General features: G+C 44.3%; 1 protein-coding gene across 1 annotated transcript; it reads left to right on the top strand.

The window, feature by feature from the left end:
• Positions 1-39,457: 39,457 nt before the first annotated feature.
• On the top strand, positions 39,458-127,848 carry PPM1J (protein phosphatase, Mg2+/Mn2+ dependent 1J). The gene is made up of 10 exons (XM_069761743.1): positions 39,458-40,184; positions 66,310-66,448; positions 69,814-70,128; positions 86,788-86,900; positions 94,269-94,353; positions 97,349-97,467; positions 111,315-111,378; positions 116,684-116,791; positions 123,061-123,212; positions 127,503-127,848. Exons 1-10 carry the CDS (start codon positions 39,928-39,930, stop codon positions 127,642-127,644), a joined length of 1,494 nt encoding a protein of 497 aa, XP_069617844.1. The 5' UTR covers positions 39,458-39,927; the 3' UTR covers positions 127,645-127,848.
• The last annotated feature ends 16,331 nt before the right edge of the window (positions 127,849-144,179 follow it).

Genomic DNA, 144,179 nt, shown 5'->3' with positions numbered 1-144,179 from the left:
GAGCAGTGTCCCGTATAAAGTCCTGGGTGGCCTTATATCGCTCTATCAGACCTACAACCTGATCTAGGGTACCCGGGTCCCCTTGACCCACCCAACGCTGTATGGCTGCTGGCAGAGGCCTCACCAGTCAGTTGACCACCACCCTCTCCACTATCTGACTTGTGGTTAAAGTCTCAGGTTGGAGCCACCGTTTCACAAGCTGCAATAAGTCAAAAATCTGAGACCGGGCAGGCTGGGATTCCACAAAAGTCCAAGAAAACACCCGTTGAGCTCTCACATAAGTATTAACCCCCAGTTGGGCAAGGATCTCACCTTTTAGCTTGGAATAGTCCTGGGCATCCTCCCGACTGAGGTCAAAGTAGGCCTTTAGCGCATCACCCCTCAAGAACGGAGCCACAACTTCAGCCCACTGTGCTGCTGGCAGATTCTCCCGTTCTGCCGTGCGCTCATAGATGGTGAGGAAAGCTTCCACGTCATCTTCCGGACTCAATTTCCTCAAAGCGGAGCGGACCTTGTCTCGGGCATCGCGACGTTCCGGGGTCGGTGCTGGAGGTGCCTCACGCAGGGCTGTAATTTGCTGCAGCAACATGTTATTAGTTTGTTGCTGTTGTTGCTGTGTGAGGACCAGCTGCCTCAGGATCTCCTCCATTTTGTCTGTAGGCCTGAGTTGCAATGTAGCAGGCTTAATAACAGACATGCAAATGGCGTTGGGGTATGCCTTAATTCACACTGCCCGCATTCTCCACCATATGTGATGTAGCGATGTCCTTGCTGTGCAGTGAATAGGCAGTGACCCATATAAAGTTCAAATAAAGTCTTGTTTATTTCACAGCATACTCACAAACCGGAAAAGAAAGCAAACAAGTCCTTCGGTATGCAGCCGGGAAAAATAACAACAGTCCACAATCCATTGCCGTGAACGTACTACACCACTGTGTACACTGGGGTGTTAGGCTTTTCAGGCTCCGCCTGGCCCGTGTTGCTCCACACGGAAGGAGCTCCTCATAAGCCTCCTGCTAGGTCTGACTCCCAGACCAGACTGACACACCCAAACTCTCTTGCAGGGTTTTTTTTTCTTTCCTCCAAATTCTATGGCCATGGGCCACTATAAGATCTGGGCTGGAGGAAACGGACCGGCCCCACTACCTCCTGCAGTCCGTTTAAAAAAAAGGCCATACCGGGTTTTCCTAAATAATTTCTGGGACAAATAACTTGACCCAGTTCACACTCACTTTTATTCTTCCCTGTGTCTCACAGGCAACCTGCTGTGAGCACAGGGCACTCCAGCGGATCTAATATGCTTCTAAGCACATCCTGGGGGATACATAGCGACCCTCGCATATGACACCGGTCACTGCCTCACAATACATACAGTCATGGCCAAAAGTATTGACACCCCTGCATTTCTTTCAGATAATACTCATTTTCTTCCTGAAAATGATTGCAAACACAAATGATTTGGTATTATTATCTTCATTTAATTTATCTTAAATGAAAAAACACAAAAAGAATTGTCCTAATGCCAAATTGAATATAATTCCACACCAAACATAAAAAAGGGGGTGGACAAAAGTATTAGCACTGTTCAAAAAATCATGTGATGCTTTTCTAATTTGTGTAATTAACAGCACCTGTAACTTACCTGTGGCACCTAACAGGTGTTGGCAATAACTAAATCACACTTGCAGCCAGTTGACATGGATTAAAGTTGACTCAACCTCTGTCCTGTGTCCTTGTGTGTACCACATTGAGCATGGAGAATAGAAAGAAGACCAAAGAACTGTCTGAGGACTTGAGAAACCAAATTGTGAGGAAGCATGAGCAATCTCAAGGCTACAAGTCCATCTCCAAAGACCTGAATGTTCCTGTGTCTACCGTGCGCAGTGTCATCAAGAAGTTTAAAGCCAATGGCACTGTGGCTAACCTCCCTAGATGTGGACGGAAAAGAAAAATTGACAAGAGGTTTCAACGCAAGATTGTGCGGATGTTGGATAAAGAACCTCGACTAACATCCAAACAAGTTCAAGCTGCCCTGCAGTCCGAGGGTACAAAGTGTCAACCCGTACTATCCATCAGCGTCTGAATGAAAAGGGACTGTATGGTAGGAGACCCAGGAAGACCCCACTTCTTACCCCGAGACATAAAAAAGCCAGGCTGGAGTTTGCCAAAACTTACCTGAAAAAGCCTAAAACATTTTGGAAGAATGTTCTCTGGTCAGATGAGACAAAAGTAGAGCTTTTCGGGCAAAGGCATCAACATAGAGTTTACAGGAGAAAAAAAGAGGCATTCAAAGAAAAGAACACGGTCCCTACAGTCAAACATGGCGGAGGTTCTGGATGTTTTGGGGTTGCTTTGCTGCCTCTGGCACTGGACTGCTTGACCGTGTGCATGGCATTATGAAGTCTGAAGACTACCAACAAATTTTGCAGCATAATGTAGGGCCCAGTGTGAGAAAGCAGGGTCTCCTTCAGAGGTCATGGGTCTTCCAGCAGGACAATGACCCAAAACACACTTCAAAAAGCACTAGAAAATGGTTTGAGAGAAAGCACTGGAGACTTCTAAGGTGGCCAGTAGGGTTGAGCGAAACGGGTCGTTCATTTTCAAAAGTCGCCGACTTTTGGCAAAGTCGGGTTTCATGAAACCCGATCCGACCCCTGTGCGGGGTCGGCCATGCGGTACGCGACTTTCGCGCCAAAGTCGCGTTTCAATGACGCGAAAAGCGCCATTTCTCAGCCAATGAAGGTAAACGCAGAGTGTGGGCAGCGTGATGACATAGGTCCTGGTCCCCACCATCTTAGAGAAGGGCATTGCAGTGATTGGCTTGCTGTCTGCGGCGTCACAGGGGCTATAAAGGGGCGTTCCCGCTGACCGCCATGTTACTGCTGCTGATCTGAGCTTAGGGAGAGGTTGCTGCCACTTCGTCAGAAGCAGGGATAGCGTTAGGCAGGGTCCATTAACCACCAAACCGCTTGTGCTGTAGCGATTTCCACTGCCCAACACCACCTTCGGTGTGCAGGGACAGTGGAAGCTACATTTTTTTTTTTTTCCCCCCTCAGCGCTGTAGCTCATTGGGCTGCCCTAGAAGGCTCCCTGATAGCTGCATTGCTGTGTGTACGCCGCTGTGCAAACCAACTGCTTTTTTCAAAGCACAAATCCTCTTGTTCCTTCCTTTCTGCACAGCTATCTTTTTTGTTTGTCCACACTTTTTATTTAATTTGTGCATCAGTCCACTCCTTATTGCTGCCTGCCATACCTGGCTGAGATTACTGCAGGGAGATAGTAATTGTTGGACACTCCCTGTTTTTTTTTTTTTTTTTTTTTTTGTGGGAGATTAAGAGTGACATTTCTGCTAGAGTGCCATCCCTGTGTGTGCCATCTCTCACTCAGTGGGCCATAGAAAGCCTATTTATTTTTTTGCTTGATTTGGGTTATAAAATCTACCTGAAAAAATCACTACATCAATCAGTGGGAGAAAAATATTGGCCTCAGGGCTTGTGTGCCACTCTTGACTCCTGTGTGTGCCATCTCTCAGTCAGTGGGCCATAGAAAGCCTATTTATTTTTTTGCTTGATTTGGGTTCTAAAATCTACCTGAAAAAATCACTACATCAATCAGTGGGAGAAAAATATTGGCCTCAGGGCTTGTGTGCCACTCCTGACTCCTGTGTGCATCATCACTCACTCAGTGGGCCATAGAAAGCCCATTTTTTTTTTTTTTGCTTTATTTGGGTTCTAAATTCTACCTGAAAAAATCAATAAATCAATCAGTGGGAGATTAATATTGGCCTTTGGGCTTGTGTGCCAGTCCTAAGCGTGCCATCTCTCTCTCTCAGATAGTGGGCCATAGAAAGCCTATTTATTATTTTTTTTATTGGGTTTATAAATTTTCCCTGGAACAAAAAAAAAAAAGTGGGAGATTAATATTGGCCTCTGGGCTTGTGTGCCAGTCCTGAGCATGCCATCTCTCTCACAAATAGTGGGCCATAGAAAGCCTATTTATTTATTTTTTTTTGGTTTTATAAATTCTCCCTGAAAAAAAAAGGGAGATTAATATTGGCCTTTGGGCTTGTGTGCCAGTCCTAAGCGTGCCATCTCTCTCTCTCAGATAGTGGGCCATAGAAAGCCTATTTATTATTTTTTTTATTGGGTTTATAAATTTTCCCTGGAACAAAAAAAAAAAAGTGGGAGATTAATATTGGCCTCTGGGCTTGTGTGCCAGTCCTGAGCGTGCCATCTCTCTCACAAATAGTGGGCCATAGAAAGCCTATTTATGTTTTTGGTTGATTTGGGTTCTAAATTCTACCTGAAAAAATCAATAAATCAATCAGTGGGAGATAAATATTGGCCTCTGGGCTTGTGTGCCACTCCTGACTCCTGTGTGCGTCATCTCTCACTCAGTGGGCCATAGAAAGCCTTTTTTTGTTTTATTTGTTTTCTAAATTCTCCCTGAAAAAATCATTTTATTTTATTTGGTTTCTAAATTCTTCCTGAAAAAATCATTTTATTCTATTATTTTTTTTTCCTAAAGTCTCCCTGAAAAAAAAAAAAAAATCAAATCAGTGGGAGATTAATATTTACATTTGTGCTTCAGTGACAGTCCTGCGTGTGTGGCATCTCTCTCATTTGTTGCCACCAACAACAGAGTGTGTAACATTGTGCCTGATTTTCGTTGTGGTCTCACTCACCTGTAAAGGGGTAGCTAAATTATACTGAAGTTATAGCTCACCGTGTAAGTTGTGTGACAGCAACAAATACCGTTAGTTTGTTTACGTTTTTAAAACAATGAGGAAGTCTGGTGGAAGAGGTCGTGGCAGGGGGCGTTCATTGTCAGCTGGTAATGAGGGTAGTGGTAGTGGTGGAGCATCAGCTGGTCGTGGGAATAAAAATATTGCACCTAAGTCTGGAGCTGTGGAGCCAGGTTCGTCATCTGGCTACACAAGGCCTCGAACGCTCCCTTTTCTGGGAGTAGGAAAACCGCTTTTAAAGCCGGAGCAGGAAGAGCAAGTTTTGGCTTATCTTGCTGACTCAGCCTCTAGCTCTTTTGCCTCCTCTCGTGAAACTGGTAAATGTCAAAGCAGCGCGTCATTAGTGGATGTTCACGGTCAGGGACAAGTCGCTTCCTTGTCCTCTTCAGCAAAAACAACAACAGAGAAGAATGCAGCAGGCGACACAACGGGTTACTCCATGGAGCTCTTTACACATACCGTCCCTGGCTTACAAAGTGAAGCAGTTAACAGTCCATGCCCATTACAAGTTGAATCTGACATGGAGTGCACTGATGCACAGCCACAGCCAGACTACTATGCTGGTCCTTTGACTCAGACCACAACATTGCCCTCGCAGGGTAATGATCAAGGATCAGACCCTGATGAGACTATGTTGCCCCATCACGAACGCTATACCACCGACCGACACGGTGACACAGACGAAGTTGCACACGAGCTACAAGAAGAGGTAATAGATGACCCAGTTCTTGACCCCGATTGGCAGCCATTGGGGGAACAGGGTGCAGGCGGCAGCAGTTCTGAAGCGGAGGAGGAGGGGCCGCAGCAGGCATCAACATTGCAACAGGTTCCATCTGCCGGGCCCGTATCTTGCCCAAAACGCGTGGCAAAGCCAAAACCTGTTGGAGGACAGCGTGGCCATCCGGTTAAAGCTCAGTCTGCAATGCCTGAAAAGGTATCCGATGCTAGAAAGAGTGCAGTCTGGCATTTTTTTAAACAACATCCAATTGATCAGCGCAAAGTCATCTGTCAAAAATGTTCAACTACCTTAAGCAGAGGACAGAATCTGAAAAGTCTCAATACAAGTTGCATGCATAGACATTTAACCACCATGCATTTGCAAGCCTGGACTAACTACCAAACGTCCCTTAAGGTTGTAGCACCCTCGGCCAATGAAGCTAGTCAGCAACGCAACATCCCTTCCGGCAGTGTAGGGCCACCATTTTCCGCACCACCTGCAGTATCTGTGCAGGTTTCTTTGCCAGGGCAAAGCAGTCAGGGTCAGGGAATCACCAGTTTCGTAGTAGGAAACACTGCATCTAGGGCACCGGCGGCAACAATACCATCTCCCACCGTCTCTCAGTCTGCCATGTCCACCGGCACCCCCGCTAGTTCCACGATCTCCAGCTCTCCAGTCCAGCTCACCCTACATGAGACTATGGTTAGAAAAAGGAAGTACTTAGCCTCGCATCCGCGTACACAGGGTTTGAACGCCCACATAGCTAGACTAATCTCGTTAGAGATGATGCCCTACCGGTTAGTTGAAAGCGAAGCTTTCAAAGCCCTGATGGACTACGCTGTACCACGCTACGAGCTACCCAGTCGACACTTTTTTTCCAGAAAAGCCATCCCAGCCCTCCACCAGCATGTTAAAGAGCGCATCGTCCATGCACTCAGGCAATCTGTGAGCACAAAGGTGCACCTGACAACAGATGCATGGACCAGTAGGCATGGCCAGGGACGTTACGTGTCCATCACGGCACACTGGGTGAATGTTGTGGATGCAGGGTCCACAGGGGACAGCAAGTTTGGGACAGTTCTGCCTAGCCCACGGTCTAGGAAACAGTTGGCTGTAGCCGTTCGCAACCCCTCCTCCTCCTCTTCGTCCTCCTGCAGAAGCGAGAGCTCGTCCACAGACCGCAGTCGCACAACCACTCCATCCGCAGCTGCCACTGTTGCACACCAGGTATCCCATTATGGGGCAGCTACTGGCAAACGTCAGCAGGCTGTATTGGCTATGAAGTGTTTGGGCGACAACAGACACACCGCGGAAGTTCTGTCCGAGTTCTTGCAGAAAGAAACGCAGTCGTGGCTGGGCACTGTAGATCTTGAGGCAGGCAAGGTAGTGAGTGATAACGGAAGGAATTTCATGGCTGCCATCTCCCTTTCCCAACTGAAACACATTCCTTGCCTGGCTCACACCTTAAACCTGGTGGTGCAGTGCTTCCTGAAAAGTTATCCGGGGTTATCCGACCTGCTCCTCAAAGTGCGTGGACTTTGCTCACATATCCGCCGTTCGCCCGTACACTCCAGCCGTATGCAGACCTATCAGCGTTCTTTGAACCTTCCCCAGCATCGCCTAATCATAGACGTTGCAACAAGGTGGAACTCAACACTGCACATGCTTCAGAGACTGTGCGAACAGAGGCGGGCTGTTATGTTTTTGTGGGAGGATACACATACACGGGCAGGCAGTAGGATGGCAGACATGGAGTTGTCAGGTGTGCAGTGGTCGAAGATTCAAGACATGTGTCAAGTCCTTCAGTGTTTTGAGGAATGCACACGGCTGGTTAGTGCAGACAACGCCATAATAAGCATGAGCATCCCCCTAATGCGTCTGCTGATGCAAAGTTTGACGCACATAAAGGATCAGGCGTCTGCAGCTGAGGAAGAGGAAAGCCTTGATGACAGTCAGCCATTGTCTGGCCAGGGCAGTGTACAGGACGAGGTAGCGGGCGAACAGGAGGAGGAGGACGAGGAGGATGATGGGGATGATTATATTTTTAATGAGGAAGCTTTTCCGGGGCCAGTGGAAATTGTTGGCGCGGCAAGGCCGGGTTCTGGTTTTTGGAGGGACACAAGTGACGTGGATTTGCCTGAAACTGCCCCTCAACCAAGCACAACCACAGATTTGAGAACTGGAACTTTGGGCCACATGGCGGATTATGCCTTACGTATCCTCAAAAGGGACACACGCATAACAAAAATGATGAACGATGACGATTACTGGTTGGCCTGCCTCCTTGATCCTCGCTATAAATTCAAATTGCAAAATATAATGCCACATGAGAACTTCGAACTAATATTAGCAACCAAACAATCAACTCTTGTTGACCGTTTGCTTCTGGCATTCCCTGCACACAGCGCCCGTGATCGTTCTAACACGAGCTGCAGGGGCCAGCAGACCAGAGGTGTTAGAGGGGCAGAAATCAGAAGTGGCGTTGGCCAGAGGGGTTTTCTGACCAGGTTGTGGAGTGATTTTGCTATGACCGCAGACAGGACAGGTACTGCAGCATCAATTCAAAGTGACAGGAGACAACATTTGTCCAGTATGGTTACTAACTATTTTTCATCCCTTATCGACGTTCTCCCTCAACCGTCATTCCCATTTGATTACTGGGCATCAAAATTAGACACCTGGCCAGAATTGGCAGAATATGCATTGCAGGAGCTTGCTTGCCCGGCAGCTAGTGTCCTATCAGAAAGAGTATTCAGTGCTGCAGGTTCAATACTAACAGAAAAAAGGACTCGTCTGGCTACCCAAAATGTAGATGATCTAACCTTCATTAAAATGAACCACAACTGGATTTCGAAATCTTTTGCCCCACCTTGCCCGGCTGACACCTAGCTTTCCTATGAAAAGGTCTTGCCTGTGGACTATTCTGAATGCCTTTTCCAATCTCGTAATTTTCTGCACCTGATTGTCCAGCATACGACATGTTTACACCTCACTAAATGGCCAAACTCCCCACACGGGGCCGTGGTATCGACACTTGGCGACAGCACCCGTGAGAGTGCTGTTTGTCTGAAGAGGTGGGTGTGCCCGCTTTTGGTCGACGGCATTGCCACTGGGTCCCTCATAGTACAATAAAGTGTCTCTGGCGGTGGTGGTGCGCACCCAACGTCAGACACACCGTTGTAATATGAGGGGCCCTGGGCCTGTACCGCCGGCCACAAGAAAGTTCCCCCCCCCCCAGCTCAAACAGTGCTCTACCACTTGCAAAATTATCTCACAGCTCCACCAATGTTTAGTGTATGCGCTGACATCCTTCAATGCCTGCCACTGACAATACCATTGTATTGACATTTTTGTTATGTTAGGCCTTCGAAGCCTGTCTGCGGTCACTCCTTCCACTATGCCTCCACTGACCACACCACTGCTGCCCGTGTACCCCTGGAACCAATTTAAAATTGCCTACAGCCATGTGTTATTATTTTAGGCCTTCGATGCCTGTCTGCGGTCACTCCTTCCACTAGGCCTCCACTGACCACACCACTGCTGCCCGTGTACCCCTGGAACCAATTTAAAATTGCCTACAGCCAGCCCAATTTTTTTATTTTAGGCCTTCGATGCCTGTCTGCGGTCCGTTCTTTCTACTACTACTACACTGACCAGGCCACTGCTGCCCGTGTACCCCTGGAACCAATTTAAAATTGCCTACAGCCAGCCCAATATTTTTATTTTAGGCCTTCGATGCCTGTCTGCGGTCACTCCTTCCACTAGGCCTCCACTGACCACACCACTGCTGCCCGTGTACCTCTGGAACCAATTTAAAATTGCCTACAGCCATGTGTTATTATTTTAGGCCTTCGATGCCTGTCTGCGGTCACTCCTTACAATATGCCTCCACTGACCACACCACTGCTGCCCGTGTACCCCTGGAACCAATTTAAAATTGCCTACAGCCAGCCCAATTTTTTTATTTTAGGCCTTCGATGCCTGTCTGCGGTCACTCCTTCCACTAGGCCTCCACTGACCACACCACTGCTGCCCGTGTACCCCTGGAACCAATTTAAAATTGCCTACAGCCATGTGTTATTATTTTAGGCCTTCGATGCCTGTCTGCGGTCACTCCTTACAATATGCCTCCACTGACCACACCACTGCTGCCCGTGTACCCCTGGAACCAATTTAAAATTGCCTACAGCCAGCCCAATTTTTTTATTTTAGGCCTTTGATGCCTGTCTGCGGTCCGTTCTTTCTACTACTACTACACTGACCAGGCCACTGCTGCCCGTGTACCCCTGGAACCAATTTAAAATTGCCTACAGCCATGTGTTATTATTTTAGGCCTTCGATGCCTGTCTGCGGTCACTCCTTCCACTAGGCCTCCACTGACCACACCACTGCTGCCCGTGTACCCCTGGAACCAATTTAAAATTGCCTACAGCCATGTGTTATTATTTTAGGCCTTCGATGCCTGTCTGCGGTCACTCCTTACAATATGCCTCCACTGACCACACCACTGCTGCCCGTGTACCCCTGGAACCAATTTAAAATTGCCTACAGCCAGCCCAATTTTTTTATTTTAGGCCTTCGATGCCTGTCTGCGGTCACTCCTTCCACTAGGCCTCCACTGACCACACCACTGCTGCCCGTGTACCCCTGGAACCAATTTAAAATTGCCTACAGCCAGCCCAATTTTTTTATTTTAGGCCTTCGATGCCTGTCTGCGGTCACTCCTTCCACTAGGCCTCCACTGACCACACCACTGCTGCCCGTGTACCCCTGGAACCAATTTAAAATTGCCTACAGCCATGTGTTATTATTTTAGGCCTTCGATGCCTGTCTGCGGTCACTCCTTCCACTAGGCCTCCACTGACCACACCACTGCTGCCCGTGTACCCCTGGAACCAATTTAAAATTGCCTACAGCCATGTGTTATTATTTTAGGCCTTCGATGCCTGTCTGCGGTCACTCCTTCCACTAGGCCTCCACTGACCACACCACTGCTGCCCGTGTACCCCTGGAACCTATTTATAATTGCATAGAGCATCCTTTTTTTAATAGTAGGCGTACAAAGTCTGTCTGCGGTTCACTATTGAAATTGTCCTCCACTGCCCAGAGCACTGCAGCTTGTGTACCCCTGTAACTTTTTTCTGCTGCAGTGAGCCACATTTTTGGTTTGAGTCCTACTACCTGTGTCTGTCTGCGCCACTCAATTCAGCTGTGTTCCTTTGAAAAAAGCTGAGCGTCAATAGTCTTGTTTTCAGCCTCTAGGAATTTTAAAACTGCATTGGGTGTACAACTTTGGTAGGGCCTACTAACGGTGTCTGCCTCCCCAAGGTGTTCCCCAGGTTTCCTCTCCATTGCTTCAATCTTCATGCTCTCGTTTAGTAGTTGTTGGAAACTACGCTGCATTAGGCCTACAAATTGGGTATGGGGTGTAGAGAGATGGTGTGTTCCACTCCAAGGTGTTCTCCAGGTTGCCTTTCATGAGCTTCAATCTTCATGCTCTCGTTTAGTAGTTGTTGGAAACTACGCTGCATTAGGCCTACAAATTGGGTATGGGGTGTAGAGAGATGGTGTGTTCCACTCCAAGGTGTTCCCCAGGTTTCCTCTCCATTGCTTCGATCTTCATGCTCTCGTTTAGTAGTTGTTGGAAACTACGCTGCATTAGGCCTACAAATTGGGTATGGGGTGTAGAGAGATGGTGTGTTCCACTCCAAGGTGTTCTCCAGGTTGCCTTTCCTGAGCTTCAATCTTCATGCTCTCGTTTAGTAGTTGTTGGAAACTACGCTGCATTAGGCCTACAAATTGGGTATGGGGTGTAGAGAGATGGTGTGTTCCACTCCAAGGTGTTCTCCAGGTTGCCTTTCCTGAACTTCTATCTTCAGGCTCTCATTAAATTGTAGTTAAATGGAACAACTGCATTTGGCGTACTAGTTGGTTTGGGGCCTACTATCGGTGTCTGCCACTCCTTGCTGTTCTCCTGGTTTCCTGTCCTGAAATTCCATTTTCAGGCTCTTGTTAAGTAGTTGTTAATGTTAGACTGCATTTGGCCTACTAGTTGGGTTGGGGCCTACTATCGGTGTCTGCCACTCCTTGCTGTTCTCCTCAACTGAACAAAGCTGGGCCGCCTGTTTACTACGGTTGCCAATTTTGAACTGCATGTCGACTACTTACTGATTTGGGCCTACTCTCTGTGTCAGCCTCTCATTCCAGTTGTCCTCCACTGCAATGCCCCCTGGTTAGTCCTGTGTTACCAATTTTGAACTGCATTTAGCCCACTTTATTCTTTGGGCCTATATCTGTGTTTCCTCCTCATCCTGCCCATTGCCCAGCCAGTGATAGATGAGTCTGCTGGTACATTGACCCATAACGCAAAATTCCCCGTGCACGCTACACAGCAAGATTGTGACCCTGCTGAAAGTCAGGTTCCTCTTCCCGCATACCATACCACCTTACACGGGGACAAAGAGGAAGGTGCAGATGAAAGTGCAGGTTCCTTCATCAGGTGGGGGGAGGAATACTAGTTGGCGACGTCACTGGCACAGGGCCTCTCATAGTACGCAAAAGTGTTGCTGCCGGTGGGAGGCGCCCCCGCCGTGCAAACACACCGCTGTACTTTGAGGGGCCCTGTGCCAGTGCCAATGCCAACGAGTGGGCCCCCCTTGCTTGCTCAGGATCACAGCACTTGCAAAGTTTAAATACTTACCTCTCCCTGCTCCACTGCCGTGACGTGGTCCAGATTTACTGGGCCCACTAATTACTTGAACCAGCCCTACCCCCCACAACTTTAGCCAAATGACCCCCAATTTCAAATGCCTTCCAATTATTATAAGGTAAATTACGATTGACAAGCTTCTTTAACAAGAATGGATGTTTTTGCCATTAAAATGGGCAGTGTAGGTGTTTTCCTGGCCTCCACTCACTGCCGACTATGCTCCCCCATTGACTTGCATTGGGTTTCGTGTTTCGGTCGATACCCGACTTTTCGCGATAATCGGCCGATTCCACTCGACTCGACTTCTAAGATAGTCGGGTTTCGCGAAACACGGCTCGACTCTAAAAAGGTCAAGGTCGCTCAACCCTAGTGGCCAGCAATGAGTCCAGACCTGAATCCCATAGAACACCTGTGGAGAGATCTAAAAATGGCAGTTTGGAGAAGGCACCCTTCAAATATCAGGGACCTGGAGCAGTTTGCCAAAGAAGAATGGTCTAAAATTCCAGCAGAGCATTGTAAGAAACTCATTAATGGTCGCAGTTGGTCGCAGTTATTTTGGCTAAAGGTTGTGCAACCAAGTATTAGGCTGAGGGTGCCAATACTTTTTTCTGGCCCATTTTTGGAGTTTTGTGTGAAAAGATCAATGTTTTGCTTTTTGCTTCATTCTCTTTTGTGTTTTTTCATTTAAGACAAATTAAATGAATATAATAATACCAAATAATTTGTGTTTGCAATCATTTTCAGGAAGAAAATGAGTATTATCTGACAGAATTGCAGGGGTGTCAATACTTTTGGCCATGACTGTATAATAATACTTTTTCATTAGCTACATGTGAATTAGAATGCTATACTCATGCATGGATCACAACAATAGAAGCAGTGCAAAACACGTGCCCTGCTGGATTTGTTTGTGCACCTCAGTATGGTCAAAAAAAGAAAAAAGTGCTGGAAGGTAAATTTAACAGCCACACTGGACACTAGCTACCTACATCATCTGACTGATATACAACCACCTATCTTACTAGCTAAAATGTGGGATACAGCAGGCTTTTCCACATTTAGCTACTGACAATAACATTTAGAATGATATACTCGTGCACAACACACTTGTAGGACATGTGCCCCGGTGGCTTTGTCTGAGAACCTCAGTAATGGCCATAAAAAAAAAAAAAATCCGGAAGGTAAATACATTTTTCAGCCACACTGGACACTATCAAGCTACACTATCTGACTGATATACAACTAACTAAATAGCTGAAATCTTGCTAGAAACAGTGGCAGCGTCAGGAGCAGCCTCTCTGCGCTGTATCAGTGTCCAAATGGCACTAAAACAACATGTCTGCTATTTATATGGAGAGGGACATGTGATTTCCGCAGCCAATGACACAAGTCGTGGTGTCAGGACATTGTGGGTGTTTCCTGCGCCCTGATTGGCTAGCCACAATGTGCACAAATAATGTTAGGGAAAAAAAATGACTGCTGTGCTTCCAAGAACGCTGCGCCTCTGAGCTGTGCAAACCCACTCCCCTCATCAAGCATGTGCCAAACGCTCAGAAAACACCACCATTATCGTTGCTAAAGTGAGGAAAATATTTTTGTGGCAACGCAAATATTTTCCCGCACTTTTACTGAATGTTACCGATTTTATAAAATTTTGCTCGGGTGTCCGATCACAAATCCGAATGTGCCATATTTGTGCCGAATTTATGTTTGCCGATCGTTTTCTGATCAAATTCGCTCATCTCCACTTTTAACACAATGTTGCCCCAAAATTCACACTTCAAATGTTATTTAAAATGTTAAAATGTTATTGTTCTTTATGCAGTGAGACTGCTATTTCAATCCTGTTTTGGGCCAGGGCAGAAGACCAAAAAATCAGGCCGATTATGCAAATCATACTCTGATCGAACTCTGATCGATGTGTGAGCGCTTTCTATCAACTTGCTTACATGGTACAAATTTATATATGTTTCGAGAGGAATAATAATAATAATAGAGGAAAAAGAAGTGATGTCTCTTGTGGAATCCGCACCAAACTTTATATTAAAGTCAAAAGGCTTTTGCTGCTGTAATGTTCATATTATTCCACTAGAGGTCTCTATAACCCCATTGACATCACAAAGAAACTGCATGAAAATTGAGATTTTGCTGATTTTACTGTATATGGCTGTTTGACAACAAACTTTATCAAAATGAGATTACAAGGAAAGTGTGACGTCTGGAATGGGCGTGCAAAGAGAGTGGACTCTCTGGGTCACGGTCAGGGGTGGGCTGGCCATCGGGCAGTTCTGGCAAATGCCAGAAGGGCCGGTGGCAGTCGTGAGCCGCTCGCCAGTGCCGACTCCCCCCCGACTCACCCCCCCCCCCCCCGTCAGCGCCTCCGCAATCAACTATACCAGCGTCTATGACGCCGGTACAGTTGAATGCCGTGATGGAGGAGAGAGCATCTGCTGACGCTCCCTCTCTAATCATTCCCTGCTCTGCCTCTGACACTGCGGGTGCGCGATGACGTCATATCATCGCACACCTGCTGTGTGACCGGGCAGACTGCAGCTGCTGAGACCGGAGCCTGGAGCAGCGCGGGGCAAGAGGAAAGGTGAGTGGTTTTTTTTTTAAATATATAACTGAGTGATAACTGGATTGTGGGGCTATTGTGGGGGGGCTGCATTACATTCTATGGGGGCTGTGCTATAATACATTCTATGGGGGCTGGCTGTATTACATTCTATGGGGGCTGTGCTGTATTACATACTATGGGGGCTGTGCTGCATTACATACCATGGGGGCTGTGCTGCATTAAATTCTATGGGGGTTGTCCTGCATTACATTCTATGGGGGCTGTGCTGTATTACATTCTATGGGCGCTGTGCTGCATTACATTCTATGGGGGTTGTGCTGCATTACATTCTATGGGGGATGGCTACATTACATTCTATGGGGGCTGTGCTGCATTACATTCTATGGGGGCTATGCTGTATTACATTCTATGGGGGCTGTCTGTATTACATTCTATGGGTGGCTGGCTGCATTACATTATATGGGGGCTGGCTGCATTACATTCTATGGGGGCTGTGCTGTATTACATTCTATGGGGGCTGTGCTGCATTACATTCTATGGGGGCTGGCTGCATTATATTCTATGGGGGCTGTGCTGAATTACATGCTATGGGGGCTGGCTGTATTACATTCTATGGGTGGTTGGCTGCGTTACATTCTATGGGGGCTGGCTGCATTACATTCTATGGGGGCTGTGTTGTATTACATTCTATGGGGGCTGTGCTGCATTACATCCTATGGGTGCTGGCTGCATTACATTCTATGGGGGCTGTGCTGTATTACATTCTATGGGGGCTGGCTGCATTTCATTCTATAGGTGGCTGGCTGCATTACATTACATGGGGGCTGTGCTGTATTACATTCTATGGGGGCTGGCTGCATTACATTCTATGGGGGTTGGCTTCAATACATTCTATGGGGACTGGCTGCATTACATTCTATGGGGGCTGGCTGTATTACATTCTATGGGTGGCTGGTTGCATTACATTCTATGGGGGGCTGGCTGCATTATATTCTATGGGGGCTGGCTGCATTACATTCTATGGAGGAGGGCTGTATTACATTCTATGGGGGGCTGTACTACATTCTATGGGGTGCTGTATTATATTCTATGGAGGGGCTACATTATATTCTATGGGGGGCTGCATTATGCTCTATGAGGGGGCTACCATATATTATATATGCAGGGGCTGCATTATACTATATGAGGGGGCTGCATTATATTCTTTGGGGGGTTACATTATACTCAGGGGGCTACAATATATTCTGTGGGGTGGCTGCATTATACTCTGGGGTGGCATCATTATACTATATGTGGGCTGCATTATACTGTATCGAGGACTATGGGGAATACATTATACTATACAAAGAACTATGGGGTGCATTATACTATGGGAAGTGAATTGTACTACATGGATGACAATGGCGGTGCATTATACTATATGGAGCACTATGAGGAATGTATTATACTATTTGGAGGACTGAGGAATGTATTATACTATATGGAGGACTGAGGAGTGTATTATACTATTTGGAGGACTGAGGAGTGTATTATACTGTATGGAAGACTCAGGTGCACATTATAATATATGGAGGACTATGGGGTTTATTATACTAAACAAGCAAAATGCTGCCTATTCATCGAGATATTGGATTGTTTATGTGGGAACAGAAATCCTTGTTCTCAGCAGCAGATCACCGATGTAAACTGTAGTTGTGCTGCTGATAACATGATACTGTATGGGGACAGATTGATCTAATTGTGATTGTTCTGTTCCCTTCATTCTTTCTCAGTTGGTGTAAAGAGGCCGGGAAACAAGCGAATGACTTCACTATTGTTGATCACACTCGTTTAGTGGCCTGAGATCAACACATGTAAATACAGCAGAAATGCTTCGCAGGGAGACCAGGCAAGGATGATGACAGTTGTAGTTAGCACCCAGCGCCTGTGAATAGCGCTAACTCTACTGCTTTTCCCAGCCGCCAGAGCATTTAATTCTGGTATGTGTAATGATTTTTAGGGTTGATGTCAGCTGCTATCAATCCCTGGTGTAAGTAATGGAGAGGTGTCTATCAGACACCCCCACTACTAGCCCAGACCTGGCGAGACCCAGAGACTATGAAGAGCGGTGACGGTAGTAACAATACCACTCTTCACAGTTGCCGAGCTCAGCGCAAGACCCGGAATATTTGAAGAGCGGTGATGTTACTGATGTCACCACTCTTCAGAGTCACTGGGTCTCGTGCTGCGCAGCGGAACCAAAAGTGGCTGTAGGCAACGTTTATGGAGCATCAGAATGAGGTTCCATAGCCTTTGGTCGTCTCATCCCTTCATTATCTACGAGATCCAGTTATGTAGGTAAAGTAGCGGCTTTTCTTGGTACTGCAACTAAAAGCAATAAATAGGGCCGAGCTGTAATGCTGGATACAGCTGTGATTATATGTTATATTGTCGTGTTACACTCCCCTCACTTCTTGTAACCTACAAGTGTACAAAGATATTATACAGTCACCATGTGACAAGTGGGCCCGTGTACCTTCAAATGCCAGGGCTGAATTTTAGTCCCAGTCTTGCCCTGGTCACGGTACTGATGCACCCACGAACGAGCTAACCCGGGTGAGCCGACCCCTGTACAGGGATCGTTAGGAGCAGGCCCGAGGGGGTGTAATACCGCAACAGCTGGCACCAAAAGGGACAGCTCAGGATGAGACTGGAGACAGAAGACAGGACCGGAGAGTCAAAAACAAGCAGGACTGATTGGAAAAGGAAAGTGGGAACACAAAAACGGACTACAGGAGATAGGGCAAGGTAACGGGGTGAGACAGGAGGATAAGACGGGAGAGTAGACTGTGGAAGCAAGTAGTCAGAAGCGGACTAGGAGTCTGAACCGGACAAGGCCTAAACTGAGCATGAAAAGCACACAATAATCAGGCGCCTCCAATATGGAGGAACTGCCTGATATAGCCCGAGCAGTTACCTGATTGGAGGACCCATGACCAGGGAAGACACAGGAAGGGCTAAGAGGAGAAAGGAGCGCGCGCCCGCGACCTAAGGCACATGCGTGGAGCGGACATAGGACGGAGGGAGGGAGAAGAATGCGCACCACGCCAGAACCCCCGGACAGCAGAAAGACAGACCTGGGAACCAGCACGATGCCCGAAGCGGTGGGTGGAGACCAAGCAGGATGATCCGACGGCGGAGGCAGCCGCGGTACCAGACGCTGGCACAACGGTGGAGGCCGGTATGACAGAAAGGACAACAATTAGGTATGAATAAGGCTAAACAATACTGTCATGGTTTGTCTGGATTGGTTCTTCTAGGGTTAATTCCTGTGGTCTCACATTGATCCTGCGTGGACTTCTTATAGCCTCCATCTGGGAGTTTCCTTTGTCAGTGATACTTCTGCCCTTGGCTAAGTGTATTGACCCCTGAGTGTGTTTTGTGCTGTGTGCTGTTTGCTTGATTCCTTGGCTTTTGACTCGGTCTGTTCGCTGGTTACTGTTTGTTGGATTCCGTCTCTGTACTTTCTCTGTCCGTTTGGTATTGACCTCTGCTTGGCTCCTACTATCCTTTCTGTCTAGTCCCTTGGTACCATTACGCTATCCCGTGCTTTGACCCCGGCCTGGTCTGTTTATGTCTCTGTATGTGCCCCTTGGTAGCTCAGTTCTTTAGCTACCTATCTAGGAGTTTTCCTTCAGCTTCTAGCTCCCTGGAGCTTAGGCCATGCCCTCCAGCAGTCAGGTGATTCAGGTCTTGTCAGGCCTGAAGCAATCTCTCTCCAGTCTTGCTTGCCTTGCATTCCTGGGAGTCTGTGGCTATCTCCGGGTCCTGTCTTCCTAGGAGATAGCATCGGTGAGTGTCACTTATAACTCCCTTCGTGATAAATACAGCTTTTCATCACAGATAGGAATGTATTTAAGGGAACCCGTCAACAGGATTTTATACCACAAACTAACGGCATCTAAGCAAAGTTGCTGAAAGTCAAATTCATACCCTTTTGTTGAAGAAAATCGATTTCCTGTTTTTTATTAATCCTAATACTAATGAGCCTCAAGTGCAGCAGGGCTGGCGCTGCACTTACAGCTTTCTGACCTCCCTCCATATTTCGCCACCTGCCTTCTGTCAGTGACACTCCTGCTGCTCGTACCCATGCCGGTCGTCCTAGTGAAGGAGACTGTCAGGCTGCAGATCCTAACAGACACTGACAGCCTTCTTAATCAGAACCATTGCACCAGTGCATGCACCATCCCAGGCAGGGGCTGGCTGGCACTTTTCAGCCTGGGGGGCAAGCACAAGGCAGTGGCCCTCGAGTTGTAGTCGCCCACCTTTTCCCAACTTATCGCTGGCTGCTGCATTAAACCAACAGAGATAGCAGGCTTTAAAAACAGGCTTGTACATAGATATATAAAAAGGACGGAGCTTGCTGCATAGATATTGGAGCAGAACCAAGCTTACTGCCTACACAGACACTGTAACAGAAGCAAGCTAACTACATAGACACGAGAAGGATGAATTACTACGTAGATAAGGAAGCAGAACTGACCTTACTAGAGAGATATAGGAGCAGAACCGAGCTTACTACAGAGATATGGGAGCAGAACAGAGCTTACACCGGAGATATGGGAGCAGAACCAAGCTTACTGCCTACATAGATATTGTAAAAGAAGCAAGCTGACTACATAGACACGAGAAGGATGGATTACTATGTAGATAAGGGAGCAGAACCGACCTTACTAGAGAGATATAGGAGCAGAACTGAGCTTACTACAGAGATATGGGAGCAGAACCGAGCTTACTCCGGAGATATGGGAGCAGAACCGACCTTACCACAGTGATATTGTAGAAGAACTGAGCTTACTATTACAGAGATAAGGGAGCAGAACAGAGCTTACTACAGAGATATGGGAGCAGAACAGAGATTACTACAGAGATATGGGAGCAGAACAGAGCTTACTACAGAGATAAGGGAGCAGAACCAAGCTTACTACAGAGATAAGGGAGCAGGACCGAGCTTACTACAGAGATATGGGAGCAGAGCAGAGCTTACTGCAGAGATATGGGAGCAGAACAGAGCTTACTACAGAGATAAGAGAGCAGAACCAAGCTTACTACAGAGATAATGGAGCAGAACGGAGTTTACTACAGAGATAAGGGAGCAGAACAGAGCTTACTACAGAGATATGGGAGCAGAACAGAGATTACTACAGAGATATGGGAGCAGAACCAAGCTTACTACAGAGATAAGGGAGCAGAACAGAGTTTACTACAGAGATATGGGAGCAGAACTGAGCTTACTACAGAGATATGGGAGCAGAACAGAGATTACTACAGAGATATGGGAGCAGAACAGAGCTTACTACAGAGATATGGGAACAGAACAGAGCTTACTACAGAGCTGTGGGAGAAGAACCGAGCTTACTACAGAGATATGGGAACAGAACCGAGCTTACTACAGAGATAAGGGAGCAGAACCAAGCTTACTACAGAGATATGGGAACAGAACAGAGCTTACTACAGAGCTGTGAGAGAAGAACCAAGCTTACTACTGAGATATGAGAGCAGAACAGAGCTTACTACAGAGATATGAGAGCAGGACCTAGCTTACTAAGTCTACTACATAGATACGGACTAGTAAAGCTGCTGCCATATACTGTAGTTCTCCACATTCATGTGCTCTGTAAACCCCTGTCCCCACCGCTCATTAGAAGCTTTCTACCTATGCACAGTGTACACAGAAAGCTGCCAATCAGTGGTGTGCAAGGGGATAGGTAATGAGGGTGAAGACCCCTGACGAAGCCACTCAGTGTGGTGGCGATACGCGTTGGGTTGCTGTGTAGCTCACATTGGGACTCTTATGGAGGGCTTTACAGGCTGTGGTAATATTAACCCTTAGATAGGCAGGATTTATTTATATATAACCTTTTTGCCTGTTGGTTCTCATGGGGCATTGAAACTCTCCTTGCGCTTCTTTATCTTATGGTGGTATACTACAGGCCACATATTATAAATTACTGCATTGTTCGTTCACTGATCTTGTTATCTCGCCATTGTTTATACGCATATACATATGTGTTTTTGCAACTTGAGGCAGGCTTGTCCTGTGTGGTCCCCTATCTCCGGACTGTAGGTATACGGATTAACATGTCAATGGGAGCCTTATATTTTGTTATTTAGTCGCATATATTTTATTTACTTTGTCAAATTATCTGGGGGAGTGCCAAGATACTACAACTTATGTGTATTGGATTTCTGCCACCTTGGTTCCATGATTACACACTGTATTTGTTTAAATACCTTTGAGTCCTATGTGGGTTACTGCCGTATTAAGGGCTGGTGTCTATAGCATGACTATGCTTTTTAAATGTTTTTAATGTTTGTGTCCTTGTTGTGATTTATATATGTTGCCAAATAAAGCTGTGTTTATATTTAGTGTCATTTCTGTACTGTGGTGATCCCCATTATTAGGATCTAGCCTTTTTTTCTTTTCTTGCATATGTTGATTCTACTATAGGTCCTGGTGGTATCCCTATGACCGTGGTGCCCCCTTACATTTATTCTGCTGGCGATCAAAACATTGTATCAATCCCAAAATCATATCAATAAAAATTTCAACTCTGAGCACAAGAAACAATCCCTTACACAACACTATTGACCGAAAATTGAAAACGTTTTTCTTTATCACTTAATTTTCTTTATCACTTAAATAGAAAAAATGCATGTTAGGTATCTTTGTAATCGTACTGACCTGGAGAATCATAATGCCAGGATAGTTTACCTTACAGTGAACATGATAATTGAAAGAACACAAAAAAAAATTTGCAGAATTGTGCTTTTTTTAAAAATGAGTGTTGTTCTTCAAAAGTACAACTCATCCTGTAAAAAGCGAGCCCTCATACAGCTATATCTACAGATAAATGAAAAGGTATGGCTCTTGGAAGAGGGGGAGAAAAAACAAAAGCACAAAAATGGAAAATCAGGAAAGATTTAAAACTAAGTAGCAAGCAAGTATCTCAGAAGGAAAGTCCTACCAACCACATGTGGAATGGTCACGCTACATGAGTACAAGCAAATAACTGCGAAGTGCCAGCAAAATGTCAGGGTTTTTCATTGAAACCTGTAGTTTTATAGCCACAATTATTATTATTACAACTATTTTCCTTTAAGGAATTGAATTGTGTAAGAGAGGGATTTAGCTGACGTCACTTTCTTCCTCCATAAACACCCTACTACGGTACCCCTGAGTGTGCGTGTGCTTTATGGGGACTTGTTGCTTACGGGACCTTACGTTCACGTGATGAATCAGGGAAGCCAGCAATCGTTTTACAAAGTTAAAAAACAGCTTTAGGCTTCCTTCACATGTCCTGGTGATTCCTGTACAGGCAATCCCAGTACTGGTGATTGCTGTCCGTGCGTCTGGGTTTCACATCCGTGTGGCATCCGTATGCAGTCCATGTAACATTGTACCGGCATCTAGGAAGAGCATTACAGTTTGCGCTAATCCCAGGGGCCAGCTGCTGAAGGCAGCTCTCATCATTGTCGCTTGGACTCAATGAAATCAGTGCGACCAGGTGACAATGGGAGTTGTATTCAGCACCCGCTGTGTCCCTTCTGTGTAAAATAAAGAATTACATTTTAAAAACGGAATGGGCTCCCGAGTAATTTTCATGACCACCAGAAGGAAAGCCCATGACTGGGGGCTGATGTTAATAATCTGGGAAAAGGAGCAATATCTCAAAAGGTTCCCAGGATATTAATAATAATTTTTATTTATATAGCGCCAACATATTCCGCAGCACTTTACAAATTATAGAGGGGACTTGTACAGACAATAGACATTACAGCATAACAGAAATACAGTTCAAAACAGATACCAGGAGGAATGAGGGCCCTGCTCGCAAGCTTACAAACTATGGGAATATCTCACAGCTGTTTGCTGAGACTTCCCTGGTGAATTTCCGAGGGACCCCAGAAAAAAAGATGTATAGTCCCCCTATAAATTCAAACCAGCAAAGGATAAGCAGACAGCTGTGGGTTGATATTAATATCCTTGGAAGGGGCCAGAGATATTGCCACCCTCCAGACTACCAACATCAGCCTTAAGCCGCCATAAGATGTGCCAAATCTGGCGCTTTGCCTCTTTCCTTCCACTTGCCCTGATGCGGTGGCAAGTAGGGTAACAGGGTTGGGGTTGATGCCACCTTTGTATTGTCAGGTGACATCCAGCTCAAGGGTTGGTAATGGAGAGGCGTCAACAGTACAGCACCTTCAACAGTACAGGGTACTGACTATGAAGCTGTCCCTGTCCTCTCTTAAAGAGAACCTGTCAGCAGGATTTAGCCCCATAAATTAAAGGCATGGCCTTAATGGTGCTGTGATGCTGATTAATATGATGCCTGATGTGAAGGGATCCGCTCAGTAGGTGATGAATACTCACCTTGTGAAGTTTTCTGGTTTTCAGCCCCCACCCTGCCACCAGCTTCTTCTGCTTCTTCCACAGGTCACTGATTATTCAATGACCTGCCTCCTTTTTAAAATTCCACTCCACCACCATCATTGAGTGGGTGGTGCGGGCACAGTGTGAGTCAGCCTCCTGTGTGCAGGAATTCAGTAAGATGGCCCCAGATGCGGTGCATGCGCAGATCGAGATTTTAGCTTGGTGAAAAATGTAGAGCCAAAATCTCGATTTGCGCATGCTCCGCCTCCGGCGCCATTTTATTAAAGGACTGCACACAGGACGTTAACTCACACTGTGCACGCATCACCTCAGTAATGATAGCGGCGTGGAATTTTAAAAAGGCGACAAGTCACTAATTAATCAGTGACCTGTACAAGAAGCAGAGGAGGCTGGTGGGCGATGGAGAATCAGAAGACCCTGCCCCCACGTCCCACCTTGAAGGACAAAGAAGCACAGAAGACATCAGTTTATGAAAATTTCACAAGGTGAGTATTCATCAGCCACTGAGCGGATCCCTTCACATCAGGTATCATGTTAATCAGCATTACAATGCCATTATGGTCATGCCTTTAGTTTATAGGGCTAATTCCTCCTGATAGAGTCTCTTTAACTTCTATGTAAAGCTACCAACTACACACTCCAGCAAGTCAACTGCTCTCTTGTGACCTCATTGATTCTGTTCTAATCTGCTTCCTCCTGCTCCTCCACTCCTGTAGTTTACAAGCACACAGCCAACCCTAACTTAACTTACTTTTCTGCTCATTACCCAAAAGAGTAGTAGCTCAGCAATCCTGCTGTACTTATATGCTAGCATGCAAATTCTTCACGCACAGCAGCTCCATCCCACAAAGATCTAATCAGATAAAATTGTAGGCAACTAAAGGTTCCCGTTTGTCTTTATATACATTTCTGAAATTCTCAAAAACAGGTAATTCCTGATTTTAAAACTGACTTTTAGACTTTTTATGACTATCCTAACAATCAGTATTTTCTGGCCATTTGTTGATATTCTGCAAGAAAAATCTGCAGGCAAACCTTACTCTCTTGGCAGTAAAGAAGCTGATTACAAAAAGAAGCATATTTTGCAGCATTTTTCAGCATCTCAAAGGTAACAAAAGTGTCACCATAAAAGTAAAAGTAAAGCGATAAAACCATTATGGAAAAAAAGAGCAATATGATCAAATTATATAATGGAAAAAGATTCTTATGTCTGAAAAAAATAGTGACTATTCTGAATAAAAAGTTCACATGAGTTCATGAAAAAATACCAAGTTACAAATTGAAATGAGGAGGTGAAATGGTTGGGAATAGTTTACCTAAGACATTGGCAGGGCATTTAGTTTGTAGTTCACTGTTTACTTTCACACTTTGATTGGCCCTTCAGTTGGTCAGGTATTTTTTAATTTCACACCTTGGTTGGCCAATGTTTACTCTACACATATTACAAATTTAATTAAACTGTACTAATCCCAACTGCTATCCTCAGGTGAGGAGACCAATACATTATGGTTTAACTTTGGGGAAAAAATTAAAAATAAATCGGTTTCACTGAATACTGCTGTACCTGCTTTTTTTTCACTAAACCTGACACCTGCATTTTTTGCTGCGTTTTTGCACTTACTCATTGCTTTCTATGGGTGAAAAAATGCTGTAAAAAAGTTGAAAGAGGTGGCATGCTGCAGTTTTAAAAAATGCAGCAGTTTTCCAGTTCAATCAGAAAAAACAATGTGTATACATAACATTTCTGAAATCTCATATCTTTTGCTGATACTGTAAAATGCAGCATAAGATTTGCATAAAAAAATGAAACAAAAACGCAACATGTTAACAAAAATGGGGTTTTACAAAAGTCATTTGCAGCTGTCAGGGAAAGATATTTACTTATTTTAGGGTAAACTGCAGCTTACATTCCACTTTACCTCTGTATATCTAGCACGTGTGAGATATTTACAGTGAATAAAAGATGTACTGAGTCTTTAGAACATGCACAGGCATTTACAGTTGATAATAAACTGATCTACTATATAATTGTCTAAGGGTCACTTCCGTCTTTCTGTCTATCTTTCTTTCACAGATATTCATTGGTCGCGGCCTCTGTCTGTCATGGAATCCAAGTCGCTGATTGGTCTCGCCAGTTGCCTGTCATGGCTGCCGCGACCAATCAGCGACGGCCACAGTCCGATTAGTCCCTCCCTACTCCCCTGCAGTCGGCGCCCCCTCCATACTCCCCGCAGTAACCGCTCACACAGGGTTAATGCCAGCGGTAACTCACTCCGTTACCGCCGTTATTAACCCTGTGTGACCAAGTTTTTACTATTGATGCTGCCTATGCAGCGTCAATAGTAAAAACGTCTAATGTTAAAAATAATAAAAAAAACTAACAAATCATTATATACTCACCTTTCGCGACTCTCCGGTGACCACCGGCAGGTTCCGGTGCCAAGAATGGTATGGAAGAAGGACCTGTCATGACGTCACGGTCATGTGACCGAAACGTCATCACAGGCCCTGCGCGAGAAGGACCTGCCATGATGTCATGGACATGTGACCGCGACGTCATCACAGGGCCTGCGCGCCTGCACGAGAACGACCTGCCGTGATGTCACGGTCATGTGACCACGACGTCACCACAGGTCCTGCGCGCCTGCACGAGAAGGACCTGCATGACGTCACGGTCATGTGACCGCAACGTCATCACAGGCCCTGCGCGCCTGCGCGAGAAGTACCTGCCATGTCACGGTCATGTGACCACGACGTCATCACAGTGCCTGCGCTCCAGCGTGAGAACGACCTGCCGTGACATCACGGTCATGTGACCGCAACATCATCACAGGTCCTACGCGAGAAGGACCTGCCATGACGTCACGGTCATGTGACCAAACTACAAGGGGCCCTCGGAAGGTGAGTATGTTTATTTTTTATTTTTTAACATGTGACATACGTGGCTGGACAATATACTATGTGACTGGCCAATATACTACGTGGCTCTGTGCTGTATACTACGTCGCTGTGCAATATACTACGTTGCTCTGTGCTGTATACTACGTCACTGGGCAATATACTACATAACTGGGCAATATACTACGTGGCTGGGCTATATACTATGTGGCTGGGCAATATACTACGTCACTGGGCAATATACTACGTCACTAGGCAATATACTACATGGCTGGGCAATATACTACATGGCTGGGCAATATACTACGTGACTGGGCAATATGCTACGTGGCTGGGCAATATACTACGTGGCTGGGCAATATACTACGTGACTGGGCAATATGCTACGTGGCTGGGCAATATACTACGTGGCTGGGCAATATACTACGTGACTGGGCAATATGCTATGTGGCTGGGCAATATATTACGTGACTGGGCAAGATACTACGTGGCTGGGCAATATACTATGTAGCTGGGCAATATACTACATGGCTGGGCAATATACTAATTGACTGGGCAATATACTACGTGGCTGGGCAATATACTACGTGACTGGGCAATATGCTATGTGGCTGGGCAATATACTACGTGACTGGGCAATATGCTATGTGGCTGGGCAATATACTAAGTGACTGGGCAATATACTACGTGGCTGGGCAATATACTACGTGACTGGGCAATATACCGTATATACTCGAGTATAAGCCGACCCCCCTAATTTTGCCACAAAAAACTGGGAAAACTTATTGACTCGAGTATAAGCCTAGGGTAGAAAATGCAGCAGCTACCGGTGAATTTCAAAAATAAAAATAGATGCTCCATACCGTCCATTATTGCCCCATAGATGCTCCATATACAACTGTGCCATATAGAATGCTCTGCACCGTTGATTATGGCCCCATAGATGCCCCTTATAAAGCTGTGCCATATATGCTCTGCACCTTTGATTATGGCCCCATAAATGCCCCTTATAATGCTGTGCCATATATGCTCTGCACCTTTGATTATGGCCCCATAAATGCTCCTTATAATGCTGTGCCATATATGCTCTGCACCTTTGATTATGGCCCCATAGATGCCCCTTATAATGCTGTGCCATATATGCTCTGCACCTTTGATTATGGCCCCATAGATGCTCCTTATAATGCTGTGCCATATATGCTCTGCACCTTTGATTATGGCCCCATAAATGCTCCTTATAATGCTGTGCCATATATGCTCTGCACCTTTGATTATGGCCCCATAGATGCCCCTTATAATGCTGTGCCATATATGCTCTGCACCTTTGATTATGGCCCCATAAATGCCCCTTATAATGCTGTGCCATATATGCTCTGCACCTTTGATTATGGCCCCATAGATGCTCCTTATAATGCTGTGCCATATATGCTCTGCACCTTTGATTATGGCCCCATAGATGCCCCTTAGAATGCTGTGCCCCATATATACTCTGCACCTTTGATTATGGCCCCATAGGTGCTCCTTATAATGCTGTGCCATATATGCTCTGCACCTTTGATTATGGCCCCATAGATGCCACTTATAAAGCTGTGCCATATATGCTCTGCACCTTTGATTATGGCCCCATAAATGCCCCTTATAATGCTGTGCCATATATGCTCTGCACCTTTGATTATGGCCCCATAGATGCTCCTTATAATGCTGTGCCATATATGCTCTGCACCTTTGATTATGGCCCCATAAATGCTCCTTATAATGCTGTGCCATATATGCTCTGCACCTTTGATTATGGCCCCATAGATGCCCCTTATAATGCTGTGCCATATATGCTCTGCACCTTTGATTATGGCCCCATAGATGCTCCATATACAACTGTGCCATATAGAATGCTCTGCACCGTTGATTATGGCCCCATAGATGCCCCTTATAAAGCTGTGCCATATATGCTCTGCACCTTTGATTATGGCCCCATAAATGCCCCTTAGAATGCTGTGCCCCATATATACTCTGCACCTTTGATTATGGCCCCATAGGTGCTCCTTATAATGCTGTGCCATATATGCTCTGCACCTTTGATTATGGCCCCATAGATGCCACTTATAAAGCTGTGCCATATATGCTCTGCACCTTTGATTATGGCCCCATAGATGCCCCTTATAATGCTGTGCCATATATGCTCTGCACCTTTGATTATGGCCCCATAGATGCCCCTTATAATGCTGTGCCATATATGTTCTGCACCTTTGATTATGGCCCCATAGATGCTCCTTATAATGCTGTGCCATATATGCTCTGCACCTTTGATTATGGCCCCATAGATGCCCCTTATAATGCTGTGCCATATATGTTCTGCACCTTTGATTATGGCCCCATAGATGCTCCTTATAATGCTGTGCCATATATGCTCTGCACCTTTGATTATGGCCCCATAGATGCTCCTTATAATGCTGTGCCATATATGCTCTGCACCTTTGATTATGGCCCCATAGATGCCCCTTATAATGCTGTGCCATATATGCTCTGCACCTTTGATTATGGCCCCATAGATGCCCCTTATAATGCTGTGCCATATATGCTCTGCACCTTTGATTATGGCCCCATAGATGCCCCTTATAATGCTGTGCCATATATGCTCTGCACCTTTGATTATGGCCCCATAAATGCCCCTTATAATGCTGTGCCATATATGCTCTGCACCTTTGATTATGGCCCCATAGATGCTCCTTATAATGCTGTGCCATATATGCTCTGCACCTTTGATTATGGCCCCATAGATGCCCCTTATAATGCTGTGCCATATATGCTCTGCACCTTTGATTATGGCCCCATAGATGCTCCTTATAATGCTGTGCCATATATGCTCTGCACCTTTGATTATGGCCCAATAGATGCCCCTTATAATGCTGTGCCATATATGCTCTGCACCTTTGATTATGGCCCCATAGATGCCCCTTATAATGCTGTGCCATATATGCTCTGCACCTTTGATTATGGCCCTATAGATGCCCCTTATAATGCTGTGCCATATATGCTCTGCACCTTTGATTATGGCCCCATAGATGCTCCTTATAATGTTGTGCCATATATGCTCTGCACCTTTGATTATGGCCCCATAGATGCCCCTTATAATGCTGTGCCATATATGCTCTGCACCTTTGATTATGGCCCCATAGATGCCCCTTATAATGCTGTGCCATATATGCTCTGCACCTTTGATTATGGCCCCATAAATGCCCCTTATAATGCTGTGCCATATATGCTCTGCACCTTTGATTATGGCCCCATAAATGCTCCTTATAATGCTGTGCCATATATGCTCTGCACCTTTGATTATGGCCCCATAGATGCCCCTTATAATGCTGTGCCATATATGCTCTGCACCTTTGATTATGGCCCCATAGATGCTCCTTATAATGCTGTGCCATATATGCTCTGCACCTTTGATTATGGCCCCATAGATGCTCCTTATAATGCTGTGCCATATATGCTCTGCACCTTTGATTATGGCCCCATAGATGCCCCTTATAATGCTGTGCCATATATGCTCTGCACCTTTGATTATGGCCCCATAGATGCCCCTTATAATGCTGTGCCATATATGCTCTGCACCTTTGATTATGGCCCCATAGGTGCTCCTTATAATGCTGTGCCATATATGCTCTGCACCTTTGATTATGGCCCCATAGGTGCTCCTTATAATGCTGTGCCATATAGAATGCGGCTGCAATAAAAAAAAAAAATCACATACTCACCTCTCTTCTCAGGACGCCGGCGCTTTCAATAATTACCTGCTCCTCTGCGGCTCCGTCTCCAGCACTGACGCTCAGCAGAGGGCGCGCACTGACTACGTCACAGCGCCCTCTAACCTGAGCGTCATTGCTAGAGGACGCTGCAGACGGAGCCGCACCGGAGCGAGGAGCAGGTAATTATAGCGCTGCGCTCCCCTTACCTGCTGCGGCGCGGTCCCTGCATTCCCTGGCTTCTCCGGCGCTGCAGCTTCTTCCTGTAATTGAGCGGTCACATGGCACCGATCATTTACAGCAATGAATATGCGGCTCCTCCCCTATGGGAGGTGGAGCCGCCTATTCATTTCTGTAATGAGCGGTGCCATGTGACCGCTCAGTACCGGAAGAATCTGCAGCGCCGGAGAAGCCAGGGACTGCAGGGACCGCGCCGCAGCAGGTAAGTATGATTACACAGCCCCCGCTCTCCCTCACCTGCCGACACCCGGGTATATGACTCGAGTATAAGCCGAGAGGAAGACTTTCAGCCCAAAAAAATGGGCTGAAAATCTCGGCTTATACTTGAGTATATACGGTACTACGTGGCTGGGCAATATACTACGTGACTGGGCAATATGCTATGTGGCTGGGCAATATACTACGTGAATGGGCAATATACTACGTGGCTGGGCAATATACTATGTGGACATGCATATTCTAGAATACTCGATGCTTTAGAATCGGGCCACCATCTTATATATTATAAGAAGGGATGAAGAAACAAACCCTTTGTACCATTGCCAACTTTTCTGTATCTGAACTTCCCTGTTTTCAACATTTTATGATTATTTTGTCACAATAAAAACATAATTTTTTAATTATAGTGTTGGTTTGTACTAATTTTGTTATATAGGTTACATGGGTTATCATACCTCGTACAATGGTGGTCACTACCTGGGAGATCAGAAATCAGCTGTTCCTAGTAGAGCATAGCTTGTACAGCAGAATCGTTTTCCATCTCCAGAGCCAATGGTTAAAGGGAACCTGTCACCCCCAAAATCGAAGGTGAGCTAAGCCCACCGGCATCAGGGGCTTATCTACAGCATTCTGGAATGCTGTAGATAAGCCCCCGATGTATCCTGAGAGATGAGAAAAAGAGGTTAGATTATACTCACCTAGGCGGGTGGTCCGATCCGATGGGCGTCGCGGTCCGGTCCGGGCCTCCCATCTTCATAGGAGGACGACCTCTTCTTGTCTTCACCCTGCGGCTCCGGCGCCGGCATACTTTGTCTGCCCTGTTGAGGGCAGAACAAAGTACTGCAATGTGTAGGCGCCGGGCCTCTCTGACCTTTCCCGGCGCCTGCGCACTGCAGTACTTTGCTCTGCCCTGAACAGGGCAGACAAAGTACGCCTGTGCCGGAGCAGCAGCATGAAGACAAGAAGAGGACGTCATCGTAAGAAGATGCGAGGCCCCAGACCGGACCGCAACGCCCATCGGACCGGAAAGCAGCGGGACTGACCCTGGGTGAGTATAATCTAACCTCTTTTTCTCATCTTTCAGGATACATCGTGGGCTTATCTACAGCATTACAGAATGCTGTAGATTAGTCCCTGATGCCGGTGGGCTTAGCTCACCTTCGATTTTGGGGGTGATGATTCTGTAAAGTGTAAGCTTTCATGGTCAGTGGTGTCCTCCCTCTCTCGTTCTCCTATAGAATGTAAGCTCTTATGGTCAGTGGTGTCCTCCCTCTCTCTCCTATAGAACGTAAACTCTTATGGGTAGCAGGGCTCTCTCTCGTAATCTCTCTCATAATCTCTCTCTCGTAATTTCTCTCTCTCGTAACCTCTCTCTCACGTAATCTCTTATGGTCAGCTTCTCTCTCTCTCTCTCCCTCCTCTTTCCAACATGTATTTTCTGAACAATTACGAGGGGCGATCCAAAAGTAATGATAATCAATACTAAACACAATGAATATAGTCAAATTTTTTTTTTATTTTTCTACATAGTCTCCTAACAAGTCTATACATTTAGTCCATCTCTTTTCTATACTTAGAATTCCCTTCGAAAAAAATTATTGATCTTGACCCTCAAAAAAATCCCCAACAGCGGTTATCACGTCGCTATTGTCGTCAAATTTCTTGCCCCGGAGGTGTTCCTTGAGCCGAGGAAAGAGAAAGAAGTCACTGGGGGCTAGATCTGGCGAATAGGGGGGGTGTTCCACCAGTTCAAAGCTGCTTCTTGAATGGTAGCCATGGCAACTGCAGCTTTGTGAGCCGGTGCGTTATCTTGGTGAAACAGCACTCCAGCCCGCAGTTTGCCGCGCCTTTTCTCCTTGATTGCCTCTTGCAATCTTCTTATTTGTTCTGCGTAGTAGGAGCCCGTAATAGTGGCTCCCTTCTCCAAATAGTCCACCATAATAATTCCTTCAGCGTCCCAAAAAATGGACGCCATAACCTTCCCTGCTGAGCTTGACACTTTGAATTTCTTCAGCGTCGGTTCGTCGGCTCGTTTCCATGTTATCGATTGTTGTTTAGTTTTGGGATCAAAGTGGTGGATCCAGGTCTCGTCCATGGTCAAAAAACGTGACAAAAAATTTTCCTTGTCTTCTTGGAACTTTTCGAGATTTGCTATTGAAATGTCAACTCGTGTCTTCTTTTGCTCGTCGGTTAACATTTTTGGCACCCAATGCATGGAGACCTTTCTCATATGTAATTCTTTTGCAAGGATTCTTTGAATACTGCCATATGAGATCCCTGTGACCTCCGCTACATGCCTGATAGTCACTCTTCGATCTATCAATACAACTTCTTCAACTTTTTTCACGTTTTCTTCATTGAGAGACGTTGATGGGCGTCCTTCACGATGTTCATCTTCCGTCGATGTTCTTTCCAGCTTAAATTCCTTGGCCCAGCATGCAACTGTAGAATATGGAGGAGAAGAGTTCCCCAATGTTTCCACCAAGTCGCTGTGTAGGTCTTTGGTAGTCATTTTTTTCAAGCAGACGTATTTGATGACAGCATAAAACTTACGGTGCATGGACTTACGGTGGAGGCCGCGTCCCTTCAGACCACACACACAGGCTCCAGATTCTCCCTAAGGGCACCTGCCGGATACTTATACAAGCCCTGAGACACTGTCTGTGTCCACCATCCCCCATGAATCTACTGAGATCTCACAATCCTGGGGTCTGCCTGGTGTCAACCATATCTTATTACTGTGACTGAGGAAGGTCCGAATATTAGGACCGAAACGTTTCTGTTGTTTAACGTGGACACAATTAAACCACTGACTAAAAGCTAAGTTAGAGTGCTGGGTTTTTTTACTAGTATTTGATGACAGCAACACCGTTTTTTTTTCCATTTTGATGTTCACTCCTGGGCAGTTCATATTCAAATGAATGTAGCTCCCGGGAATCATGGTCTATTTAAGTGATTTTTTTTTCCTGAACTAGTGGGTACCTAAGAGAGAAGAAAACATTTTTTTTTCATTTCTGTGTGCAATAGAAATAACCGATTATCATTACTTTTGGATCGCCCCTCGTACAAGCAGTTCGAAGTATTACTTTCCAGTATTGAGATTTTCTCAAATTTATTGCCAAAAATCAAATTTTTGGGGGATAATTCGTTGATGTCAGTGAATTTGAATTTCAAAAGATCCACTCATCTCTACTCAGCATTCATTCTGACATCTGTTTTCTTTACCGTATATAAATAAAATGGACCAATTTTCATCAACTTGCTGGATCAGATTTTCAACAGTATTTGATCAGCGTGTCAGTTTTTTACCATCAGTGTTTGATCAGTTTTTCTTTTATGCAAAAACACTGATGGAGGTTCCTCAAGTTTTTCCTATCAGGCAGCACTAGAATTCAGCTAGCGGCTCGCTCACACTTGCGTATAAAACAGACGAGTACAATCCGATAAAAAAAAAAAATCAGACCAATGTTATTCAATGAGACAGTGCAGATGTGTAATTTTTCTCAGCTGTATTTGGCATGAGCGAAAAATCACAGCATACTGCGATTTGACTCTGATATTGGACAGAGCGAGAAAAAAAGTCACATGCTATAAGGACTATCAGTATTACATTCTATTATTACGGATACATTATAATTCTCGGGCATAGGGAAATGTAAATGGTCCTGTAAAAGATTAAAAGCTGCTGAGTAAAAAAAAAACTTATTGCATACAGACAGCACACGGATGACAAGTGAGAAAAAATTGTCCGACTCTCCTGGATGAGAATGAGATCGATACGCAAGTGTGAGCAAACCAGAAGATGGCATCTTTGTGCTGTCCACATTTTTTTGGGACCATCAGACTTTAACTAGTGAGTTTGATCTTGTGACTTGAATCAAAAACGGATGTGATGTTTTTATTTTTTTCAGAGACTCTGCAAAAAAAAAACATGGACATGTGAACAGCCTTATGGAATACAATGAGTACATGTTCTGTCCATGAAATGTTATGTGATGCCACACAAGGACTCCTCCTGTGCTATCAGAGCCAACTGCAACTTACTGGTGCATGTGTAACACGGCATAGGGCGGGAGCCGGGGCGAGGCACACTTCTGAGGCACCCTGTCAAGTTACATGAACGTGGAGCTCCTGGCTGGGTGTGTGGACTTGTGCTGAGTGGGCCTTAGACCTGTGCAGGCTGCATGTAATTGATGTTGCAGGTTTGCCAGGACCAGATGTTTCCCAGTTCAATAAGGGAGAACACCATTCATAAACTCTTTACTGAACAGTAACTTGGTATGGGTTACAGTGCCTACAAGTAGTATTCAACCCCCTGCAGATTTAGCAGGTTTAATAAGATGCAAATAAGTTAGAGCCTTCAAACTTCAAACAAGAGCAGGATTTATTAACAGATGCATAAATCTTACAAATCAAAAAGTTTTGTTGCTCAGTTACATTTTTATAAATTTTAAACATAAAAGTGTGGGTCAATTCTTATTCAACCCCTAAGTTTAATATTTTGTGGAATAACCTTTGTTTGCAATTACAGCTAATAATCGTCTTTTATAAGACCTGATCAGGCCAGCACAGGTCTCTGGAGTTATCTTGGCCCACTCCTCCATGCAGATCTTCTCCAAGTTATCTAGGTTCTTTGGGTGTCTCATGTGGACTTTAATCTTGAGCTCCTTCCACAAGTTTTCAATTGGGTTAAGGTCAGGAGACTGACTAGGCCACTGCAATACCTTGATTTTTTGCCTCTTGAACCAGGCCTTGGTTTTCTTGGCTGTGTGCTTTGGGTCGTTGTCTTGTTGGAAGATGAAATGGCGACCCATCTTAAGATCCTTGATGGAGGAGCCGAGGTTCTTGGCCAAAATCTTCAGGTAGGCCGTGCTATCCATCTTCCCATGGATGCGGACCAGATGGCCAGGCCCCTTGGCTGAGAAACAGCCCCACAGCATGATGCTGCCACCACCATGCTTGACTGTAGGGATGGTATTCTTGGGGTCGTATGCAGTGCCATCCAGTCTCCAAACACACGTGACGTGTGTGGTTGGCACCAAAGATCTCGATCTTGGTCTCATCAGACCAGAGAACCTTGAACCAGTCAGTCTCAGAGTCCTCCAAGTGATCATGAGCAAACTGTAGACGAGCCTTGACATGACGCTTTGAAAGTAAAGGTACCTTACGGGCTCGTCTGGAACGGAGACCATTGCGGTGGAGTACGTTACTTATGGTATTGACTGAAACCAATGTCCCCACTGCCATGAGATCTTCCCGGAGCTCCTTCCTTGTTGTCCTTGGGTTAGCCTTGACTCTTCGGACAAGCCTGGCCTTGGCACGGGAGGAAACTTTCAAAGGCTGTCCAGGCCGTGGAAGGCTAACAGTAGTTCCATAAGTCTTCCACTTCCGGATGATGCTCCCAACAGTGGAGACAGGTAGGTCCAACTCCTTGGAAAGGGTTTTGTACCCCTTGCCAGCCTTGTGACCCTCCACGATCTTGTCTCTGATGGCCTTGGAATGCTCCTTTGTCTTTCCCATGTTGACCATGTATGAGTGCTGTTCACAAGTTTGGGGAGGGTCTTAAATAATCAGAAAAGGCTGGAAAAAGAGATAATTAATCCAAACATGTAAAGCTCATTGTTCTTTGTGCCTGAACTTCTTCTTAATACTTTAGGGGAACCAAACAGAATTCTGGTGGGTTGAGGGGTTGAATAATAAATGACCCTCTGAAAAGACTTTTCACAATTTAAAAAAAAAAAAAATGAAATAACATTCTTTTTTGCTGCAGTGCATTTCACACTTCCAGGCTGATCTACAGTCCAAATGTCACAATGCCAAGTTAATTCCAAATGTGTAAACCTGCTAAATCTGCAGGGGGTTGAATACTACTTGTAGGCACTGTATATACAAGGGATAGTGGGTACAAAGTCTTGTGAATGTTTCCTTTACAGTTTCTCTGTAGTATACTACAGGACTTTCTATGCATACAGTGTTTCTCCCTACTTTGCCACAACTCAGCTCTAATGCTACAGTCTTGATTAACAAGTCTCCTTTACTTGCTCAGCGGTTCCGCCTTCTATTTCTTCCACTACTGGCGCCCTGGATCTCCCGCACAAAACCCTTCACTAGTCCCAGTCTCTCAGTCCAGTTAAGGCTCCTTAGCTTCTGCGTTACAAGCTCAAGGCTAGGCATCCTCCCCATAAAATTCACTGTTGCTCTGGAATCCATGAGTATTTGTCCCGTGAACACAGAGAAACTGTAAGAAATGGAAATAGGCATGAGCAATTTATCTTTAGTAGAGGAAAAGTTAATCCTACAGCGATACCTCCCACCTCGCCTATGGTCTGCAATTCTTCACATTTAGGTCTCAGTTTGGAAAAGTTTGTGTGATAATAATCACATTCCCCACAACACAGAGTAAGGCTACATTCACATTAGCTTTTTGCGTGTTTGCGTCAGGCGACGCAGCGGCGACGCATGCATCATGCGCCCCTATATTTAACATGGGGGACGCATGCGTTTTTGTGTGCTGCGTTGTGCGACGCATGCATTTTTTTTGCCGCAAGCGTCGGGCACAGAAAACGCAACAAGTTGCATTTTTCTTGCGTCCAAATTTCGGCAAAAAAGGACGCATGCGTCGCAAAACGCAGCGTTTCTGCGTGCGTTTTGGTGCGTTTTTATTTGCATTGTGCGTTGCGTCGCCGACGCAGCGGCGCACAACGCAAATGTGAACGTAGCCTAAGCTAGTAAGGCAATGGGATCTTTCAGCTGGAGATAATCTGTTGTGGCCGTTCTCCATGGGTTCCGGTTTAGCCGTTCTGGGAGGAAATTTGGAAGACGTTGTGGATTACGAGACACGAGAATCAAGCATTTTTTTCCTTAGACCATTCTATAAAAGGAAAATTGGGTGACAAGTGAAATCAAGTCATTAGGAGAGGACATTCAGAAAAAACTTGCTGGGAATACGCAAAGCCCCGGCAGGCCTTAATGTCTCCAACAAAAAGGACAGGAGTGGCAAATAGGATGTTTCCCAAGCTAAATGTTGTGGGTGTTAAGGACCTGGAGGTGACGCTGTAGGTGTCTGAGACAGTGCATCCACACAAGCTGTGAGACCCTGCACAGCCAGGACAAGCTTCTGTTGTAAGTCGCAAAACTAGTCCTGGAATAACGTCCGTAACCCGTGACAGCAGTGTCGTGGCTGCTGCTCCTTTGGGATCCATGGTCGTAGTATTCTTTCAGACCTACTAGTGGATGCACTAAGCCCAGATCTGGGAGGATACATGGTCACCGGCATCGATGTAACTGGCAGGATGGCACGTGGGGATCAAGGACAAGATACACTTAGGAATCAGCTGGATGGATGCAGTCAAGGTGAGCAAGAAAAGAAGCAGATTAACACAGTGTTCACAGGCAGTGGAGCACGCCAGAGAGTCTTGAAACACAATCGAAAGGCACAGATGTATGTGTCAATGGACCTTAAGTAGGGAGGTAATGTCATAGATACACGAAAGGCCACCTGCAAAAACTGACGTTGAGAACAATAGAGGGCAGCGGACCAAGATGAAGGAAGTGTAGAGGGGATAACCAAGACAGGTGAGCTGTTGAGATTTAGGAGCCGGACACAGATCTCCCCGAAAATCTGCCTCCGGAGCTTATTTTAATTGAAAGGGGGAGTTGCAAGTGTGAGACATATGGATCAGGAGACCAGTCTGTCATTGCACGTCTCACACAGGTAGATCCTCCATATCATTTAAAATAAGCTCAGGAGGCAGATTGTCATGCAGATCAGTGTCCAGCCCTGCTGCTGCAGATTGGCTGCAGTGGTCACATGACATAACTTAACGCAAGCCCCTGGAGAGCAGGTGCCATAATCGTTGGAAAGGCGCCCGCACTGGAGGTGAGTATAGCGGCTCTGCTGTTCATATCCCTTTATGCTTATATCCGACCGTCACCCGAGTTAAAGGGACACTGTCACCTGAATTTGGAGGGAACAATCTTCAGCCATAGGGGCGGGGTTTTTGGGTGTTTGATTCACCCTTTCCTTACCTGCTGGCTGCATGCTGGCTGCAATATTGGATTGAAGTTCATTCTCTGTCCTCCGTAGTACACGCCTGCACAAGACAATCTTGCCTTGTGCAGGCGTGTACTATGGAGGACAGAGAATGAAATTCAGGTGACAGAGTCCCTTTAATAACAGCTAATCGGTGGGGATGCTGTGTGTTGGACTCAGACTAATTTCCTATTGATGACACATTATAAAGTGCCCGGACAAGGATAAAATGGGAAAAAAACAACAAAGGAAAAAACTATTCTGCCTTGCCAACACAAAATGCAGCCATAACCGCCTTGGCAACTTCAGACCATGCATATCATCCAGAATATTACCCATAGTAAAATGTTTAAACCATTCTTATGTTTTTAGTGATAATTTGCAAAGAAATAGCACAAGTTATTGTTTTTAATACAATTGAAAAAAGTTTGAAAAAGGTATTAAAAAAAACAGTTTTATGCCAAGAATGGAAGCTGTGAGAGGCTTGGGTGCTGGATGCCAGGGGGATGCCAAAACAAGCCACCAGCTGGGTTATTTAGATACACAGCTAGAACGGGTAATTGAACCATTGCCCTGGGTGAAGAAAAGTCTAGGGATCTGGGGTGTAACTATAATAGGTGCAGGGGTGGCAATCGCACCAGGGCCTGGCCCATATGAAAAGACCATTACGTTTCAGGTTACACCTCTGTGAGCTACAGCTAGACGGCCAACTCTGCAAGTGAATACTTCCGACCGACCGCCACCACCATAACAGGTGATCGGCGGGGGTGCCGGACCACGGCTGACCAGACATTGATGACCTGTCCTGAGGATAGCCCATCAATGTAAAAGGAGGGGACAACTTCTGTAACTAGTTATTTTACTGATATTATAGTTTCCGTTACAATTATTTATTTCCTTCACACATAGAAAGGGCAAAATTGCTATATCCATAAAAACGTGACCTTGACAAATTGATAGATGAAAATATTCTTCTTGGTTCTGACCCACCCACATGCCAACCTGCAAAAGGCCGAGGGTCCCGACCTGATGAAGATCCCGATACAGGACCGAAAACGCGCTCGTCTGTACAGACTCTTGTGTAAGCTGCAGTTTATAGTCGGGAAATATTAAAGCGGTGTCCCTGGCAGTGTGGCGCTATGTGAGGAGCTCCTGTGTGGGCTGGAGGAGAGCTGAGCTTCCCTCACATCAAGGTCACAGACATTTGCGGATGTTATTGTTTGGCAAGAAGTGACTGGTGTATGATAAGAGATGGATGGCAATTATGGAGCTAAGAAAAGCTGGAGCCTGGCAGGAAGCAGCAGTGAGTGATGCAGCAGTGGGAGCAGCATAGGACTGGCACAGAGCTCAGTGCTGCAGCAGGGAGGTCACAGGCAGCCCACCTACTGCTGCTGCACAGGGGCAGAGCAGGGGGCAGGACAGAGCCCTGTGCACACCGCTGGGTGTCACCCTGAAGAGCCGCAGCAGCAGCACATCCGGGTGTCTGCGCTCTCCTGTGCGTGCACCTGCCCGGCTGGCAGAGCTCTGGCAGCTGCCCCAATAGCCGGGTGCCCCTCAGGCAGTGCGGGTGCCTGGATGACGCTGCAGCCTGCAGGGGCTCAGTGCTGCTCCAGTGATGATCGGCAGGGTGAGAGCAGCTGTCAGCGGACTTCTCGGGGGATCCATCTCCAGCAAGCAGAGTGCTCTGCCCGCCCCCTCTGGCCCAGAGCAGGAGACCCCAAGCGTCCCCATTGCCAAACCCCAGCCCCCATCTCGGCCCCCCTTCCTGAAGTTACTGCCCGAGGAGTTCCAGAAATCGGGCGATCACAATGCCAGGATCGTGCAGACCCTGAAGATACCAGGAGAGCTGCACTGGGGCACGGGCTATGCGGAGTGAGTATATGGATAGTATGTGTGTATAGATATACTGCTAGTAGTATATGGATAGTATGTGTATATATATATACTGCTAGTAGTATATGGATAGTATGTGTGTATAGATATACTGCTAGTAGTATATGGATAGTATGTGTGTATAGATATACTGCTAGTAGTATATGGATAGTATGTGTGTATATATATATACTGCTAGTAGTATATGGATAGTATGTGTATATATATACTGCTAGTAGTATATGGATAGTATGTGTATATATATATATACTGCTAGTAGTACATGGATAGTATGTGTATATATATACTGCTAGTAGTACATGGATAGTATGTGTATATATATATATACTGCTAGTAGTACATGGATAGTATGTGTATATATATACTGCTAGTAGTATATGGATAGTATGTGTATATATATATACTGCTAGTAGTACATGGATAGTATGTGTGTATATATATACTGCTAGTAGTACATGGATAGTATGTGTGTATATATATACTGCTAGTAGTATATGGATAGTATGTGTGTATAGATATACTGCTAGTAGTATATGGATAGTATGTGTATATATATATATATATATACTGCTAGTAGTATATGGATAGTATGTGTGTATATATATACTGCTAGTAGTATTTGGATAGTATGTGTATATATATATATATATACTGCTAGTAGTATATGGATAGTATGTGTGTATATATATATATACTGCTAGTAGTACATGGATAGTATGTGTATATATATACTGCTAGTAGTATATGGATAGTATGTGTGTATATATATATACTGCTAGTAGTATATGGATAGTATGTGTATATAGATATACTGCTAGTAGTACATGGATAGTATGTGTATATATATATATATACTGCTAGTAGTACATGGATAGTATGTGTATATAGATATACTGCTAGTAGTACATGGATAGTATGTGTGTGTGTATATATATATATATATATATATATATATATATATATGTATATATATACTGCTAGTAGTATATGGATAGTATGTGTATATAGATATACTGCTAGTAGTACATGGATAGTATGTGTGTATATTTATATATATCCATATATATAATTGTCTAAGGGTGTTTTCCGTCTGTCTGTCTGTCTTTCTGTCTGTCTGTCTGTCCTGGAAATCCCTCGTCCCTGATTGGTCGATGCCGCCAGGCCTCGACCAATCAGCGACGGGCACAGCGACGATGATGTCATAAAGGACGTAGACATCCCGCGTCTCTGATTGGTCGAGGCCGCCAGGCCTCGACCAATCAGCAACGGGCACAGCGACGATGATGTCATAATGGTTGCCATGGCGACAATGATGTCATAAAGGTTGCCTCGATCAATCAGCGACGGACACAGTCTGCCGCAAATTCTGGAATCATCATTGTCCATATACTACGGGGACATGCATATTCTAGAATACCCGATGCGTTAGAATCGGGCCACAATCTAGTATATATATATATATATATATATACACTGCTAGTAGTACATGGAATGGATAGTATGTGTGTATATATATATATATATATATATATATATATATATATATACTGCTAGTAGTATATGGATAGTATGTGTATATAGATATACTGCTAGTAGTACATGGATAGTATGTGTGTGTGTGTATACATATATATATATATATATACTGCTAGTAGTATATGGATAATATGCGTATATAGATATACTGCTAGTAGTATATGGATAGTATGTGTATATATATATATATATATATATATATACACATACTGCTAGTAGTATATGGATAGTATGTGTATATAGATATACTGCTAGTAGTATATGGATAGTATATATATATTTATATACATAATTGTCTAAGGGGTACTTCCGTCTGTCTGTCCTTCTATCACGGATATTCATTGGTCCTGGCCTCTGTCTATCATGGGAATCCAAGTCACTAATTGGTCGCCGCAAAACAACCACGACCAATCAGCGATGGGCACAGTCTGGAAGAAAATGGCCGCTCCATACTCCCCGCAGTCAGTGGCCGGCGCCCGCTCCCCGCAGTCACTGTCCCCGGCGCCCCCGCTCCCCGCAGTCACTGTCCCCGGCGCCTGCTCCCCGTAGTCTGTGTCCCCGGCGCTCCGCTCCCCGCACTGTGTCCCCGGCGCTCCGCTCCCCGCACTGTGTCCCCGGCGCTCTGCTCCCCGCACTGTGTCCCCGGCGCTCCGCTCCCCGCACTGTGTCCCCGGCGCTCCGCTCCCCGCACTGTGTCCCCGGCGCTCCGCTCCCCGCACTGTGTCCCCGGCGCTCCGCTCCCCGCACTCTGTCCCCGGCGCTCCGCTCCCCGCACTCTGTCCCCGGCGCTCCGCTCCCCGCACTGTGTCCCTGGCGCTCCGCTCCCCGCACGCTCCATACTCCCCTCCGGTCACCGCTAACACAGGGTTAATGCCGGCGGTAACGCATTCTGTTACCGCCGCTATTAACCCTGTGTCCCCAACCTTTTACTATTGATGCTGCCTATGCGGCATCAATAGTAAAAATATGTCATGTTAAAAATAATAATAAAAAAAAAAAAACCTGGTATACTCACCCTCCACCGCCTTTCTCGCTCCTCTCCACGCTCCCGGCACCGCTCCATTGCAAGCGGCAGGTTCCGCTCCCGTCCCAGGGCTGGTGTGGGACAAGGACCTGCCGTGACGTCACGGTCAGTCATGTGACCGCGACGTCATCATAGGTCCTGCTCACACCAGTCCTGGGACGGGACCGCAAGCTGCCGCTTGCAATGGAGCGATCCCGGGAGCATGGAGAGGAGCGAGAAAGGCGGCGGAAGGGTAAGTATAGCATGACTTCAACGGGCTATAGGTGAGTATATGTTTGTTTTTGTTTTTTTAAGTCTCTATACTACGTGCCTCTGTGCTGGGCAATATACTACGTGGCTCTGCTATATACTATGTCGCTGGGCAATACGTGGCTGGGCAATATACTACGTCACTGGGCAATATACTACATGGCTGGGCAATATACTACGTGGCTGGGCTATATACTACGTGGCTGGGCAATACACTACGTGGCTGGGCAATAAACTACGTGGCTGGGCAATATACTACGTGACTGGGCAATATACTACGTGGCTGGGCAATATACTACGTCGCTGGGCAATATACTACGTCACTGGGCAATATACTACGTGGCTGGGCAATATACTACGTGGCTGGGCAATATACTACGTCGCTGGGCAATATACTACGTGGCTGGGCAATATGCTACGTGACTGGGCAATATACTACGTGGCTCTGTGCTGGGCAATGTACTACGTCCCTGGGCAATATACTACGTCGATGGGCAATATACTACGTGGACATGCATATTCTAGAATACCCGATGCGTTAGAATCGGGCCACCATCTAGTATATATATATATATATATATATATATATATATACTGCTAGTAGTATATGGATAGTATGTGTATATATTTATATACTGCTAGTAGTATATGGATAGTATGTGTGTATATATATATATATATATATATATATATATATATATATATATATACAGTTAAGTCCATATATATTTGGACAGAGACAACATTTTTCTAATTTTGGTTATAGTCCTTACCACAAGAATTTTAAACAAAACAATTCAGATGCAGTTGAAGTTCAGACTTTCAGCTTTCATTTGAGGGTATCCACATTAAAATTGGATGAAGGGTTTAGGAGTTTCAGCTCCTTAACATGTGCCACCTTGTTTTTAAAGGGACCAAAAGTAATTGGACAGATTCAATAATTTGAAATAAAATGTTCATTTTGAGTACTTGGTTGAAAACCCTTTGTTGGCAATTACTGCCTGAAAAATTGAACTGATGGACATCACCAGATGCTGTGTTTCCTCCTTTTTGATGCTCTGCCAGGCCTTCACTGTGGTGGTTTTCAGTTGCTGTTTGTTTGTGGGCCTTTATGTCTGAAGTTTAGTGTTTAACAAGTGAAATGAATGCTCAATTGGGTTGAGATCAGGTGACTGACTTGGCCATTCAAGAATATTCCACTTCTTTGCTTTAATAAACACCTGGGTTGCTTTGGCTTTATGTTTTGGGTCATTGTCCATCTGTAGCATGAAACGACAACCAATCAGTTTGGCTGCATTTGACTGGATCTGAGCACACAGTATGGCTCTGAATACCTCAGAATTCATTCGGCTGCTTCTGTCCTGTGTCACATCATCAATAAACACTAGTGACCCAGTGCCACTGGCAGCCATGCATGCCCAAGCCATCACACTGCCTCCGCCGTGTTTTACAGATGATGTGGATTGCTTTGGATCATGAGCTGTAGCACGCCTTCGCCATACTTTTCTCTTTCCATCATTCTGGTAGAGGTTGATCTTGGTTTCATCTGTCCAAAGAATGTTCTTCCAGAACTGTGCTGGCTTTTTTAGATGTTTTTTGGCATAGTCCAGTCTAGCCTTTTTATTCTTGATGCTTATGAGTGGCTTGCACCGTGCAGTGAACCCTCTGTATTTACTTTCATGCAGTCTTCTCTTTATGGTAGATTTGGATATTGATACGCCGACCTCCTGGAGAGTGTTGTTCACTTGGTTGGCTGTTGTGAAGGGGTTTCTCTTCACCATGGAGATTATTCTGCGATCAGCCACCACTGTTGTCTTCCGTGGGCGCCCAGGTTTTTTTGTATTGATGAGTTCACCAGTGCTTTCTTTCTTTCTCAGGATGTACCAAACTGTAGATTTTGCCAGTCCTAATATTATAGCAATTTCTCGGAAGGGTTTTTTCTGTTTTCGCAGCTTAAGAATGGCTTGTTTCATCTGCATGGAGAGCTCCTTTGACCTCATGTTTACTTCACAGCAAAACCATCCAAATGCAAGCACCACACCTCAAATCAACTCCAGGCCTTTTATCTGCTTAATTGAGAATGACATAACGAAGGGATTGCCCACACCTGTCCATGAAATAGCCTTGTAGTCAATTGTCCAATTACTTTTGGTCCCTTTAAAAACAGGGTGGCACATGTTAAGGAGCTGAAACTCCTAAACCCTTCATCCAATTTTAATGTGGATACCCTCAAATGAAAGCTGAAAGTCTGAACTTCAACTGCACCTGAATTGTTTTGTTTAAAATTCATTGTGGTAATGTCTGTAACCAAAATTAGAAAAATGTTGTCTCTGTCCAAATATATATGGACCTAACTGTATATACTGCTAGTAGTATATGGATAGTATGTGTATAGAGAATGCACTGCTAGTATATGGATAGTATGTGTATAGAGAGAGTACACTGATAGTATATGGATAGTATGTGTATAGAGAGAGTACACTGCTAGCATATGGATAGTATGTGTATATAGAGTGCACTGATAGTATATGGATAGTATGTGTATAGAGAGTACACTGATAGTATATGGATAGTATGTGTATAGAGAGAGTACACTGATAGTATATGGATATTATGTCTATAGAGAATACACTGCTAGTATATGGATAGTATGTGTATAGAAAGTACACTGATAGTATATGGATAGTATGTGCATAGAGAATACACTGCTAGTAGTATATGGATAGTATGTGTATAGAGAATACACTGCTAGTAGTATATGGATAGTATGTGTATAGAGAGTACACTGCTAGTATATGGATATTATGTCTATAGAGAGAGTACACTGATAGTATATAGATAGTATGTGCATAGAGAATACACTGCTAGTATATGGATAGTATGTGTATAGAGAGTACACTGCTAGTATATGGATAGTATGTCTATAGAGAATACACTGCTAGTATATGGATAGTATGTGTATAGAGAGTACACTGATAGTATATGGATAGTATGTGTATAGAGTACACTGATAGTATATGGATAGTATGTCTATAGAGAGAGTACACTGACAGTATATGGATAGTATGTCTATAGAGAATACACTGCTAGTATATGGATAGTATGTGTATAGAGAGTACACTGAAAGTATATGGGTAGTATGTCTATAGAGAATACACTGCTAGTATATGGATAGTATGGGTATAGAGAGAAAGTACACTGTTAGTATATGGATAGTATGTGTATAGAGAGAGTACACTGTTAGTATATGGATAGTATGTGTATAGAGAGAGTACACTGCTAGTATATGGATAGTATGTGTATAGAGAGAGTACACTGATCGTATATGGATAGTATGTGTATAGAGAATACACTGATAGTATATGGATAGTATGTGTATAGAGAGTACACTGATAGTATATGGATAGTATGTCTATAGAGAGAGTACACTGATAGTATATGGATAGTATGTCTATAGAGAGTACACTGTTAGTATATGGATAGTATGTGTATAGAGAGAGTACACTGATAGTATATGGATAGCATGTGTATAGAGAGAGTACACTGATAGTATATGGATATTATGTCTATAGAGAGAGTACACTGCTAGTATTTGGATAGTATGTGTATAGAGAATACACTGATAGTATATGGATAGTATGTGTATAGAGAGAGTACACTGATAGTATATGGATAGTATGTGTATAGAGAAAGAATACACTGCTAGTATATGGATAGTATGTCTATAGAGAGAGTACACTGATAGTATATGGATATTATGTCTATAGAGAGAATACACTGCTAGTATATGGATAGTATGTATATAGAGAATACACTGCTAGTAGTATATGGATGGTATGTCTATAGAGAGAGTACACTGATAGTATATGGATATTATGTCTATAGAGGGAGTACACTGCTAGTATATGGATAGTATGTGTATAGAGAGTACACTGATAGTATATGGATAGTATGTCTATAGAGAGAGTACACTGATAGTATATGGATAGTATGTCTATAGCGAGAGTACACTGATAGTATATGGATATTATGTCTATAGAGAGAGAATACACTGCTAGTATATGGATAGTATGTCTATAGAGAGAGTACACTGATAGTATATGGATAGTATGTCTATAGAGAGAGTACACTGCTAGTATATGGATAGTATGTGTATAGAGAGTACACTGATAGTATATGGATATTATGTCTATAGAGGGAGTACACTGCTAGTATATGGATAGTATGTGTATAGAGAGTACACTGATAGTATATGGATATTATGTCTATAGAGGGAGTACACTACTAGTATATGGATAGTATGTATATAGAGAGTACACTGCTAGTATATGGATAGTATGTATATAGAGAATACACTGCTAGTAGTATATAGATAGTATGTGTATAGAGAGTACACTGATAGTATATGGATAGTATGTCTATAGCGAGAGTACACTGATAGTATATGGATATTATGTCTATAGAGAGAGTACACTGCTAGTATATGGATAGTATGTGTATAGAGAGTACACTGACAGTATATGGATAGTATGTCTATAGAGAATACACTGCTAGTATATGGATAGTATGTGTATAGAGAGTACACTGATAGTATGTCTATAGAGAGAGTACACTAAAAGTATATGGGTAGTATGTCTATAGAGAATACACTGCTAGTATATGGATAGTATGTGTATAGAGAGAAAGTACACTGTTAGTATATGGATAGTATGTGTATAGAGAGAGTACACTGATAGTATATGAATAGTATGTGTATAGAGAATACACTGATAGTATATGGATAGTATGCGTATAGAGCGAGTACACTGTTAGTATATGGATAGTATGTGTATAGAGAGAGTACACTGATAGTATATGAATAGTATGTGTATAGAGAGAGTACACTGTTAGTATATGGATAGTATGTGTATAGAGAGAGTACACTGATAGTATATGAATAGTATGTGTATAGAGAATACACTGATAGTATATGGATAGTATGTGTATAGAGAGAGTACACTGCTAGCATATGGATAGTATGTCTATAGAGAGAGTACACTGATAGTATATGGATAATATGTCTATAGAGAGAGTACACTGCTAGTATATGGATATTATGTCTATAGATAATACACTGCTAGTATATGGATAGTATGTGTATAGAGAGTACACTGATAGCATATGGATAGTATGTCTATAGAGAGTACACTGATAGTGTATGGATAGTATGTCTATAGAGAGTACACTGTTAGTATATGGATAGTATGTGTATAGAGAGAGTACACTGATGGTATATGGATATTATGTCTATAGAGAGAGTACACTGATAGTATATGGATAGTATGTTTATAGAGAATACACTGCTAGTATATGGATAGTATGTGTATAGAGAGAGAATACACTGCTAGTATATGGATAGTATGTGTATAGAGAGAGTACACTGATAGTATATGGATATTATGTCTATAGAGAGAGTACACTGCTAGTATATGGATAGTATGTGTATGGAGAGTACACTGATAGTATATGGATAGTATGTCTATAGAAAGAGTACACTGATAGTATATGGATAGTATGTCTATAGAAAGAGTACACTGATAGTATATGGATAGTATGTCTATAGAGAATACACTGCTAGTATATGGATAGTATGTGAATAGAGAGAGAGTACACTGCTAGTATATGGATAGTATGTGTATAGAGAGAGTACACTGCTAGTATATGGATAGTATGTCTATAGAGAGAGTACACTGATAGTACAGTATATGGATAGTATGTGTATAGAGAGAGTACACTGTTAGTATATTGGTTGAGAGAGACAGTACACTGACAGTATACGGATAGCATATATAGAGTGAGAACACTGCTAGTATACGGATAGAGTATATACATATATATATATACAGTGGGGCAAAAAAGTATTTAGTCAGTCAGCAATAGTGCAAGTTCCACCACTTAAAAAGATGAGAGGCGTCTGTAATTTACATCATAGGTAGACCTCAACTATGGGAGACAAACTGAGAAAAAAAAATCCAGAAAATCACATTGTCTGTTTTTTTAACAATTTTTTTGCATATTATGGTGGAAAATAAGTATTTGGTCAGAAACAAACAATCAAGATTTCTGGCTCTCACAGACCTGTAACTTCTTCTTTAAGAGTCTTCTCTTTCCTCCACTCATTACCTGTAGTAATGGCACCTGTTTAAACTTGTTATCAGTATAAAAAGACACCTGTGCACACCCTCAAACAGTCTGACTCCAAACTCCACTATGGTGAAGACCAAAGAGCTGTCAAAGGACACCAGAAACAAAATTGTAGCCCTGCACCAGGCTGGGAAGACTGAATCTACAATAGCCAATCAGCTTGGAGTGAAGAAATCAACAGTGGGAGCAATAATTAGAAAATGGAAGACATACAAGACCACTGATAATCTCCCTCGATCTGGGGCTCCACACAAAATCCCACCCCGTGGGGTCAGAATGATCACAAGAACGGTGAGCAAAAATCCCAGAACCACGCGGGGGGACCTAGTGAATGAACTGCAGAGAGCTGGGACCAATGTAACAAGGCCTACCATAAGTAGCACACTACGCCACCATGGACTCAGATCCTGCAGTGCCAGACGTGTCCCACTGCTTAAGCCAGTATATGTCCGGGCCCGTCTGAAGTTTGCTAGAGAGCATTTGGATGATCCAGAGGAGTTTTGGGAGAATGTCCTATGGTCTGATGAAACCAAACTGGAACTGTTTGCTAGAAAGACAACTTGTCGTGTTTGGAGGAAAAAGAATACTGAGTTGCATCCATCAAACACCATACCTACTGTAAAGCATGGTGGTGGAAACATCATGCTTTGGGGCTGTTTCTCTGCAAAGGGGCCAGGACGACTGATCCGGGTACATGAAAGAATGAATGGGGCCATGTATCGTGAGATTTTGAGTGCAAACCTCCTTCCATCAGCAAGGGCATTGAAGATGAAACGTGGCTGGGCCTTTCAACATGACAATGATCCAAAGCACACCGCCAGGGCAACGAAGGAGTGGCTTCGTAAGAAGCATTTCAAGGTCCTGGAGTGGCCTAGCCAGTCTCCAGATCTCAACCCTATAGAAAACCTTTGGAGGGAGTTGAAAGTCCGTGTTGCCAAGCGAAAAGCCAAAAACATCACTGCTCTAGAGGAGATCTGCATGGAGGAATGGGCCAACATACCAACAACAGTGTGTGGCAACCTTGTGAAGACTTACAGAAAACGTTTGACCTCTGTCATTGCCAACAAAGGATATATTACAAAGTATTGAGATGAAATTTTGTTTCTGACCAAATACTTATTTTCCACCATAATATGCAAAAAAATTGTTAAAAAAACAGACAATGTGATTTTCTGGATTTTTTTTTCTCAGTTTGTCTCCCATAGTTGAGGTCTACCTATGATGTAAATTACAGACGCCTCTCATCTTTTTAAGTGGTGGAACTTGCACTATTGCTGACTGACTAAATACTTTTTTGCCCCACTGTATATATATATATTTATATATATATATATATATATATATATATATGTAGTATGTATATATAAATAACATACACTGTATAAAAAGACACATATGCATGTTTTTCTCAATATCTGACATGAAATCAGAATTAACATTTCCCATTTTAGGTCAATTAGGATTACCATAATAAGTAATATTTGCCAAATGCCAGAATAATGTGAGACAGAGAATGTCTTAAAGCATTTTTATTACCTACTGCAAAGTCAAAAGTTTACATACATTTCATTAGTATTTGGTACCATTGCCCTTAAACTGAATGATTTGGGTCAAACCTTTGGGATCTCCTTCCACAAGCTTCTCACACTAGTTGGTCAGAATTTGGGCCCATTCCTCCTACAAAACTGGAGTAACTGATCCAGGTTTGTAGGTCTCCTTGCTCGCACCGGCCTTTTCAGCTTTCCCATACATTTTCAATTGGACTGAGATTAGAGCTTTGTGATGGCCACTCCAAAACATGGAGTTTATCCTTAAGCCATTTTGGCAGTATGCTTCTGGTCATTGTCCAGTTGGAAGACCCATTTTCGCCCAAGCTTTAACTTCCTGGCTGATGTAATAATGTTTTTTTTTCACATGATACCATCTATTTTGTGAAGTGCACCTTTTGCGCCCCACCAGGGCAGCGGGGTACTCGGCACCGGGTCCGGTCGCTATTAAAGGGGATGTCACGGTGGCTGCGAGTCGGTCCTTGGCCCTAGGCACCCAATTAAAGGAAAAGGTCTTTTAAAGGGTATTATGGATAAAGTCTATTGTTCGTGACGCCACCTGTGGTGTTCGGTCAGTTGGGACCGACACTGCTTAAAGGGGTCCCCTGGGGTGATGGTATGCAGCAAGATGGTAGCGCTTCCCACAGGTGAAGCGGGGTCCCCAGGGCTTCCCACATGTAGGGCACCGATGGTTTGGCAAAGAACGAGGACACAGGTTTGCAGTCTTTACCTGGTTTACTGATGGTAGTAGTCCTCAGTCCAGGGTGCCAATTGCAAGGTAGCTGTGGTCCTCCCGGCTTGGTGGCAATAGGAGATTAATCTCCCAGGTGAGGTCCCTAAGCCTTTCCTACTTGCGATGTTTAGTTAATTAGGTCCCTGCCGCTTGAAGCTCAGTGCAAGTCCCCTCTCTCATGTCCCAAGACAGATGTCTGTACGATAGACAGTTCAAGCCTGTTTATAGGGTCTCTATCATGCCCCGGGCCCTAAAGTTACTGCTTCACCCCAGACTTGATGCAGGCAATTGACATACAGTCTTATGCCCTCCGGTTCTGCTAAATGTCCTAGAGTCCCACTATAGCCTCGGGCTCCCGGTACTCGATTCTGCGCTCTGGCTCCCAGGGTGTCCTTCCGCTGTTCCCCTGCTGAGCCTCTTTATCCTCTGTGCTTCTTCCCTCTAAGCTCTTCCACAATTCAACTCTTTCAGTAATCCTCTTTCCAAGGGATTGCAGCTCCCTCGTGGCTGCTCGGCCCCCACATCTGCTCCAGATGTCCTTCTTCTCACTCCTGGAGACCAACTGTCTCCCTGCACTGTCTCTCTGAGACTAACACCTCCTCCAGACCAGGATACATAAAGTGTAAGGAAGCTCCCCTGAATCCGGGTCCTGAGCTCCCCCTCCTGGCCTAGATTCAGATGTGTTGAATGCGAGTGCCTTACCTGAATCTCCCTTGCCTCCAAGCATGACATCACCCTCCCCGAAAGGAAGGCAACATCACTGCAACAACTGGTTACCTGGGGTGTTGCACACCAATCCCAGCTGCAGCAAAACAACCCCACAACATGATACTGCACCCCCGTGTTTCGCAGTTGTGATGGTGTTCTTAGGCTTCCAGATTAATGTTTGCAGATGTACACAGGAACAAAGACATTCATTTTTGGAGACATGTCCTGTGGTCTGATGAACCTAAAATTGAACTTTTTGGGCATAATGATCATTGTTACGTTTGGAGGACAAAGGAGAAGCATGGAAGCCTAATAACACCATCCCACCTCTGAAACAAGGGGGTGGCAGCATCATGTTGTGGGGTTGTTCTGCTGCAGGAGGGACTGGTGCACTTCACAAAATAGATGGCATTATGAGAAAAGAAGATTATGTGGCAATACTGACGCAGGATCTCAAGACATCAGCCAGGAAGTTAAAGCTTGGGCAGAAATGGGTCTTCCAAATGGACAATGACTCAAAGCATACTGCCAAAACTGTAACAAAGTGGCTTAAGGATAACAAAGTCAACATTTTGGAGTGGCCATCACAAAGCCCTGATCTCAATCCTATTGAAAATGTATGGGCAAAGCTGAAAAAGCAGGTGCGAGCAAGGCGACCTACAAACCTGGATCACTTACACCAGTTTTGTCAGGAGGAATGGGCCCAAATTCCGACCAACTATTGTGAGAAGCTTTTGGAAGGATATCCCAAATGTTTGGCCCAAATCATTCAGTTTAAGGGCAATTGTACCAAATACTAATGAAATGTAAGTAACTTTTGACCTAGCAGTAATAAAATGCTTTAAAACATTCTCTCTCTCTCTTTCATTACTCTGGCATTTGGCAAATATTAATACTGTATATACTCGTGTATGAGCTGAATTGCTCAGCACTTTTTTTGTGCTGAAAACACCCCCCTCGGCTTATACAGGAGTACCGTATATACTCGAGTATAAGCCGACCCGATTATAAGCCGACCCCCCTAATTTTGCCACAAAAAACTGGGAAAACTTATTGACTCGAGTATAAGCCTAGGGTAGGAAATGCAGCAGCTACTGGTGAATTTCAAAAATAAAAATAGATACCAATAAAAGTAAAATTATATATATAATGCTCTGCACCATTCATTATTGCCCCATAGATGTGCCATAGAAAGCTGTGCCCCATATTGAATGCTCTGCACCGTTCATTATTGCCACATAGATGTGCCATAGAAAGCTGTGCCCCATATAGAATGCTCTGCACCGTTCATTATTGCCCCATAGATGTGCCATAGAAAGCTGTGTCCATATACAATGCTCTGCACCGTTCATTTTTGTCCCATAGCTGTGCCATATAGTGCTCTGCACCGTTCATTATTGCCCCATAGCTGTGCCATATAGTGCTCTGCACTGTTCATTATTTCCCCATAGCTGTGCCATATAGTGCTCTGCACCGTTCATTATTGCCCCATAGCTGTGCCATATAGTGCTCTGCACTGTTCATTATTGCCCCATAGCTGTGCCATATAGTGCTCTGCACTGTTCATTATTGCCCCATAGATGTGCCATATAGTGCTCTGCACCGTTCATTATTGCCCCATAGCTGTGCCATATAGTGCTCTGCACCGTTCATTTCATTATTTCCCCATAGCTGTGCCATATAGTGCTCTGCACCATTCATTATTGCCCCATAGATGCTCCGTATAAAGCTGTGCCATTGCTGCTGCTGCTGCAATAAAAAAAAAATTCCATACTCACCTCTTGCTTGCAGCTCACCAGCGTCCGGTCCCGGCGTCTCTCCGCACTGACTGATCAGGCAGAGGGCGCTGCGCACACTATATGCGTCATCGCGCCCTCTGACCTGCACAGTCAGTGCAGATAGACGCCGGGAAGATGGAGCGGCGCCCGGCGGCTGGAACGGGGACAGGTAAATATGCGATACTTACCTGGTCCCGGCGTCCGGCTCCTTCTCCCGCACAACTGGTCTTCGGTGTCGCAGCTTCTTCCTCTATCAGCAGTCACCATTACCGCTGATTAGAGAAATTAATATGTGGCTCCACCCCTATGGGAGGTGGAGCCGCATATTCATTTCTCCAATGAGCGGTCCCACGTGACCACTGAACAGGGGAAGAACTGCAGCACCGAAGACCGTGGGACAGGCGGGGAGCGCCAGGATCGCTGGAAGCAGGTAAGTATGCCTCAGCGCCCTCACCCGCCGACCCTGCCACCCACCTTGACTCGAGTATAAGCCGAGAGGGGCACTTTCAGTCCAAAAATTTGGGCTGAAAATCTCGGCTTATACTCGAGTATATACGGTAATTGTCCCAGAAAGCAGGCGGGGGAGGGGGAGCGGCAGAGCAGGAGGTCACAGAGGCAGGAGCAAGCGGCTGTGGCTAAAGCCTGTGCCGCTGCTAAAGAGAAATGAATAGTCACCCTCACGTGCCCTCACTGCATCTTGTTGGTGCCGGCTTCCAGTTGCTCTTCCTGTGCTGAGTGATCACGTTGCACCGCTCATTAAGGCAATGAATATGCACGCATCTCCTCTGCCATAGGCGTGGAGGGAATATTCATTGCTTTAATGAGCGGTGCAACGTGATCGCTCAGCACAGCAAGAGCAACTGGAAGCCGGCACCAACGAGATGCTGCAAGGGTACGCTGGAGGGTGAGTAGGATGTTTTTTTTTTTTTTTTCGTAATAGGGAGCACGCATACCAGGACAGGATGGGTGAGCCCCGTATACCAGGACAGGATGGGAGAGCCACGCATACCAGGATGGGGGGAGCCACGCATACCAGGACAGGACAGGGGAGCCACGCATACCAGGAGAGGACGGGGGAGCCACACATACCAGGAGAGGATGGGGGAGCCACGCATACCAGGACAGGACAGGGGAGCCACGCATACCAGGAGAGGACGGGGGAGCCACACATACCAGGAGAGGACGGGGGAGCCACGCATACCAGAATGGGGGGAGCCTTACCAGGACAGGATGGGGGAACCACGCATACCAGGAGAGGACAGAGGAGCCACGCATACAGGACAGGATGGGAGAGCCACGCTTACCAGGAGAGGACGGGGGAGCCACGCATACCAGGAGAGGACGGGGGAACCACGCATACCAGGAGAGAACAGGGGAGCCACGCATACCAGGAGAGGATGGGGGAGCCATGCATACCAGGAGAGGATGGGGGAGCCACGCATACCAGGAGAGGATGGGGGAGCCACGCATACCAGGAGAGGACGGGGGAGCCACGCTTACCAGGATGGGGGGAGCCACGCATACCAGGACAAGACGGGGGAGCCACGCATATCAGGAGAGGACGGGGGAGCCACGCAACACAGGATGGGGGAGCCACACATACCAGGACAGGAAGGGGGAGCCACGCATACCAGGAGAGGACGGGGAGCCACGCATGCCAGGAGAGGACGGGGGAGCCACGCATACCAGGATGGGTGGAGCCACGCATACCAGGACAGGGGAGCCACGCTTACCAGAACGAACGGGGGAGCCACACATACCAGGACAGGACGGGGGAGCCACACATACCAGGACAGGACGGGGGAGCCACGCATACCAGGATGGGGGGGAGCCATGCATACCAGGACCGGAAGGGGGAGGCACGCATACCAGGACAGGATGGGGGTAGCCACGCATACCAGGACGGAGGAAATCACGCATACCAGGACAGGACAGGGGGAGCCACGCATTCCAGGACAGCGACGGGAGGGAGCAACACATACCAGGATGGGGATGAGGGGACAATGCATACCTGCTTATACTCGAGTCAATAAGCTTATCCAGTTTTCCGTGGCAACATTAGGTGCCTCAGCTTATACTCGGGTCGGCTTATACTCGAGTATATACGGTAATTATGGTAATCCTAATTGACCTACACCGGGAAGGTTTATTCTGATTTCATGTCAGATATTGAGAAAAAGATGCATGTGTGTCTTTTTATATAGTGTATGTAAACTTCTGGTTTCAACTGTATACCGTATATATATGCATACAGCATATATGCCATATGCAGTACACTGCTGGTATATGGCCAGTATATATAGACAGTACATTGGATGTGGGCAGGGAGGATCTGATCAGTTTGTAGGACTATCAGCTAATTCATGTCCATGTTATCTCACTGACTGCAATGTAGGACTCTGCTGCAGATGAATCATTTATGATAGGAGTGCACTGGCCGTTCAGATGGAGACACTGCAGGTTGGTGGCCATGCATTATTTAGTGTGGGCTACAAGGCACTATGACTCTACAGTTATGTTAAGTATAGTCTGCGGACATTATGTCTATGTGATATTACATGCACTTACATGTAGTTGGTATTAGAATAATATGGCAAATATTCCATCTGTTCCTATAAATCTAGCAGTCTTCTAACAAACTTTAAAAAAGGGTTTCCTGATTTAACCATGGAAGGATGCAGCCACAGTTTTGACCATAAGGATGCAAAGACTTTTTTTTTTTTTAATTTAAAATGCTATATATAATTTTCCGGCTACATAGCTGTATCAGGGTTGGTTTTTGTGGGTCTGTGTTCTACTCTTTGATGGCATCATTTAAGGATACATATAATATATAACGTTTGTAAATTTCTTTTGGAGGTGGGATGTGAAAAAAAAGCAGCAATTCTTTTTTACTTGTTTTAATGCGTCCCGATGCTTTTGTCCATATTCCTGAATTTTATATTACTTTTGCGTAATAAATCTTTAACAGAATTCCTTTGTTTTTGCTGCAACTTTTTAAAATCCATAACATTTCCAATTTCCTGTGAATTTTTTTCTCTCTCTGTTTTTGGAGGGTGTCTCTCTCAGGCCATTAATAGTGTTCATTGGGTGCCATTGGGTTCATTTTATGGTTTCTGATGATCTTTTATTCCATTTTTGGGTAGCAGGATGAACTTTAAACAGCATTTCTTTACTTTCAGTTCATTTTTATTGCATTTACCATATAAAAATAAAGAACGTGATCATTTTGTAGCTCAGATTTTTACTAAAAGGTGATATCTATTTTGCACTTGTGTATGAAAAAAATTTTCCTCCAGAAAACATTTTTTCATAATTAGAATCAAATGCTCCATAACACTTCTATCATCTTTTCTAGGACGATATTTACTAATCGCACAAACAAACTGGAACATGCAATTGCTTGATCGCCTACATAACACACTGCACTACCTACATAGTGCAGTGTATTATACCTGTCCATGTTACACTGTTGGACATGGCGGCCCGCTGCCATTTCATCCTATGAGTATCTAATAAAGTGGAGCCATCGATGCTGTGGTCAGCGTTGACAGCGGATCTGAGCTAGTTCTGTTCTCCGCCATTGCAGTTTATGAGCCAGTAGTAGTACCATTCCCTGCGTCATACATTTCCTCTTTGCAGAAGTGAATGTATCCAGACTAAGCAATAATCTGTACCTTACACCTAGACTGATACATTCTAGCAAACTAACAGCAAACTAGGGATTTCTATTGCCGATGTATGCAGCTCCCAGACCTAGACTGGCTACAATCATATCTACGGTACTTGTGGACAAGTCTTCGCATTTTTCTCTGTTTCTGGACATTTCTGAAATCAAAGAGATCAGCAAGGAACTAAACGCAGAAGGGAAAAAAATCCTGGTGTCTTCTATTTCATATTTTGTCTCACTTTTTCTTTGCGTAACTTTTGCTAAACATTCCTAAAAGTCTATCAGCCCAACCTGTGTGATGTTCAGACCTGCTAACCAGACACTTGGATACAGGCAGTCTTCTTGAGAAAACTTCTGTAAGAAATCTTTCTATTATATTCCAAGTAAAATAGACAATGTACTGTATCTCTTGATCTAAAAACGGTCGTTCAATAATGTAGAAACCAATCCACTCAAGTTTCCTGAGCTTGGCATCGAAATACATTTACGGTACCTTGAATCACCAAGCAAAAGTGTAGGTGGAATTGTTTGTGCAGTTGTTACTTATTAATATGGATAAAGCATTGCTGTGAGGCATGGTTCAGGAATCTAACGTCACATGTTGAGTCAGTGTGGTGTCGGGACACCTAGAGCCCACCAGTGTTAAAAAGGTTTCCTGGGATCCAACTCCCACTGGTAAGCTGCCGTAACTCAGCAAAGTGGCACAGGCCTATACCCAGTAGAGAGAAAAAAATGAGCTTACGCTAACAGTTACCTCCACTACACAAAGTATTGAGTTGTGCCAGTTCTTGGGCACCATGACGCCCTCATTCATCTGTTTGGTGAGAGTTTTTGGAGTTGGATCCCCATCTGATATTGAAGCATCCTACCAATAGGTCATCAATATTAAAGACACAGAAATCTCCCTTTTGAAAATCAGTATTAGTCATACACATTAGATTAATATTTGGTCAGAACACGGCAACTACGGTATTTTTTTTCTGGTGCCGTCTCCCAAACCTACTACATAGGCAGGAGGGGGAAAAGGGGTTAGCATGGTAGAGGTCAGTCTGCCCAATCATTTGCCCCCTACTTATTTGATTGTCTTTATTGAAAAAACATGCATGGTTGGCCGATATGTCATGTTTATGGTGGTCGGGTGGAAAAGCTGTTTGGAGGCATATAGCATGCTATGGATATCTTCTAGGAACTATTGTGGTAAAGTCGCATGTGTGCACGGAGGCAGTATAAAAGACCTCTGAGATGTTGAGGTCCTATACAATGCTGTAGACTGTAGACCCGTTACATGGAACCATGTGCTGCTCAATATTATGGAAGCATCTCGATGATCCAGGTTCTGATGTAGTGTGCCCTAATTTTTGTTTGTTGGGTCTATAGAGTATTAGACAAAATAAAAACTTTAATTGCAGTCACACCTAGGCCATGGAGCTGAGAGGTCCCAAAAAGTAAATTTGGCACATGAGACCAATACTGTTAATGACCCAATATAGTTGGGTGACCTTTTTGAGATCTTTGCATTAGGGAACACAAACTTGAACTTTCGCCACTGTAATAAAGCAAATGTATATGGAGTAAGATCCGACAGAAGTGTCTGTGCAGTTTTTGGCTTTGTGCTAGTTACGGTATGTTGGAGGAATTATTGGCTGACCCTAATATCTGAACTAACCAGCATGAGATTCCTGATTCTGATTTCATTTAACGAGACAGGCACTATACAGAACAAGTTACAACTATACAGCAGGGAGTTGAAGCAATAGAGGAACAAGTTCCACTGAAAATAATCTTCAGCCTCCCAGCACGTAGTCACAAGACTGCAGCTTACTAACTAGGAAGCGTAACATTTTACTTCTCAGTAACCCACAAAGGAAGTCACATAGGGGTTGCTTTCATTTGTAAATTTTGCTAGTTCAGGCTACGTGTATTGCCCATGATGACTATAATATGGAGCCATTCCTGTTTACACCCCCGGGCTGAGACCATCTGAGAATTTGATAAAATTGTATTCCGTTTGGTCAGTCCTCCTGCATGTTTCCAAAATGTTTGCTCCAATGTATGAGTTAAGGTAGGGATAGCCTGGTGTCCATCCAGTTTAGCAAGAATGCATTGTAGCAAACACTCTGTGAGGAGTGTTAGGCACATAGTCTGTATTCACGTGTCAACAAACTCGTAAAATCATCTCTTTTTTACCGTGAATGCATTTTTTTACTGCATGATAAATACAGCATAAAACACGTAACCTCCCCCCCCCCCCCCCAAAAAAAAAAGGGAAAAAAAAGTAATACACACAAGATTTAGATTTTTTTTCCCATGTTACCTGCTACTAGTGTTGCATGACACAGGAGAAAACACCTGAAGGGTGAATTCACGTGCCACAGATTTGCCATTGTTTTTTTTTATGTGAACATGGCTATAATCCTTCCCTGCTCTGCATACACACACTGCGGGGCTGGGAAGTGAAGTGTCGTTCCCGGGAATTGATTATGGCCATGTTCACGGTATAAGGAGTGGGGACTGTAACGGCTCCCTGCACCGCCCCAAAGACTGGAAACAAGAGGCTGCCAGGGGAATATAACTTCAGCTTCTCCCTGTAAGCCCTCAGACATGATTAAAGCTACGTTCAGACATCTGTAAAACATGGTTTATGTATGGACCCCAATTCACAGACTGACCGCGGGTCTCCTGGCCTCATTTTGACAGCCTCATAGGCATATATGATGTTGTCCAGTTCGGGTCAAGAAACCCGTGTCCATCGTGGTCCCTACACAGACTCTGTTGCACAAATGTCTGAAATTGTTATATATATATATATATATATATATATATATATATATATATATATATATATATATATATATATATATATATATACTCACAGATTACCACCATATTTGCAGGTATGTAGTGCTTCTGGAAGGTGACACATTCCTTTTAAATAGTTTTACTGATATTACAAGTTTTGTGACATGATAGACCTGAACCTGAATTTCCAGTGCGTGCTGTAATGTGGTGACACTTCCAGGTTATGTCACATTCATGAAAAGTGTCTTTGATTTGAGGCTTCTAGTCAGACTTCAGTAGTCAGAATCTCTGAAGCAGAAAACCAAAGGTTTTGTCTATGTACGAGTGTCTGTATATATTAATACCGTACTACATATGTAGCAGTGCACGCAAGACTGAGCCGGACAAGTAAAAAAATGGTTCTATAATAAGAAAACACAGCGTTACCCCAGCAGACAGTGAGGGCAGAGGCGATGGCTCTCATAAGCGCACACTGTCAGCTTGGAACTCTGCTGAAAATGAAGTGAAGGGTTTTTCTGGAGAATTATTTCAGTGGCTGGATTCAAGGTGATTTTTGGAAAGACTTTTAATGTAAACTCAAATATACCTAAAAAAAGACCATAATAAATGATTCAATAATATTCCTAGTGTTAAAGGGAATATCTGTTGTATGTAAAGGGGTTGGCTTAAGTTCTCTTTTCAGGAGCCCACATTACCCCTGCCTCTCGGCTTCCTGATTGGTAGGAGGGAATCAGAAACCCTTTCATTTTAGTTTCAATTGATACGTCTTTAAAAGAGAAATAATGCGTCAGATTTACTAATCCTGTCTAATTTTTAGTCAGAATAAACAGTCTAAAAATGATCCAATTGTATTAAGTGCATTTTAGACTGTCGATTCTAGGTTTACACATCTTTTAGTTGTCTTACTATACTCTGCCAATAATTTGTGCTATCATTTGGTGCACTTAACTTGTGCAAAGCATTTAGGACGTTTTATGATGTTTGTCAAAGGGATTGCCCGGGATACATTGTTATTTGATCATAGCCTTACAGACATAGAAAATAACAAAGATGGCTATACTAAACCTCCTGAGATATACACTACTACTCCTCTGGATGCCTCAATCTTTGTTGCTACAGCAATGATGCGATGACTGCAGTACGCATAACCACTGCAGACAATCACTCGGTTCAGTGGTGATGCTAATGTAGAATACACAAGCTTCTGAGCCTATTGATTGGCTGCAGTGGTCACATGCTAATTGCCCTTGTTATTTTCTATGACTCTAACCATATGCTAAATACCAGACAACCCCTTTAAGACAGAATACTGACATTTAGCATAGTAAGTTTCCCTCAATGTGTTTGTAATTTTGCATCAATTTGTAATGTATAAGTTGATCTTTTAATATTATAAAAGCTATATTGAGGATGGCCACATTAGAGACCACACTGTCTGTTTGTATTAACTCTATAGTCAGTAGAGAAGGGTGTGTGCACTTTATGGCAGCTGCAATAAATGGGAGTTCATTTACAGAGAATATTATAGACTTACAGTTTACAAGAATTGATGGAAGACAGCTTCCTCGTCTAGCTACTTATATTTAAGTATTGTCTATAGTGTTCAAGGTGTTGTCCTGTTTCAGAAAATCTTGGTCCCCAGGCACAGTTTATTATAAAAGAAGCAAAAACAAAACCTGTGTTTTTAATCAACATTCTGGGGTCCATCGCTAAGTCTCCAATGCTGGTTCTGTTGTCCAGAGTTTGGCTGCAGTGTCGACATCACATCACAGTGCAGCAGCCAATCAGTGAGCTCACCAGTAGAGATGGGTGAACCCGAACAGTAAAGTTCGGCATTCGTACCGAACACCTACTGTTCTGGCATGGACACAGAACACGGACTTCACCAGGAGGTCCATGGTACTGTTCGGGTTTGGCAGTAAAATCAACATTGCCAGTCAGAGAACCGCAATTCCTACGCTGTCAAATGACAACGTGAGCCCGCAGCTGTGATGGGAGGTAAAAAGTTAACCTCCGGTCACTGGTGTCAGCTGATGGGACTACTGCTCCCATCAGATTACTTAATTTATAAAAACGGCATGGGGTTCCCTCTCATTTTGAAAACCAGCCAAGCTAAATCTGACAGCTGGGGGCTGGTATTCTCAGACTGGTAAGGGGCCATGGATATTGGGCCCTCCAGCCTAAAAACAGCAGCCCACAGCTGCCCAGAAAAGGCGCATCTATTAGATGTACCAATTCGGGTGCTTTGCTTGGCTCTTCCCGCTTGCCTTCTAGCATAGGAGTTCATTTTTGTGCGGTTGATGTTATATTTGTGTTGTCGGGTGACATCAATCCCACGGCTTAGTAATGGACAAGTGTCTATAAGACACCTATGCATTACTAATCATTACTAATAGTTATATGGTAAATAAAGACACAGCCATAATAAAGTTCTTTATTTGAAATAAAACAAAACACACTTTCTTTTTTATTTAAAAATAACAGACACAATTATACTCACATTACGCCTAATTCCATTGAATCCCTTCTCTCCTGTAATAAAACAAAAATGAATAAACAATATCCCTCACCTGGCTGTTGTTCTGTCCCACGCCGTAATCCATGTCTGGGGGATAAACAGTTTTCAACCTGTGCCATGATGCGACCGTTCCGGCTGAGAACCACTGGTAGAATGAGCTGCTGTTAGCGCAGCATCAGTGACTAGCGGTGACATTATCAAGGTTACCGCAGGTCACTGAGGCTGCATTCCCAGCTGGGCCAATGAAATGTTGTGACCTCAGTGAGATCACTGCTAGCACCGTGAGACTTTTTCTGCGAGTTCACCGGAGTTCAAATTCACCGCAGTCAAATTCTCCCATTGAACTGTGGTAAATTCGCCCCTTCACTGTGAGACCTTTTCTCACTGTGCTATCAGTGATCTCACTGAGGTCACCACAGTTCATTGGCCCGTTTGGGAACGTCCATCCGTGTCCTCAAGGGCAATAAGTCCCTCGCACTTCCATCTCCCCAGTCAGAACTCATGCTTGGCCAAGTCATGGGTGCATGTATTTGGTAGCAGTTTTGACCGACAGCTGTATACAATGTTTTTTCAACTATTGATGGAAAGCATGCAAATCCCTCTCGACTAGCCGGTCATTCAAGTTTTAGCTCTTCTATCAGGACAATGCAGAATCAATCCAAATAGGATTGTCAGCACTTGCTGTCAGGAAGCAGACATTTTAACTGTAGCAGAACTATTATTTCAATGAATTAAGAAAAGGGAAGTTTCAGTTTTAAAGGGGTTATCCATTACTTTGACAATGTATTCTTAAATGCTGTAGATACCAGTGTACATGAAAAAAAAGCTGTACTGACGCCTCCTGCATCAGTGCCATTCCTGCAATGTCGCTGTTTATCTTGGCATTCGCGTGACATTGTTATACCATGTGATTGCTGCAGATAATAAGAGACCACCGATGGGCTTCTTGGCTCACACTTGTATTGGACAACTGAGGGGAGCGTGAGCACTGCAGCCCATTAGTGGCCGCTGATTGTCTGCAGCACTCACATTGTCACACGAGAACCAGGAGGCCAGGCGGAGACATCACTGGAGCAAGAGATACGGTAAGTATAAAAATGTTTTATTCAACACGGAGGGCTACAACATTTAAGAAGGGGTTGTCCAAGTAGTGGAAAATCCCTTTAAGTCTTTCTACTAAAGGTGTGTAATGTAAGTGGAATGGATCATCAGTAATGGCATTATAGTCTATTTCACTTTTTCAGACTTTAACATTCTCTGTTTGAGGATCTCAACCACCCTCCTACAAATCTTAAAATAGTCAGAATAACCTTAATTGTATCCTACGTGATGACTTACTAAGAATGTGCTAACGCAAGCTTTCTCTATAACTTCCCGATCATGCTAGCTACCGTATATTCTTATTTGTACAGCTTTATATCATAAACTTTGATGAGGCTTGCTACGGTCTTCTGTCACCATCGCTGATATCTACAGTGGTTTTCCTTCTCGCCACCCCCATTTCCTGTTCTCTAGTTGTTTTCACTATTTCATCACTTATGATTATATATGTGTATACTCCATTGTTTGTCTTTTTGTAGAGAGACTACAGTATCTCCTCTATTTGCCATACATGGCAGGTTCAGACAACTAATCAATCATCTAATGTGAATGGGCACCCATAAAAATTGATGTCTTCACACACACATTGTATGTATGCATCCAGTTTCAGCCTGTTCATATGAAGTGGTAATGGAAACTTAATCCCTTAAAGGGATAGTCCTCTGAAAACAAGTTATCATCTTTCTGCAGAATAGGTATTAATTTGCTGGGACCCTCACCTAATCGGCAGAATGAGGATTTTGTACTTTTTAACCCTGTTACAAAATGGAGTGGCACCTTGGATGCCAGAGTGCAGCTCCATTCATTCTCTATGGGGCTGTCATGAAAAGCTGAACAATTCACTCATCATCCCTTTAGGAAATAAATGAAGCAGGGGTTGACCATGCACAATTCTGATCAATTTTAATAGGGATGTAAGTTCCTTGTTCTGCAAATTAGTTGGACTCCCACCGATCAACAAGCCATAATGTCACCTGACAGCCTCTTTAAGTGCCAAGTGATTTTTTTTTGTTTTTGCACTTTTGTTTTTTCTTCCTCTCCTTCCAAAAGTCATAACTTTTTTTTATATTTTCGTCAATATAACTGTATTGGGGATTTTTGTATGCCAAGTTGTGATTAGAATTTTTTCCCATTTTTCTGTACATTGGTAAGGTAAACAGTGTGATGAAATAATAAAAAAAGGTTTCACTATTGTTTTTGGGGCTTTGTTTTTATACAGTAAATAGAGACAAGGCAATCTGATTCTTCAGGTCAGTATGATTAGGCAATATCAAACTTACCATACTGTGAGAGGGTCACTGGCACAGTGTACGAGAGGAGATATGTGTTACTGCACATGTTGGCGTCAGTGGTAAGAAACCAGGATATTTTTCCTCCAGCAGACTAAGTGTTGGGAGGGTTAAAGAAAGCTGCATGCATGGGCTGGTTTTATGTGAGCACTCAGAGTGGAAAGGAGAGTGCACACCATAGAGCCAACACCGGCATGTGTACTAGCAGGACCTGCGGTGATGTCACAATCGTGATCATCACATGGTCCTGTTTAAATACCTGGACATGAGAGACATTGGTGTCTTGGGAAAGGAGGTACTCCCACGGAGCTCCAAGGAGGAGCGGAGGATATTGCCAGTTTGAAACCGTAGAGAAAAGGACTCTGTTATACTTTATTTGTTTTGCTTTCCATTAAGCCAGGAAGGCTATGCTTTTGTTTTCTGAACCCTGCCTTGGTGTATGCTGACTTCAATAAACCAGCAGGTGTTTCACCACCAAAGTGTTCCTGTGTCTACCTGAGGAAGCAGCCAAGCATGGCTTGGTACATATGATTTTTTTAATATTTTCTCAGTTAAAAAATATCAGAACTTTGTAAAAATATAATTTGGTATACTGTAATTCTGTAGTATTTCAGTATATTGCGATATTGACGATCTCCTAGGGAGCTCAACCAACATATGATCGGAGCTCCGTTCCCACAATGAGCTTTTGATGTAAATTTTTTGCAATATTTCTGCACCCACACCTCCAGCATACAACCGCACAGGTTTAGCGGCAGTCATCAAAAGGGTAAAGGGAGTGACTCATAATGTTAATAGCGCATACTCATGCGGATATAATCTACAGGAATTATGCCATGCAGTATATGTGCGCTGTATGCGTGGATTTAGCACTTTATTAAACAGTATTAATAGTGTTGTCTGTGATTGGAGAATTCCATTAATACTACAAAATATATAAAATACTTGAACTTTGTATTTTTATTGCAGAGTGATTAATGCCGGTAAAAGTCATCACAATGAAGACCAGGCGTGTTGTGAGTTTGTGGTTGCTGAAGACAGAGATGAAATATCCAATAGCCTAACGAGCGACCAGAACTTAAACACAGATCTACAACCAATGTGCAAGGTATTTGATACCAGAAATGACAACGTTTCAAGATCAATATCATTATATTTAATGGTTAAAATTGCAAAGTGATTTCAGTTTATTTGTTTAGTGATTGCAACTTATCTATTTTGAAGAACGAAAGAGATTTTTAATATTATATTTTACTGATCATAAGATACCGGCCACTGCTGCAGTCTGTCAGTGGTGCTCGGTCTCCTAGGAAAGGAGTGCAGCGCTTACAAGCTGTTTTCTATAGAGCTTGTAATTACTTGCCTGGAGGAAGCTGGATCCATATAGTTTTACGGTCCCTGTCGTGATATTGTAGACGTACTGATATTACAGAGATACGGCCTCAGCTGGCAGAATTGGAGAGAGCACAATTTGAGCCATCATCACAGCCATGTCAATCAGGAGCGCATTGTCTCCCAGGAAGCCGGGGGCTGGGGAGCAATGCTGTTCTGAAGAGAGATAATGAGACAGCTCCTACTCCCCAATGTTTCTCCATTCTAACCACCTCCTTCTTGTGACTTTGCAATCGCTATATACTTTTAAAATTAATTTTTATTCTGCGTTTGTGCAATGCAATTGTCTACGGATTAGTAGACTTCCCTGGACTAGTCCTGCTTCCCATATTGTAAGCAGGTCCTTCTGCGTTTGATTTACATAAATTGTAAGCGCGACATCACTGTTGGCTTCTTTCAAGTCTCGCTGATGCATTGTGAGGGAGGCCGAATACCGCGCACATGCACAAGATTTGGAATGCGTTGGTTGTGTGGTCGCTTTTGTAAATGATATAAATAGTGCACAGAAGGGTGTGATTGCAATGGGAGGCAGGACTAGTCTAAGGAAATCAACGTCCAGGTGGGATAGTCCTGAGACGTTTGCAGAGCTTGAATGCAGAATAACTGTAAATTGACCTTGAAAGTGTATAGAGATAGCAAAGCCACAAGAAGAGGATGGCTGGAATTTTTGAATAGCATGGAGTAGAGAAATAGTGATGGTTTGGGGGAGTTACGGCAGTTGACAAGTTTCCTTTACACTTTCTCAAAATGATAGTATGTTCCATACTAGTCATTCCGATATGTTCTCGTGTTCCTTGCCTAAGAAAAAATGTAATTCTCATACGGAACTGTTGAAAAAGAAGAAATAGTATAGTTAATCTGGTAAATTCTAAGGGTAGGTGCACACGATCAGTAATTGGCAGCGCTTTGGACGCAGCATGTGTCCGCTGTGTCCAAAACAGCTGGCAGCTATTGTACACAGGTAAATCCTCTGTGTTCATTAAACCGTGCGGATTCACCACGTCTAATATATTGTACGGGTGAAATTTATCTTGCGAAAACTCATGTCTCCGCAAGATAAATAGACATGCTGCAGTCTGGAAAGACGCACCGCATGTCCATCTCCGCAGGGAATCCACGGGCGTCTGTGGATGCAATATGGACATGGGATTTCTTGAAATCCCACCCACTTTGCTGTAACATCTGGCTGCTGCGGGTTGGACGCTGCACAAGTACACAGCGTCCAATCTGCAGAGTTTACTGATTGTGTGCACATGCCCTAAGAGTTTGGAACATCTTATATTGTGTTACCAGTTGTCTTATTATATTGTCTTTAAAATATTCATGTCATGCTAGGCTTATCATTTGGATACCTAATAAGTACATTTGTTTTGTTTGCTGTTATCAATTTATAATAAAAATACATATTATTGTGGATACATTAATCACTTTATAGAATTTGTTTTCAATCTTCTTTAAAAGAAACGAGGAGAAAGGAGCGGACATGTTGGATTTCAGCATGCTCAGTCTTTTGTTTCTGCGGGAGATAAGACACTGGCAGAAGTCTGGTATTAGGTTATTCCCCACTCCTATCGAAAGCACATGCATGCTTATCTGGCTGCATGCAAATTTTGATTACTGTATATTTTGGACTACAGGATGCTTCTTACTATAAGACACAGCTCAGGTATAGACAGCAGAATATAGAAAAATGTATTTCCTGCTAATTAAAAATTCATTGTTGTTGTTAAGTGGAGGGGTCAATATCAGTAATTTTAATGCACTAGGGTAGAATTGGGAGGTAATAGATCTATTGTTAGTGTTTCTTTGCAGCATGTGTATCATACACATATAGTTTTACATGTCCATTATGTACACTCTCTGAAGTACACACATGTGTAACACTGGTGCCTGCACCTTCATTATTGCTGTATGTGCACACACACTTCTGCTAAATGGCACACAGTTCTAACAGTTCTACCACATACAAACACACACCCACACCTTTTCTATACACCCATAACTCATCATGACTTACACCTCAGCAACATCAAAACACACACAGCGCAGCTGCATCAACACACACAGCTCAGTTACATCAGTAAACACACAGCTCAGCTACATGAATACACAAAGCTCAGTTACATCAACCTGCAGCTCCGTTTCATCAACACACACACAGGTACATCAATCAGTACACACACAATTCATCTGCATCAGCACAAATACAGCACACGGCATCAACACGCAGAGCTCAACCACAGTAATACACACACAGATCATCTTCTACAACACATGCACAGCTCACAAAAACACAAAAAAAGCTCATGTAACACTGCACAGCTCAGATCTACTACATACACACACACACACAGCTTTGCTAAACACACATTGCTCTGCTACATACACAACTCATCATTATTAATACTCAGCAACATCAACACACAACTTGGGAACTAAATCAATACACACACTACTTATCTACATGGATCCACCAGGTTCAGCTATACACACAGCTTAGTTACATCAACACGGACAGCTCAAGTACATCAATACACACAGCTCAGCTACATCAACACACACAGCTGACTACAGCACACAAACTGGTCAGCTGTAACACACACAGCTCAGCTACAACAAACACATAGCTCAGCTATAGCGGACTGCTCTCCTGCCTTGCACTGATCATAATAATCGGTGTCAGACAACGAGAGAGAACTGTGCTGCGCCATAGTGATCGGGAAGGACGCTGTGTCGGTGTCCTCTACAATCAGAGGAAGCTGCTGCTAGGCTGTAAGGTGCACACACTGCTTAACAGGATTTTTTCTTGCAAAACAGTTTGCCTTACAGTCCATAAAATACATAATAGTGTCAGTGCCCCCCAGTTTGTCCTCATTTAGTCAGTGCTACACCCCTCTCCAGTCACAACCACTAACAATTAACCAGCCACTTCTGCCTTCTGTGCCGCTGTACAAATCATCCCATGATATATTATAGACCTGTGTAAGGGCATCGTTAATAATACCATGTCTTATGTTTGATGTATTACTAACAAAATGGGAGTGGATATGTAGTGAACGATTTCCTCTTTTTATACTTCAGGTCTGTGATGGAGTCAGTTTCTATTACTGGGGGCTCTTTGATGGTCATGCAGGATACGGGTGTGCATTGGCTGCATCAAGACTCCTCCACCTTCACATTTGCGATCAGCTTAGAGACCTTATTCATATCCTGCAGCAGACGACGGCTGCTCCTCTTTGTCTGAACCCTGACAGTAGGACTGAAACTGTTCCACGCACGTCAACTCATGAGATAACTAACCCCCCTATGGAGACAGCGGCTCGCTTTCACCTAGAAAAACAAGTGTTTCCTGAGAGTCTTGTCATTGGTGCACTGGAAAATGCTTTTAAACAAATGGTAAGTAGATTAAAAAAAACACACTAATATTTACAATAAGGCCAACGATATATTCATTGACCTGAGACACCTCAACAGCTTACATCTTTAATCCGCTTACCATTAAAATGTTAAAACATTTTCTGATTTGGAGGGTCTGACCTCTGTGTCCTCCACCATTTCCTACAGTTGCAATCAAAACGATTAAACCTTTCTTGCAAATTAGATTTATTTCCAAAATTTCCCAAACTTCTGCTTTTTTTTATATAAATCGATCAAACAAGAACAATGCAAATAGCTCAACACAACTAATATAACTGGTTTCTCCAAGCTCATCACTTCAGTCTCAGAAGTACCATATTCAGTCACTTCATGACATACAAAACGTTTCGGTCACTCAGACCTTCGTCAGTTACTACAAAGAAACAATAACTGTAGGAAAGAAAAGAAAAATAACGAGAAAACAAAATAAAGTATATACACAAAATATAAACGGTCATGTTATAGCTGCAGTGTAATATATAAGCATAGATACCCCCTAGGCAAAATTGCCCAATCACGGTGCGTCCGTAGTATACATTTGAGAAAAAGAAGAAGCACGGATATAACCTTGTGCAGAAAAGAATTTCTACAGAGAGAAAACATGGGGTAAGCAGTTCCATTACTACCGGGTAAGATGGAGGTGAAAGTGGTGTGAGGCAACTGTGTGATACCAAGAAAAATAGTATGAGAGATGACGAACCAAACTACTTGTGGAGCAAGTGGCTCATTGAGGATATTCCCAGGCAGATTGCAATGCATATCACTGGGTAATGAATGTATGCATGTGTTGTGGGAAAATTTAAATCACATATAATCTGTGGTAATATATAAATGGGCAAAACGACCTACCGGAATATTAGAGAATCTATGGGTAGGTATTTCCTCATATCATGGGGCTTAATTGTTGAATCTGAATTAAAATATTAATAGAAACCGCGCTTGAGGACAGGCAAAGAAACAAATACAATAAAATATAATGACCCCAAAGATGAATGTCCCGAAGAACAACAATACTGCTCCCACTAGTGGAATGGTAATGAAACGATCATAGAACTAAACTACAGCAGGCTGCCCGCACAGTAATTGGTACAGCTAACACCTAAAAAAGACCACCCTGACGAAGAAGAGCGCAGCCTCTTTGAAACGCGTTGGTTAATCTCCGTCTTTCTCCCTTGTTTTTGAGCACCTCAGCGCTCCATACTGAGTGACGTCACTAGTAGGAGGAGCCAGTCGGCCATTTTTTCGTTCATTCCTCGTGGTTTCCGGGACGTGCTACCAGCCGGAGCGCCCCTGGTTACCACACTGCGCTTCACCACCAGGCACGGGCAGTGCTGCCTCCCCTGTTGACTACTTGCATCAGTATACGTTCCACTATCCTCCAGCAGTGCACCGCACGCCACAGCTTCCATCACATATAGGTAAGCCGTCAGTTATCGGTCTTTTTTAGGTGTTAGCTGTACCAATTACTGTGCGGGCAGCCTGCTGTAGTTTAGTTCTATGATCGTTTCATTACCATTCCACTAGTGGGAGCAGTATTGTTGTTCTTCGGGACATTCATCTTTGGGGTCATTATATTTTATTGTATTTGTTTCTTTGCCTGTCCTCAAGCGCGGTTTCTATTTTTATCCTATTGAGCTTTGTGTACAAGGGTGGGCACTACCCTGTTTGATTCCAGCAGCTAAGGAGGTCTGTCCCTCAGGGTGAGCGCCAGTGTTATTCCTGAATTAAAATATTGTAAGATATCTGTCACTGAGCGGAGATCTTGAAATCAAAAGTCTTACAATTGGATATGTTGAAAAAAATGTTCCTGTGCTGAGATAATCTTACAAATGTGCTGCTGCTGTGTACTGTGTAATGGCTGTGTCTGACCGTGCAGGAACATGGTTGGCACATGCCATGTTTTACTTCATAGAAAGAATCAGCTGCAATCCCATGCTGTTAATATTTTTTTTTAACATCCAATTCTGGAACTTATTTTAAAAAAATCTATTGATTAATGTGTACTTTGTTCATGTGACAACACCTGTAGGGATCTGGCATGTCCGATTCTCCTCTATGACATAAGCTGACGCTAGCAGCTCTTTCATAGAGAACACCGGAGCGCTCAGCCGATTGAGCACTCCTGCGAATGGGAGAGACGTTAGAATCTGTTTTGTTTTTTGACCATCCGCCATCTTGTTGTGGTTTTCTGGCTGCTGGTCTTTTTCCCCTGGTGCTGGGTTTTCTTAGGTCAGGTGATTGTATCACCCTGTTTTACCCAGCACCTGCCTCCCATTCCTTGCTGGACAACAGTGTTAATCCGCTTGAGTTCTGGCTAGGTGCTTTGATAGCTTTCTGTGTTTTATATTGTGCAGTTCTGGGATCTCTGGTTCTGCTATCTTTAGTTTCTGTTTTCAGTTGGTTTCTGCAGCCGTCTCTGTGATTCTATCAGGAGGTGACCTGATTTTTATACCCAGTCCTTTGATCTTTCAGGGACCTCCTTCCCCCTATCTATAGGTCTTCGCTGAGATTAACCTAGGATCGACGGTGGGTCTATTCGCAAGGAATGGGTTGCCCACTCCATCGTAGGGTATCAGGCTAGTCTCAGCGCAGGGTCAGTTTTCCCCCTTCTATCCTAGTTCTGTATTGCAGTTCCATCACAAGAGAAGGCCAAGATGGCTGCCAACCGAATAATAGTTCACCCGACAGCCATCTAATGTGTTTGGTGGGCTTTAGCTAAGCACTCTTGGCTGCTCTTAGACTATTGATACTGCAGTAATCGGTAGACATGGCTTTTTGGATTAAAATTGGAGAAAGTGCTTGTTATGTTAGTTGTATTGAGCTTTTTAAATTGCTTTTTTTTTCATTGTTTCATTGAAAATAACAAAGTTTGTAAAATTTACAAATAAACCTAATGTTCAACGGGGGTAGAAGAATTTTAATAACAACTGTAAATCGTAGTAGCAGCACCACACAGCAAAGTAAATTGAAACAGAGCCCTATTCAGAGTGATCTGACCCCTAGTGATCAGACATGTCTTATCTACTTGCCAGATGACAACTCAGGTGCCTTCTTCATCTGCTGCCGGGAATGAGCACAGAAGCAGGAGGTTAAATTGTCCCCATTGGCCCATCATAGCACCCAGTAATTTGCAGCAATTCTGATCTGAAGACTATGAAAACGGTACAGAGATCATTCTCTTAAGAGATTTAGAAAACATTTGGCTGAAATATAGTAAGCAATGCTGGAATCACAAATCCACGATTGTGCATTTAGATAAAATATTCACGGTCACACATCGAAGCCATCAGCCCTTGCTATAGTTCAGCTTCTATATTATTTGAGTTACAAATTACTGGATGGAAAATGAAGCAATTTACTAAGAAAACCATCCATTTTATGCATTTATCTTCATATTTTTATTGATACGTATTTATATAAAATATTTTTGGACCATCATCTTTTCATCATCATCATCATCATCATTTGGTTCTCACTGTTGGCTATAAACTAATATTTTACACTAGATTGTGGCCCGATTCTAACGCATCGAGTATTCTAGAATATGCATGTCCCCGTAGTATATGGACAATGATGATTCCAGAATTCGCGGCAGACTGTGCCCGTCGCTGATTGGTCGAGGCAACCTTTATGACATCATCGTCGCCATGGCAACCATTATGACATCATCATCGCTGTGCCCGTCGCTGAATCAGAAACGTGAGATGTCTACGTCCTTTATGACATCATCGTCGCTGTGCCCGTTGCTGATTGGTCGAGGCCTGGCGGCCTCGACCAATCAGAGACGCGGGATTTCTACATCGATGCTGTGCCGGTCTCTGATTGGTCGAGGCCGCCATCAGAGAGCCGGGATTTCCAGGACAGACAGACAGACAGAAAGACAGACAGAAAGACAGACGGAAAAACCCTTAGACAATTATATATATATATATATATACTAGATTGTGGCCCGATTCTAACGCATCTGGTATTCTAGAATATGCATGTCCCTGTAATATATGGACAATGATGATTCCAGAATTCGCGGCAGACTGTGCCCGTCGCTGATTGGTCGAGGCAACCTTTATGACATCATCGTCGCCATGGCAACCATTATGACATCATCGTCGCTGTGCCCGTTGCTGATTGGTCGAGGCCTGGCGGCCTCGACCAATCAGAGACGCGGGATGTCTGCGTCCTTTATGACATCATCGTCGCTGTGCCCGTTGCTGATTGGTCGAGGCCTGGCGGCCTCGACCAATCAGAGACGCGGGATTTCTACGTCGATGCTGTGCCGGTCTCTGATTGGTCGAGGCCTGGCGGCCTCGACCAATCAGAGAGCCGGGATTTCCAGGACAGACAGACAGACAGACAGACGGAAAAACCCTTAGACAATTATATATATAGATGGATCTGTGCATACACTAAGGCCTTATACATGCAGCTAATCTTTACTAAAGGGAAGTTATCATCAGAAAATGACCTATTGTTTAAAACAGACTTTTTGTGTTACGTGTATTTTTAAATATTTTGTAGCATTTATTTTTCCATATCAATTTTGAATTTAAAAATATACAGGGTATAGGTACGAAATTTTGTGATGGGATGTTGATCCAGGGAACTAAACTAGTCTGCTTTCTGTATGTGGAGTCTGGAAGGAAGTTTTCCCCTAATATTGGGCAATTAGCATCTGCCTTAAGGAGATATTGATTGCCTTCCTTTGGATCAACATGTTAAGCTCAACCTATAGCCTATGTTTACCTTAAAAACTATGACTATGACATTTAGTAATCTTGCAATTTTCACACTGGCATTTGGACTGTAAATTCCTGTCATTTCAGGGAGAGGTTTCAGAAACTTTCCATATTATCAGAGACAGGATGACAATGCCAAGTACCACCTCTATACAGTTGGGGAAAACAAGTATTTGATACTCTGCTGATTTTGCAAGCTTTCCCACCTACAAAGAATGGAGAGGTCTGTAATTTTTATTGTAGATGTACTTCAACTGTGAGAGACAGAATATTAAAAAAAATTCCAGAAAATAACATTGGATGATGTTTACATAATTCATTTGCATTCTATTGCATGAAATAAGTATTTGATACAATAGAAAAACAGAAGTTAATATTTGGTACAGAATTCTTTGTTTGCAATTACAGGGGTCAGATGGTTCCTGTAGTTCTTGACCAAGTTTGCACACACTGCAGCAGGGATTTTGGCCCTCTCCTCCATACAGATCTTCACCAGATCTTTCAGGTTTTGGGGCTGTCATTGGGCAACATTGAGTTTCAGTTTCCTCCAAAGACTTTCTATTGGGTTCAGAGCTGGAGACTGGCTAGGCTACGCCAGGACATTGAATTGCTTCTTACACAGAGCCACTCCTTAGTTGCCCTAGCTGTGTATTTCGGGTCATTGTCATGCTAGAAGACCCAGCCACAACCCATCTTTGATGCTCTTACTGAGGGAAGGAGGTTGTTGGCCAAAATCTTGCGATACCTGAGCCCATCCATCTTCCCTTCAATACGGTGCAGTCGACCTGACTCCTTTGCAGAAAAGCACCACCAAAGTATGATGTTTCCCTCATGCTTCACGGTTGGGACTGTATTCTTGGGGCTGTGGTCGTCCTTCTTCCTCCAAACACGGCGAGTGAAATTGATACCAAAAAGTTCTATTTTGGTCTCACCTGACCACATGACCATCTCCCATGCCTCCTCTGGATCATCCAGATGGTCAGTGGCAAACTTCAAATGGGCCTGGACATGTGCTGGCCTGATCAAAGGGACGTTGCATGCCCTGCAGGACATTAATCCATGAAGTTATAGTGTGTTACTAATGGTAATGTTTGAGACTGCGGTCCCAGTTCTCTTCAGGTCATTGACTAGGTCCTCCTGTGTAGTACTGGGCTGATTCCTGACCTTTCTCAGAATCATCATTACCCCACGAGGTGAGATCTTGACCCCAGATTGAGGAAGATTGACAGTCATCTTGTGTTTCTTCCTTTTTCTAATAATTGCCCCAACATTTGCCTTCTCACCAAGCTGCTTGCCTATCGTCATGTAGCCCATCCCGGTCTTGTGCTGGTCTACAATTTTGTCCCTGGTGTCCTTAGACATCTTTTTGGTCTTGGCTATGGTGGAGAGGATGGATTGTGATTGATTGAGTGTGCACAGGTGTCTTTTATACAGGTAACAAATTCAAACAAGTGCATTTAATACAGGTAATGAGTTCTTGCTGGTTGATAGGTAATCAAATACTTACACTATGTACTCGAGTATAAGCCGAGATTTTCAGCCCATTTTTTTTAGGCTGACAGTGCTCCTCTCGGCTTATACTCGAGTCAAAGTCCCAGGGGGTCGGCGGGGGAGCGGCAGCTGTCACATCATACTCACCTGCTTCCGGCGCGGTCTCTGCTTCTCAGATGGTCTCCGGCGCCCGCAGCTCTTCCTGTGTTCAATGGTCACGTGGTACCGCTCATTAAAGTAATGAATATGGACGCAACTCCACTCCCATAGGCGTGGAGCGCATATTCAGTACTTTAATGAGTGGTACCATGTGACCGCTGAACATAGGAACAAGCTGCCGGCGTGTGCCAGAGACCATCGGAGAAGCAGGGACGTGCAGACCGTGCCAGAAGGGTAAGTATGACGGGGGAGGGTGAGCCATGCGATATTCACCTGTCCCCGTTCCACCGCCGAGCTGTGTCTTCCGGGTCCTCTGGCTGTGACGTTCAGGTCAGAGGGCACGATGATGTGGTTAATGCGTGCCCTCTGCCTGAACAGTCACTGCAGAGATCCGAAAGACACAGCGGTGCACGGCGGTGGAACGGGGACAGGTGAATATCACAGTTGCTGAGGGCCTGAGGCAGCGGCGACTCCTGCACCTGGCGCCCAGCGTCGAGAGGTGAGTATGTCATTTTTTTTTTTTAATCGCAGCAGCAGCAGCATATGGGGCATATTATTCTATGGAGCATCTTTTGGGGCCATCAACCTTTATGGGGCATAATATACTATGGAGCATCTTATGTGGCCATCAACCTTTATGGAACAGCATATGCGGCATATTATTCTATGGAGCATCTTATGGGGCCATCATTAACCTTTGTGCAGCATTATATGGGGCATATTTTTTGTATGGAGCATCTTATGGGGCCCATCATGAACTTTATGGAGAATTATATGGGGCTCCTGATTCAATATGGATGTTCAAAAACACTTAACCTACTGATGTCTCAATTAATTTTACTTTTATCTATTTTTATTTTTGAAATTTATTAGTAGCTGCTGCCACCCTAGGCTTATACTCGAGTCATTAAGTTTTCCCAGTTTTAGGTGTCTCGGCTTATACTCGGGTCAACTTATACTCGAGTATATACGGTATTTCATGCAATAAAAAGCAATTTCATTAAAAATTATAAAATGTGATTTTATGGTTTTAATTTTTAGATTGTCTCTCACAGTTGAATAAATAAAATTTAGAGATCTCTCCATTCTTTGTAGGTGGGAAAGCTTGCAAAAATGAGTGTATCAAATGCTTATTTTCCCCACTGTACATATACTGTACATTACACAGGCAAACACCACAATATAATACAATTCACATTACACAATATTTACAAAAGATACAAGACATTATTCCCATTACACTGACGCAATTGGTCTTCATGGGTAGCAACGCGACCGCAGCGGTCCACCACCATTACACATGCGCAGTGAAGCTTAGAAGTCAGATGAGTGGTAGCTATCAATTATCAGAATAGTTCATTGAAGGGGTCATTCAGGAATTTTGTAATTTTTTCTCATGGGGCTAAGAGCTTACAAACAAATAGGAAGGGAGTGTGGAAACCATAAGAAAAACGACCAATATTGGGTAATTTACACATAGAAATCTTTATTCACAAAAATATTACAATCATAAAAAACCTTAATAAATCAGGACAACAAAGGTACAAGGTGAAACAATGGTGGCGATCGCCCCAACAAGTCGCCACTATACAAAAATGACGTACGGACCGGAAGACACAGGCTACCACAAAGGACGCTTGTAGAAGTGTGACCTATGCTTGAATACACTGGCACATAAGATCTCTATGTACACTATGGGATGTCGGTGTCCATATTAACAAAAATATACCACAATGGGGTACTATCATCAGGCATTACAACAACATCGATGGCAATACAGCCGTATGTAGCCAGCAGCACCGCACTAAATGTGCATTAAAGCTGCCACATATGTGTGCTCCTCCCCCATGGTCGCATGAGACCGTACAACCCCCAGTAAAGCTGCCCGGTAAGTACCAGGGCTAACCGCCGCAAGTGCGGCTAAGAGTTACCTGTCACAGGTAAGCGTCAGGGGGCGTGACGAAGGAGCTTCCGCTCCGAAACGCGCGTCGGGCGCACGTGCGGTATCGGACCCGGCTATCTTCTAGTGCCCCCCTGTGACAGGTAACTCTTAGCCGCACTTGCGGCGGTTAGCCCTGGTACTTACCGGGCAGCTTTACTGGGGGTTGTACAGTCTCATGCGACCATGGGGGAGGAGCACACATATGTGGCAGCTTTAATGCACATTTAGTGCGGTGCTGCTGGCTACATACGGCTGTATTGCCATCGATGTTGTTGTAATGCCTGATGATAGTACCCCATTGTGGTATATTTTTGGTAATATGGACACCGACATCCCATAGTGTACATAGAGATCTTATGTGCCAGTGTATTCAAGCATAGGTCACACTTCTACAAGCGTCCTTTGTGGTAGCCTGTGTCTTCCGGTCCGTACGTCATTTTTGTATAGTGGCGACTTGTTGGGGCGATCGCCACCATTGTTTCACCTTGTACCTTTGTTGTCCTGAGTTTATTAAGGTTTTTTATGATTGTAATATTTTTGTGAATAAAGATTTCTATGTGTAAATTACCCAATATTGGTCGTTTTTCTTGTGGTTTCCACACTCCCTTCCTATTTAGTTGTATACGACTGGGTTATGATTATATCCATCATACGGCAACATATATATATATATTCATATAGACTATCGTAATGTTGCTATCTAATACCTTTATTATTCGAGCTTACAAACAAGTAGTTGTCAGGGTCCTATCATTTATCTATGTACATGTATTATTTCCTGAAACAACAGGAATTAACCCCGTTAAGGGCCAGCCAATTTTTCATTTTTGTGCTTTTATTTTTTCCTCCCCTTATTCCAAGAGCCATAACTTTTTTACTTTTCCGTCAATATAGCTGTCTGTGGGCTTGTTTTTTGAGCGACATGTTGTACTTTTGAATGACACCAAATATTTTATCATGTAACGTAATGGAAAGTGGGAAAAAAATTCAAGTGTGGCAAAATAGCAAAATAATTGCAATTCAGACAGGTAGTTGCTAATTACCTGCTTTTTCTGCCTAGCACAGATCTCTGCTGATAAAGGGTGGTCACAGTCACAGACCACTCCTGCCAGTGATTCTGTGGCTACCGCTTGATGTCACGTTGACAGAGCAGCGGCTTCTCTTCCGTCCTGCTCTGTTGACAGAGCATGATGGCCAACATCATGCCTAACTGTGGGGAGCTGGCTGTAACTCAACATGACGTCAGCAGTCATGTCCTGTTTACAGAGTAAGGCTGCCGTCACACTAGCAGTATTTGGTCAGTATTTTACATCAGTATTTGTAAGCCAAAACCAGGAGTGGAACAAATAGAGGAAAAGTATAATAGAAACATATGCACCACTTCTGCATTTATCACCCACTCCTGGTTTTGGCTTACAAATACTGATGTAAAATACTGACCAAATACTGATAGTGTGACGGCAGCCTAAGCCGGAAGATGGGCTGCTTTATTGATGTGGAGCAGCTGCATCACTAGCAGTGTTTACTGCTGGTTAACCCCCCAGTGTCCCATGTGAAAATTACGATAGATGCAGTACAGACCAAAAGTTTGGACACACCTTCTCATTTAAAGATTTTTCTGTATTTTCAAGACGATGAAAATTTTACATTCACACGTGCAGGCATCAAAACTATGAATTAACACATGTGGAATTCTGTAGAATGTAAGCCCGCAAGGGCAGGGTCCTCGCCCCTCTGTATCAGTCCGTCATTGTTAGTTTGTTTACTGTATGTGATATTTGTAACTTGTATGTAACCCCTTCTCATGTACAGCACCATGGAATCAATGGTGCTATATAAATAAATAATAATAATAAATAATTATATACTGAACAAAAAAGTGTGAAACAACTGAAAATATGTCTTCTATTCTAGGTTCTTCAAATTAGCCACCTTTTGCTTTGATGACTGCTTTGCACACTCTTGGCGTTCTCTTGATGAGCTTCAAGAGGTAGTCACCGGGAATGGTCTTCCAACAATTTTGAAGGAGTTTCCAGAGATGCTTAGCACTTGTTGGCCCTTTTGCCTTCACTCTGCGGTCCATTTCACCCCAAACCATCTCGATTGGGTTCAGGTCTGATGACTGTGGAAGCCAGGTCATTTGGCGTAGCACCCCATCACTCTCCTTCTTGGTCAAATAACCCTTACAAAGCCTGGAGGTGTGTTTGGGGTCATTGTCCTGTTGAAAAAATGACGGTCCAACTAAACGCAAACCGGATGGAATAGCATGCCACTGCAAGATGCTGTGGTAGCCATGCTGGTTCAGTATGCCTTCAATTTTGAATAAATCCCCAACAGTGTAACCAGCAAATCACCCCCATCACACCTCCTCCTCCATGCTTCACGGTGGGAACCAGGCATGTAGAGTCCATCTGTTCACCTTTCCTGCGTTGCACAAAGACACGGTGGTTGGAACCAAAGATCTCAAATTTGGACTCATCAGACCAAAGCATAGATTTCCACTGGTCTAATGTCCAATCCTTGTGTTCTTTAGCCCAAACAAGTCTCTTCTGCTTGTTTCCTGTCCTTAGCAGTGGTTTCCTAGCAGCTACAGTATTTTACCATGAAGGCCTGCTGCACAAAGTCTCCTCTTAACAGTTGTTGTAGAGATGTGTCTGCTGCTAGAACTCTGTGTGGCATTGACCTGGTCTCTAATCTGAGCTGCTGTTAACCTGCATTTTCTGAGGCTGGTGACTGGGATAAACTTATCCTCAGAAGCAGAGGTGACTCTTGGTCTTCCTTTCCTGGGGCGGTCCTCATGTGAGCCAGTTTCTTTGTAGCGCTTGATGGTTTTTGCCACTGCGCTTGGGGACACTTTCAAAGTTTTCCCAATTTTTCGGACTGACTGACCTTCATTTCTTAAAGTAATGATAGTCACTCATTTTTCTTTACTTAGAATTTGTATTATGGCAAGAAAAAGCAGCTAACAGTCTATTCAGTAGGACTATCAGCTGTGTATCCACCAGACTTCTGCACAACACAACTGATGGTCCCAACCCCATTTATAAGGCAAGAAATCCCACTTATTAAACCTGACTGGGCACACCTGTGAAGTGAAAACCATTTCCGCTGAATACATCTTGAAGCTCATCAAGAGAATACCAAGAGTGTGCAAAGCAGTCATCAAAGCAAAAGGTGGCTACTTTGAAGAACCTAGAATATAAGACATAATTTCAGTTGTTTCACACTTTTTTTGTTAAGTATATAATTCCACATGTGTTAATTCATAGTTTTGATGCCTTCAGTGTGAATGTACAATTTTCATAGTCATGAAAATACAGAAAAATCTTTAAATGAGAAGGTGTGTCCAAACTTTTCGTCTGTACTGTAGATAATTATTAGTGTTGAGCATTCCGATACCGCAAGTATCGGGTATCGGCAGATACTTGCGGTATCGGAATTCCGATACCGAGTTCCGATACTTTTGTGGTACCGGGAATCGGTATCGGATCCATATTAATGTGTAAAATAAAGAATTAAAATAAAAAATATTGATATACTTACCTCTCCGGAGGCCCCTGGACATCACGCTGGTAACTGGCAGCCTTCTTTGCTTAAAATGAGCGCGTTTAGAGCCTTCCATGACGTCACGGCTTCTGATTGGTCGCGTGCCGCTCATGTGACCGCGACCAATCACAAGCCGCGACGTCATTCTCAGGCCCTAAACTACTCATTCTAGGAATTAGAAAAGGTAACATCCTCACCTGTGACCTGTTTGTTTGCAATCACTGTGTGTGCATAAAAGCTGAGTGAGTTTCTGGACAGACAGACAGACTCTTGCATAGAATAGCTTCACCCAACAGGTAACCATGAGTGGAGAAAAAGTTTTGGTGTTATCATTCATATTCTCTGAAAAAAGACCAAGAAGGCAAAAATTCTGCCGAGGTATGTAAACTTTTGAGAACAACTGTACATCTGTCTCTAAATGGTGCAGTGTTCCATTGAATACCATCTTGTCGAAGTTTTCACTGCTAGAAGAATTGCTTTTAGGGAAAAACAACTCCACGCCAACGGAGGTAATGTGCCTACGCCACTGAGCGTTTTAACTCTTGGGTCTTTATGTGATAGGGTAATTTAACCCCTTGATCCCCTATTAAGTTGCACTTGCACCTTACGAATCACTAATCTCACTTCTGTGAGCATTGTTACCCTACTCGGCCATAATTTTACTTAGGCCTTTTACAACCCTAATCAAACTCATATAGGTACAGATACATTAACCGTAGGGGGGATCTTTTTCACCCCCTTCTTACCCCCTTTTCCCACCGTGGATTTACACTTTTTTTCTGTATACCTATATGTTCCTTTTTTCACACAAGCCCATAGCGCCATTTATCCGTAGGCTGGTCCGTATACAGTTTGCACAGTGTCTTCGCAACTTCTTATCTCTCTGTTTTATACAATGTGTTGATTTTAATAATTGATTGAAATAAAACGTTTGTATTTTAAGGCTATAGCTTTTTTTCGCTTTTTCGAATGAACAGAGAAATATAGCACAGCCAAGTAGCGTATAACACAGCCCACGTAGTATATAACACAGCCTGCGTATTATATAAGGGCAGCACGGTGGCGCAGTGGTTAGCATTACAGCCTTGCAGCGCTGGGGTCCTGGGTTCTAATCCCACCCAGGACAACATCTGCAAAGAGTTTGTATGTTCTCTCCGTGTTTGCGTGGGTTTCCTCCGGGCACTCCGGTTTCCTCCCACATTCCAAAGACATACTGATAGGAATTCTAGATTGTGAGCCCAATCGGGGACAGTGATGATAATGTGTGCAAACTGTAAAGCGCTGCGGAATATGTTAGCGCTATATAAAAATAAAGATTATTATTATTATATAGCACAGCCACGTAGTGTATAGCACAGCCACATAGTATATTGCCCAGCCACGTAGTATATTGCCCAGCCACGTAGTATATTACCCAGCCACGTAGTATATTACCCAGCCACGTAGTATATTGCCCAGCCACATAGTATATAGCACAGACACATAGTATATAGCCCAGACACATAGTATATTGCCCAGCCACGTAATATATTGCACAGCCACGTGGTATATAGCACAGCCACATAGTATATAGCACAGAGACATAGTATATAACACTGCCCAAGCAGTATATAACCCAGGCCACGTAGTATAGAGCACAGCAATGTAGTATATTGCCCAGCCACGTAATATATACCACAGCCCACGCAGTATCTAACAGCCCACGTAGTATATAGCAATGTGGGCACCATATCCCTGTTAAAAAAGAATTAAAATAAAATATAGTTATATGCTCACCCTCCGTCGGCCCCCCGGATCTAGCCCAGGCATTTACCGATGCTCCTCGCGACACTCCGGTCCCAAGAGTGCATTGCGGTCTCGTGAGATGATGACTTAGTGGTCTCGCGAGACCGCTGCGTCATCATCTCGCGAGACCGCAATGCATGGACCGGTCACCGGAGCGTCGCGAGGAGCGGGAAAGGCTTGGGCTGGATCTGGGGGGCCGACGGAGGGTGAATATGTAATGATTTTTTATTTTTTTAAAATTATTTTTAACATTAGATCTTTTTGCGGCCTATGCAGTATCAATAGTAAAAAGTTGGTCACACAGGGTTAATAGCAGCATTAACAGAGTGCATTACACCACGGCATAACGCAATCCGTTAACGCTGCCATTAACCCTGTGTGAGCGCTGACTGGAGGGGAGTATGGAGCGGGCTCTAAAGGCAGGAGAGTAGTGAGCGGCCATTTTGCCGCCTTACTGTGCCCGTCGCTGATTAGTCGTGGCCGTTTTGCCGCGACCAATCAGCGACTTGGGATTTCCGTGACAGACAGAAAGAAAGACGGAAGTGATCCTTAAACAATTATATAGTAGACTAGATGGTGGCCCAATTCTAACGCATCGGGTATTCTAGAATATGTATGTAGTTTATTTATGAAGTTTTCAGAATAATGCAATTTATACACAGGATTCGGCCGGCCGCGACCGATTAGCGAAGCGTGGTTCAAATTCCGCGCCAATTCGCGGGCGGACTGCGCCTGTCGCTGATTGGTCACGCCCGGCCGCGAACAATCAGTGAAGCCAGGGTCGTCTCCAGGTTTTTGAGGGCCCCGGGCGAAAGAGTCTCAGTGGGCCCCCCTCTTTAACACCTACCACGATTCATGATGCACAGATACAGCAGAGAAATATAGCACAGCCAAGTAGCAAATAACACAGCCCACATAACATATAGCACAGCCCACGCAGTATATAACACAGCCCACGTAGTATATAGCACAGCCACATAGTATATTGCCCAGCCACGTAGTATATTGCCGAGCCCACGGAGTATATTGCCCAGCCACGTAGTATATTGCCGAGCCCACGTAGTAAATAGCACAGACATGTAGTATATTGCCCAGCCACGTAGTATATTGCCCAGCCACGTAGTATATTGCCCAGCCACGTAGTATATAGCAGACACGTAGTATATAGCACAGACACGTAGTATATTGCCCAGCCACGTAATATATTGCACAGCCACGTAATATATTGCACAGCCACGCAGTATATAGCACAGCCACGTAGTATATAGCACAGCCACGTAGTATATTGCCCAGCCACGTAATATATTGCACAGCCACGTAATATATTGCACAGCCACGCAGTATATAGCACAGCCACGTAGTATATAGCACAGCCACGTAGTATATAGGACAGAGACATAGTATATAACACTGCCCATACAGTATATAACACAGGCCACGTAGTATAGAGCACAGCAATGTAGTATATTGCCCAGCCAATATATATGACAGCCGCGTAATATATACCACAGCCACTTAGTATATAGCACAGCCCATATTGTGTATAGCACAGAGATGTAGTATATAACACAGCCCACGCAGTATATAGCAATGTGGGCACCATATCCCTGTTACCCCAGCATCAATAGTAAAAAGTTGGTCAGACAGGGTTAATAGCAGCGTTAACAAAGTGCGTTACACCGCGGCATAACGCGGTCCGTTAACGCTGCCATTAACCCTGTATGAGCGCTGACTGGAGTGGAGTATGGAGGGGACACTGACGGCAGGGGAGTAGGGAGCGGCCATTTCGCTGATTGGTCGTGGCTGTTTCAGCGACTTGGGATTTCCGTGACAGACAGACAGACAGAAAGACAGAAACAGATGGAAGTGCCCCTTAGACGATTGTATATATAGATGGACGAAATGAATTTATACTGAAAAGTTGTACAATATTTTAAAACAGTTTGTGCGGGATTTAGTAAAAAAATGAAAATGCTCAAATGTTGGCATCTACAGTATGTTGTATGCGCAATACTTTGTGACTACTTGTCTTCTTCTGAAGTCAGTTTTCTAAAAAAGTGGGCAGAGCTCTGCAGGGGCGATTCCCAGTAGCAATGACCCGCGTCAGGGGGCGTTTGCAGCATTTACAGGACCAAGAAACAGAGACTAGCAGAGATTGAACAGCACCTCATGTAATATTCTTGTGGTGAGGACCCTCCACCCTACCAAGGTTAAAGCGCTGCCCACCTTTTGTAAGCAATATAATTGTATGTAACCCACACATGAAGCAGAAAGAGGTTTCCGTTGTTGCTGTCTGGTGCAGGATCCCTACTCAAAGGCTTAACACCACCAGAGCCAATTGCACTTTGGTATGGAGAAAAGACACCTTGTGGATGCTGTTGGATACCTAGATAACACATCATTTCAGAGCAGATGAAAGATTCACTGAAGTGACGACTGTGCAGTACAATATTATCCTTTGTGTGGAGTTTCAGTAACGCGATTCAGGGAGTAGTTTCCCTTCATCGGACAATACAACAGTCAGCACCCAGAAGGTGTTGATTTTCCATCCCATAGTACATTAATACTACTGGGTAAAGATGTGAACAGGAGCTGCAAAGGACTGGTGAAGAAGCAAGTCTTAACATATTTTATACATATTCATAAGGTTCCTTCGGTTAAGATGCTGTGGGAATCCCTATTTCTGACCACATATCAATGTCATTTTTTACATCATAAAATCTCTTTAATGTCTGCGTAGATGGGCTGTAAGAACATCAGACAGAGTCTATGGTGGTGATTATCTCCGGAGATAGCAAAGAATTTATTTAAAAAATCAACCTAGTCTTGAAAAGTTAAAATCTACAATAAATCGCTGGTAGACTCCTCAAATAGCAACATAATGTGCATGGTTTCTTTACTGTGTAGATAGCAATGTCCATAAATATAAGAAAGCTGTCCATTTCTTTGGTGTTTAGAATTAATATTATTGTATGCTTACAGGATGAACAGATTGAAAGAGAGAGAACATCGCATAGCATTGATGGAGGCTGCTGTGCCCTTGTGACTATCTACTTGATGGGCAAGCTATATGTAGCCAATGCTGGCGACAGCAGGTATTACTATGCTTTATGAATAAGTATGTCACATGGTAAGCAGTACTATTGCCACATATTGCAAACTGTCCTGATTTCAGCATGTTTTCACTGACCACATGGTTTCGAACTGTTGAGCAATAACCATTATAAAGCATATATTTGATATCATAAAACAAACTGTTCTAAATGCAGTTTTCATGGACAACTATCTTAGGGTTCATGCAGACGTCTGTGTAATTTGGTCTGATCTCTGACCACAGTGCATTGAGTGACCGTGAGTCTCCCAACCGGAGCGTGACAGCTTTATTGTATGAGGCTGTCACTCAAGTCGGGAGACCTGCAGCCAGCCCGTACATTGCAATCAGAGTTTCAACCTAGATCCTAGACATATGTATGAGACCTAAATCACAAAAATCCTATTTCCACTGATTAACTTACAAAATTCTTACATCATTACACTAATCTTCTTGTCAGCTCAGGAGAAAGTGTTAACGGGGACAGGGCCGCTAATATCACTTTGTCATGCTGATTGAATTATAAGAGCAGATTAGTTGCTTTAAAAGGGGGCTAGTGCTTGAAATCATTGTCTTCTCTTAACAATGGTTACCTCAAGGAAATACGTGAAGTCAAACACTAATTTTCATCAAAAGGGCTTTACAGGTAAGGACATTGCTGTTTGTAAGATTGTCCCTAAATCTACCATTTATTGGATCATCAAGAATTTCAAAGCGAACGTTCAATTGCTGTGAAGAAAGCTTCAGGGTGCCCAAGAAATTCCAACGAGTTCTAAAACCATTTCTTCAGGTACCGTTACACTAAGCAACGCTGCAGCGATATAGACAACGAGCCGATCACTGCAGCGTCGCTGTTTAGGTCGCTGTAGCGACGTCAAACACGGCAACAGCTGAACGATGCAGGAGCGATCCAGTGACGTACTTATCGTTCTCGACGGTTGTTAGCTCCATGTTAAAACATTGCTGGCATCGTTGCTTTTGCTGTCAAACATGACGAATCACGCCGACCTGACGACCAAATAAAGTTCGGGACTTCTAGCTACGACCAGCGATGTCACAGCGGGATCCTGATTGCTGCTGCGTGTCAAACACAACGAGATCACTATCCAGGACGCTGCAACGTCACGGATCGTTGTCGTTCTCGTTGTAAAGTTGCTCAGTGTGACGGTACCTTTACAGAGGATTCAGCTATGGGATTGGCTCATCATCAATGCATAACTTGTTCAGGAATTACAGCAGGTAGGCGTCACTGCATCTGCACACGCAGTTAGACACAGGTGTTTTGAGGTTGGCATGGTGTCAAGAATAGCAGCAAAAAAGCCACTTCTCTCAGAGAAAAACTCAAGTACTGACTCAGCATGAGCGTTATTACCAGTGAAGCATCCTAAGACAATTCATTTGTGGGGCTACTGTTCATCCTATAGAGTGGGCTCACTGACAGTTTTGCCTAAGAACACGGCCTTGAATAAAGACTGATATCTAAACTTCATCCAAGAGTAACTTCTCCAAACGATCTAGGAGTAATTTGATGATGAACAATTCTTTTCCAGCATGTTGGAGCACCACGTCACACGGCAAATGTAATAACTAAGAAGCTCAGTGAACAAAACATTTAAGTTTTGGGTTAATGGCCAGGAAACTCCCCAGATCTCAATTCCATTGAAAACCTATAGTCAATTCACAAAAAGTAGGTGGACGAACAAAAATACAGAAATTGCGATAAACGGCAAGAATTAATTAGGTAAGAATAGGTTGGATGAACATAGAGAAAAGCGGAGGGCACCACTAGATATATGTCTAAATAATTACATGCTGGGGCTCACCAAGGACTTGAAAAGCTACAATTAGACCAGAAAGAAAAAAAAAAAAAAGATCATGTCCATAAAAATGGGAGCACCTCAGACAGATAAATAAAATGCAAAGTTTTTATTATATATCAACAAGATAATATACCACACACAAAAAACATAGAATATAAAAACATTTAAAAGTGCAAAGTGCAACAGACAAAAAGAAAAACACAGCAGTCATATCCTAATATAGGGAAAATGACAACCCACAACCCTATCTTCTCCTAAGATAACAAGGATATATATATGTACACAAACGTGGTAACCCAAAGAACAATTCCGCGATCACATATACTATATAGATAAACAATAGGAAATTCTCAACCTCAGAAGGGACAATGCAGTGCATACAAGCGCATGTCGCTACTTGATATCACAGTACCATATAGACCTACAAAAACAACCAAAATGTAATGCTCACCGGCACGTGCAATCCCATGCCTGGGCAGTTGTTGAAACAAGGCTCCTAGCACCTAGGTAAAGAGCATGCTGGACACAATGGTCACATACATGTCAAAATTAAACAGGAGCCCACACTGCAAAAAGATCCATAGGCATATGAGAGACTGGATCGTATGCAGGTAACAGAGGGAGAAACATGGGAGAGAAGAAAAGCTGATTTTTCCCTGAGGAAGCCGCCACAGCTGCGGCGATACGCGTGGGTTGCACCCCACAGCCCATTTTCTTCTCTCCCATGTTTCTCCCTCTGTTACCTGCATACGATCCGGTCTCTCATATGCCTATGGATCTTTTTGCAGTGTGGGCTCCTGTTTAATTTTGACATGTATGTGACCATTGTGTCCAGCATGCCATTTACCTAGGTGCTAGGAGCCTTGTTTCAACAACTGCCCAGGCATGGGATTGCACGTGCCGGTGAGCATTACATTTTGGTTGTTTTTGTAGGTCTATATGGTACTGTGATATCAAGTAGCGACATGCGCTTGTATGCACTGCATTGTCCCTTCTGAGGTTGAGAATTTCCTATTGTTTATCTATATAGTATATGTGATCGCGGAATTGTTCTTTGGGTTACCACGTTTGTGTACATATATACAGTGGGGCAAAAAAGTATTTAGTCAGTCAGCAATAGTGCAAGTTCCACCACTTAAAAAGATGAGAGGCGTCTGTAATTTACATCATAGGTAGACCTCAACTATGGGAGACAAACTGAGAAAAAAAAATCCAGAAAATCACATTGTCTGTTTTTTTAACAATTTATTTGCATATTATGGTGGAAAATAAGTATTTGGTCAGAAACAAACAATCAAGATTTCTGGCTCTCACAGACCTGTAACTTCTTCTTTAAGAGTCTCCTCTTTCCTCCACTCATTACCTGTAGTAATGGCACCTGTTTAAACTTGTTATCAGTATAAAAAGACACCTGTGCACACCCTCAAACAGTCTGACTCCAAACTCCACTATGGTGAAGACCAAAGAGCTGTCAAAGGACACCAGAAACAAAATTGTAGCCCTGCACCAGGCTGGGAAGACTGAATCTGCAATAGCCAACCAGCTTGGAGTGAAGAAATCAACAGTGGGAGCAATAATTAGAAAATGGAAGACATACAAGACCACTAATAATCTCCCTCGATCTGGGGCTCCACGCAAAATCCCACCCCGTGGGGTTAGAATGATCACAAGAACGGTGAGCAAAAATTCCAGAACCACGCGGGGGGACCTAGTGAATGAACTGCAGAGAGCTGGGACCAATGTAACAAGGCCTACCATAAGTAACACACTACGCCACCATGGACTCAGATCCTGCAGTGCCAGACGTGTCCCACTGCTTAAGCCAGTACATGTCCGGGCCCGTCTGAAGTTTGCTAGAGAGCATTTGGATGATCCAGAGGAGTTTTGGGAGAATGTCCTATGGTCTGATGAAGCCAAACTGGAACTGTTTGGTAGAAACACAACTTGTCGTGTTTGGAGGAAAAAGAATACTGAGTTGCATCCATCAAACACCATACCTACTGTAAAGCATGGTGGTGGAAACATCATGCTTTGGGGCTGTTTCTCTGCAAAGGGGCCAGGACGACTGATCCGGGTACATGAAAGAATGAATGGGGCCATGTATCGTGAGATTTTGAGTGCAAACCTCCTTCCATCAGCAAGGGCATTGAAGATGAAACGTGGCTGGGTCTTTCAACATGACAATGATCCAAAGCACACCGCCAGGGCAACGAAGGAGTGGCTTCGTAAGAAGCATTTCAAGGTCCTGGAGTGGCCTAGCCAGTCTCCAGATCTCAACCCTATAGAAAACCTTTGGAGGGAGTTGAAAGTCCGTGTTGTCAAGCGAAAAGCCAAAAACATCACTGCTCTAGAGGAGATCTGCATGGAGGAATGGGCCAACATACCAACAACAGTGTGTGGCAACCTTGTGAAGACTTACAGAAAACGTTTGACCTCTGTCATTGCCAAGGATATATTACAAAGTATTGAGATGAAATTTTGTTTCTGACCAAATACTTATTTTCCACCATAATATGCAAATAAATTGTTAAAAAAACAGACAATGTGATTTTCTGGATTTTTTTTTCTCAGTTTGTCTCCCATAGTTGAGGTCTACCTATGATGTAAATTACAGACGCCTCTCATCTTTTTAAGTGGTGGAACTTGCACTATTGCTGACTGACTAAATACTTTTTTGCCCCACTGTATATCCTTGTTATCTTGGGAGAAGATAGGGTTGTGGGTTGTCATTTTCCCTATATTAGGATATGACTGCTGTGTTTTTCTTTTTGTCTGTTGCACTTTTAAATGTTTTTATATTCTATGTTTTTTGTGTGTGGTATATTATCTTGTTGATATATAATAAAAACTTTGCATTTTATTTATCTGTCTGAGGTGCTCCCATTTTTATGGACATGATCTTTTTTTTTTTTTCTTTCTGGTCTAATAGTAAGAATAGGTTGCTATCAGTCAGAATTTGGGCCAGAAGCTCCTATCCAGCACATCAGGGTGAAGGGCAAAGAAGTTTTGAAAAATAAAAGGCCAACACTGTAAATATTGAGTCTTCGCATAAACTTGATGTATTTGACAATAAAAGTATAAAACCGTATGAAATGCTTATAATTGTTGTGGAGACACGAGGGTCAGTTGGTGCTTTCTCGTCAGCTTGCCTGGCTGTCTTTAGATAGACCGCAAGGACCAGGGCTCAACCCACTGTGCCTGTTCTTCCCCATGGGCTAAATACTACTCTGACAACACAGGGTGAGGGTAGCATGGGGTGGCAATACTTTATTGAACCACCAATAGACTATAACATATAGTACAGTTCCAGCAAGTACACAAGATGGTGCAAATGACAGAGTTTCACCCTTATGCTAGCTCGCCGGGAATTAAAACATCTGGGACTTCAGGGCTTCCATCGCCAACTACCCCAACAAGTGGCAACCCAATTTTGGCTGGCACCCACAGAGAGGAGGTAGCGGCAAGCTTAGGAGGCTGACAGAGCCCATTGAGGTATGTGGCCAGGTGACCTGATTGTCCCAACCTGGATTCTCTAAACGTCTCCGTGGGTTCAGTGATGGACAGTGAATCAAATCTGTATTCCTCCGGTTGGTGCCATGGTTCCCTAGCTGCTGTTCTGTAAAATCTCTCTGTAGATCTAGATGGGTCCCTTTTTATACCAATAGCTGTCCTTCAATGTTTGCAGAAGAACAAGCTGCATGGACTGATACAATGGGTAATCAACATATTAACAAATATTGATTGTTCAATGATCCTGCACCTTTGTCCCTAAGGATAGCAGAACCATAAGCTGTAGGGGCTGATAGAATAATGCAATAGGTATTCAGCAGCCATTGAACTAATCAGCAATCATAAATTCTACTTACAGGAGTCAACATTTAGACTCATATGAACAATAGCTTATGTCCCTGGGCCTACTGAATATACGACTGCCATAATTAAGAATAAACGCAGTGTCATAACATTTGTACTTCATTAACCACAGAACATTAACTAAAAGATCAGAAAACACCACTCCAGCGTTTTTTATTTTATTTCAGTTTTAGAGTGGTACAACTAATCTAAGTTTCCCACCCTATTATACTCACCCACCGTCTTCAGCTCTTCTCGGTGCCACTCCGGTCCAGAGCTAATATTGTGAGCGCAACTACTAACTGACCAGAAATCAGAGGTGACGGTCACAAGCTCTCAATACAAGTCTATGAGAGTCCCGTTCTGGCTCTTGTAGACTTACATTGCGTTGTGACGTTCAGATCACCCAACAAACATTGCAGCACAAACAACCGCAACCAATCAGCGAGCATCCCGGACCAACTTCTTACTATTGATGCTGCCTATGCAGCATCAATAGTAAAAAGATATAATGTTAAAAATAATAAAAAAAAACGCAAGAAACATTATATTCTCACCTTCCGAAGTCCGCTGTAGCCTTTTCCGCTCCTCGCGCTCCACTACATGATCACGGGTTATTGCCGCTAGGCATTACTGGGAGCGGAGCGGAGCGTGGAGCATCGGTAAAGGCCTCAGCTGGATCCGGGGCCGACGGAAGGTGAGTATATAACTATCTTTTATTTTAAATGTTTTTTTTTAACAGGGATATGGTGCCCACATTGCTATATACTACGTGGGCTGTGTTATATACTGCATGGCCTGTGTTATATACTACGTGGGCTGTGCTACATACTACGTGGGCTGTGTTATATACTACGTGGCTATGCTATGTACTACGTGGGCTGTGTTATATACTACGTGGGCTGTGCTATATACTACGTGGCTGTGTTATATACTGCGTGGGCTGTGTTATATGCTACGTGGCTATGCTATATACTACGTGGCTGTGCATTCTAGAATACCCGATGCGTTTATATATATACGGTATATCAGAAGAAAAAATATGGCACTCACCCCTAGAAATGCTGTGAGGAAGTCCTTTATTTGCTACAAACAGCAATCAGGTACACATGGAGAGGCGGCAGGACGTGAACAGGAGAGGGTGCGGGGAACCGGTAAGGACTACGGCCGTTTCGCGCAAAGCGCTTCAGCGGGTCCAGGACCATGTGTACCTGATTGCTGTTTGTAGCAAATAAAGGACTTCATCACAGCATTTCTAGGGGTGAGTGCCATATTTTTTCTTCTGATATACCGTCAGTGAAGCCTTTGGTCCTCTGTGGATTGTTCTGTGAGCACCACCCTGAGCTGTTTTCTCTGGATAGTGTTGCAGCCACCGCTGCTCATCCACACACCTGTGAAAAGTTGTGGTTCTAGTGCCGCACGGCTACCATTCTTTGGTTTGGTTCTGGTTACTAATATATATATATATACACACACACACACACACACACACACACACACACACACATTTTATGGTATGCTCAGATGCTTCAGAGTATCCAACTTACTGGACAAAAATCTGTGAATTTCTGGACATTTTGCTTATTTTTTTTAATCCATTACATGGTCATTATGATGGCAACAGCGGAAAAACTCTGCCATGTTTGAACTCTATGTGATATGCCTTCTCTTTTTATTTTTACTACCGTATGTATTTACAGGGCCATAATCGTCCGACAGGGGAAAACCATTGAGATGTCACATGAGTTTACTCCAGAAACAGAAAGGCAGAGGCTCCAGTTGCTAGTAAGAACACAATGCTCTCATTTACTCGTCATATTAATATCTCATCACTAACGACATCCGGCCTTTACATAAATAGTTCCTATGTGTATACATTTTTTGTTCCTCTGACTATATTTTCTGATGTATTTGTGACTGGAACGATGAGGATATTTCCAAGAATATAATTGCAAGATGTTCTTCTCACTATTAGAAACCTACTCCTGCATTTCTGAAACAGAAAACCACAACATCCAGACAAGTCAGATGCTGAAAATAGTCATATGAGCCTGTTTCATATTGAGTCAAGTTTAGGAACTTGTGACTTTCACAGTCTTCCTGTGGTCAGATTCCCAGCATGCCCTGTTAAGACTGTGTCCACATGTTAACTTTTACATACTGTCACAAATGAACATCACTCACGTTTTCACTGCTGTTATGTGAGGTTTTTACAGCATAGTGGGAAAGTTTTAGAAGTTGATTAAAAGATACTTACAGATAGGATAGCTGCCCAAAACTAAGTTGCAATTCCATTTTTGTGTGTGGGCGGTTCCTCTTCAGCATCCTGCCAGGACAATAGGTGCTGGAACCTTTTCCTATTTTCTAGAATGTGTTGCTCCTGTCCAATGAGTTTCCTTCCCTGAAGTGAAAGCTTACATCTGTTTTATGGCTGTATGCACTTTGACAAACAGGAAAGAAGCTTCCACATTTCTTGTTAATTTGTCTCATTGTTTCTGCTGCTCTAGATGGATTACACTTGACAGCAGGCAGTCAAGATAGTTAGACTAAAGGCGACTTTAGAACGATAACGATAGCGATCCGTGACGTTGCAGCGTCCTGGATAGCGATATCGTTGTGTTTGACACACAGCAGTGATCAGGATCCTGCTGTGACATCGTTGGTTGGAGCTAGAAGGCCAGCACTTTATTTCGTCGCTGGATCACCCGCTGTCATCGCTGAATCAGCGTGTGTGATGCCGATCCAGCGATGTCTTCACTGGTAACCAGGGTAAACATCGGGTTACTAAGCGCAGGGCCGCGCTTAGTAACCCGATATTTACCCTGGTTACCATTGTAAATGTAAAAAAAAACAAACACTACATACTTACATTCCGGTGTCTGTCGCGTCCCCCAGCGTTCTGCTTCCCTGCACTGTGTCAGCGCCGGCTGTCCGTAAAGCAGAGCACAGCGGTGACGTCACCGCTCTGCTTTACGGCCGGCGCTTACACAGTGCAGGGAAGTGGACGCCGGGGGACACGACAGACATCGGAATGTAAGTATGTAGTGTTTGGTTTTTTTTACATTTACACTGGTAACCAGGGTAAACATCGGGTTACTAAGCGCAGCCCTGCGCTTAGTAACCCCATGTTTACCCTGGTTACCCGGGGACTTCGGCATCGTTGGTCGCTGGAGAGCTGTCTGTGTGACAGCTCTCCAGCGACCACACAACGACTAAACAGCGATGCTGCAGCGATCGGCATCGTTGTCTATATCGCTGCAGCGTCGCTTAATGTGACGGTACCTTTATACAACCTAGTGACTTGCATGTTGTTATTTTTCAAGGTTAAGGCAACATACCTTGTTAAAAAAAGTAATCTGTCCTGTTTAGCACATTAGCTAAGAAATTAGATCAAGTGATCTCTATTTAAGTGTAAGATAGTGGTGTCACCCAGAGCATCAAATTAAGATATCAATTCTCATCTAATAGAGACCTGTTGAAAAAAAAGCAGAAACAGCGAAAACATGGGACACTAGAGGGAACGCATCACTTTTCCTTTGATATTTCCATTGCAATGCATTCAAATACCTGACTCCCCAAAAGCAAGATATTTAAAAGAAAATCGATCAAGCAATTCCACGAATATTGGGCAGCATAGTATACAGCCAGGCTACATCATTGCAAACATCTGTTTTACTATGAAATGCTACACCATTTCAGAAAAAACATAGTTGAAAGCAGGATACGGATATGGGACAACTATACAGACTAGTCATGGGGGTGAGTCTTGTCAGCTTCTCTAAACCCTGCCCAGCTAGATGGACAGGTCTCTCCTTATACACACACAGGAAAAGATTTGTCATCCTAGCATTGTCAGGCAAGGAGAAGTCAACGGGAAGCCATGACTAGTCCTGATCAGTCCCCTCATTCCATGCTCCTGCTTTCAACTATGTTTTCTCTGAAACAGTTTGTTTCAAAGTAAAAACAAAGATATTTGATATGATGGAGCATGTCTTTGATTTATGTTACCTGTAATTCGGGCAGCATGAGGCACCTTAGTGGTTCCCATTAACCTTCCCTTAATACAAGCAGGCCTTTCTATGAAATGTCCCTGAAAAGCTTGTTTTGGGACACGTTTGCAGGTTTGTCTTGAAAAGCTTCTTTTAGGAGAAAAGTCTCAAAACTGGCAGGTGCCGAGAGCTCTCCTCTACAATGCCAGCAGTAATGGTCCTCAGCAGGCTGGAGCACGTCCCAACAACCTACCGAACGGGAAGTAGCATGGATAGTCCTACTAGTGACCTTCACGGGATGGCATGACTTTTCAAACCATCAACACTTCTTCAGGATTTTATAGTCATATCTGCTAGGCAATGTGCACACGTTCAAGGTTTTTTCGCGATAAAAATGCTATAAAAACTCATAAAAAACGCATACATATGCATCCTATCATTTAGAATGCATTCTGCAATTTTTGTGCACATGATGCGTTTTTTTCCGCGAAAAAAACGCATCACGGTAAAAAAAAGCAGCGTGTTCATTAATTTTGCTGATTTTTTGCGTTGTTACTGCTATTTAATGCATTGGTAAAAAACGCAAAAAAAATGCATGCAGATTTCTGGCAGAAATTTCCGTTTTTTGTCAGGAACTTTCTGCAAGAAATCCTGAACATGTGCACATACCCTTACAGGGATCATAATACAAGACTGCATGATCAGATTACTGTTTTCATGAATAATGACCAATTTATCAGAAATCAAATTTAAGCAATTTATACTTTCTTTAATTGTGAATTATCTTCCAGGCGTCTCTGAAGCCAGAACTGTTGGGTAATGAGTTTACTTGCCTTGAGTTTCCACGAAGGATTCAGCAGAAAGAACTGAAGAAAAGAATGTTGTATCGTGACCACACTATGACAGGCTGGTAATATAACCTGTGCTTGATGATAGGATAAAGTGAATTAAGCGGTAGGAGTTGGCGCATGAATGTATCTTGGAAATGTAATATGGCACAATAGCTAAAAGGGGACCGGGAATCAAAGGGGACCAAATCAGTCAAAGCAAAGCTTCATTTGTGTCTATCACTGTTGCATGCTGTAATGCTATGGATGACCTTCGTACAATCAGGAATCAAACTCTGGTATCTGCTGAAGGTTGTAGTTACTGTTACCAACCCAAATGAATTTAAAAAATATATTTATTTTCAATTAATTTCCTGTATCTCCATTGCATCCAACGGAACAAATGAATCCTGTAATCATGTGTCACGCCCATATGCTACTTTATGTAGGTACAGTCATGGCCAAAAGTATTGACACCCCTGCAATTCTGTCAGATAATACTTATTTTCTTCGTGAAAATGATTGCAAACACAAATTCTTTGTTATTATTATCTTCATTTAATTTGTCTTAAATGAAAAAACACAAAAAGAATTGTCCTAAAGCCAAATTGGATATAATTCCACACCAAACATAAAAAGGGGGTGGACAAAAGTATTGGCACTGTTCGAAAAATCATGTGATGCTTCTCTAATTTGTGTAATTAACAGCACCTGTAACTTACCTGTGGCACCTAACAGGTGTTGGCAACAACTAAATCACCCTTGCAGCCAGTTGACATGGATTAAAGTTGACTCAACCTCTGTCCTGTGTCCTTGTGTGTACCACATTGAGCATGGAGAAAAGAAAGAAGACCAAAGAACTGCCTGAGGACTTGAGAAACCAAATTGTGAGGAAGCATGAGCAATCTCAAGGCTACAAGTCCATCTCCAAAGACCTGAATGTTCCTGTGTCTACCGTGCGCAGTGTCATCAAGAAGTTTAGACCCCATGGCACTATGGCTAACCTCCCTAGATGTGGACGGAAAAGAAAAATTGACAAGAGATTTCAACGCAAGATTGTGCAGATGTTGGATAAAGAACCTCGACTAATATCCAAACAAGTTCAAGCTGCCCTGCAGTCCGAGGGTACAACAGTATCAACCCGTACTATCCGTCGGCATCTGAATGGGTAGGGCCCAGTGTGAGAAAGCTGGGTCTCCCTCAGAGGTCATGGGTCTTCCAGCAGGACAATGACCCAAAACAAACTTCAAAAAGCACTAGAAAATGGTTTGAGAGAAAGCACTGGCGACTTCTAAGGTGGCCAGCAATGAGTCCAGACCTGAATCCCATAGAACATCTGTGGAGAGCTCTATGATGTACAATAACAAATTGTATTGTGGTACCGTGTTAGCCAGAAAAATCGATGTGAATACTTTTCTGCCCAATGATGACAGAAGTATTCTAGGAGTGACACCTTTATTGGCTAACCAGAAAATAATATGTTTGCAAGCTTTCAGAGCACAGTGGCTCCTTCTTCAGGCAAGATTACAAAAAGTTTTTTGTAATCTTGCCTGAAGAAGGAGCCACTGTCCTCTGAAAGCTTGCAAATATATTATTTTCTGGTTAGCCAATAAAGGTATCACTCCTAGAATACTTCTGTCATCATTGGGCAGAAAAGTATTCACATCGTGGAGATCTAAAAATTGCAGTTTGGAGAAGGCACCCTTCAAATATCAGGGACCTGGAGCAGTTTGCCAAAGAAGAATGGTCTAAAATTCCAGCAGAGCTTTGTAAGAAACTCATTGATGGTTACCGGAAGCGGTTGGTCGCAGTTATTTTGGCTAAAGGTTGTGCAACTAAGTATTAGGCTGAGGGTGCCAATACTTTTGTCTGGCCCATTTTTGGAGTTTTGTGTGAAATGATCAATTTTTTGCTTCATTCTCTTTTGTGTTTTTTCATTTAACCCCTTCATGACCTTGGGATTTTTCATTTTTCCGTGTTCGTTTTTCACTCCCCTCCTTCCCAGAGCCATAACTTTTTTATTTTTCCGTCAATTTGGCCATGTGAGGGCTTATTTTTTGCGGGACGAGTTGTACTTTTGAACGACATCATTGGTTTTAGCATGTCGTGTACTAGAAAACGGGAAAAAAAATTCCAAGTGCGGTGAAATTGCAAAAAAAGTGCAATCCCACACTTGTTTTTTGTTTGGCTTTTTTGCTAGGTTCACTAAATGCTAAAAATGACCTGCCATTATGATTCTCCAGGTCAGTATGAGTTCATAGACACCTAACATGACTAGGTTATTTTTTATCTAAGTGGTGAAAAAAATTTCCAAACTTTGCTAAAAAAAAAAAATTGCGCCATTTTCCGATACGCATAGCGTCTCCATTTTTCGTGATCTGGGGTCGGTTGAAGGCTTATTTTTTGCGTGCCAAGATGACGTTTTTAATGATAGCATTTTGGTGCAGATACGTTCTTTTGATCGCCCGTTATTGCATTTTAATGCAATGTCGTGGCGACCTAAAAAACGTAATTCTGGCGTTTCAAATTTTTTTCTCGCTACGCCGTTTAGCGATCAGGTTAATGCTTTTTTTTAATTGATAGATTGGGCGATTCTGAGCACGGCGATACCAAATATGTGTAGATTTGATTTTTTTTTTATTGATTTATTTTGATTGGAGAGAAAGGGGGGTGATTTAAACTTTTATATTTTTTTTTATTTTTTTCACTTTTTTTAACCTTTTTTTTTACTTTACTTTTGCCATGCTTCAATAGCCTCCATGGGAGGCTAGAAGCAGGCACAACTCGATCGCCTCTGCTACATACCAGCAATCTGCTGATCGCTGCTATGTAGCAGAAATGGAGGTGTGCTGTGAGCACCGACCACAGGGTGGCGCTCACAGCCACCGGTGATCAGTAATCATAGAGGTCTCTAGGACCTCTATGGTTACCATCCTGATGCATCGCCGACCCCCGATCATGTGACGGGGGTCGGCGATGACGTCATTTCCGGCCGCCCGGCCGGAAGCGGTAGTTAAATGCCGCTGTCTGCGTTTGCCCGTAATAGGCGCGGGCAGAATCGCGATCTGCCCGCGCCTATTACGGGCACATGTCAGCTGTTCAAAACAGCTGACATGTCCCGGCTTTGATGCGGGCTCACCGCGGAGCCCTGCATCAAAGCAGGGGATCTGACCTCGGACGTACTATCCCGTCCGAGGTCAGAAAGGGGTTAAGACAAATTAAATGAAAATAATAATAATTATCTGACAGAATTGCAGGGGTGTCAATACTTTTGACCATGACTGTATATAGCAAAAAGGCAATTGTACTTACCAGCCAAGGTCACACTAACAGGGTGCAGCAGACCCCCTTACTAAAGGAGGTAACACAGGTGCAAAATCCTGATGAAACAGCCATTCTCATCGAATCCATGGAGGGAGCGATTGCCCAGTATTAGAATTACACACAGATAAAGCTTGCAATAGGGCACAAGTCACACACATATATCGCACAGAGCCCAGCCTATTACATGCCTCTACTATTCAATTAGGGGGCTACCCAGCACTCTACCAGTGCATCACAGAGGTGCAAGTCCATAGTTTACAAGGTCACCATTGATGGACCTACTGCACGCAGTAAAGATAACATGTGCAAAAAAATATAGAATAATATTAAAATGTATTGGTTAATATTTTGGCCAAAATACGAAAGCTCACAACCCACATCAAGGGTCCTGTCTTGTGAATCCCTATACTACAGTTCATTAAAAGTACAGATAAAACAATAAAGGAACTTAAAGGGATCTGTCACCAGGATTTTGCCACCTAATCGTAGAGCAGATTAATGTGGACACATAGACCCTGATTCCAGTGATGTGTTACTAGCTGGTCTAAACTTTTCATAAAAATCACTGTTTTACCAGCAAGAGATCATCATTAGTGGACATGTAAATCTGCTGCCATTCATACTCATGAGCTCTGATTGTACACTTTGCATAGGCAGAAAACTGTCAAACAAAGCTGTTAAATCAGTGGTGTGTGTGGGCGGGGTTACACAGCGCTCCGTATTCAAAGAACTGGTAGATCTACAGCAGAGAAAACAGGGATTTTATCAAAACTGCAGCAAGCAGCCCCATACTGGGTCTCTGTCCTTACATCATGCAAGACCTCTAAAAATTTGCTTTTATTAGTTTATTTAAATGATCACAAAACCAAAGGATGAAGCTGCAAAAAATTGCACAAAAAAAAGGGTCAGAATAGCAGTATAATAACTTAACAAGGACTAATTTCTCCCTAGAGAAGCCCTTTATACTCACCCTACCTGTCAGCAAAGGTTGGCACCCCAGTTGTAGATGTGATGGCGCCACCGCTCAACGTCGTTAGCCCTGGATTACCCTAATGCACTCTCCACATACTAAACACTATGTTATACAAAAACACACATATACAAAACATATAAAAATACCCAAAATAGACTAAGAGTCTAGAAAAAATTTCTTGTCAATGCTCATTAAGAGAATATGCAGCCCAAATACATGATCAATAGCCCCTTTTAAAAGTCAAAACAAAAGATAATGCTTATGGCTACAAAGAACGTGCACAGTGGGTTATTGCACATTGCCCAAACTGTATGAAAGACTGGGCAGTGTGACCCAAAAACGGACACAAGATCTGAAGAGAATTATCTCGTAGTCAATACTCATTATTCAAGAAAAACATGCAGCCCAAATACATGATCATTAACCCCTTCCAAATTAAGACTATAGGGCTGAAAAAATGTCTGATCACATAGGATAGTATTATAGCCGCAAAAAAAATGCACAATGGGTTATAGAACATTGCCCAAATTGTATGAAAAACCTGGGTGTTGTGGATACTAGAGATCACCAGTGGATCCCAGATGGGGTAGTAAAAACCTGGCGGCAGATTCCTTTTAGAAATGGTATTTGTAGCCGTAAACACACATGGGTCTGCATAGGAACTGTAGTCAGAAATCAGCAGTGTGATTGGAACTAAAACTATATCCTACATATAGGAGCACTCACTGGTGTATGGAGTAAACTTATATGCAAGAAATGTAACATACCGTATATACTCGAGTATAAGCTGTGATTTTCAGCCCAAATGTTTGGGCTGAGTGAAAGTGCCCCTTCTCAGCTTATACTCGAGTCATGGTGGGCGGGTGAGGGGGAGAGAGGACTGTCGCATACTCACCTGCTCCTGGCGCCCCTGACGCTGTTCCTGCCTGTCCCATGGTCTCCGGGAGCCGGCAGCTTCTTCCTCTGTTCAGCGGTCACATAGTACCGCTCATTAAAGTAATGAATATGGACTCCACTCCCATAGGGGTGGAGCCGCATATTCATTCCTGTAATGACCATCTGTCCGGGAGAAGCTGCCAGGGACCCCGCCGGGAGCAGGTGAGTATTTCATAGCAAATAGATTAATGGCTGCACTCAAAATGAATCTGTGCTAGAGCAAGGAAATGTGTGATACATGAAATGGGAATAGCATAATGGCTTGTGAAATATATGAAAAAACACATGAGATTCTTAGCACAAGATTTGGCCAAAAGTTGTGAGCCCATCCACCAATCGTCAAGGTAATCTCAGAACGGATGGGTACCTGAGCTGACTGCCATAGTCACATGTCCGCGTTCCACCCACCGGGTGCCGATCTGTCTTCCCGTCCTCTTGCAGTGACTGTTCAGGTCAGAGGGCGCGATGACGTATCAGTGTGCGCGCCGCCCTCTGCCTGAACAGTCAGTGCGGAAAGACGGGACACTGAGGAGCAGCAGGCAGCAAGCAAGGAGAGGTAAGTATGTCGTTTTTTATTTTTATTGCAGCAACATTCTATATGGAACAGTTTTATATGGAGCATCTATGGGGCCATAATGAAATGTATGGAGCATTCTATATGGCACAGTTTTATATGGAGCATCTATGGGGCAATAATGAAATGTATGGAGCATTCTATATGGCACAGTTTTATATGGAGCATCTATGGGGCCATAATGAAATGTATGGAGCATTCTATAGCACAGTTTTATAAGGAGCATCTATGGGGCCATAATGAAATGTATGGAGCATTCTATATGGCACAGTTTTATATGGAGCATCTATGGGGCATTATATGGGGTACATTGTTATATGAAGCATTTATGGGGCCATAATGAACTGTATGGAGCATTATATGTGGCACATTTTTATATGGAGCATCTGTGGGGCCATAATGAACTACATGGAGCATTATATGTGGCACATTTGTATATGGAGCATTATATGAGGCGTATTTTAATATGGAGCATCTTATGGGGCCCATCAAACTGTATGGAGCATTATATGGGGATCCTGATTCAATATGGATATTCAAAAACACAACCTACTGGTCTCAATTAATTTTACTTTTATTGGTATCTAATTTTTTTTTGACATTTACCGGTAGCTGCTGCATTTTCCACCTTAGGCTTATACTCGAGTCATTAAGTTTTCCCAGTTTTTTGTGGCAAAATTAGGGGGGTCGGCTTATACTCGAGTATATACGGTACCTTAGCTGGAAAAGCAAAAAAGCCCTGGAATGGCAGACTAAGGACGCAGGGAATTTCACAGGTATGCTTATGTTATTATTTTACTGCATTTACCCCTCCCTCCATGTTTTGCTGATACAGATAACTTTCTAAAATCTACTCTGTGGAAAGTCCCAATCCTTTCACTACAAGAAGACATGTGCATAAAGGAAAGGAATAATAATAATCTTTATTTTTATATAGAGCTAACGTATACTGCAGCGCCTTACAGTTTTGCATACATTATCAACTTCCCTGGTCTATTATAACTCCTTTATTAAATGGGTTGTCCACTACTAGGAGAACCCCTTCTTGAACTACGGTAAATGTTTGGCCCCGATAAAATAAAATAAACCTACACTCTTCTAATGTGCTGGCGCGGTTCTAGAGGTGTCAGCACTTATGGTCCCAGAGTTCTGGAATGACACCTGGTGCCCCGCATCCAATCAGTGCTGGCGTCACTATCTCTGCCTTCATACAGATTGAACATGAAGAGGACGCTAGGGCCGCAGCTGATCTCTGACTTCTTCTTCATGTTCAATCCTTAATAAGGCAGAGACAGTGACACCAGCGCTGATTGGGCACCGGGCACCACGTGTCATTCCACCGCATCAGAACTATGGGTCCTCGAAGCTACTGTGAAATGCATGTTGGGTGCCTGGTTGGCGAGTAATTTCTTTATGCCATGGTTCTAGAGTTTAATATGGATTAATTCCAAGGCTATTCAGTTTAGGCTTCAGAATAACGCATTATATTGGGATATTTGAAAGATCATATATCACCTATGGTCAGGATGCAAACTTGTGTTGCTTAAAGTGCACCTCCAGTGCGCAATAAAAACTTCAAAGTGCTCTTACTTTCCTATGTATGATAACAATGTGAAGTTTTGGCCATTAAAGCTGAGCGGTTGCGCTCATATCCCCTGTTCACAAGGGAATTACTACTGTATTGTCTGCCATGGTACAGATACAATATTTTAGAAAGGAGGAAAATCCGGAGCATCAATGAACATAATATCAAAAGTATTTATTCAATAAGTATTCCATAGTAAAATGTGAAGTTCAATAACATTAACATTATGCAGTAACATGCACGAAAGAAATGCTTAGAAATTCTGAAAACCCCATCCCCAAACCCACAATTAATGCCCCCATAAGGGAAACATCAAGGAACCCCCCACCCCCCAAAATGATCACATGTAACTGAGTACTAAAGAATGCAAAGGCCACAAAAACGGACTAGCCCAATGTTGAATACCAATTCCCCGAACACACATCCCTCAGTGGGGCTTCATGACAATTCACCACTCAATAAGGGGTTGGTATGAATGCAGGGCTTACCAGTAATGGGGGCGTGGTGGGGAGACAGCCGGAAGATGGACCCCATGGTACAGATACAGTAGAGTTGAAGCGAGGTCCCAGGGTTCTGCCTCCACACGGCTATTAGGTACATTGCACGTTACTCCTGCTGGAATGAGTGCCGAGGCTGCTGTAATCACAGACCTTATTAACTGGCAAAGAGTTTGCATCTCCCTGTTTCAGCTATATTCCTCTCTACATCTCTAATTTGGCTATACCGACAATAACCAGTTATCTAATAAACCAAAGTAAATAGTTTATTCTTATTTAGTAGAAAACAAAGTTCTCCATAAAATAACTGTTCTAATGTGCAAGGATAAACCTTGCAATATATCTAACTAGATGGAGGCCCGATGCGATCGCATCGGGAGGGCGGTAATGTCACGATGGGGGCAGGCATGCGGCGCTGTTGTCACCTAATGGCATCCTGTGATAATCTAATGACTTTTGCATCAGGGGACTCATGTGCTTGACGCCTATGCTTCTATGCATTGTTTTTGTCCCAGCCATGCTGTTGCTCTTCAAGAGTCTCATTTGCCCTCTGTTGTCTTCGACGTTATGCCTTTGCTGCTTTCCTTTCATTGTCATTGGCGTACTTTTTAGGAGGAGCCATGTTGGCGTTGATATTTGCTTTTTCAAGGGGTTTTCCCCACAAACAAAAGTTCATTTTAAAAATTGTCTGTGTCTGACTGTGTACCGAACATACCACAGCTCCTAGGCAGGGGAGGAAGCAAAAGACAATACTGACATTACAGCCGGAGATCGCAGAGGATACACTTTGTGAGGTAAAATATTTTTTAAAAACAGTGAAATATTTTACCTCACAAAATCAATCCACTGTGATCCCCTGCTATAATGTCAGTATTACCTTTTGCTTCCTCCCCTGCCCAGGAGATGTGGTATGCCCCATACACGGTCAGACACAGTCAATTTATAAAATGAACTTTTGTTCGTGGGAAAACCCCTTTGTGACCGGCTTCCTCTGCCTGTAGAGACGTTGTGCATCTACCGCCAGGATCAGCCAAATGATTTACTGCACCTGCGTGTAATTCGCGCAGGCGCAGTAAATCAGACCGCCACCATCTTTGTGCAGACAGATAGCGGCGGTCACATTAAAACTGCGCATGTGCTCCTCCTGTACCAAGATGGCGGCAGTCAGTGAATCATTCGGCTGATCCCGGCGATGGCGTGTTCGTGATGGTGTTCCGCTGGTGGTGCTGCTCAAGAGGCTGTGTGAGTGTGTGTGTGAATGTGTGTGTGTGTGTGTGTGTGTGTGTGTGTGTGTGTGTGGTGCGACGGTGTTCCGCCGGTGGTACCGCACAATAGGTTGGTACCAGCAGCAGTTTCCATATTGAGACACCCATCACTTGGGTGTCCCAATATGGCGGTCGGTGAACTTCCACCACTTTGAATTCTGGGATACGGTGACATCTGTACAGAACAGGAAATGAAAACATTACAAGGCAATTATATAAATAGATTAGATGAGAAAAATATTCATTTTTTTGCCACTCAGCTCCTTTTCTACTGGCATCCCCAGCACCACCATTAGCAGCACTTCACTCGTGTGATAAGTTCATTTGAGCATATAAAGTCAAAGTATGGGGGACAAGGTAGTAAACCAAGTCTGTGATGAGACGGGAGGTGTATTTCTGAAACTTATCTGGCCAAGCACATAAACTGATCATTGGTTATACATGTTTTCTCTACCTGGCCAGAATTGAAAAGCATTGAAGTGCTCAAAAACATAATTAAAGAATATAAAGGACAATGAATCATTGCACTTATCCCAGTATTTACAAAGGCTACTACAGCCCGTCTATTTATAATTGGCATGTAGTCTGCTAATTCTCCAGCCTGCGTGTACGCGCGGCCCAAGATTCCCAGCCCCGCAGTGTGAATAAATCAGAAGAGACTGCGGGGAGGGATTTCGGGCCACACGGGGCGGGATTTCGGGCCACGCGTACACGCAGGCGTGAGAATGAAGACATCATGTGATGTCAGTGGAAGGGCAGCGCTAACTGCACATGCCTGAGAAAAAAAAATTACAGCGTAAGCGCCGGGGACATAACTGAACACTGAGGAGGCGGCGCCCAGGGACAAGGAGGAAATGACTGATGGCTGGGAGACGTTTGTGTCCTGGGAGGAAAGACATGCCCCCCTGACAAACTACAGATATGGAGGGCAAATTATAAAAATGATTCTTTCAGTGGTGGAAGGGACCCCAAATAAAAGAGCCACTTTGACAGAATGCAGCATTAGTGCTGCACAAGATGGCTCTTTTAGTTACAAACGCCTGAGGGGGCGACAGGTTCCCTTTAACCCCTTCCCAACCTTTGACGCATACGCTGCGTCATGAAAGTCGGTGCCATTCCGACCCATGACGCAGCATATGCGTCATGGAAAGATCGCGTCCCTGCAGATCGGGTGAAAGGGTTAACTCACATTTCACCCGGCCTGCAGGGACAGGGGGAGTGGTAGTTTAGCCCAGGGGGGGTGGCTTCACCCCCCCGTGGCTACGATCGCTCTGATTGGCTGTTGAAAGTGAAACTGCCAATCAGAGCGATTTGTAATATTTCACCTAAAAAAATGGTGAAATATTACAATCCAGCCATGGCCGATGCTGCAATATCATCGGCCATGGCTGGAAACACTAATGTGCACCCACCCCACCGATTGCCCCCCCAGCCCCCCGATCTGTGGTCCGCTCCCCTCCGTCCTGTGCTCCGCTCCCCCGTCCTCCTGTCCGCTCCCCCCGTGCTCCAATCACACCCCCCGTGCTCCAATCAAACCCCCCCGCACTCCGATCCCCCCCGCACTCCGATCCCCCCCCCCCCCCGTGCTCCGATCCACCCGCCCGCACAGCGATCCCCCACTCCGTGTTCCAATCCACCCCCCCGTGTTCCGATCCACCACCCCCATACTCCGATCCACCCCCCCGTGCTCCGACGCCCCCCCGTGCCCTGATCTCCAGCCCCCTTATACTTACCTGGCCTCCCGGGGTCCGTCCATCTTCTTTCCTGGGCGCCGCCATCTTCCAAAATGGCGGGCGCATGTGCAGTGCGCCCGCCGAATCTGCTCGCCGGCAGATTCGTTCCAGAGTGAATTTTGATCACTGAGATATAACCTCTCAGTGATCAAAATAAAAAAAAAAGTAAATGACCCCCCCCCCCCCCCTTTGTCACCCCCATAGGTAGGGACAAATAAAAATAAATAAATATTTTTTTTTTCCACTAAGGTTGGGGTAAGAACTAGGGTTAGGGGTAGGGTTAGGGGTAGGGGTAGGGCTAGGGGTAGGGTTAGGAATAGGGGTAGGGTTAGGGGTAGGGGTAGGGTTAGGGATGTGCACACGTATTCTGGTCCTATGCGGATTTTTCCGCAGAGGATTTGATAAATCCGCAGTGCTAAACCGCTGTGGATAAACCGCGGTTTTTCTGTGCATTTCACTGCGGTTTTACAACTGCGATTTTCTATTGGAGCAGTTGTAAAACCGCTGCGGAATCCGCAGAAAGAAGTGACATGCTGCGGAATGTAAACCGCTGCGTTTCCGTGCAGTTTTTCCGCAGCATGTGTACAGCGATTTTTGTTTTCCATTGGTTTACATTGAACTGTAAGCTCATGGGAAACTGCTGCGGATCCGCAGCGTTTTCCACAGCGTGTGCACATACCTTTAGAATTAGGCTATGTGCACACGGTGCGGATTTGGCTGCGGATTCGCAGCAGTGTTCCATCAGGTTTACAGTACCATGTAAACATATGGAAAGCCAAATCCGCTGTGCCCATGGTGCGGAAAATACCACGCGGGAACGCTGCGTTGTATTTTCCGCAGCATGTCAATTCTTTGTGCGGATTCCGCAGCGTTTTACACCTGTTCCTCAATAGGAATCCGCAGGTGAAATCCGCACAAAAAACACTGGCAATCCGCGGTAAATCCGCAGGTAAAACGCAGTGCCTTTTTCCCGCGGATTTTTCAAAAATGGTGCTGAAAAATCTCATACGAATCCGCAACGTTGGCACATAGCCTTAGGGTTAGGGTTGGGTTGGAATTAAGGTTGTGGTTAGGGTTAGGGGTGTGTTGGGGTTACGGGTGTGTTGGGGTTAGGGTTGTGATTAGGGTTACGGCTACAGTTGGGATAAGGTTTAGGGGTGTGTTGGAGTTAGAATTGAGGGGTTTCCACTGTTTAGGCACATCAGGGGGTCTCCAAACGCAACATGGCGCCACCATTGATTCCAGCCAATCTTGTATTCAAAAAGTCAAATGATGCTCCCTCACTTCCGAGCCCCGACGTGTACCCAAACAGTGGTTTACCCCCACATATGGGGTACCAGCATACTCACGACAAACTGCGCAACAATTACTGGGGTCCAATTTCTCCTGTTACCCTTGAGAAAATAAAAAATTGCTTGCTAAAACATCATTTTGACGGCTCTGCGTTGTAAACGTCTGTGAAGCACTTGGGGGTTCAAAGTGCTCACCACATATCTAGATAAGTTCCTTGGGGGGTCTAGTTTCCAAAATGGGGTCACTTGTGGGGGGTTTCTACTGTTTAGGCACACCAGGGGCTCTGCAAACGCAACATGACGTCCGCAGACCATTCCATCAAAGTCTGCATTTCAAAAGTCACTACTTCCCTTCTGAGCCCCGACGTGTGCCCAAACAGTGGTTTACCCCCACACATGGGGTATCCGCGTACTCGGGAGAAACTGGACAACAACTTTTGTGGTCAAATTTCTCCTGTAAGCCTTGGGAAAATAAAAAATTCTGGGCTAAAAAATTATTTTTGAGGAAAGAAAACGTATTTATTATTTTCACTGCTCTGTGTTATGAACTTCTGTGAAGCACTTGAGGGTTCAAAGTGCTCACCTCACATCTAGATAAGTTCCTTTCGGGGTCTAGTTTCCAAAATGGGGTCACTTGTGGGGGGTTTCTACTGTTTAGCCACATCAGGGGCTCTGCAAACGCAACGTGACGCCCGCAGAGCATTCCATCAAAGTCTGCATTTCAAAACGTCACTACTTCAAAAAAAATTGCGGGCTAAAAAATCATTTTTGAGAAAATAATTTTTTATTTTTTTTTTCATGGCTCTGCGTTATAAACTTCTGTGAAGCACTTGAGGGTTCAAAGTGCTCACCACACATCTAGATTAGTTCCTTTGGGGGTCTAGTTTCCAAAATGGGGTCATTTGTGGGGGATCTCCAATGTTTAGGCACACAGGGGCTCTCCAAACGCGACATGGTGTCCGCTAATGATTGGAGCTAATTTTCCATTTAAAAAGCCAAATGGCGTGCCTTCCCTTCTGAGCCCTGCCGTGCGCCCAAACAGTGGTTTACCCCCACATATGGGGTATCTGCGTACTCAGGACAAACTGGACAACAACTTTCGTTGTTCAGTTTCTCCTTTTACCATTGGGAAAATACAAAAATTGTTGCTGAAAAATCATTTTTGTGACTAAAAAGTTAAATGTTCATTTTTTCCTTCCATGTTGCTTCTGCTGCTGTGAAGCACCTGAAGGGTTAATAAACTTATGGAATGTGGTTTTGTGCACCTTGAGGAGTGCAGTTTTTAGAATTGTGTCACTTTTGGGTATTTTCAGCCATATAGACCCCTCAAACTGACTTCAAATGTGAGGTGGTCCCTAAAAAAAATGGTTTTGTAAATTTCGTTGTAAAAATGAGAAATCGCTGGTCAAATTTTAACCCTTATAACTTCCTAGCAAAAAAAAATTTTGTTTCCAAAATTGTGCTGATGTAAAGTAGACGTGTGGGAAATGTTATTTATTGACTATTTTGTGTCACATATCTCTCTGGTTTAACAGAATAAAAATTCAAAATGTGAAAATTGCGAAATTTTCAAAATTTTCGCCAAATTTCCGTTTTTATCACAAATAAACACAGAATTTATTGACCTAAATTTACCACTAACATGAAGCTCAATATGTCATGAAAAAACAGATCTCAACTAAGAGGCATGTAGTTTGGGTAGTGTTAGACATCATGTGAGCAGGAAATGTATATATCTTCTTTTCTTACAGGGCTTATAAAACTATTGAAGAAGATGACATGAAGTTCCCACTTATTTATGGAGAAGGAAAAAAGGTTTGTGTATGAGCTTCTAACCCCAGAGAAACCATAGCTATCCTATTAAATCTAATGAACAAACGATTGGAATTTGTTTTTAATTGAAAATGTGAGCTTCAAAAGCTTTATGAGAGGAGATGACAAAAGAGACTCATAACATGAATTGATATACAGCAGCCTTTACGTTGTAAGGGACATATAGATGTTTTTTCTTACAAATTGGCAGGCAAGTACCAAAGTGCTCCTGAAATCTTGCTTTAAACATAGAAGATATGGTAGACAAGTGCCAGACTGTGGTAACACAGCTGCAGTTCAACCACAGGAGTCTAGACATGTCTGCTGAACGTTACATCTCTATAGGAAATGCATTTAGTTCTATTGAACCATATGGGAACTTGACCTTGAAGCTGCATTAGAGCCAGCAGCTTTGTGTTTACTTATTTGAAGAAACACTCCCTTCAAAGTTTTTATCCTCTTATTATTTTGCCATCATCATATTATATGGCACTGTACAGTTACTATTGCTGATTTTGCCTTTCTGCCCAACAAATTCTTCTCTTTTCTCTGCTTTATGTTGAAACAGGAAGTCTCTAGTCCCTGCATTTTTACAATTCCCCTCTTCAACTCCTCACCCAGGTGCTCTGCTCCTCCCCCTGCCATAGACTTTTGCAGTGAGTCATAACTTGTGCAAAGAAAATTGACTTCCTGTTTCTACATCGAGCTTAGAATTCAGCTAGCCAGTTTTTAATAATGTGAAGTCGTAGATCTAATGGAAAAGAGAAGAATTAACTGGGTAGAAAAGCAAAATCAGCAACTATAAGTACACAGTGCCATAATATGATGACCGCAATATATTATGGGGATACAAATTTTGATGGGAGAGTTTCTTTAAAGGGAACCTGTCAGCAGGATTGTGCTCAGTAACCTACAGTGTCAGGTCAGCGCTGTTATACTGAATAAAATGATACCTTGGCTGATGAAATCCATCTGGTGGTTGTTATTTAATCTTTATTTTCAGTTTTGAGTTAAAGGGACTCTGTCACCTGAATTTGGAGGGAACAATTTTCAGCCACAGAGGCGGGGTTTTCGGCTGTTTGATTGACCCTTTCCTTACCCGCTGGCTGCAATATTGGATTGAAGTTCATTCTCTGTCCTCCGTAGTATATGCCTGCACAAGGTGCAATCTTGCCTTGAGCAGGCGTGTACTATGAAGGACAGAGAATGAACTTCAATCCAATATTGCAGCCAGCATGAAGCCAGCGGGTAAGGAAAGGGTGAATCAAACACCGGAAAACCCCACCTCTATGGCTGAAAATTGTTCCCTCCAAATTCAGGTGACAGAGTCCCTTTAATGATATACTTGTGCTTCAGGGCGGCTTGTGGGGGAATCTTCATGTGGTGCTCTGCTTAGGTGTTCATAATGCAGACCGCAGACAGGTCACTGATCCCCTATTTTAGATACTAAATATTATATATATTGGAAAAAAACAAAATCATCTTCAGCAGGCAGGCGCCGGTGTCTGAGCTGCAGCACGATCGCATGTAAAATGTGCATTTAATTGTTTTATTTGCTGGTATAAACAAATTCATTAAAAAAATTCGGTCTCAAAATGGAGCAGCCTGCACAGTAGCATCTATCTGCGATCCGATAGATTCTACTGCTCAGACGCCGGCGGCACCATCTTGGTGGAGACAATTTTTTTTTCTCTAGCAAGATGGCACCGCCTGCGAAGTAGCAGCTATCGGATCACCAATACATGCTACTGCACCAGCGCCATTTTGAGACAGAAATTGTTTTTCTTTTTTAAAATAATTAAATCTACATTATACATACAATCATGCTCCAGCCCGGGCGCCTGCCTGCTGAAGGTGATTTGTTTTTCAATATATAGAATATTATGTAAACTAGGGGGCAGGTCAGTGAGGGATCAGTGACCTGTAAGAACCCATAAAGATGAATAGCTAAGCAGAGCACCACATGAAGACCCCCACACAGGCCGCCCCGAAGCACCAGAATCTCGTTAACTGAAAATAAAGATTAACCAACAACCACAAGACTGATTTCATCAACCACTGTATCATTTTAATCAGTATAACAGCGCCAACCTGACACTGGGTGTAGGTTACTGTGCACTATCCTGCTGACAGGTTCCCTTTAAGGGGAATCTGTCACAAGGTTGTTGCTACGCATCCGAGAGCAGCCTGATGTAGGGGCAGAGACTTAGATTCTAGCTTACTGCGCGCTCCTTGCTGCAGTTTTGATAAAATATCTGTTTTGTCTTCCAGGTCTCTGGATCCGGAGCGGTGTATAACCCCGCCCACAGCACTGATTTGCAGCTTTCTATGTACACCATGCATAAGAGGAAGCTGCCAATCATTGGTGGGGGCGGGATTATACAGAGCTCATGAGTTTGGAGGATTACCCTAGCCCTATAGTGATAATCTGCTGCTGATAAAATAGTGATTTTTATCAAAACTGAAGCAAGCAGCCATGTAAGTGATACATCACTGGAATCAGGGTCACTCTCTCTACATTATGCTGCCCTCAGAATAGGTGGCAAAACCTGACGACAGATTCCCTTTAACTAGGGTGACAAGAGTACACTTGTAATGACTTCAATCATACTGACGAGGTATAAATGAATGGTTCAAGATTATAGAAGAGTCTTGGGATTACAGGTCCTTCTCAAAAAATTAGCATATAGTGTTAAATTTCATTATTTACCATAATGTAATGATTACAATTAAACTTTCATATATTATAGATTCATTATCCACCAACTGAAATTTGTCAGGTCTTTTATTGTTTTAATACTGATGATTTTGGCATACAACTCCTGATAACCCAAAAAACCTGTCTCAATAAATTAGCATATTTCACCCATCCAATCAAATAAAAGTGTTTTTTAATAACAAACAAAAAAACCATCAAATAATAATGTTCAGTTATGCACTCAATACTTGGTCGGGAATCCGTTGGCAGAAATGACTGCTTCAATGCGGCGTGGCATGGAGGCAATCAGCCTGTGACACTCCTGAGATGTTATGGAGGCCCAGGATGCTTCAATAGCGGCCTTAAGCTCATCCAGACTGTTGGGTCTTGCGTCTCTCAACTTTCTCTTCACAATATCCCACAGATTCTCTATGGGGTTCAGGTCAGGAGAGTTGGCAGGCCAATTGAGCACAGTAATACCATGGTCAGTAAACCATTTACCAGTGGTTTTGGCACTGTGAGCAGGTGCCAGGTCGTGCTGAAAAATGAAATCTTCATCTCCATAAAGCATTTCAGCCGATGGAAGCATGAAGTGCTCCAAAATCTCCTGATAGCTAGCTGCATTGACCCTGCCCTTGATGAAACACAGTGGACCAACACCAGCAGCTGACATGGCACCCCACACCATCACTGACTGTGGGTACTTGTCACTGGACTTCAGGCATTTTGGCATTTCCTTCTCCCCAGTCTTCCTCCAGACTCTGGCACCTTGATTTCCGAATGACATGCAAAATTTGCTTTCATCAGAAAAAAGTACTTGGGACCACTTAGCAACAGTCCAGTGCTGCTTCTCTGTAGCCCAGGTCAGGCGCCTCTGCCGCTGTTTATGGTTCAAAAGTGGCTTTACCTGGGGAATGCGGTACCTGTAGCCCATTTCCTGCACACGCCTGTGCACGGTGGCTCTGGATGTTTCCACACCAGACTCAGTCCACTGCTTCCTCAGGTTCCCCAAGGTCTGGAATCGGTCCTTCTCCACAATCTTCCTCAGGGTCCGGTCTCCTCTTCTCGTTGTACAGCGTTTTCTGCCACATTGTTTCCTTCCAACAGACTTACCATTGAGGTGCCTTGATACAGCACTCTGGGAACAGCCTACTTGTTGAGAAATTTCTTTCTGGGTCTAAAGGTACTGTCACACTAGACGATATCGCTAGCGATCCGTGACGTTGCAGCGTCCTCGCTAGCGATATCGTCCAGTGTGACAGGCAGCAGCGATCAGGCCCCTGCTGGGAGATCGCTGGTCGGGGAAGAAAGTCCAGAACTTTATTTCGTCGCTGGACTCCCCGTAGACATCGCTGAATCGGCGTGTGTGACACCGATTCAGCGATGTCTTCACTGGTAACCAGGGTAAACATCGGGTAACTAAGCGCAGGGCCGCGCTTAGTAACCCGATGTTTACCCTGGTTACCAGCGTAAAAAAACAAACAGTACATACTTACATTCAGCTGTCTGTCCCTTGCCGTCTGGTTCCTGCACTGACTGCTGGCCGTAAAGTGAAAGCAGAGCACAGCCACAGCGGTGAGTCACCGCTGTGTAACTCACCGCTGTGCTGTGCTTTCACTTTCACTTTACGGCCAGCAGTCAGTGCAGGAACCAGACGGCAAGGGACAGACAGCTGAATGTAAGTATGTACTGTTTGTTTTTTTACGCTGGTAACCAGGGTAAACATCGGGTTACTAAGCGCGGCCCTGCGCTTAGTTACCCGATGTTTACCCTGGTTACCGGGGACCTCGGGATCGTTGGTCGCTTGGAGAGCTGTCTGTGTGACAGCTCTCCAGCGACGCTGCAGCGATCCGGATCGTTGTCGGTATCGCTGCAGCGTCGCTAAGTGTGACGGTACCTTTACCCTCTTGCTTGAGGGTGTCAATGATGGCCTTCTTGACATCTGTCAGGTCGCTAGTCTTACCCATGATGGGGGTTTTGAGTAATGAACCAGGCAGGGAGTTTATAAAAGCCTCAGGCATCTTTTGCATGTGTTTAGAGTTAATTAGTTGATTCAGAAGATTAGGGTAATAGGTCGTTTAGAACTTTAGAGAACCTTTTCTTGATATGCTAATTTATTGAGACAGGTTTTTTGGGTTATCAGGAGTTGTATGCCAAAATCATCAGTATTAAAACAATAAAAGACCTGACAAATTTCAGTTGGTGGATAATGAATCTATAATATATGAAAGTTTAATTGTAATCATTACATTATGGTAAATAATGAAATTTAACACTATATGCTAATTTTTTGAGAAGGACCTGTATACCAATGCAGGGTCTGTGACATTTCTTTCAATATTTTGTTAGAAAAGACGAACAATACTCTAGAAAAATAAAATATATGAATACAGTATAAAATATGAATACAATATAATGCACGGATACAAGCTTAGCATGAACAAGTACATTTATGGGGGGCTTTGTGAGACATTCCTGACAGAAGTGCCAACCTTCAAACATATTTCACTGAGGCATAATGGTTGGCACAAACTAATATAGGAGAGCTCACACTGGAATATTACACAGGAGGGCTAACCATACTTGTGTTTTTTATTGTTGTCCCACCAGGCTAGAGTTATGGCCACTATTGGGGTGACACGAGGATTTGGAGACCACGATCTTAAAGTGTATAACTCAAATATTTACATCAAGCCATTCTTATCTTGTATCCCTGGGGTATGTATGCCATATAAGTATTTATACATTTATATCCTGACTCTGACGCTCACACCATTGCCACATACTCTTGCAGGACATTTCACGGAGATCACAGGCCACTCAGGACAATATCGTTTTGTTGTCTGTGTATCCATTTCCTTGGTACCATGTTTTAAACCAAAATGAGTTTTTACATATTCTGTTATACTCTGTGCCTCGAAGCTTATGATCAGATGATTGATAATGCATAAACCCTTTTGGGACTCTTGAATTGAGCATTTATCTAAGAGTCTCCAACTTCCACCCATTAAAATGTTTGTTTCCAGTGTTGCGGGAAGCAGACTTGCTGTAACTGTAGTAACAGAAGAGCTGTTAAAAGCTACAATTATAAGATTTTTATGAGCTATTGTGAAATATAAATAATGCATTCGAGCACACCTTCATTAATACACGTGTTTTAGTACAAAGCTTTTAAATTGAAGAACTTGATCTTTGTGCGTTTGCATATTGGCCCCTTATGGGAGGTATCAATTTTTTCAGCTGCAATTGTTTTAAGCATCTGTTGTGGTGGGGTATTTTGCAGCACATGCTGCACCTAGATTTTAGTTCAAAGTCAGTAGTCATAGCTAATTAGTTTTTGTTTGTTTGTTTTTTACCAAAAATCAGTAATACATATGAATGCATGAAACTTGGTGACTTCTAAGGGACACTATCACTCTGTAAGGTCTGTTTACCTGCCTGCAGAGTATACAGCAGGTGAAATAAGTATTGAACACGTCACTAATTTTCAAAGTAAATATATTTTTAAAGGTGCTATTGACATGAACTTCTCACCATATATCGGTAACAACCCATCCAATCCACTCAGGAAAACAAATCAAACTATAGGTGGCCATACATTAAAGGGAACCTGTCACCAGGTTTGGCCAATACAAGATATGACCGCCACCTTTCAGGACTTATCTACAGTATTCTATAATGCTGTATATAAGCCCCCGCTACAACCTGGAAGAAAAGAAAAATAACTTATCATACTTACCTGGGGGTGGTCCTGTCCGGTGGGTGTCGCAGGTCCTGGTCCTCCCATCTTCTTGCGATGCCGCCCTCCTGCTTGCTTCACAGGCTTCCTGGCATTGCGCTCCTGCTCAGGCGTAGTTATCTGCCCAGTTGAGGGCAGAGCAAATTCCTGTAGTGTGCAGGCGCTAGGCCTCTCTGATCTTTCCTGGCACCTGTCCACTGCAATACTTTGCTCTGCCCTCAACAGGGCAGATAAGTAGGACTGCGCAGGAGCGCGATGCCGGGGAGCCTGTGTGGATGACACACAGACACGTCATCCACATAAACCAAGCAGGAGGACGGCATCGCAAGAAGATGGGAGGTGTCGGCCAAGACCTGCGATACCCATCAGGCCGGACCGCCCTGCAGGTGAGTATAATTATTTTTTTTTTCCTCTCTTGCAGGTCTGATCGGGGGCTTATATACAGCATTATAGAATGCTGTAGATAAGCCCTGAAAGGCGGTGGCCGTAACATGTATCAGCCAAACCTGGAGACAGGTTCCCTTTAAGTTATGTGTCAAAGAGAAATGACAAGGAAAATGTATTGAACACGAAGTAAGAGAGGTGCAATACACTGGCTGAATCCCATCAGTAATTAGAAAGCAATTCTACCACTTAGTGAAAAATATCAGCTGGTTCAACATACAAAGGTGTCTTTTTACCAAGGTGGTACACAAAAACATCACATGATGGGTAAAAAAAAAGTGCGCTGTCTCAAGACCTTCACAACCTTATTGTTGCAAAACATAGTGATGGCATTGACAGGGGATTTTCTAAACTACTGAAGGTTCCAGTGAGCACTGTTGGGGTCACAATCCGGAAGTTGAAAGGACTCCATTTCATCATAAACCGGCCCCGACCAGGTTCTCCAAGCAAAATTTCAGACAAAGGAGTGAAAAGAATTATCAGAAAAGTTGTCTAATAGCCAAGGACTGCCTGTGGAGAGCTACAGAAATGCCTGGAACCAATAGGTAAAATGGTTTAAAAGAAAACAATAAGTAATGCACTCTACGTCCACGGCCTGTATGCACCTTCACTGCGCTAGACTCCATTCCTGAGCAAATAGCATGTTCAAGCGCATTTAAAGTTTGGTCACCAACATTTAAATAAGCCTGTGAAACACTGGCATCCAAAGAGTTCAATTTTGGTCTCATTTGACCTGACTATAGTCTCCTAAACACACACCATATTAAGACACCACACACAGTGATATTTGGAGGTGGGATTATCATGGTGTGGGGCTGTTCTTCAGCATACAGCACTGGCAAACTTCATGTAATTGAAAGAATGATGACTGGACAAATGTACCGAGACATTCTTGATAAAAATCTGCTGCCATCTACGATGATGATGACGATGAAACTGGGGTGACATTTCAGCAAACAAATGATCCCAAACACACAGCCAAGGAAACTTTCAGTTGGCTTCAGAGAGAGAAAATAAAACTGCTAGAATGGCCCAGCCAAACACCTGACCTGAATTCAATAGAAAATTTATGATAGGAACTAGAGCTCAGAGTTCATAGTTCATAGAGGAGCCCATAGGTCCTTAAGGATTCGAAGAGTGTTTTTGTGGAATAATGGGCCAAAATAGTTTCTCCATACAGGAGGTATCTTGAAGCTGTAATCACCAACAAAGGCTTTTTTTTTTTTTACAAAGTATTAAATGCATTTCAGTAATCGTGTTCAATACTTTTTCCCTTTGTAATTTCTCATTATTACACATATCTTAAAGGGAATCGGTCACCCCCTGGATTATTTGTATCTATTATTATGGGCATACAGGTAATTGAATGGTTAAACCAGTCTTACCCGTATGCCTCATAGCTGTGGTGTAGACATTTAGAAATTGATTTATGCTTTATGTTAATGATTTCTTCAGGGCGTGCGGTGCATGGAAGAAATCACTGCCTCCTCACTTCATTATATCATCACCACCCACCCATCAGCGTCATACTTACCTGGTCGGCGCTGTAATCCCGTGCATGTGCTGTGCGATCACAGTCTGCTCTTGTACAGTAAGTTTCTGTATTGATCTTCTGCACAGGGGCCAGCGCAGGCGCAAAAGATCAATTCAGACACTGCCTATACAAGAGCGGACAGTGATTGTGTAACTGTGCGATCACACAGTGCATACAGCACCGACCAGGTCAGTATGACCCTTATAGGAGGGTGGTGATAGTATAATGAAGTGAGGAGGCAGTGATTTCTTTCAGGCGCTGCACATCCCAGAGCCTGGAAGAAATCACTAACATAAAATATTATAAATTAATTTCTCAACATCTAGACCACAGCTATGAGGCATACAGGCAAGACGGGTTTAATCATTCAATTACCTGTATGCCCATAGTAATAGATAATCATCCAGGGGGTGACAGATTACTTTTAATTTATGGACATCTATGGTTGGAATTTTTTTGCTTGTATGGATTGGATGGGTTTTTCAATACTTATTTCACCCGCTGTATGTAAATAGTCAGAAACTAAGAATCTGTTTAAACAGACTGAACGGCAGCAAGATATAAGTCTTTACCGATCGACGGTCATTTAGTAGCCTGTTCACAAAGGCAGGCCAAAGAAAACGACGCACACTAAGCGATCTGTCACAGATTGTTCAGTGTGCATGGACTGCCATTGTTCTCAGAAGTATTTACACAGGGGGATGTATCACCGACAACAACGATCTTTTGTGTTATGCAAAAGGTTTGGCAACCTGTTTACATTGCAGATTTTTTATGAAATTAACATTTAGTGTGAATACAGCTTTACTCAAACTGCATAAAACAAATCAGTGTACAGTAAAGGACGAGGGGGTGGCATCTGTCTTGTGAAAGAGAAAATGCTAGAGCGCTAAGCATTACTGTTACAAAAGGAAATACCGACTCACCTGAAGTTTTTCTTTCAAAAGAAATTCAGAATTTTTTTTTAAAGACATAAAAAACACAGGACATACAAATTTCTGACTGCACCGCATCTACTGACCCATTGTTGGGGGTGGAGAAGAGGTTGTGTTACTTTTCTAAAAGAAGTGATTTGGGAAAATGTGTTTAGACAGGCCCTGAATACACAAGTCTGTATATATATTACGGTAATTCTTAGCAACCAATGCGATTGTCTTTGGGCAAACACTCTTAAAACCACTTAAAAATGTAATATGAATAGCAGCTGTAACATAAATCAGCAAATACCGGAACACCGTGCAGACAATAGACAATGAAAACCGCGTTCTTGAAACAGTGCTGCGCAGCGTTGCATGCCGAGCTAGAGCTGTTAAAAAGTACGCACAGTGCTGGCCAAGAGAACAAAATTGTGATATGTGTTACCAGTGTGTCTGGATCTACTGTGAGATAGTGTGTGAACATGGTACTATGAAGTGCCCTACTCAACACTCTGTAGCATGATATATATACACCTAGAATAGGATCACAATCATCCATTGTTTACTACGTGAATCTAAACTTCTTGGATATCAGTGCCCTTCATGATGTAATGGATCGATTCACACAAAGTTTAGTTTAGGGCAATAATTTCTTTGCTATATATATATATATATATATATATATATATATATATATATATATATATATATATATATATATATATATATATATATATATCCTGGCTACACGATTTCAGCTAGGTATGCTTTACTCTGAGACAGTCTGGTGAGGGATTTCACAGGTCTCTGTGTGTGTACTCTTGTAGGAGAGACCTGTCAAAAAACAGACTAAAGTAGAGCGGAAAGCAGCCGACTGGGGCCAGCCACAGACTAGTCTAGTCACTGCCTATGGTTCCCAGGCTCTTCACGCTGGAGTGTATCAGAGAAAACCTGTCTGTCTGCAGTTTTGTGGATAGGCTGTGATTCATGACGCCCATTGTTTGGGCAGCATAAAATGAGCAACAGGTTCCCTTTAAATTTTTAAACTCCTGAGAGTAAGGGTACCGTCACACAGTGCAATTTTCATCGCTACGACGGTACGATCCGTGACGCTCCAGCGTCGTAACAATATCGCTCCAGCGTCGTAGACTGCTGTCACACTTTGCAATCTACGACGCTGGAGCGATAATTTCATGACGTATGTGCGATGTAGAAGCCGTTGGTTACTATGCGCACATCGTATACGATATATGTTACACCATGCGATCATGCCGCCACAGCGGGACACTAGACGACGAAAGAAAGTTTCAAACGATCTGCTACGACGTACGATTCTCAGCGGGGTCCCTGATCGCAGGAGCGTGTCAGACACTGCGATATCGTAACTATATCGCTCGAACGTCACGAATCGTGCCGTCGTAGCGATCAAAATTGCACTGTGTGACGGTACCCTAAGACCTTAAACTAGAACATTTCTGTGAATACTGGAGTTCAAACTGGATTCCTGAGATGCCCATAAGTGCTCATACTCACTTGTGAGCAACTCGGATGAGTCTCGCACGGCAATACCCGGCACTGCACCCAGCACTCAGATCGGAGCGTGCGGCCGCATAGCAATACATGCAGACGCACGCTCAGATCTGAGTGCTGGGTATTGCCGTGCGAGACTCATCCGAGTTGCTCACAAGTGAGTATGAGCCCTAAAATCGAAAGTCTGAGGCTTTCAGGGAGAGTGGAAGAACACATGGGAGAATTCCAGCTGCAGACTTCGGGCACCTTTGAGGTGGTTCATTCTCTATGGATGTGGAAGAAAAAGTGGAAAACTAGAGGAACGGGGAATTTTATTCTCCCTAGCTGTTTGTAATTTAAAGCTGTGAAAACTCCACTGCATAAAATGTAGTGTACGACCATCAGTAAACAAAGAATTGAACACTTTCCACGTGATGCAAACTCCTTCCTGTACTGCATTTTTACTACATTTTTAAAAAGAAAAAAACATTTTTGTCTGGAGTTTTACAAGCAGAATGGGTTGCTCCAAAGCAATAAATACTATGCAATTGTCAACACAACGGGATCACACTGTGATATTGCAGCAAAAGCTTTTCTATGGATCAGTGTCAGACTGTCAAATGTAAGCCGGACCTGAACTGCCACCATTTATAAAATTAATGCTTTCTTACCTGGAAAAGGGGCCTATATAATATATATAAAAATATCTACAAATATACTTTTTCCATTACAAAAATCATTCAATTATTGCAAAAAAAAAAAATCACATTATTGATTTCCATCACTTCATATATAAAACATAACATTTTACACCTTTATATCAGTATCACTTGGATTTCCGCAGGTGAAGGTTTATGACTTGGCCGGATGTGACCATAATGCTGATGATGTCATGGTAATGGGCACAGACGGACTGTGGGATGTCATTACTGACAGAGAAGTGGCAGACATCGTTCAAAGAGTCTTTGCTGCTCATGGCACCGACCAACCTAATAGGTAGGTATAGACACTGTCATTGCATGTATATAAAATACCCAGCCTTTTTTGTATAATCAAGGGATTATCTCACCAGAAACCCCCCTATTATGAATTCTGTCCTGGCAGTCAACTGAAGGTCCAGCGATTCAGCCTACAGTTTGTGATCCCAAGTCCACTAGAGCGCGAGGTCCTGCTTAGTAACTGCGTATAGTCATGGGGGGAGCAATTCGGGAGCATAACTAGGTCATTATTCTGCTATTTTATTTCTCCCACAAATATATAAATTGACAAGTGGAAACTAGCAGTTGGGGAGGATGTCTCTGCAGTCTGGCATTTTCCAATCAATGCTGATCACCCAGGGACATACCCCTTTGACAAGGGAAAAGGTAACACCCAGTAATACATTACCAGAGGAATAGTACAACGCACGGTTATGAGTAAAGATGTTCTACAATTAGTTTTTGGGTTTTGGGCAAGGCACTTATTGAGTAGAACAGATATCTCAGGAGAAGTGACGGGTCATCATGGCCGTTCCTTCCAGAAATAGCACCACTCTTACCATGGGCAGTGTCTTGTATTGCTGATTAATCATGTAAAAGACTTAATGGGGCTGAGCTTCAACCCTACCGAAATAACACACAAGCAACAAAGGCTTTATTTCTGAAACACCTTTAACACTTGAAGAGCCAAAGCAGATTAAATGTATGAATACTTCAAAGGAGTATTGGAGATACATGCGGTATAGATAAATCTGAAAGGATTACGCCATTGATGTACTAGTTTGTGCTCAGAGAGCTACATTATGATCTACTCTTTAACTCTAGCGATACGCTAGAATAGTCAGCTGTGTTCTGGGGGTTAAAGGGAATCTGTCACCCCAAAAATGGCCTATAAACTAAGGCCACCGGCATCAGGGACTTATCTACAGCATTCTGTAATGCTGTAGATAAGCCCCCGATGTATCCGGAAAGATAAGAAAAGAAGGATATATTATACTCACCCAGGGGCGGTTCTGCTGCAGTCCGGTCCAATGGGCGTTGCGGTCCGGGTCCGGCGCCTCCCAGCTTCATACGATCACATCCTCTTCTTGTCTTCTTGCTGCTGCTCCTGCGCAGGCATACTTTGTCTGCCCTGTATAATATAATTTAACCTGTTTTTCTTATCTTTCAGGATACATCGGGGGCTTATCTACAGCATTACAGAATGCTGTAGATAAGCTCCTGATGCCGGTGGCCTTAAGGTACCGTCACATTAAGCGACGCTGCAGCGATATAGGCAACAATGCCGATCGCTGCAGCGTCGCTGTGGAGCTGTCACACAGACAGCTCTCCAGCGACCAACGATGCCGAAGTCCCCTGGTAACCAGCGTAAACATCAGGTTACTAAGCGCAGGGCCGCGCTTAGTAACCCGATGTTTACCCTGGTTACCATTGTAAATGTAAAAAAAAAAAAAAACAGTACATACTTACATTCCGGTGTCTGTCCCCCGGCCTCAGCTTCCCTGCACTGTGTCAGCGCCGGCCGGCCGTAAAACAGAGCGGTGACGTCACCGCTGTGCTTTACGGCCGGCTGGCGCTCACAGTCAGTGCGGGAAGCTGATGGCGAGGGAACAGACACCGGAATGTAAGTATGTACTGTTTGTTTGTTTTTTTACATTTAGCGGCCCTGCGCTTAGTAACCCGATGTTTACCCTGGTTACCAGTGAAGACATCGCTGAATCGGCGTCACACACGCCGATTCAGCGATGTCAGCGGGAGATCCAGCGACGAAATAAAGTTCTGGCCTTTCTGCTCCGACCAACGATGTCACAGCAGGATCCAGATCGCTGCTGCGTGTCAAACACAATGATATCGCTATTCAGGACGCTGCAACGTCACGGATCGCTAGCGATATCGTTGTTAAGTTGTTCAGTGTGAAGGTACCTTTAGTTTATAGGCCATTTTTGGGGTGACATTTCCTTTAATTCCCTTTTTTCTTAATTTGAAAATGATCCACGTAATGAGATCCAGAAACCACATTGCTTCCTATCCAGGCTCGTAACCACTCCTGCCCATAGACATAGGAGTATAGGACAGAGGGGCTTATAGAAGCAGTACAAATCTGTCCTGTAATAATGACACGTCCACACGAGGTGCAATTGTCTACTATAACAATCTCTCACAAATAAAGGGAACCTGTGATATCCCCAAATGCTGTTAGCCTGCAAATGTGGGATTAATCAGCGGGTTAATAGCATTCTAACGCCATGCGGCCTCCACACTTAAAGCCCAGGAGGAAATTAACTTTATTCCTTCGGCCAGCCTCTGGCTTTCAGTCATAGAGGTGCAGCTGGCGCTGCTTCAGTCACCGTTCAGTACATAGTGACCGCACCTCGACACTGGCTGACAACCGTTTCTGTAGCGGTGACTGAAGCCGTGCCAGCCAGTCTCCATGACTGAAAGCCGGAAGCTGCCGAGAGGAAAAAAAGTTAATTTCTTCCCAGCAGTGGGGTTTTTCGTGCGGCGGCCTCTCGGCTTTAGAATGCTATTAACCTGTAGATTAATCCCATATCTTCAGGTTAATTGAGTTTTTCACATAGCAGGTTCCCTTTTAAGCTGGCTAAACACATTTGATGACTGTTGGCCAGACAAAGCTTCAGAGGACCATTTGGCTGACAGCCATCTCTCCTATACACAGGACTGTTCTGTTTGGCTGAGCTCTCCTGTGTGCTCTATTAGAAAGCGTTCGGCTTACCTCCAGAACAAAGCGATCAGTAGTCTGAAATCGAACATGCCCGATTCACATCTTCCTTGATGATCAATTCCCCACACACAATAGACTGTTGGCTGAATCTGTCGATATCGGCCGAAATTAGTCAAATGCGTATGATCACTGTATCATGTTCCATTACACACCTTCCGCAGAATGTTAACTTGAACAATAAATTATTAAACTTGTGGGGTGCTGAAAAAAAACACTGCAAATTCTTTGCATGCCCATTTTCAGTGCCCCAGTGAGCCCATAAAAGTTAGTACTGTGAAAGGTGGGTCCTCATTTGCTCTATGGTCGGGCCTTTTCCATATCTAGTCTTTCCAATCAATGAGAAGTTCCATTTAGCACAGTTGAGCATTCCATATTGTAACTAAAGGCCATCATGATTGATTATGCTTCCATTAACGTACGTGTGTACATACAAGAGTAATCCCGAATATACTAGGCCTTGTAATACAGCTTTCCTTTTAACCCCTTAATGACCGCCAATACGCCTTTTAACTGACCTGAGATATAATAGAATAGCCTCCCCATACAGGTGACAATCCAGCATCTGTCGGTTGTACACTATAGCTGACAACTTGATGTACCAGCCACGATCAGTATTTGCACCTTCTAAATCTGTTTAACCCCTTAGATGCTGCTGTCAATAGTGACTACATCATTATAAATGGTTAACAGACTGTGGGGGCTTCTTCTTTATCCCAATTGGTGCCCTCAGATCATGATTTTGTTGTCCTGATGTTTGCGATGGCAATTCATGACCAAATAGCGGCCTTAGAGTCTGATGGCTGTTGTAACCTGTTCAGAAGTTAGCAACATTTAGGTGGTAAAAATACACATTTTCATTTCTGTCATGCCACTTTGCATTAATTCCTGTAAAGCACCTGAAGGGTTAATAAACTACCTGACTGCAGTTTTCAATATGTCAGGGGGTGCTGTTTTTAAAATGGTATCAAGTTTGGGGGTTTCCCAATATATGAGACCCCTAAAGTCACTTCAAACATGGATAAGTCCCTAAAAAAATAAATTTTGTAAATTTCTTTGAAAAAATGAAAAATGACTGCTACATTTTTAAACCTCCTAAAATGCTAACAAAATAAAATAACATTTTACAAATGGTCCTGATGTAAAGCAGACATGTGAGAAATGTTATTTATTAATGGTTTCCTGTTGTATGGCCATCTGGATTAAAGGAATAATCATTAAAATTTAGAAAATTGCTAATTTTTTAACATTTTTCTCAATATTTTGATATTTTTTATAAATAAACACAAAAAATGTTGAACTAAATTTACCATTACCATAAAGTATAATGTGTCATGAAAAAACAGTCTCAAAATCACTGGGATTTGTTGAAGCGTTGCAGAGTTATTACCACATAAAGTGACACTGGTCAGATTTCAAAAATTTGGCTCGGTCACTAAGGGGTTAAACATGCAACACACTGCCACCTAGTGGTTGATGTTCTAATGTGTATATATGGTGTATTTTGGTGCAGCACAGCCACTACTAAATTAAAATAAAGGCTATAATTACATCAATATTGTTTTGCAGATATAACCTTGCAGCTCAAGAGCTTGTTCTTCGTACAAGAGGAGTTCGAAAGGAAAATAGCTGGAGGCTACCAAATGGAAAGCTCGCCTCTCTGGATGATATATCTGTGTTTGTCATTCCACTGGCTGGACATGACAGGTGAAGAAGACATGATGGATATTGTTTAAGAGCACAAACTTTGCATAATACCTCAATAAAAAAGGAGGCACAACAAGCGCTATGCACTTTATCTTGAAACACGTTCCTCAAAGACTGTTTTGAAGTATATTTTTATTTACATTTATGTTACAGGTGTGAAAAAGCTTAAAGCCAATCTTTAAATAAAGAATATAGATTAGATCCTAAATGAGCAACTTTTCTAATGACTGCAGATTGGAATAAGCAGCAGTGGAATCGCGATGCTTCTCAGGATCCCACGTCGTCACGTGCAGCTTCTAGCATGGCACGAGCACATTGTCTGTACAGTGGGAAGCTTTCCAACAGAGCCTCCAGAACCACCGGCTCCCAGGACAAAGTGGTGGACTAAGTTTCCAATATGCCTTGGAGATGATCAGATGATGGGTCAGGCGTGCTTGTGAAGTGTTGCAGATGGCTGCTCTCTTACTGGTATTCAGAGCCAGTTGACGTGGTCTGAGCCTAGGCCTTGGTGACATCAACTTATTTGTTCCATTTGAAAACATTGTGAGATGCAAGATCCTGGCAAATGATTAGGTCTTGTGCATTTGTAGCTAGTGCCCAATAGTGTTACTTAAAGCTCATGCAAAATCTAGTCCAGGGCCCCCAAATAATAAGGGTCTTTATGTAGATCCAAATCAGCTCTGACTGGTGCACGGCCAAGGCACTCTGTAACAGCATGAAAAGATCCATGCAGGAGCCAGCACTCAGTCTTCCAGAAAAGTAAAAATGCTTTAGGTTATGTGCACACACTGCGGATTACTCTGCAGATTTTTCCAGACCGATTTTGATAAATCTGCTGATTTACCACGATTTCTTAGCGGGTTTGGTGCGGATTCCTATTATGGAGCAGGTGTAAACCGCTGCGGAATCCACCCAAAGTATTGACATGCTGCGGAATAAACAAAGCTACGTTTCTTCGTGTTTTTTTCCACAGCATGTGCACTGCGGATTTTATTTCCCATAGGTTTACATGGTAATGTAAACTCAGGGAAAACTGCTGCGGATCTGCAGCAAAATCCGCAACGTGTGCACATAGCCTTATTTGTTCAAGTAAAAACATGAATGGTTGAGAACAGCGATAGAATTAAAAATTACACTTGGCGGCAAAAAAAGAACGCAAACCTATCCAGCAACACGGTTCTGACAAGTGTCGTCCATAGTCTAGAAAAAAGAAAAAAAACAGGCTCAATGACAAAGCCAAACAGCTATAGACCTCAACATGCCGCCCATCTTATACAGAGGGTATTTTCGCTTAAATCCCATAGCATTAGGATTTCTTTGGGAATTGTACATGACACTGGCATTTTACAATATGTAGGAATTGTTTTGGACAGCATGACCTATGTATAAAAGACTAAATTAAATAGGAAATTCTGGTGAATCCTGTAGAGAGCCTATGGATAGAAATCATGTCATCAATATATGGAAGAATGCATTTAGTCACTTGTTCAGGAATCCACATAGCAAGACATTCATCAAGAATAGTACAAAGTCCCTTAGGCTTGAAATCTGACAGTCCAGAGGAAAAATGCAAGTGTCAGTATGAGGTTCTGTGCAGTGAGAGTAGTGAAAGTTATTGGATGGATTTAGGCACCAGTGGATGTCTGGGCGCCCCAGAAATGGTCAAGCGCATCATAACCTTATTACGGCGCAATAGCTACGGACTACAACTAACCAAGATACTGTGAGTATGGTGAAAGTTAAAATAAGAGGCCAAGGGTAATTGTAGAGTTTAGGAAAAATGTATGCATCTTGTTAAAGAAAAAAAAAGGTTCTCTCATCAGAATCTCTATCTCTAACACCTCCTTTACATGTCTGTGCTTTCAGTATGTGTGGTATCATTTTTTCACAGATACCACACATAACCATTATAACCTATGATGCTATGCACATGTCCATTTTTTTCTGGCAGCACAAATGACAAGGGCCAATACAAGTCTATGGGTCCGTGTACACCACGTACAGCACACATGGCATCCGTGTTCTGTGTTTTAACTCTGCAGCGTATGGAAGCTTCATTTCTTTTTCTTAACCAATACTAGTAAAGCACTGGCACACGGATGACATCGGTACCTGTTTTTCATGTGTGTGTTTTATACGGATGTGTGAAGGAGGCCTCAGGGAGTGGACAGTTATACTTCGGTTAACATCTAATTAATGTAATGGAACCTAACGTGAAGTCATTGCAAATACTAACATTAGCCATAATTGTGGAGGAGTCATTGGACTAATGGAGTCCCCGTCCTCTCAATCTCTCCCTCCTGAGATATTCTAGTTGTAAAAAATATGTTTAAAAGGGAACCTGTCAGCTAAAACATGCTCCCCAAATCGAGAGCAGCAAGTATAAGCCACTGGCTGTACAATCACAGCCATGTATGTTTGTCTCTGAAATGCTGCGGTTTCAAAGACCAAGCCACATGGGAGACTACTCCTACAGGCGGGTCCCCGGCAGCTTCTACCAACTGCCGATTGTGATTGGCAAGCCTGTGCCCATGTGCGTGTGAGAGGTAGAGCCACGGCTGTAGTCATGGCCGAAAATAACGGTGTAGTCACGTCCTGGCCTCCCATCACATTTATACAGCTCTCAATACTCAGCATACCTGTGTCTTCTCTCCCTGTGCTGTCAGTGTCTTCTCTGCGTTGCTGGAAACGTTCTGTAATCTGTTTCGCATGAATTGAGACAGTCCATTGCAACTTTTAACTGAAAAACTTTACTGACTTCAGGACATAGCACATCCATTTCAGTTACAGCATTAATATCCTGTTTCAAGCAGTACACGTCTTCCATTTTCTCTGCACTCTTCTCCGTCACACAGCACGTGCCCGGGACGGACCATATCGTACGGTTCCTCAGCGTCCTCCCTGTCCAGACTTACGTCACTTGGTAGTTCCCTCAGTTGTTTCGGGCCGGATCTGAGGACATCTGCCCATGCCATAAGCTGCCACATGGTGAGCGACCTGCCCGTCTGTACAACTGTTATTCCTTTCAGCTCCAGTTCACACTACTGCTGTCACTGCTGCGGTCTCTGTTGCTCACTAAAGGTCCTGGATGGCTGGGCTATCTTCCTTGAATGTTACGGAGTCCACTGTGTTGTCCTGGGCACATTAAGCCCGTATGGACTGTCAGGGCACTCAGGCCTCCTGAACTCTTCAGCTCCCAGGCTACACTAAACTCAAAAACAGGAAGCTGTCTTAACCCACAGAGGCCCCTCCTACATTAACTATGTGTTTTTTGGGGGGGCATGCGCAGTTGCGCTGCCCTTCGAACCTACAGCGCAGGCGCCGGGGACGCTAATGAAAGAAGAGGAGGCGGCGCCCAGAGGCCCTGAGTGATGGCAGTGGTGCGTCTGTGTTAGGGGGGAAAGACCTGCCCCCCAGATGATTTAGTTACAAACGCCTGGGGGGTGACAGGTTCCCTTTAACATGACATGGCAGCAGAATACATTATATATATATATATATATATATATATATATATATATATATATATATATATACACACACACACACATATATACATACATACATACATACACACACACAGATACTTGTCAGTCACCCACAAGTATGATTAGTCTCCTGCACGGATTGGTCCCTGGCAGCTATTAAAAGTATGTTTTTAAGGGTCTGGTAAGGCAGGCAGCAGTGTTAAATGTAGATGTTAAATGTACTTATTTAATTCAGCAGAAATTAAAATAAGTGTATTCTTACCTGCAAAGGCACCATTGTTCCCAGTAGTGATGTAATATTGTGTCACATGCTGTCTGCTGCCATTGAGTGGCTGCACAACACATACACCTCATCAATATTCCATCAGAGCGGACATCCCTTCTTATGAAATAGTTGATGAAAAGACTGCAGCCGACATGCCACACCAATGTCACCAACAGGAACAGCAGTGCCTGCATCGCTGGAATGACGCCACTGTATGACTGATGAGGGTAGCCGCTTGGGGTATACATTTATAACTGAATGCCAGCAGCTCCCAGAAGGAATAAATACTAAATTATTAACAAGGGGGGGGGGGAATATAGTAACAGTTACAATCACCTCCTCTGCCGTTTCAGCTACGACGGCGCCTGGTCTCCCTGGGACTCGCATGGGCCTGTTATTGGCATGCACGCCCTGCAGCCAATGAGCGGCTGCTTCACCTCCACTTTCTTGGGACACAACTGACATGTGGAAGAAGTGAGAGCTGCTGCTCTCTGACAAGCCTGCTTTCAGTTAACGTCCAAAGGAAGGGAGAGGGAAGCAGTCACTGATGGCTGCGGGGCTTTCTTGACCTAACAGTGTCACACAAACCCCAGAAAACCTGATGCCAACGTTGCTGGAATGGCACCCTCATCACAGACAAGTAGAGGGGGTTACTATTTTACAAGGCAGACAACCCCTTTCATTTTCTCCCGATAGCCGCGCTGTGAGTATGGTAGCAAGACAGCTTTGTAATACTATTAACCTGCAGATTAACACTATCTTCAAATAATAGCATTTGGGTACACAACAGGTTGTCCATTTTCAAGGCTCTTGTCTCTATTGGCAAACATTGCATAAAAATAAGAAAAATCAGGTGGTACTCACTCTCCCAGGGACTATAGCTAGCGCTCCGCTGCACCTCCTCCAGTCACGGACTATTGGCTGCTGCAGTGGTGAGCGCCATAGTCGTGATGTAAACGCTGCACGCAATACAGAGACCGATGTGGCGGCAGAGAACCAATGCTGCGCCCAGGAAGGGCGAGTACCGTGTTATTTTACATACAATTGTTTGGCTCTTTTTTGACAGAGTGCAACCCTTTAATCAGAATAGCTGGAAACAAATATTCATTAAGGGTTTTGCCACTCTCTTAGATAACATTATTTAACATCTTCCCGTACATGCTGACAAATGAATGACCTATGTGACTTTACATCTAATGCCACGAGCCTATAGACTTACACTGATAAACCCAAGGCTCATTTTTTTCTAGAGAAAGGAAGAACTATCTGAACCAGTAATTCAAATAATAATACACCTGTGACAACATCCAGTAAGACGTAACCCTAAATCCCCCCACATCCAGATCATTCTGTTATGATAATTTGGCATGAAATGCAGCGTGGAAAGGTGTGGTAGCAATAAACGGGAGCACGGTGCTGATTAGAGGAGCATTTCTAGGTAATGATGCAGAACACAGTACTAATACTTTATCAACTTGCATTTACAGTGGTGCCTGCTTTGTACTTCAGATCAGGTACTAACAATCCTCAGGCATGTAACATGGAAGCCTGTCCACACATTGTTACAAAGACAAATGTAATCAATTGCTTTCCCTCTGTTACATTTTCTTCTGTCACATGTGACCATGCTGTGAACAATCTAAACTTTCAGTAGTTGTGGTGGTGGTGTAGGGATGTGGACTGCCTTACCCTGGTCCTGCCTATCCCCCCTGCTGAACTTGGACGGTTTAGTAAAAGTTTTGACTGTTGCAAATAACCTGGTGTCCCATGCATTATGTACGGCGTCTCCTGAGGACGGAAACGTGGAAGCAGCGGAGGTCTGCGGCCTACAAGTGAGTGTCATGCACCCCACAGCACACGGGGTCACTCATTGTCTGTACAGTGGCAGAGCGCAACCAGACAGCAGCTCAGTCATGACTACCACTCTGCAGCACTTTACAGCGGCTTGTCCTGGGTTTCTTCACAAAACCACCCCAGTGTTTATCCTGACAGTTTTCTTCATACTGTAAAGCAGGAGGCTTCTGCACAGTGCTGATGTGACTAATTAAATGCAGTACAGGAAAGGAGCATGGCACCATTAACTAGAGGACAGCATGGAGCCCGGGAAATTGCCAAGCTGGCGTCATGCCGTAAGATGCAGAGCTGAACTACTGCTTGTAAATGGAAAAAGCCATTGTCAGGAATAATGTAAAGGACAATTTAGCCAGATGATAGTGAGAATGAAACAGTCCTCATTAGTGTTGAGCGATACCTTCCGATATTCGAAAGTATCAGTATCGGATTGGATCGGCCGATATCGGCAAAATATCGGATCTCGCCGATACCCGATACCAATGCAAGTCAATGGGAGCAATATATCGGAATTAAAATAAACCCTTTATTTCCTTGTAGCCTAATTCCACATGAAGGAAAACAACTAAGAATAACGTAGAATGTATCGGAGGAGGTGGAGGGGACATTAAAGGCATAGAGGTTTAGCCCATTCAAATGGAATAGCAGGAATTATAAATTTTTTAAGACGTTCGGAGTTACAAAGATTTTGACTATGTTTAGATTTGTTAGATTTTGTCAGATATTTATGTTTCTCTACTTCCATGCTCTGCACCTTTTTTTTTTACTTCTAACACACTTTCTTCTTCATCATCCTCAGCAGCAGCATCTTCTTCCCCTTCTTCCTATTCTTTTTTTTTTTTTTAAATCTTCATATTCTTTTCATTCAACTCTTCTTCATATTCAACTTCATAATCTCCTTCATATTCCTCTTCTTCATCAAAATCTTATGTGTGACAGGCATTCCTGTAATTGTTATCTATCAAAGTTTGAAGATTACACCTTCCGTTCTGCCTGTCACAAAAGATGTAAAACAGGATTTGTCCGAGTTCAGCTTGGCCTGCAGCAGCAGGTTTTATCCAGGGGCACCACGAGGAGGAACGGACTCACCCCCATACACTGCTTAGTCGTCTTCTTCTTATAATTTATATATCTTTTGCTCTGATGTTTAGTCTTATGCTTAATGTTCTGAAGCTTCTTGTTCTTTTGCTTTTCGGTCTTCAGGGTCATCATTCTTAGGCTCTTGAACTTGGAACTGTAGCAGGAGGTACAAGAAGGCCGAGGAACTGCCAAGAACCAGCTGACGGTACTGGAACCCAGATGGCTACCCGAAGGTAGAAGAGCCAATGGCACGACCGAGGACCAGCTGACGGTGCTGGAACCCGGTTACTAAGCAGGAGGTACCCGTGCCTGAAAGCGCTACCAAGGACCACCTGACGTTGGTGGAACTCGGGATACCCAGAAGGAGGCACCTAAGCCAAAGACTCTGCCCGGAACCAGCTGACGGTACTGGAACCAGGATGGGGAGCAGAAGGTACAAGAGCAAAAGACACTGCCGAGAACCAGCTGACGGTACTGGAACCCGGATTGCTACCCGAAGGTAGAAGAGCCAATGGCATGACCGAGGACCAGCTGACGGTGCTGGAACCCGGTTACTAAGCAGGAGGTACCTGTGCCACAAATCACTACCAAGGACCACCTGACGTTGGTGGAACTCGGATACTCAGAAGGAAGCACCCAAGCCAAAGGCTCTGCCCGGAACCAGCTGACGGTGCTGGAACCAGGATGGGGAGCAGAAGGTAAAAGAGCAAAAGACAGTGCCGAGAACCAGCTGATGGTTCTGGAACCCCGGATGGCTACCCGAAGGTAGAAGAGCCAATGGCATGACCGAGAACCAGCTGACGGTACTGGAACCTGGATGCGTTGCCCAAGTATGCAAGAGCTAATGGCACGACCGAGGATCAGCTGACGGTGCTGGAACCCGGTTACTAAGCAGAAGGTACCCGTGCTACAAAGCACTACCAAGGACCGCTTGACGTTGGTTGAACTCGGATACCCAGAAGGAGGCACCTGAGCCAAAGGCTCTGCCCGGAACCAGCTGACGGTGCTGGAACCAGGATGTGGAGTAGGAGGTCCACAGGAAAAGAAATAATAGCTAGGCCGCGAGGCTGCCGCAGTTACCAAACACCAACAGTCCTACAGGGGGAGCTTGTCCTATTGGCACTACAGAACCAGCCTTGATTGCCACTTCCCGCAGCCCACATAGGAAGCTCCTAAACTGGAGGCACCATGGAGTCAGCTAACCCGACCGCAACACGACCGGACAACGTATTGGAGTCTAAGTGACCTTGACACTACCCGGAAACAGCTGACGGTGCTAGAACCAGGCTGGGCAGGAGGGAGCACCCATGCCAAAGAGAATTCTGAGCAGCAACTGGCGGTGTTAGAGCCCAGGGATTGCATGACAAACAGAGTGTAGGCACAGGCCTAATTGGAGCAAGATGAAAGGGAACCTTTAACCCCCCCAGGCGTAAGTAACTGAAAGAACCACCTTGTGCAGCACTAACGCTGTACAAGGAAAAGGTGGCTCTTTTAAATTATGCTCCTTGCACACGCTGAACTATACACTTATAAAATGTGTCCGCTGACACCGTGAAACCATCCCGGAGGTGGGACTTTCCTTCGTAATGACACGCAGCACAGCCGGCATTCATACCCCTTTGGCGCCAGGCGCCGCCTCCTCAGCCTTGTTAGAATCTGTCACAGATCCCTTGCTGTTGTGTTAAACCTTGGCAATGCGAAGTTAGCGCTGCCCATCTTCTGACATCTTTTGGTGTCAGGATGACTGCGCCTGTGCGGCCGCGCAGCCCGAGATCCCGCCACACAGTGGCTTCTGATTTAGTCACACTGTGGGGTTGGGATTCATGGGCATCTGCAGTGCATATCTTTGCCTCTCACTCCTCTATATCCGCCTTCTTCAGAGTGTGTGGCGTCAGCTGATCCCTAATCACATGCCACGGTCGTGACGCCGCACAGTCAGAGGAAGGCGGAAGGAGATGATAAAGAGGCGAAGATATGCACAGCGCATTCCCATGAATCCCAGCCCCGCAGTGTGAGTAAATCGGAAGACACTGTGGGGCTGAGATTCATGGCCTTGTGCAGTGCCTGTCTTCACAACTCACTCATCTCCTTACGCCTTCCTCAGAGTGCGCGGCGTCAGCCGATCCCAAATAACATGCCACGGCCGTGACGCCGAACAGTCAGAGGAAGGCAGAAGGAGAGGTTAAAGAGGCGATTTGCGAAGATATGCACAGCGCATTCCCATAAATCCCAGCCCCGCAGTGTGAGTAAATCAGAAGACACTCTGCGGGGCTGGGATTCATGGCCTTGCGCAGTGCCTGTCTTCGCAACTCACTCATCTCCTTACACCTTCCTCAGAGTGTGCGGCGTCAGCTGATCCCAAATCACATGCCACGGCCGTGACGCCGCACAGTCAGGGGAAGGGGGAAGGAGATGATAAAGATGCAAAGATATGCACAGCGCATTCCCATGAATCCCAGCCCCGCAGTGTGAGTAAATCAGAAGACACTGCGTGGCGGGATCTCGAGCTGTGCGGCCGCACAGGCGCAGTCATACTGACACCAAAAGATGTCAGAAGATGGGCAGCGCTAACTGCGCATGGCCAAGGTTAAACACAACAGCGCGGGCTCTGTGACAGATTCAAACAACACTGAGGAGGCGGCGCTTGGCGCCAAAGGGGTATGAATGCAGGCTGTGCTGCATCTCATTGCGAAGGAAAGTCCCACCTCCAGGACGGTTTCACGTTATGAGGGGACACATATTTTATAAGTGTTAAGTGCAGTGTCTGCAAGGAGCATAACTAAAAGACCCACCTGTTCCTTGTGCAGCATTACTGCTGCACAAGGTGGCTCTTAGAGTTACAAACGCCAGAGAGGGGGGACAGGTTCCCTTTAATTGCTGTTATTGTGCCAGCGTGGCGGTCGCATGACACGTTGCCGGATACACAGCAGGGGAGCAGCTGGCATTACTGAACCCCACTAACACATTGGCGAGGTGTCTGGCTCTGTACAGCCAGCACTTCCAGGCACCAACTAGCGATGTTAGAGCCCAGGGACAGCAGGAGGATCAGAGTGTAGGCCAAGGCCTAATTGGATCAAGTTTAAAGTGAACCTTTAACCCCCCCATGCGTTAGCAACTGAAAGAGCCAACTTGTGCGGCACTAATGGTGCACAAGGACAAAGTGGTTCTTTTAATTATGCTCCTTGCACACGGTGAACTAAACACTTATAAAATGTGTCCCCTGATACCGTGATACCGTCCCACAGGTGGTACTTTTCGTCGTGATGAGACGCAGCACAGCTGGCATTCATACCCCCATGCAGACGGTCGCCGCCTCATCAGCGTTGCTTGAATCTATCACGGAGCCCGCGCTGTTATGTTAAACCTTGGCCATGCGCAGTTAGCGCTGCCCGTCTTCTAACATCATTTGGTGCCATGGTGGCTGTGCGGCCGCGCTGCCAGAGATCACGCCACGCTGTGTCTTCTGATTTAGTCCCACTGCAGGGCTGGGATTCCGGGGCCTGCGCACTGCATATCTTTGCCTCTCCCTACTCTACATCCACCTTCTTCAGAGTATGCAGCGTCACGGCCGTGGCATGTGAATTTGGATCCGCTGACGCCACACTGCCTGTAGAAGACGGAGGGAGAAAAGGGAGAGGCGAAGATATGCACTGCGCAGGCCCAGGAATACCAGCATCACAGTGTGACTAAATCAGAAGACACAGCGTGGCGTGATCTCTGCAAGTGCGGCCGCACAGGCACCATGACATCAAATGATGGCAGAAGATGGGCAGCGCTAACTGCATGCCCAAGGTTAAACATTACAGCGTAGGCTCCGGGACAGATGCAAACAACACTGAGGAGGCGGCGCTCGGCACCAAGGAGGTATGAATGCCGGCTGTGATGCGTCTCATTGCAAAGGAAAGTCCCACCTACGGGACGGATTCACGTTATGAGGGGACACATATTTAATAAGTGTTAAGTGCAAGAAACATAACAAAAAGAGCCACCTGTTCCTTGTGCAGCATTACTGCTACACAAGGTGGCTCTTTAAGTTACAAACGCCTGTGGGGAGGGGACTGGTTTCCTTTTATTTGCTGTTATTGTGCCAGCATGGCTTTTGCTGGACACGTTGCCGGCTACACAGCACGGGGAACAGCTGGCGCTGCTGAACCCCACTGACACGTGAGCGAGTGTTTTTTTCTGTGTAGCCAGCACTTCCGGGTGACAACTGACAGTGTTGAAACCCAGGGAATCCAAGAGGAGCAGAGTGTAGGCCGAAGTCTGCACTGGAGGCAGGTAAATGTCTGTTATTGTGCCAGCGTGGCTTTTGCTGGACAATTTGCAGACTACACAGCAGGGGAACAGCTGGCGCTGCTAAACCCCACTGACACGTGAGCGAGTGTTTTTTCTGTGTAGCCAGCACTTACGGGCAACAACTGACTGTTGAAACCCAGGGAATCCAGGAGGAGCAGAGTGTAGGCCGAAGCCTGCACTGGAGGCAGTTTAATATCTGATGTTGTGCCAGCGTGGCGGTCGCTTGACACATTGCCGCACACACAGCTGGGAATCAGCTGACGTTACTGAACCCCAATAACAGAGGAGCGACTGTTGACTGTGCGGACAGCACTTCCAGGCACCAACTGACGGTGTTAGAGCCCAGGGACAGCAGGAGGAGCAGATAGGAGGTTTTGCCAGATACACAGCTGGGAATCAGCTGACGTTACTGAAACCCAATAACACGGCAGCAAGTGTTAACTGTGCACCCAGCACTTCCAGGCACCAACTAGCGGTGTTAGAGCCCAGGGACAGCAGGAGGAGCAGATTTGAGGTATTGCCGCACACACAGCTGGGGAACAGCTGATGTTACTGAACCCCAATAACAGAGGAGCGACTTCACTGTGCGGACAGCACTTCCAGGCACCAACTGACGGTGTTAGAGCCCAGGGACAGCAGGGAATCAGCTGACGTTACTGAAACCCAATAAAAGGGAGAAGAGGGAGAGGCGAAGATATGCACTGTGCAGGCCCAGGAATCTCAGCCACACAGTGTGACAAAATCAGAAGACACTGCGGGGCTTGATCTCTGGCAGTGCGCATGCACAGGCACAGTCAGCATGACATCAAATGATGTCAAAAGATGGGCTGCGCTAACTGTGCATGCCCAAGGTTAAGCATAACAGCGCAGACTCCGGGACAGATGCAAACAACGCTGAGGAGGCGGCGCTCGGCACCATGGGGGTATGTATGCCGGCTGTGCTACGTCTCATTGCAAAGGAAAGTCCCACCTACGGGACGGTTTCACGGTATGAGGGGACACATATTTTATAAGTGTTAAGTGCAGCGTGTGCAAGAAGCAGAACTAAAGGAGCTACCTGTTCCTTGTGCAGCATATGTGTAACACAAGGTGGCTCTTTCAGTTACAGACGCCTGGGGGGGTACAGGTTCCCTTTAATTGCTGTTGTAGTGCCAGCGTGGCGGTCGCTGGACACGTTGCCAGATACACAGCAGGGGATCAGCGGACGTTACTGAAACCCAATAACACTGGGTCATGTGTTGTCTGTGCAGCCTGCACTTCTGGGCAGCAACTGGCGGTGTTGGAGCACAGGGATTAAAGTTCAGGTGGTTGAAACATGAACACAGCTGGAGACCTGGATACTTTTGGCAACCAATTATTTAATCGGTAAGAGGAGTGGAAAATTCCTGTGAGATCCAGGCCTTGATCATTTTCAAAAAAGCCGGTCAACGTCATCGAATGATAGTCGCATGCGATGGTCTGTTAGTACACCACCTGCAGCACTAAAGACGTGTTCCGATAATACACTGGCAGTAGGGCAAGCCAGCACCTCCAATGCATACTGGCTAAGCTCTGGCCATGTATCCAGCTTAGAGACCCAAAACATGAAGGGGGAAAAGCCGTCTGGGAGTACGCTGAGAGTGCAAGACATGTAGTCTGTCACCATCTGACGGAAATGTGGCCTCCTGCTGACTAGATCCGTCACCGTCAGTGATGGTGTAGACATTTGTGGTGGGCACACAAAACTTTACCACTGTTGGAACAGACTGGTCTTGGCTTTTGCTGGGCCACTGCTTCTGCTACCTCTTTGTGCAGAGATTCCTCCAACGCCTCTACGCACAGAGCTGCTTTGTAAAGCACTAGCAGTAGCAGGCGCAGCACTTCTCTCGATTGGACTGGAGAAGATGATGGACTGCACTAGTGTGTCTTGGTACAGCCGAATTTGACGCTCTCGCTGCAACGGTGGTATGAGGGTTTGCAAATTGTCCCTGTAGCGCGGGTCGAGGAGGGTGTACACCCAATAATCAGCCGTGATAAGAATGTGGGTGATGCGGCGGTCGTTTCCCAGGCACTGCAGCATGAAATCAACCATGTGCTGCAGACTGCCAACTGGCCAAGAAACGCTGCCCCCTGCTTGAGGCGTGATGTCTGCCTGCTCTGCATCACCCCACCCTCGCTCTGCATACGGACTACTGGAGATTTGTGTAACTCCCTCCTCTGGAAAGAGGTCTTCCTCCTCCATTGACTCCTCCTCATCCTCCTCACAAAAGGTCCCCTGCCTAGTCCTTTGTGAGGAACCACGTCGTGCACTGTCCAGAAGCCGATGGCATTTCTGACTCCTCATCCTCAACCTCTTCCACCACCTCATCCCTTAGCGCTTGCAGGGTTCTTTCAAGCAGGCAGATAAGGGGGACAGTCATGCTGACTAGTGCATCATCTGCACTCGCCATCCTCATGGATTCATCAAAGGCCCGCAAAACCTGGCAGATGTCCTTCATAGTGGCCCACTCAGTGGTTGTGAAGTCAGAACGGCGCGCACTGCGACTTCTTTGCGCCTGATGCAGCTGGTACTCCATTACTGCTGGCTGCTGCTCACACAACCGCTCCAACATATGTAACGTGGAATTCCACCTGGTGGGGAGGTCACTTATGATGCGATGTTCCGGTAGACGGAATCGGCGCTGCAGAGTTGCAATGCGCGATCTGGCCATGCTGGAATGCCGCAAGTGAGCACACTCAAGGCGGACCTTGTGCAGCAGTGCATCAAGATCCGGATAGTCCCTCAGAAAACTCTGCACAAACAAATTGAGCACATGTGCCAGACATGGGATGTGAGCGAGGTTGGCAAGGGCCAGAGCTGCCACCAGATTTCGGCCATTGTCACACACTACCATGCCTGTCTGGAGATTCGCTGGCGCAAACCACTTGTCGCTCTCAGAATTGATGGCATTCCAGAGCTCCTGCGCGGTGTGGCTTCGATTCCCCAAAGAAATTAATTTAAGTACGGCCTGTTGACGTTTGGCCACAGCTGTGCTCATATCGGTTGTAGCAGGTAAGCGTTCACGGGTCAAGGTGGAGGTAGACCGTGACGGCTCCTGCAGTGATGATTCTGAGGAACTGGAGTATGAGGAGTCAATGTGCACAGACTGGATTCCTGCAATCCTTGGCGTTGGCAGTACACGTACAGCGCCAATCGCCATGTCTGTACCCGGCTCCGCAACATTGACCCAATGGGCAGTGAGGGAAAGGTATCATCCCTGTCCATGGTGACTGGTCCACGCATCGGTGGTGAGGTGGATCTTGCTACTAACGGCGTTTAGTAGCGCATGTTTGATATTTGCCTCCATATGCTTTTGCAGGGCAGGGACGGCTTGCCTGCTGAAATAAAAGCGGCTGGGCACATTGTATTGTGGGACTGCCAATGCCATCAAGTTACGGAAACGGTCAGTCTCCACCAGCCTGAATGAGAGCATTTCAAGTGACAGAAGTTTGGCAATGCCTGCATTCAGAGCCTGTGCTCGTGGGTGGTTTGCCGAAAATGGCCGCCTTTTCTCCCATACCTGTGCTACTGATGGCTGTAGACTGGGCAGGGAGTGTGAGGATGACTGGGAACATGGTGCTGTGGGTGGAATTACACTGGGTCTCTGGACAACAGTGCCAGAGGTTCTTCCATGGCGATCCTGGGAGGAAGCCGAACCAGCAGTGTGTGAGCTGGAGGAAAAGGCAACACAAGCTGAAGAGGTAGTAGGTGCCGCTGTAGGTTGGCCTAGGTCTTCAGTGTGTTTTTGTAACTTCACCGCGTGCTTGGTCCGCACGTTTCTACGTTTGAGGTATTGAGGTTGCTGACATTTCTACCTCGTTTGATTTTCTGACTACACAGCTTGCATTTAACAAAGCAAATGTCATCTGCAACTGTGTCAAAAAAGGACCAGGCACTGCAAGTCTTGGGAGCGCCCACTTTGGCTTTTGGAAGAGGCATGCTCCTAATGGGTGCCGAAGTGGAGGCTCCAGGCACCGCAGTCTTCCCCTCCCTCTCCCAGCCGTTTGGGGAATCTCTTCCTCAGAGCTGCTCCCACCACCTTCCTGTTCCTCACGCCATGATGGGTCGACGCATCTACGCTACCCTCTGCCACCAACTGCTTCTCCTGGGTAGTCTCGGCAGCACAGTACGCACCAGAAACTGGCACCCGAGTCTCATCATCTGATGCGTACTGAAGTTGTAACCGGAGGCACTGTCCCACCCGCCTCTTGTGATTCAGAGAGACAAAGCTGTTGGGCATCACTGCATACAGCCTCTTCTTCTGATTCTCTAATGCTGCTTGGCTAGCCCCATTTCCAAGCCAAGAGATTCAGAGAACAGAAGTAGAGATGGCTCCTGTCCTGGGCTCTCTGTTTCTTCACCTGCCAAACTGCCCAGGCAGTCAGATGGTTGCTCTTCAGTGCTCTGTGCCTGAGAGGATGTGGCACTAATTGAAGTCGATGCGTTAGCTGCCATCCATCCGACAACGGCTTCAATTTGTTCGTCCCGCAGCAGCGGGGTACGGCGAGCTCCGACAAAGCTGCGCATGAAGGTCTGCTCCCTGCTGAAACTGGGGGATAATGAGTCACCGGTGCCCGCAGCTGGCGCAGAATCCCCACGTCCTCTCCCTGCTCCATGCCCACGTGCCTTACTCCCTGCCTTCTTCATTGTGATAAAGATAGGCAGAAAAGTACTAACGGCTTAGTTATTCCTTAACAGCTGCTAACAGGTATAAGAAACACTTATTTTATGGAGTGTGGACTAGACTTTATTATGAGCTTATGTGGCCTACACAACAGTAAAGTTGAGTGTTTGGTGCACTTTGGGTTTGTTTCGCAGAACAGACACTACAGAGTGAATGCAGTACTCACACACAGACCATGCAGACAGCCGTGAACGGCGCTGCAAGGACAAGAAAAGCTCCTCTATCTAATCCTATATAGTGTTTTTCCACAATCTAGAGGGATACGTATGGAAAGACACTAATAGGATATTATTGAAAAAATGTGCAGCAGGCTGCACTAACTGCAAAAAAGGACAATGGATTCAGCACTATGAGGCAGTGACGCACTCTGAGCTGAACACAACCGGCTGTGGCTGCGGACAGACTACAGAGTGAGCTGCACTCACACAGACAGCAGCGAACGGCGCTGCAAGGCCAAACAAAGCTCCTCTCTCTAATCCTATATAGTGATTTTCCACAATCTAGCAGGATACAGATGGAAAGCCACTAATATAGGATATATTTGAAAAAATGTGCAGCAGGCTGCACTAATTGCAAAAACAAAAAAAGGATTTAGCAGTATGAGGCAGTGGAGCACCCTTAGCTGACCACAACCAGCTGTGGCTATGGACAGACAGCAGAGTGAGCTGCACTCACACAGACAGACCTTGCAGACAGCTGTGAACAGCGCTGCAAGGCAAAAGCAAGGTGAACACACAGCAGTTGCTAATTTAGCCTGGATTAAGCACAATTAAGCAAACCGCAATCTCTAAACTGGCCCTCAGTCAGAACACAGCGTCCTGTCCCTAACTGAATTCACAGCAGAGTGAGCACAAAA

This window comes from Ranitomeya imitator, chromosome 3, assembly GCF_032444005.1.
Source record: "Ranitomeya imitator isolate aRanImi1 chromosome 3, aRanImi1.pri, whole genome shotgun sequence".
In the NCBI taxonomy this organism is placed as follows: Eukaryota; Metazoa; Chordata; class Amphibia; order Anura; family Dendrobatidae; genus Ranitomeya; species Ranitomeya imitator.
Note: the sequence above shows the minus strand (reverse complement) of the source record. Positions and strands in the feature narration are given on the sequence as shown.

Bases quoted from the DNA above. Each gene is read 5' to 3' on its own strand.
- PPM1J (XM_069761743.1), top strand. From the start codon at position 39,928: ATGATCGGCAGGGTGAGAGCAGCTGTCAGCGGACTTCTCGGGGGATCC. The intron at 66,449-69,813 runs GTATTTGATACC...TTTATACTTCAG, and splicing joins ATCTACAACCAATGTGCAAG to GTCTGTGATGGAGTCAGTTT. The intron at 97,468-111,314 runs GTAATATAACCT...CTTTTCTTACAG, and splicing joins GACCACACTATGACAGGCTG to GGCTTATAAAACTATTGAAG.